The sequence below is a fragment of the Oryzias latipes genome, chromosome 7 (assembly GCF_002234675.1).
Source record: "Oryzias latipes chromosome 7, ASM223467v1".
NCBI lineage: Eukaryota > Metazoa > Chordata > Actinopteri > Beloniformes > Adrianichthyidae > Oryzias > Oryzias latipes.
This window is the reverse complement of record NC_019865.2, coordinates 11,602,718-11,740,554: the sequence shown is the minus strand read 5'-3', so window position 1 is coordinate 11,740,554 and position 137,837 is coordinate 11,602,718. Positions and strand designations below refer to the sequence as shown.

The window sequence follows — 137,837 nt, the reverse complement described above, 5'->3', positions numbered from 1 at the left end:
TTGGAGAATAAAACCTGCTCCCGACCAGGTTAGGTTCACAGCATAAGTAACCATGGATACTGACTCCGAGTAGAAGTTACCTCTCTTTCAGAAACGGGTTTGACTTACTCTGCTTTCTCTGGTTTAACAAACCTCCCATTCTGAAACGGAAAACCCAGGGTTTCCCTGATTTCAGGGTTAATGCACTCAGAGTTTACACTTAACCTCCTTTCTGAAACAGGCCCCAGGTCTGTTATTTACCCATGATGATCATCCTAATCCCAAAAATATATTTCTTTTTTTTTTAAATCTGGTGTTCATTAATTAGTTTGAAAATTATTTTATTGGTTTATGAGGATGAAAAAAAAAGAAAAACAAAAAAACATGGACTTTTATGATTAAGGTGAGTATAAAAGATTACCTTTGGAGACAGACAAATGTAACTGTAGGCATGATGGCATTATGAGGATGAACAGAAAGTGGTGGAAATTAAGTCTTTATGGTTCTCCATCTGTGTTGGGACTAAGCATTTCCAAAGTAATTTCAACCATCAAAATATCACTCTTTGGTGTAACCAAGTAGTGTAAACATTACTAATAAAATTTGAGTAAGATTCGACTTTTTACAGCAGACTTACAGTCCAACATTTAATAGTTCAAAGAGGTGAAACTTTTCACAGTGGGGTAGCGGTTTGCACTCTCACCTCACAGCAGGAAAGCCCTGGTTTGAATCCCGTCTGGGACTTTTTTGTGTGGAGTTAGCATGTTCGCCCCGTGCATACGTTCATTTTTTATGTGCACTCCGGCTTCCTTCGACAGCCCAAAAACATGCTTCATAGGTTAATCTGATGGTGTTTTGTTCAGTCACTTTATTTTAAATCATTTTGAGCTAATCTACTGGCCAAAATATCATGTTAGCCATCATAAAACGAAACACTTTAATATAATTTTTGAGACTCTCATAAGTGTTTGTTCCTGTTTTTGACAGAACTGCCTGTTTAGCTGTTTTTGTAAGTGCTGTCATTTCGTCCTGTTTCTATGGTAGCATCATTTTTTTGTGTTTTGTTTCTGTTTCTCTCTCTTTTCTTTGGTAAACAACCTACATTTTTTTTGGTATATAGACAGACAACAGCTGATGGTTGCTCCTCTAATTGTACTTTTGTAGCTTTCACCTATCCTTTGTTTATAAGCTATTGAAGAACAAAAACAAGTAATCTTTAATCTATTACAGTTGGTATGTAACTTGCAGAACACTAGTCTCATCAAACTAAGAATGGAAATGTTTCTTTTTTAATCCACTGGTTCATTTCTTAGCATTCCTGTCCTAAAGATCGTGCATCAAATGAACACTGCCGTGAAGTCCTTCGAGAGCTTGAAAGTGATAATGTAGAAATGCCTCAATCAGTTTCACACTAGAGGATAGTCTGGATCAGACTTCATTAACCTGAATTGTCTTTGAATTACTGACTTTGACCACAGGCAGATGATGGAAAGTGCACAGTATAAATGTTTGCATAAAAGGTTATGAATAAACCTGTTGATTGATGTGTACCTGTGTCCAGACATGACCTTACAAAAGAGTCTTCCAGATTTGTGCCCTGATCACGTTTTGACACTGATTTCACAGACAAAAAATTCTGAATAGAATAATGAATTGGAAGGCAAGCAATACCGACCTCATCCACAGTAGTGTTGATTTTTATTTTTACTTCAAGTTGCATCTCTGTAAGCTGCAAATCAGCTTTATTGCCTGCTGGAGGTGTTTACTTGATGAGGCTCATAGCAATATAATATCTGTAAAAAGCAAGAAAGTAATCCCAGGGTAACAAAGCTGGAAACGTGGGTCTATATTTTCTGTCTGAAGAGGTTCTGAATGCAATCGGTAACAAGGGGCAGACCTGATGAGTCTAACAACCGCTAGACGAGTCTGACTCACAGCCAGACTATGCCAAACATGCACGCACTTCAGTGGCTGACGAGCAAAAGTCCTACCTAGTATTCTAACCTTGCCATTTACGTCACACGAAAGACAACAATAGACATGGACTCAAACTTAAGTAGAAGTATTTTTTACCATTTTTTTGCCAGCCCCAGTACCTCTCCTGGTGTGTCCCTGGCCAGTGCAGCCTCTAGGAAAGTTTGGATTTACAGTGTCTGCCAGATCAAGGAGTTATGCGGTGTAAATCCTGATGGAAAAAACTATTGGAGCCAAGGACGCCGGAGAATTAAATTAGATCCGGAAACCGCAATAAAACCATGCTGGTCGAAGAGATGCACCACATGGGCCAAGCTGAGCAACAGGAAGAGGACCGAGAACTAGTTAAACAGCAACAACCACGGGTGGTAGAGAGTCGAGCATGAACTTTAAGACCAACCCTGGACCAGTTGAAAGTGATGCCATGTTGACGGAGGAAATAATGCTTTTTTTGTGCGTTTTTTTTTTTGTGCCACCAGAGAGTCAGGATTAATCACACAGCTCACAGCAGCAGAAGGCTCAGAAAGAAAAAGAGTGATAGACAAACACTAAGGTCAGACAAACCCAAGGATGGCCAATGAGGCAGGTGACGCTCTTGACCCAATGTTGAAAGACTGCCTAGAACAGCTGGCTGGGATCTTTCCCAAGATTTTCTACCAGTCCTTGGCCCTCTCCACTGTGCCACTATGTCTAAAATCCTCCACCTTATTTCTCTTGCCAAAATATCTCTCATTTATAGTCTGAATGACTGCTGTTCAGTTGCACCAACACTGCCAGGGATAAAAGATAAACTGGTTGGGAAGCACATAACAACTCTTCCACTACAAGGTTTTGATTCTTATCAATTTGCCTGCAAGGGAAGTTGTTCCACAGAGGGCGCTGTGGTCACAGTCTCTTGTGATGCACTGTCCCTCCAGAGAAAACAAGGGAAATTGGTCCAAATGTTTCTTTGTGGGTCACAGCTCAGTGTTTAAAACCATTACCCTCTGCATTTGATAGAGAGAGTTTAGGATTAAGGATTTTTAAACTAACTTTTTAATTATTTGAAACTATTTTTTGTATTCATTATTATTATTATTATTATTATTATTATTATTATTATTATTATTATTATTATTATTATTATTAATGAAATTACAAGGAAATCCAAACCAAAGCACTGCAGCAAACATAAAATACAAGTTCATTAATACAGCAGACAAAAAAATAAAAATAACAGGAAGACAATAATTTTTTAAACACAGCTGCATGACATGTACAGTCCTCTGTCACTAAAACATTTAATTTGGATTTAAAAAGTATTGAAAGAAATCAGTTCAGTTGAGTCTTAGCCTTTCTGCAACAGATCCCACACACAAAGTGCAAAATGGACAACAGCCTTTTAGTGAATGGAACAGCTATCAACAAATGATTGCATGAATGAGACAAGAGTCAGTCCTTCTCTGTCACAGTGAAACACAGATTTAGGCAGACAACAGTACAAGCATTCTCCTAAAAATGACCTCCTTCAAATGGTCAGGACACTAGAGAATACATCTCCCACTAATTGTCATTACTTTACAATTAGTGGTGAACCTCAGAGAATCATGATAAATAGCATCAACTCTTCGAAGACATTGAGCAGCACGAGAAACTGTACTCCCTAACCCAATACAGATTGAAAAGCAGCAACAAAACATCTTTTTCACTCTAAATGAAAAACAACACGTATTTTGAAAATAAAAACTGAAATTAAATCTTAATTTCTTCAGATTCTCCAGCTGTGGTTTGAAATTGAGGGAGTCATCAATATATATGTCAAGGTACGGTCTATATACATATGAACAACATTTATGTTGCTGCCATATAGACTATCTTACTATGAATTGCAGAATCTTGGAATTAAATGGTAAATGGCGTATACTTATATAGCGCTTTTCTACCTACAAGTTCCAAAGTGCTTTACAGTCACAGACCCATTCACCCAGTCACACACACATTCACACACTGGTGGTGGCTCCGCGCCAAACACTGGTGCCAACCTACCACCAGAGGCAAGGTGGGGTTCAGTGTCTTGCCCAAGGACACATCGACTCATGGGCGTGCAAGGCGGGAATCGAACCTGCAATCTTACGATCATGGGCCAACCCTCTCTCTTGTTTGCACTGAAAACAAACTTTGGTTGAATTAAAAACAGCTTTTTGCAAGAATTCAATGCCCTGAACAAAAGTTTATTTACTGGTGTACATGACTGTCATCTGCATAAAGATGTACACATAAGCCCGAGATGTGTTGCATATTGATATAAATAGGTTTAATGTGATAATATGTTCTAATAATAATCTATGATTATTACATATCGGTTACCGTTACTGTTTACTGAAATCATTAATGAATGCTTTCTGAAGCTAATCAATCATTAATTCAATTCAATTCAATTTTATTTGTATGGCCCTAATTCACAACATTAGTCGTCTCGATGGGCTTTGTATCGGTAATTGAAAAAGTTAAACATAAAATCAAAAGGATCATGAATACATGGAGTTCAATAGGAAAATACTAAATTGAATTACGGTAATCTGACTAAGCTAAACTGGACATTCCTGCCCTTAGACCCCCCCCCTAAAAAAATGGATTCCAGAAAAACTAAGATACCTCAGGGCTGTCCACATGAAGGGGGGATCCTCCCCCAGGACGGACAGGCGATTTACCAGAACCCATAGAGAAGAACTAATTTATCAAGCTCTACAACTACTTATTTAAAGTCCAGGCACTAATTTTGTAACTTGAAAATAATCTATCTGATTAGAACCGGATTAAAAAAAACTATATAAAACTATAAAATGAATTAACTCAGTAGAGATGGGATTATTCTGTGTAAACTTGCTTCTTCCCACTCCTTTTCAAGCAATAAATCAAGCTCTACTTGTCTTTAGTTAACATTCACTATATTCAATTAAGCAAATGTGATTTAAGTGTATTTTTTTTTCTTTTTGTCTTTTTTATCTATGCATTTGATCTTTTCTGTAATGAGTTTGACAAATCAGTGTAAATTCTTTATTGCTTTGACTACAATGCTTGAAATAAATCCATCAATCAATCAAAACGATGACTGAGAGGTGACCCAATAAAGAACCCCTCGGGACCTTCATCTTGACAGTGAATAACTCAAAACATAAACCATGATATATATTACACTATCTTCTATTACTCTAATAATTAGAGTGCCAATCCCCTGTGTATTCCCCATGTGGATAAGCAGCTTCCTCTCAGATCGTAGTCACTGATAGTGGGACAACATACATCCACACCCCTACCCTCTACATCCTCCCCAACCACTCGCTGATCTCTGAGGCAGCCTGTAGAGATGAGGTAAAGTGGATGCCATGATGACATTAAGAGAACTACCTGCTTCTTTACATCACAGAAGATGATCCCCAAATCAACAAAAAAGACAACAAAAACAGTCCTTTCTTTTTTTATTTTATACAGTGGGGACTGTGTAAAGACTTTCAGCTTCTGAGATTCAGACCTGACCTGTAACACAAACACCTCTGAACTTCTGCGTAAACCAGCAGACTCGACTTCCTGAGAGAGAAAAAGAGAGACTCCCTGTGACCTGCAGGAGAGCTTCTGAACACGCTGCTTCAATTTGGGGTTCAGTAGTTAGAAAGGTCCCCAGAGAATAACACACTTTTGAGGGTGATAAACACGGCTCAGAAGATCACTGGCTGTCTCAAAAACACTGATGGTAACAGTGGTGACGCTATTACCATCAGGGTGTCGAGACAGCCAAATCAAATAACTTTCTCAAAAATCTCTGGTATTTTTTAGAGAAAGTTATACATTTTCATTTCCTTTCTTCTGTTATTTTAAAGAATAACGTTTGACTCTTTAAATCTTGTTTTATACGTGACTGGTATAATCAGTCAATCAGTCGATCAACCAATCAATTGGAGAGCAGGTTTCATCAACATGCTGTAGAATACATGGTGCTTGATATAAACTAGCTTAGTGGCCTTGTGGTAGAGTGTCCAACCTGAGACTGGAAGGTTGTGAGTTCCTATCCATGGCAGAGTCCTACCAAAAATGGGACCTAAATAATAAAATGGAAGTAAAAGCTGTGGCTAATGCTTTGAGGAAGCGCAGTATGAATTAAAAGACAAAAAGGGGAGCTCTGTAAATGCAAAGTTAAAACAAGGTGCCTTTGATTTACAATAAATTTACAACTTAGAAAACCCTATTCAAAAATTCCTTTTTTTTAAAATAGCTATAAATCACAAATGCATCATTAACTGTTATCAACCTATGAGTGCAGGTGTTCAGTTAACAGTTGAAATTCATCCTCTTTTATGTGGAAAAGGGTTTATCTCAAACTTCTATTTGCTTTTGTAACATTTTAATGACAATAATGTCACAAAAAAGGGTAAGATGTATGACTCTTTTTGCACTAAAGGCAGGTTGTGGTTGTTCAGTAATAATTTCATAGAATATTTCGTCACTTTTTATTTTTTTCTAAGTTAGCTGCTATAGATTTTTTTTCAGCTTCAGCAGCTGCGGTTTTCATCACAATGATGATGATGGTTTATTGTTATGTTTGCTTGCTTCCACCCTAAGTGGTACAGAGTTTGTAAAATTGATTACGTGTGTGATTTTAAGCTCTAAACAAAAAAATCAAGCTTGCTTGTTTTACATTGTTTCTAGTTATTCAAAATTTTCTTATGTGTTGGAGCAAGTTTATAAATTCCTTTTCTTGTTGCAACACATCCGAATCCGAATGCTTAGTGAACAATGAATATCTGCCAATCAGGAACAAACATCCAAACTGTGCACAGCTGGGTATACTTAAGTTTTGACACAGAATGTTTGTCTTCCAGTTTGCTTTCTTTGGTGGCGTACTTTTGGTTTGAATACTCAATTTATCATTAACATATATTTCATACAGTTAAATCCTACACAAAGTTATTGCCATGACGATTGCCAGCGGCTGTTAGCAACAAAAGACAGCTCATTAACTATTGTTCCAAGAACAACTAAATAGAATTTTATTCAGTAAGCTATCTCTGTACAATGGTCATTATGCTCATTACTCTTAAATTATAGTAGGGCATGCCAAGTATTTCTGGTTTGAAATCCACATGGAGGCTCAAGCACACAGATACCTAATCAATCATGAGGAATTATGCTGACATGTAAACATACCACACAAGTTCCTCTTTTTACCTCTCAAAAGGACTATTCACTTTCCTTTTTCTCTTCTCTTCTCTTTTCAGCAAACCCCTTAATGCACATAATAAACCCTTGTCACTTTTTCCCATGTCTGTAGATAAAAACAATCAACGTTGGTCATTTCAGACGTTCAGAACTTTCTGTTTTTCATCATTTAAGAGAAAACATGCATAATTTACAAAAATCAGAATTTCCTTAGAGAACTACTGCTTTCTTGATATTAAACAAACCCATGCAAATTCTGATAGAAAACAATACACCAAAATAAAGTGATAGCATATGTGTGTTCACATTTTGTTATGATCTACCAGGACCTCCTTGAATGAAACAGTTGGAGTGGATTTTCAGCTTGGGTCTATTTTGCTGTTATTGTTCATGTTGCTTCTGTTCAACAGAGTACTGCTACTGATGTTTTACTTTTCTATTAAACGTTCCTATTAGTTGGACTGCATTTACAAAGGGACTATGATACACCTCTATGTGTCCAGCTGCATCGATTCACCAGTCTTTCCCAGTTTGTATATCAATGCTTGTAGTCCTTTTGAAAATAATGGAGTGTGCAGGATGCAGAGAGAGCTGTCTCAACAAATAGCAGCAGCTTATCTGATGGTTATCTCTCCACTCCCTCGCTGACATTCCTTTTTTATGCTCTACTACTGTTGATCATTAAAACTCCACTGTTGTTTTTTTCAAAATCAATTGCATGAAGAGCCACCGTTTTTACCCTTCTGTTGTTTCTCATTTGTGCATGGAGGATGTACATTTTATTTCATATAAATGAAATTAAAGTAGCAAAAAATTAATGTGGGCAATTTTTAGAGTCACGTACCGCTTCTGTTCTATACAGATTTAAATTGTATTTTGGGTGATTTTTATTCTCAGTCCTTGAACTGATCCTAAGCTGGCGTGCAAAACTGGGAAAATAATGGTATTTATTTATTGATTTTAAATGTCCATTTTTTTCTCATATTGTAAATATTCATTATTCGAGAATTATTCCTGTTCAGCAGCTGAGCAAACAGATAGTAGCAGTGAGCTTCTTGTGTTCGGCAGGCTTCATTGTTACAGCAGAAAGGTAAAAATAAATGTTTTGTGCTTGTTTTAGTGTGGAATATGAAGGTGTTTTCCACCTACACAATAATAGTACAGATGCAGCTGCTGTCCTACACAAATACAAAGAATTTACACACAAAAAATCTATGTGTTCTTAACTTAGCAATGTTCCATTAAATAAAAAAATTTAGGGTTATTTTGAGGCATCAGGAACACAAATTTTCAATGTCCAGAAATACAAAAAGAAAAAAAGATGAAACTCACACCTTTGCAGAATTCACGGCAAACCGTCTACATGTATATAAAGGAAAGCTTTTTATCCAACTAAAGAAGCATGATTGACAGGACCTGGACCTCATATATTTGTTCCAATGATCTTGAAATCTTACCACTTTTTGTGAAGACAAGCACAAAGACAACAGCCTAACCTTCAGGGGTGTTGCTACAGGGGGCAAGAGGGCTGCCCCCAGCAAAAAGCTTTTTGAGTCAATATTGGTACCATTAGACAAATAATCTTAAAAAATATCAACAACACAAACTTTTTTAAGCAATAGCAATGGCACCTCAGCTAAAAAAAAAAGATGTTTTAATGTTTTTATCAATAATGATTATAAAACTGTTTTAAATATGTATTTTGGATTATTTCTTTTGGGTTGGCCTTCCACTCTGCTGTTCCCATTTGCCAAAAACTTCACCCCTTATATATAATTACCGGGATGAAAAGAAACATTTGTTGGATGGTTTCATACATTTTTGTGGAAGGACTTTCATTTATCTTAAGAAAGTGTTCTCAAACTAAAGCAAGGTGACAATCTGAAAAAAAGGTTTGCAGTCATGAAGGGAATTCTTTTTTCATTTATTGCTGCTAATGGTGGCGTTTAAAAATGTTTGATTTTTGGGCACTTGATTTGTCCCTTTTTTTGTCTTTATTTCTTTAATAAAAAATATAACTCAGTGATATTAGCCACTGGACACAAATCAGACTATTGTCACCACCTTCTCATTATAGAACTGTAGCACGTGATCTCCACAGTTAGACAAATAATTCATATGGCACGCTAATGTTTTGATTTGGAGATAAAAGCAACGCCAAAAGACTTAAGAAAATGTACCGGTATGTGAAACCGTTCACCTGGACTGACAAAAAAGACTGTAAGACACATTATCTTGGACTGAAGACAGCTCTGTAGGGCCTCACAAACACAGGCTCTAGTGTTGTTCTGCCCAGACCTAATTCCCCACACTCAGATTATTAGCAGGGGAGGCAGTGGGTGTCAGAAATGAGGCCATGCAATCATTGGCCATTTCCCTGGCAAAAATACCAGGAGTAAGTGAAGCGTCAACTCACCAATACCCCTCAGCTTGATTTTGCACAAAACATGCTCACTTGTTTCCTGATAGATGTGCCTCGAGAAGCTGAACTAGAAAGCCGCACATTAGATATGGAAGTTTGCTGAATCTCCATAAGAAGCTCTGAAGAGGCTGCAAGGAGGTCAGCCACAAACAACGACAGAGAGTTTGAAGAGTGAGATCTTCAGTATGCTTCTAGATCAATAGAGCAAAGTCCAGCCCAACAGTTAGAGTATCCTGCCATTCATCAGTTGTCACTGTTGTCAGGACACGAGACTCCCTCACAGTAGACAGACTCAGCAAACTAATGCTGTACGCAAAACAGAAGGAGGGAAAATATGGACTCCACGGCATTAAAACCACCATCCAAGATGAAAAAAAAACAAGATCTTGGAGTACATCAGAAAAAATACCACAAGGTATCAACCAAGAATACCTCTGGCAGCAAAAACCCAATGAGGAGGAAGAGGAAAGATGAAGAACAACCATAGAAGGACAGGCCTCTCCATGTAAAGTTTTACTAAAGGAGGAAATAAGTGGAAAATGTTAGAAAAGAACTACCTTGTCAAAAAAGACCACCCAGACACAAAACTTGAAAAGTGATCAGCAGCCCATGAGAACAGCAGAGGTTGGAGTTCACCACACCAGATAAGACCTCAGATATGCTAGGATAGCTTTCATAACCTCCTTCTCTTTGTTCCTTCTACTGTTCCCTTCATTTTGTCTACAGGTACAAAGTCCACTACACATGCTACCTTAATTAAATTTTGCTTCGAACAGCTAAAGCTAACTTTTACTACGTTGCAGGAATGTCACCGTTCTCACAGTTTGCACTGTTTGGTGTAATTTAAGACTATTTTAGAGTGCTGTACTTATATGGGATTCGCCTTTAGGGCAGGATCTAAAGATTACAGTTGAGATTTTTGTTTTGTAAAATAATATACACAGAACACCTACCAAAGGGGATGTATAAAATAAAAATTAAAAATTAAATGAATATGCCTTTATGGGGCACTATATGAATATGCTTTACAGGAAAGCTAGTTACCTTTTTAAAAACTTTTTTGCACACTAATTTAGAACTTTTCATTTTTATTAAAATTTTTTATTTGCAGTTACCGAGTTATAGCTATGAATTTTTAGGTTCCTTGCACATTAAACTCAAGTAATTGCGAGGAAAATACATGTTTCGGTAACACTTTATATTAAGATTCTTTAACAAGCTTTGTTAACACATTAACAAGCATTATAAATTAATTTATAGGGTGTTAGTAAGACATTTATTAGTACAATAAGTCTAATAAGGTTTATTAAATTACTTAGTTAACACATTTACAAGCATTATTATTAGGATTTTTCAAGATGCTAGTGATGCATTTACTGATATTATAGGTGCCTAACAAATGTGTCAGTGTTGATAAGCTTAATAAGATTCATTAACAACCTTTGTTAACAAATTAAGAAGTATTATTATTGTTTAGGGTTCTAGTAAGATATTTATTAGCATTACAGACGCCTGACACAAGCCTAAGTGTTCATAAGCTTAATAAGTTTTATTAACTAACTTAACAAATTAATAGGCTTTATTAATGTGTCAGATGCTAGTAAGATATTTATTAGCATTATAGACGCCTGACACAAGCCTAAGTGTTCATAAGCTTAATAAGTTTTATTAACTAACGTAACAAATTAATAGGCTTTATTAATGTGTCAGATATTTATTAGCATTATAGACGTCTCACACAAGCCTAAGTGTTCATAAGCTTAATAAGTTTTATTAACTAACGTAACAAATTAATAGGCTTTATTAATGTGTCAGATGCTAGGAAGATATTTATTAGCATTATAGACGTCTCACACAAGCCTAAGTGTTCATAAGCTTAATAAGTTTTATTAACTAACGTAACAAATTAATAGGCTTTATTAATGTGTCAGATGCTAGGAAGATATTTATTAGCATTATAGATGTCTTGCAAATACCTGAAAGTGTTAATAAGATTTATTAACATCTAAAGTCAGACCATTGTCTTCTAAATCCATATTACTAAACTGCTTATAAGCTTTACAAATGTATTAATTAACTTTGTTAATAGTTTATTAATTGTTTTGCAGCACCCCATCTAAAGTGTGGACGTTTTTTTACCACAAACAACCACAAAGCATAAAGATTGTAAAAAGAACTTTATGACATTAAAACAGACTAAACATACACAAATCGTTCTGTAAAAGATATATAAAAATTCAATTCAGACAAATAATTTTTTTTAAAAAACATATATACTGTTGTTGGATGACTAGCATCATAGCTAATAAGGATAAACTATTAGCATCTATCCTGAGTGAAACATTCATTGCAAATCCCATCACCAGGAGACAATTCTCTGCATTCAACCACTGTTGCCTTGCTTCAAAGTCCACAAGAAAGTTGCACAAGCCAGTAATTTTTGAAGAACGAAGACAATAAACCTACAGGAGCCATGCTAAAGCTAATCAAAGATGGGCAGGTTAACTAATGTCACCATTGGCTAAGGAATCTGTCAATCAAACTCATCAGCAAAACAGGCGTGCTCACTTTCAGCCAATTGAATGGCCTCTTAGACTTTGCTTTCACACAGGTGACGAAAAAAGCCCCGCCCATCTTTGATTCTGCACCGGTCGGTCGTTAGCGTGTTAGCTTTAGCATGGCTCCTGTAGGTTTATTGTCTTCGTTCTTCAAAAATTACTGGCTTGTGTAACTTTCTTGTGGACTTTGAAGCAAGGCAACAGTGGTTGAATGCTGTTGGCATTGAATGCAGAGAATTGTCTCCTGGTGATGGGATTTGCAATGAATGTTTCACTCAGGATAGATGCTAATAGTTTATCCTTATTAGCTATGATGCTAGAGTCATCCAACACCAGTATATTATATGTTTTTTATTTTTTTTAATTTGTCTGAATTAAATTATTATATATCTTTTACAGAACGATTTGTGTATGTTTAGTCTGTTTTAATGTCATAAAGTTCTTTTTACAATCTTTATGCTTTGTGGTTGTTTGTGGTAAAAAACGTCCACACTTTAGATGGGGTGCTGCAAAACAATTAATAAACTATTAACAAAGTTAATTAATACATTTGTAAAGCTTATAAGCAGTTTAGTAATATGGATTTAGAAGACAATGGTCTGACTTTAGATGTTAATAAATCTTATTAACACTTTCAGGTATTTGCAAGACATCTATAATGCTAATAAATATCTTCCTAGCATCTGACACATTAATAAAGCCTATTAATTTGTTACGTTAGTTAATAAAACTTATTAAGCTTATGAACACTTAGGCTTGTGTCAGGCGTCTATAATGCTAATAAATATCTTACTAGAACCCCAAACAATAATAATACTTCTTAATTTGTTAACAAAGGTTGTTAATAAATCTTATTAAGCTTATTAACACTGACACATTTGTTAGGCACCTATAATATCAGTAAATGCATCATTAGCATTTTGAAAACATCCTAATAATAATGCTTGTAAATGTGTTAACTAAGTAATTTAATAAACCTTATTAGACTTATTGTACTTATAAATGTCTTACTAACACCCTATAAATTAATTTATAATGCTTGTTAATGTGTTAACAAAGCTTGTTAAGGAATCTTAATATAAAGTGTTACCGTTTCAATTATTAAAATAATCCCCCCCCCCAATTATTAATTTAGCCCCTGTCCATTTTTTTTATAAATCTGTTCTTTGTCGATCATTTTGATCTAGCAGCTTTATGACAGTATTTTATGGATGTATTCAGAATTTTATAATTACCTTTAAACCACCCTCACTTCTTCATTTATTGAAGAAATCCCAATTACTCGATGCAAAAATTGAATCATAAAAGGGTAAAAAGTCCTTTATTTTAAGAAAATTAGTCATATTTTGCAAGGAATATATTCTTATTAACATTCCACACCCAAACTATCTTAGTTTGAGAAAACATGTCTTCAGGTCCTATGGAGTCATGCATTTTGGTCACCACTAAGAAAGATAAAGAATTTTGTAAAGCAATATCTCCTCGACACTGTTAGTGTATTCCAGAGCCTCCTCCAGTTAAGAGTGTTATTCAGCACATCAGCAAATCCAACTGCATTCACACCCCTAACTCTACACAACTATAAACAAACCTCCATCTGCATGGAAACATGCACCACACTGGACTGCTAACACGTGCACACAGTCTGTGTAAACATAGGCCACGCTGCATTTCGCATCCATCACCCTGTGCTTAGACTTGTTGGTTTCTGGACAAACACATCATTCTCCTGCACTGCTCTTCGTCGGGCTGTGATGTAACTGCAGTTGTTTTTGCCTCCTTCCACTGTCAAATCAGATACTTTCCTGTCTATTCTTGAATCCCCCTGCTTCCTTCTCATGCTGACTTTTTCTCTGGAGAAGCTAAGACCAACCACACTGCCACATTCATTTCATCTTCTTGAATGGAATAAAAGGTCTGAACAGTTTCTACAGTTTTTAACCTCTTGATGTAGCACGGAGAAGATCAAGGTAGAGGATCGTTAGTGTATTTCTAGTAAAAAAAAAAGAATGGTGGGTGGTCTTCAAAACCTGTTTTGGATGCAGTTTGTGTGGGTCGTTCATTTAAATGACACTCATTTAAATAGAGTGCTCATTAATGGATCAAAATAAAAGGTTTCAAAAGCATCTTCATACTGGACTGTCATCATGAAAGCCGTGCTACGTCAGTTGTTTATCCATCCCACCATAGGTTTATTTTTCACAGGCCATTTGCTTTTTCTTTAGTTTGCGTCTCTTGTCCACCTGGATCATTTCTGCTGATCCCTTTTTTTTTTTTGGTCGATACACTTGCTGAATTGTTTTTCCTTCCCTTATCTAAGCCCACTGAATGTTTGTTGTGCACACAGATAATCCATCATTGCCATCTAGCTGCAGGAGATCTATGACAGAATGGGCAGAAAATAAAGACCAATGGAGAGAACTGGACAAAAAACAGAGATGTGGAAAATAACTCTTTTCAAATGATGACAATCATCAAACAAAAGATAAATGTTTATCGTCTCTTTTAAATTACTGGCACAAAATTTTGGCAAATGATTGATCACAGAAATCTCTACAGGTTGACTTCCTGTTGATGGTTTGGTGACGATCGTGCCATTATTAATGGGCAAAATAGGGACATCGTTGCTATGTAATTTTGCACTTGACATTTGTCTAACATTGATGCTGCATGAAGGACATGGATGTTCAACCGTCAGGAAAACAAGAGAAAAACTCTGTGTTGACGTAAAAATAAAAGCTTTTGAAAATATTTTACGAACCGAAAACAATGTTTGGAATATTTTGAGTGATTGAAACCTTAGCTTTTCTATTGGTATGTTTGCTTTATTCAATATCACACACATTTTCATTCAGTACAATGAGAGTGCAGTGATTTCCCAGAAGGTTTATATGATCGTGCTTTCATTTACTAGAATAATAGTTTACCATTTTCCCTGGAGGCAGTGAGCTGCATTGATAAATGACTCCTTGAGTCCAACAGGTTTTTCTAACAGTTTTTTGACTACATGCCAAGATTTTTTGACCCTTTTTTCTTAATTATTCGTGCGATCTGACGATTTTTTAAAAATCATTTCCTCTCTTAGGAGATTGCAAAATTTGCTACTGTATCTTAAATCTTTTTTTTTCTTCATAAAGGAACCACATACGTACGAGTGTTTCCAGCTTGGCATGCCTTCCTAAAGCATAACTCCTCTGTAGTGGTGGATGGCAGCCATGTATGTGGTCTCTTCAACAGTACGAGATCAAGCCAAACACTTTGGACTAAAAATTTTGACATGAGTGAAAATTTTTTTTTGGAATCCATTCATTTATTCAAGGACCGTTTCCATCTAACCATTCTAAATTCTGAGAATGGCTCCTGAGTGGCTGCATGTTTGATTCATGCAGCATCACTGCAAGATTTTTTGTATTTGTCAACACCTCTGTATAAGCAAAGAGTCGCAGAGCAGAGTCTGGGAGAGGTCTTTGCACAGGGGACCCTATCTCAAAGAGAAACAGCTGTCATTTTTATTTCTGGCACAAAAAGAGGCTGAAAATAAGACCCAACATGTGGGAGAATGGCCAGATGTTGTAGGCCCTTCTCCTCAGATGAAGACAGAATGGTCTGACATTAAGACATCTGATGTGAACTTGGTGTCACCAGTGCAAAAAGGGTCATTATCTCTGACATTAAGGGACAGTCCAGCCTCAGTAGGTATCATAACTGTTGGGGTTGGAGGGACATTGTCTTTATGATCCTGTTCTTGTTGCGTATGGATCTGATTTGATGGCATCCAAGTTAAAAAATTAAATGAAAAAAGTTATTCTTCCTAATTTGAGTTGCAGGAGGAAACAAAGACAATATTGTTAATTTACTCACACGAATCCCAGTTTTGCTTGTTGCCTGATTGTGTTTCAGTCCATGTATGAGCTCATTTATGACTGTCCAGGTGTGTGAGCACACAGATTAACAAATTCCCCACTGTGCACACAGGAGTGTTTGCACGCATGCCAACAATATTTTCTTACCGCCTCATGCGTAAGGAGGAGCAAGACTCGACACTGAAACTGATAAACAACATTTTCTTTGGTGTAACCTTCGGCGCACATTTCAAGGGTGTGACCTGCTGCAAGCCAGGCCGATTCAGCCAATCAGCATTCCATGTGAGGTGAGAGTACTCCAGCTCCTGTCTTCCAACAACAAAGGAGATATGGAATGGGGCACAAAACAGGCCAAAGCTTGCAAATAAAACACAACCCAGTTGGCTTTTTGCAACTCACGCAAGGCATAAATCATTACAGCGATGCGAGACGGTGACCAAGCTGGGCAAGTAGTTTCCTAACCTTCCCTTGGGTGTGCCACTCTTTCACAAACACACTGTTTGAAACACATTTTTACACATATGGAGTGCACACACACAGTCGCACTTAAATGCAGTAGTTCCTGTGTGTTTGTGTCTCATGCACTTTGTAGGTATATGTTACATCCTCCCTCTGCACATGGCAGCTGGCCCCACCCTCAATCCTAGAGGACAGGCTGTTTGACCCAGGAGGAGGAGATAGCGGAGGACAGATGGGGTGGGGGAGCAGTCAGAGCTGAAATCCATTTCTGCTGGTGGTGTTGAAGGCACGGCACGTTGAAAAAGCCCATGGAGATGCAGAAGGACTTGGCACACGCATCACTTTTAAATGGATTATATTAAAATCATGTAATACGGACGTCTCTAAAGGTTTTTTTTGCAGACCTTGCATAACTTTTGGGAAGCAAAAGAAAAAGTTGCCAGGCTTTTTTTTCATTCAGACATGGAAGCACTACTATGAAGTGGATGTCTTTGGAAAAATGTCAATCAAAAATCCCAAGACACTGAAGTAAATATCAGGTAAGAGTTCTCTTTTTCCTGTTGTAGTTTGATAGCAAAAATGTGTAATAATTAAAGTAAATTTATTTGCTACATCTGTAAATTATGATTAATTGAATATTGTTTTTGCGCTGGTTAAAATGTCTCAAAACCGTGAGATGTCACTCTAGATCTGAAAAAAGATTGTTGTTTTACAATCTGGCAGATAAACGTCTTTTTTTTTTTTTTTGCAGAAGCTTGTAAAGCTTTGTTTGTGAGTTTCTATCAGTTTAACACAATTCATTATTTTCTCTAACTTTCTCCTATCCTATCCAGATCTGTAAAGAAACAGATTGATATACTTTGTTATTCTCAATTTTGCGTTTTTACATGTGATCAAAAACGTTTAGATATGCTTTTTTCACCTTTTTTTTTAAGAGTAAAGCATCATGTTTTTGTGGCAAATAAATTATTTATATTTCTAGTATGCAAAATTTAAAAAATAACTTTTTTTTATTTAAAAAATACATTTTTTTAAATGGTTCCACTTGAACTACACACAGTGAAATGAAATTCAGCAGGTTTTCTATTCGTTATACAAATGATTTGAAAAACTGGAATATTCCACAGAGGCAACAACTATGGCATTTTTTTTCCTTTTCCTCAACCATCAGTTGTAGAGTCGATATGGCTAACATCATGTTAAAAAAACATTTGATAAGCACATATGACTGTGCCATCTTTTAGTGATTTATGTGGCTGAACCTAACAGAGAATGCGGTCGCCCGAGTGTTTTCATGGACTTAAAAAAGCTCAATGAAGCCGTTGTTGTTAATGTGATCCGATCCTGCATGTAATATTAATGGACTGCAATAATGCCGCCTCTTGCTGCTTTGTCCTGCACAGAGGCAGAGGAAAGGACAGACATGTGAAAGGCTACCATGCACTGACAACAAGGTAAGTGAGAACGTTCTGACACGGGGAACTGGTCTGTGTTCTTGTCTTTGAACGAGTCCTGGCAGTGTTTGAAAAGGAAAATCAAAGGTTCTTTAAATGACAGAAGAGATTTGTTATCTAATATTAGATGATTGTAAGTGTGTTATGCTTAAGTTGGCATTATTAAAACCCTATTTATTATCTTAAAGGTGATTAACTTAACCAATTTGATCATTACAACACTCTCATTTCCTTGACAGGCAGAAAAATAATCACAGAATCATCTGGGATGTATCTTGTGTCTTTGGACTAGAATTTTGTCAGTTTCCAAACATATGACATGAGTTAATCAATTAAAGGAATCTCTCTGGGTTGTCTGTTAGATCAATAAACCACTTGCCGGCAGGGAAGGGGAACAGAAAACTGACTTTTTACAGCTTGTGTGTTTTCAATTATTCTAAAATTACAACTATTTTTCCTGCAGTTAAATCTCAACGTTAACCGCAGCTTCTTACAGGAAAAAACAAACACCATTGTCATAGTCAGTTTGATCTGGTTTCTAACAGGGAATCCTCTTGTTGTGAGATCCATCGGCTACAAACCTGCAGACCTCTTTCTGACGCTGCAGGGTGCTTCCATTTTACTAGAATACTCTGAATTTCACATCACTCGTGTGATCTCCTACTTTTATGTAAAGCCCAGGCTTGCTTGTAGTAGGCTGGTTAATGATACATATCAAAGACAACTGACAGTGATCTGATGAAGCAGGCATGATAAGAGGACTTGGACTTTCTTCAAAAGCAAACTTTATGAGTTCTGCTCCATGACCCGGGTATGGAAAAACAAAATCACCTCCATGTTTGAGAAAACAACTGTGAAGTAGCACCGCAGCCAACCATGACTGAGATATGGGTACATGATGACTTTACAGCTGTGTGCAATGAGGAGTGGCACTCATAATTAACGTTTAATGGCTTGTTTGGGGCAGACCCAACTGCAGCTAGTGTCAGAGATGACATGCAGGAAGGAATCAACAATAGAGAGCGCTTAATCCGATTTTTAATGAGTACAGCCGGTGCTGCTGAAAAGTGGAATGCATAAATATGAACTGATGTTATTGAACCGAGGCATCCAGAAGGTAAACTTCTGCCACGCCAGTATGTGCGCCAGCAGAGATCTAATTTACCGATACAAGGGTGATCAAACAAAAAAACATGTTTTCTGAGGGTTCAGGACTCAGCCGGAATGAAAAACAGCTTTGCTGTTGGGACCATGTGACTCGTGTGAGCCTACATTGTATAAGAAGCTATTGATTAAAGTGTAAAGTATCCTGGTCTGTTGAGGGAAGCAGAATCAGAAAATATTTGTAAAGAGCTCAATTTCTATGCTCATCTTCACCCGTCTAGGATTTGAAGGGAAAAAAAAAACCATGTCTTCTCTTACAAAGTTCATTAATGGAAATTTCATCTGAATCCAGCTAAAATTTATATATATTTATAGCACATCATCTGGCACTTTGATGACAGGTTAGACAGGCTGTTAGACTGGTGACATAACAAATCCAGGGATGCAGTGAGAGGTGGAGATAAGAGGTTGGAAGGAGAAATGAAAAAGTAAAAAAAAAAGAAAATGCAGATTCGTAGAAGTATTTATGATGTGTTATTCTGATTTATGCTGTGCTGCTAATGAGGACCGAAAGGTCCCATTGAACTGACTGAGTCAGATCAACAGAATCTAATCAAAGCACAGACAAGCACAATCAAGACATGCAGCACAGTGACTGATCTTTAATCAGGCTTAGATTGCAGCACCTTGTGTGCAAGCACCTGATAGTTGCCAAATGAGAACACGGTAAGAGTTCGGCCCCTGTGTGATCCTGTATTATCCTGAAATAAAATATTTTTTCCTTTTTTCTTAATGAAATAATTGTGAAAAAGCTATTTGTAATTAAGGTTTGGCAGGTTTATCTGTATAGCACAATTCATGGTATACAGATGAACTTTAGATGGTGCGGAATAGGGCGGTAAGACTGGCTCTAGGTTGTCTTTTTAAGACTAATATAAACTGGTCTGAAAGTCAATGACAGACCTGTGTGTAGTCGGATTATGTCTGCACATAAAAACTGGACATTGCAAGCTTATTCTCACAGTTATTGCCCACTTGTAATAGACATGGTTTTAACACAAGAAGACCTTCTGTTACTTTTACTCTTCCTTTACCACAAACAAATCTCAAATCTCATTGCAATTTACAATTGTAATGACAAAAAAATGATTCTGATTCTGAAAGCAATACAATTAACATCTACATATAGAGCATTTTGGAATATGCTGCCTTTAGAAATATTTGTAATCCCCTCCGCATCACAGAGAGGGGAGGGCACTGAGAGGGTTGGGGAGGGGGGCTCAGATATTATGGCGGGGGGGGCGTTGTAGTGTGTAGGGTTGTAGGGTTATGGGGGGTGGCTGTGGGTGCGGGGCGATCCCTGGGTTGCTTAGGTCGCGTGCCTGGGCTGGCTTGCGGAGACGGGGCGCCGGTCGGGTGGTGGCCGGCTCATGGGTTCCGGGGGCCCTGGGTTCGTCCCTGGCCTTTGTCTCGGTGTCCGGCGCCCGGTGGCCTCCATGGCTGCCGCCTGGTACGGCTAAACGCTCCTGACTTGTGGCCTGGGGGCCGGACACTGGGTTCGCTTGTGCCTCTGGGCATTGGGGGGGCCCCTGTAGGGGGGCCCTCTCTGTGCCTGGCTGGTGGGGTGGGCGTCCCCTCCTCCTCCCCTCCCGTGCTGCCTGGGTCCGGATGCTGGGGGGGCTTCTGGCCTGGGGGGCTCTCCTCCCCTCTCCTGGTCTGGCTGGGTAGGATCTGGCTCCCTTAATGAACACACGGTTCACGTCGGCAGCATGCATGTATCTCCACCCCCACGTGCACGTGCACACTGCCACACTGCTCCCTGTCTGCTTCATCCCTCCTCCTTACCTACAGTGTATTGATGGACAGATTTTTTTCCGCTCATCTTAGTGTCAGATTTTCACCTTGGATGTAACATTCGTCTTTCCAGCAGATCTGGTATAATTGTTACAGCTTAAATTAATAACTTAGTCAAATCAGTGCTTGTATCCCCCACCTTTTCACCTTTCTTTCCTTTTACTCTCTTCCACCCTCCCCTCACATTCTTCCCCTTTCCCTCCCCACACACACTAAATGTAACAAATAAATAAAAAATAATACGAAAAAAAGGGGTTTATACAAATCTACACTCTAGTTTCTTGAAGCTATATAACCTCTTTTTGTGATAGTAAAACCTGTCCAACACAAAAATCCTTCAGCTCTAATCTGTCTGCTCAGCTGTTGGACAGAACAAGTTTAAAAAAAAAAAAAAAGAAAGAAATATTTGTGATCAGCGGTCATAGTAATTTAAAGCTACTCTTAAGAAATCAAGCAATCATAATGAAATTACATTAAATAACTGATTTATCTTTCATTTTTGAAAATTCATACATTGTACTGCTTTGCCTCAATTGTTTCTTCGAATTACCCTGCGACAGACTGGCGACCTGTCCAGGGTGTATGAGGTCATAAGGATGCCCCCTGCCTTCGCCCACTAGTGGCCGGGATAGGCTCCGGCAGCCCGTGAATAAACGGAATAAGTGGGAGTAATAAGTGGGAATAAACGGAAGAAGATGAATAATTGAATGAATGTTTCTTCGAATCTTTGAAGTACTTAAACATGACATTATTCAAAATTGTTGTAGTAATGTATGTATTTTTAGAAGTGGACCTCAGAAAGAATAGTCTTTCTATTGGTAAGGACTAATAGGGATCCTTACATAAATAAACAATTCGTACACAAGGTGAGGTGCTTCAAAAAAAAGTCAAATTACAACTAAATCTCTAAAACTAAAAGGATAAGATCATAAATCTTTTTTTTAATGACTCTAAAACAAGATTAGACAAGAGTAGTGCAGTTAAAAACACTCTGATCTAAAATGAAATGTTTTCAGCTTGAACTTGGACATCATCTGACTAAAAAGAAAGAAAGTTCCAGCAGTGTCAAACTGAGATGCAGCTTCACTCTGTTTAGATCGGACACTGAGCAAAGCAGAAGTCCAATCATTGAGCCTCCCAGAGTCTTAGATGGCTAATAAGGAGCCAACATGTCAGAGATGTACTTTGGTGATGAGCCATGGAGACACGTTTACACGAGTCTGTTGTTTAAGGGAAGGCAGTGAAAAGACCTGAAGACAGAACTGATGTGGTTGCACGTCAATGATAAACAGTAACTAGTACAGCAAAGTTAATTCGATTCTATGGCCTGCAGTGTACTTTACATGAAAAAGTAAACTTTCATTATTATTTTTGGACATCTTTTGTTTCCTAAGACTTATTTTTAAAGAAAAAACACAGATCTTTGCTTTAAAAAAGGATTTGTGATTCTGGCAATTGTATAAAAATCAAACTAAATGGTTTATACATCAAAACTTGGCTCCCGTTTTTACATATAGTTGACGAATTCTAAAAAAATAAATGGAAAATGTGAACAGCTGTGTTTCATCCCCACTGCAAACATTAGAAAACTGACAACTTAAATGCTGCTGTTGTGAAAAATAAACAATCCCTGTCTTTTTAGGAGGATTTCAGCTGCTGAACAGTTCTGTTGGGTTTGTTTTGCCACTTTTTTTTCCGTTTCATCTCCTGAAGGCTTCAGAGCTTTAATGCACATTAGCGGACCAGGGGCTCATGCAATATTTGTTTCAAGCAGAGATATTTATGAACAGATTAGATAAGAGGTGATTTTTTTTATTTTATTTTAAGGATTGTTCAATGATATTAAAAGCAATGTGAGCTATTATTTTTTATAACCCAATAAAAATAAAATATATGAAATAACACCTGTATTGTTTCATGAGAAGAAACAATTTAGAAAAAGAAAATATTTTCTTCTATTTAGAATTGAATTACTTTCTTGTTGCCTATAAAGACATTTGCTGCAAACTTAAATACAAATTTATTTGGCAAAAAAATTCTTCAGGTCAGGCATTTTTTTTTCAGGAACAATCCAGTTTTTCCTCACGCTTCAACTATTTTTGAATTGCCAAAATATGCAACAGATTTCTTACACCTCCAAAGTTAATCAACACCATGATGAAGCCGTGGAGGAAACGTGATTTTGTGTATTACCAAAGTGACCGACTGTGGTAAACATTAAAACATTTTGTCAGTGAATAGATTTTTCCAGGCAAAAATGCAGATGTTTATATCACATTTGAATCCCTGTGAGTCCCGTGTGCTGGAAGAAAGAAGTAGCAAGAAGAGAAGGACATGGGAAAGAAGAGCTGCACATTCTGCAAAAGAAAGAAGAGGCTGGTGGTGAAGGTTGGGGAGGGGGGTATTTGCACTCCATCATTAATCAGAGTGAAAGCTTTAAAGTAAAGAAAAGAAGCAATGTAGAGGACTAAGTGATAAAAGCTGTGTTTATAATCTATCCAGCATAGTGTGATGGAAGAATTTGGGCTTTACATTGAGCCTGTTGGACGTATAGAATTGATGTATTGTGCATAGAATACATTAAACACTGTCCTGCAGGCTGGTGCGGCCTCAGCTTAAATAGATTTTTTTTTTGGGATGTGGTTTTGCATAGGTTTCTCTAACTGTGATATTGTATCTTGTTTCTAGGATGCAAAGCAAAATTTAGCAGAAAAAACAATTATTTCATAAAAAAAATCTTGAGTCATCCTTATCAGTGAACGTTTTGTTTTGTTTTTTATTTCACTTAATACGATTTCCAGCTAACATTTGACATAATGCTTATTCTCTGAATTCCCATCAATAACTCTCTATCACAAGATGACTGCCCAGAGCCACAGATTTAAAGGGATTTTGCATCAGATATCACATGGGTTACTGACATGAAAAATAAGATTAGTTTGGGGTAATAAGGTCCACAAGATCACTGTAATTATGCTATAGCTACATAAAAGAGGGTAAGACTTTTGAGATCCAGATGAAGACACAAATAAATAAGGAATAAATGTCTAAGCCTTTGATCCATACTTCTGAAGAACAAAATTGATAGAAATTGGGGGTAAGGGTATTGAAAGTAGATACAAATTCTGAAGAGGAAATGCTGACAAGGTAACTGTTGTATCTTTTGTGCTGTTTTTTCAAAAGTCTCAGACTTTTCAGGCTTTGTGACTTTTTCACCTCTCCCACTGAATCTAAACCGTTTGTTTTGCAAAATAAGCTTAATGTGTTTTCCATACCCAGGGCAGTCTGACACAATGTTCAGCACAACAGCCACTGTCTATTAACAATTCTGAATGTGCATAATTCATAAAGGAAAAGGTAGAGATCAGCTCTCCGATCGGCTCTGGAGAAGCTCTGGATTTTTCCAATGTGTGTGTTTGTGTGTGTGTGGTCTCCTCCAAGATTTCCGCCTGTGGTTCTGAGAAATGATTTTGCGGAGATCCTTTCACCCACACGTCTACCCTAGCAGAAAGAGAAGACCAGCTGTCCTGCTCGACAGCCATCGAAATACATTGTATAAACCCCGGATGTTTTACATCATCTGCCATCCCAAACTCCCAACTCCCATAAAAGATGATGCTGTTACTGGCATTTTGGTCACATGTCTCATCTTGCTGCATGTCTTTCAACCTTTTATCTATACATGCATAAATATCAAATGTATATTAGCTCTGTATGATGGCACATTATTCTTCAGAAATCTCCAACCATCTTTCAGATTCTTACAAACTCTTTATTTGCCGTTCTATGCTCGTCTTGTTTTCCTCACAGACTTCCCTCTTTACAGAGTATTTTTAAGCAAGGTTGTCCCCCAGCAACTGCATCGACTGCTTTTCTTAAATTATCGTCTCAGTCCTATCAACTTTCTGTTCTTTTCAGACGTTTATTTAGAAGCTAAGAAAATAAACAAAAAGTGTATTGAGATCGTGACTGAGCATGGCATGGGGAGAGGAAAGGAGTGGCTTGATGCTGAGAAAACGCTGCAGAAAGGGAAACAAACTCAAGAGAAAACAGGAATGTTGGGGGGTAAGCATGGGATGAGAGCGCTTTTGGGTGCAGAGGTGACTGAATGAAATTGGTGGGATCGAGTGGAAAGCTGTCAGATCAAACTTTGAGAATGTTTGAAAAAGAAAACAAACCAGGCTTGAGTTGCATCAAAAAAGGGGAAACTTTAAGAGATGGACAAACAGAATGACTAGAGAGCTCATAAAATTCAGAGAGAGCACCAACGCATGGTATTCACATGGCAGTGTGATTGACATAGTGTCTATTTTTATTACTTTGAGTCAAATTTCATCAAGTTACACAACAGAATCTATTTAGGGTCTGTAACCAATGCACAAAGGGGGCTCGTGAAGAATCCCTGCATCAACATTTATTTATACAAAAAGAAAAAAAAAAACAGGATCCTGAATTTTCAACAGAATTACAATAATAAAATTTAAGAAACAGATTTAAGCTGATATGATAACTCAGAATACAGATAATTAGAATGACTATGTTGATACCTGGAAGTGACCAAATCCTAGCAAACACAGTCTTTATGTCTGGACCACATAATTCTTGTATCGGTCATTGTGTGCTGCTGTTTGGCCAAAATTAGATGTTAGGCTGCTCTAAAATGAACCCTCTGTTTGACTTGCAGGAATGGAAAGCATCAATGTGGAGAGAGACTGGGACGGTTTAAGCCTTTCATCACTGAACAGCGCAGACAGAAACAACTCTTCCTCCTTTTTCGTGTCTGACCTGAACTCCTTCAACGGTTCTCACAGTGGAGGATCCCTGTTTGGGATCTTTGCAGAAAATGGCTCCAACACTACTCCTCACGCCCTGCCCCAGCCCAGGATAAGGGACCTGACCCTGGCTCGAGCTGAGATTGCAGTTCTCGGCATAGTGCTGGCCCTCACCACTCTTGGGAACAGCTTTGTCTTGTGGGTGCTTTTGAGGAGAAGGAAACACAATGCACCTATGCACCTGTTCATGGTGAACCTGTGTGTGGCCGACCTGGTGGTGGCACTGTTTCAGGTAAGACATATTTGTCCTTACTGGCTACAAGACTGGAAATCATCAACTTCTTATTCATGCAAATATGCGATCTGCTTATGATGAGGACTTTTGGTGCTGGACAAGCTGCTTTAAGTGTCTCAAAAAGTGCTGATCTGCTGGGATCAGCACTTTTTGGTCATGCGTGACCATTTAGATTGAGTAAACATTAGTGAGAGAAAGACAAAGAAAAAACCATAGAGCAGCAGTTCTCTGAGTCCTCTAGGTTGATGCTAGAGGTCAGGGGAAAAAGGAAGTAAACTTGTGTAGTAGCTGGTACTGTAGAAAATCAAACAGGAAACTTTTTTTTCACAAATATACACAAAAATTATAAAAAAGGATCATTAAACTTAGTTTAAGGCTTCCTCTATTCAGGGCTGGAGCATGGCCTGCTCCTTTGAGATTCCCCCAAAGATTTTTTGTAGATTTAGGTTTTTAGGACGGTGAGAGTCATGACTAAACCATTAGCCGAGTTCCATTTAGAGGCTTGAGATCCTTATCCAGCAGTGGAGAAATTCCTTTTTCTACATTTGGACTTCATAAGCCATGAGGTGTTTGTTTCCACTCTTTTTTTTTGCATTAAGCCAAATCTGATCTTTCTTTTAAAATTCTAAAACATGTTTCCTCTCTTCAAGGGAGAAGCAAAAGACTTGTGTAAAACCTTGCAGAGAGCTGAATAGTTAGACAGAATTTGTGTTTTGTTAAAAAATGTTTAGTTTTGTTTTTAAACTGAGGACAAAAGAACACTTGCAGAGATGCAGGCAAAAAAAAAGTAAAAAAGAAAATTGCATTTTCAAGTAACATCCATAATTCCTTTTGCATGTTAGCTTATAAAAAGTATGTTAAATAAAAGAATGTATCTTAATTCTTATCAAACTAGCAGCCGTGCAGTTTATACAACATGGCCATGACCCTGTAGATTCTGAGAAAAGATTTTTAGTTATACATTGCAATTGCAATTAAACATGGTTGGAGATTTTACAGTTAATAAGTTTTGTTTGGCCAAACACGAGAAATGTTTATTAAATTGGGGCATCTGTCATGGCATTTCAGCATTTTTGGGTCAACTAAACTTAGATAAATGTGTCACTCTGGAAAAAAGATTTCAATCAGGCCTCACATTTAAGAAAAGTTTTTCAGAGTTCAAATGATTGTGAAGACACAGAAACGGGTATTTAAAGTATTGTCATTAGCTTGTGCACAGCTAAAATTAAACTTACAGAACATACATCCTAACTTGGAATGTATTGTTCCTTTTAATTTTAAATATGCTCGCTGTATTTCAATTTGCAGTTCAAGATTTACAAAAGGCTGTATTGCAATTTATGACAAATGTCTTTTAAATAAGTAAGTCTGTTTGTTGGAACTATTTTGAAGTGTTTAAAAATGTACATTTCAGATAAGGTGTGTCATTCGCTGCAGTGTTGAGGTTTGTTGACATTCTCTTGAATAAGAATGGGCAAAGCTGAACATGACTTTAGCTGGTAAAGAATTGTCATACTCTTGCATCCATCCAATTCTTTTAATAAAAAAGTAAACTACAATATGTTCTCAGTAACTCATTTTGACAGCATATATTTATTTTCCTTGTGTTCAGGTTCTTCCCCAGTTGATATGGGACATTACGGAACGTTTTCAGGGGCCGGACTTTCTCTGCCGATCCGTCAAGTATTTACAAATTGTGGGGATGTTCGCCTCGTCTTATATGATAGTCGCCATGACGGTGGACCGGCACCGTGCCATCTGTTGCCCCTTGCAGGCCTACCGTGTCGGGGCAATGTCCCGCTGGAACACCCCAGTCATGGTGGCCTGGGTGCTGGCACTAGTGCTCAGCATACCTCAGGTAGGGAGGGGTGAACAAGCACTCACTCGCAAAAACAACACATGGTGAAATAGGACGTGAGAGCTCAAGAGGGTGTTCACACCCTTATTTCTACAGGGGGGGAGCTCAAGATGTTGCTTTATTTTTAGCTTGTTGAGGTTAACATGGTTTGGGTGAGGGAAAGGTGTGTTCCAAAGCTGTTTTTGTTTGTCTCTGTCAGGTGTTCATCTTCTCTCGATCTGAAGTGGCTCCTGGAGAGTTCGAGTGCTGGGGACACTTCACAGAGCCGTGGGGGCTCAAAGCCTACGTCACCTGGATGACCATGGCTGTGTTCCTGCTGCCTGCCCTCATCATTACCATCTGCCAGGTGATGCTGGGCGCGCCGCCCCTGCTCTGCACTATCCACACACTACTGATAACAGGATTACATGCTCAAAGGAACATCGTCCAATAACGACACATGAGGCAGGAGTGAAGTGTAGTGTGAATATGACAACTATTGTTCACTAACCCATGGGGAGGGGACTGCAGTTGGTGTTTTGCGGCATGCTGAAAGGCAAACTTTTTTGTCTCTCACCAGCTTTGTTCTATTTAGGGAGGGATGTCTCCAGAGTCCAGATAGCTCTAATTAAAACAGCTCTTGGAGGTCCATCACTGACTGCAGCTGACCCTGTGAAGCTGAAGCCTGGAGATGGAATGTACCACTGTGCCAAACATTTCTCATTATTAAAAAGAGACACAAAAAAACACCAGGAAGAGGGGTTTTGAGAGTATAAAAAAAGTCTGAAAAAAAGGCTTAATCCTGTGTGAAGACCCACTCCAATAAAAACAGTGTTATTGGTGTTTTGAACATTTTCTTGAAGCATTTTTGATGATGGAGGAAAAGAAAATTAAGATTAAAACTGCATTTCTGAGTATTTCTTTATTGAAATTATGGTTAATCGGGAGCAGATGAAAATATGCCATTTGAAAAAGCCTGCAGACGTAACGTACAAACTATCAACAGGCCACAAGATTCCTGCTCTGCTCTATGCCAGTGCATCCACTTACAGACAAATAGACCCATTAACGTCTTGGATTTTATCGTCTGAGCTGTACGGCTGGATAGCTTCAATATCGTTCACCATTTCTGTTGCACCGTAATCTTACGTAAAATAGAATGATCATTTATTAACTAAATAATTATTAAAGTGCCTATACCATGCCATTATTAAACCTTTTACAGTAAACAGTATCCATGTATATGATAATATATCACCTTTGGCACACTAAAGAACTATTATTCTATAAAATATGAGTTATTTTAACATTTAATATTCCTATCCGGAAGTAAAACGGCTATCTCTGATGCATCTGCTTTCGCTCCTTGTGGGTGCCGCCCTTTTCATGACGTTAACTTACGAGTCGGCCTCGGCATCTTGTCTGTGTTTTACCCACAAAAACAAACATCCACACTTTTGCAAAGATGGATCTGCATCTTGTGCATATAAAAGGAAAGACTTTTTACCAAACACCGCTAGCTCAGCGGAGAAAGTGGGTGTGTGTGTTAGCCTCTTCCTGGAAGAGGCTGTTCTCACTGGTCTATGTCAAAATGTGAGGACCTGGTCTTTTTCGTGGGTTGGATGGGGCTGGTGCTCACATCACAGAGCAGGTTTTTAGAGGAATACTCAAAAAATGTGTGAACAGATCAAAATACCACTTTGGTTTTTCCCCCCCGTTGCGAATGAACATTATAAGACACTTAAAAGTCCCTTTAATAACTTATTTTGTAGCTTTTTTCTTCCTAAACATTGAAACGTCAGGCTGGACATAATAAAAGCCAGAGACAGCCTACTCTGCAATAAAGCCTTTAATGCTGGTGAACAGTTGCTGTAGGCCACGACTACACCAGTTACAGCAACAAAGAGAAAAATTTGCCATAACACTTTTTCTCATTTATTCATCCACTCACCAAAGTCTTCCATTACCCTGCATATTTGGTCACTCTTTGAGCCCCCCATTCAAACTCACCCAATCACATTCATCTCTCATACAGTGCAGCAATCTAAACACATCACAACAGAACACATCAGCAACTGAGACAATGCTGTTCACTTCAATATCTTTAGAAAAATGACACAAGATGGTAAATAAACAAGATTTAACATACCGGTAATCCCTAACTTTTCATTTAATGTTGGTTAAATCTAACCTGGTTTATTGATGCTGATCAACAGCTCTAAGAAAACTCATTTATTAATGATTGAATATTTCTTTCCATCTATACATTTTCTGTACCCATTTTTGTCTGCTCTGCCTCACTGGGGAGCTGGAGACTATTCCAGCTGTAGTCAAGCGAAAAGCAGAGTACACAAAAAGACAGAGTGAGATAAACTGCAACAGAGTGCTGCTTGCTGCTTTCCTACATAAAACGTCCTCTTTTGTGTCTCTCAGATAAGGATTTTCCGGGAGATTCACAACAACATTTACCTGAAGTCAGAAAGGACGGTGATGGCTGAGGTAAAGAAGAGTGACATCCTGCTTCGCTTCCACGGCTTCAAGAAGGAGGAAGAGCGTGCCAAGGAGACACAGACTTCCAGAGAAGCAGCAATGGATGAGAGTGAAGGGCAACTCTTGAGGGGTGTAAATAATAATCCTCACAATAACAGTAATAGTGCTCAAGTGGGGGAGTGTTATGACTGTGCACCATCTGCTCTCCAGTATAGTAGCTGTTGTGGTGAACGCATGACAACAACATCGCCAATCCAGCAGCAAACGCTGCATAACTCCGATTTCCAGGAGCCCCACACCAACTCCCCTCGCTGCTCCCTTGAATATGCCCCCCCCCACTCTCCAGCCACCCCACCTCCAAGCATCACTAAGGCCATGTCCAAGACGATCAGAATGACGCTTGTCATCGTGTTGGTGTACACAATCTGCTGGTCACCGTTCTTCATAGTCCAGCTGTGGGCAGCCTGGGATCCCAACCCTCCAGACCAAGGTCAGCCAAAAGCACACACAAGGTTTCTGCTGTTGTTTTTTTTCCCAGAGAACAGATCAACTCCTCGCCCCACTTAATGCACTTAATTGCCTTCAATTAGCAACTTTGACCTAGTTTTCGCTTCAGGCAGAGAGAAATAGCCTAAGTAATTAGGTTTGATTGGTAATAGCAGCCTTTGATTGCAGCTATTTTATTCAAAACAAAATTTATCCCTCTGTGAAGAAGCTCGAGATGTGATGAGGTAACTGTAAAAGAAATACAAGGTCATAAACAATGTATGTTCTGACCCACAACTAGGAGCTGACTCCTGTACATTTCTGGTGTAAAAATAGCATCTGTTTGTTCTTTCAGCTTGTGATGGAGCAAGCAGAGGTATACTGCTGCTTTAAGTCGTGGTCGATTGCATAAAAATGGGTGTCCTCTGATCTAAAGCTAAAGACATACAAAAACCCCTGTTGAGATGTCCTGCTGGTTTTGCAATGTAGCCAGATGTTGACATATCATCAGCGGCGGTCCGTGCCAGTAGCTTGCACACGTAGTTAAAATCACAAGTAGACTCATGGGACAGAGCGTGTTGTGTGCATGCAACCCCGCATACACAAGGCGTGACAGCATGAAAGTTTCCATAAATATGAATAGGTCCTATATCGCAGGCACCTCCACACACAAACACTCACAGCTGATCATTATCAGCGTCGGTCAAAAATAAATACCGGGCTCTCATCTTCTGTCCCCATTTGGGTTTAGTGAAATAAACATCACACTAATTTAACAAAAACAGAAAAACAACATTTTAAAAGAAAACATGAGGTTTTAACCCTCTGAGACATAATTCTGTAACTATTTCTGGGGACAACATAAGCCACACTAATACTCATGAATGTGCCTTATTAATTGTCTAAAAAGAGGCACATTCTTGTTTTTTATTTCTTGGGGGGGCACAAATGGTTATTTTTGAAGAGTTTGTCCTCAGCTTGGCTCCTTTTTTTGGCATTCGTATCTGAATATTTAAGACCCACTGCACTGAAAATTCCCACTGCCATTTGAAAAAGATTGTAGTTGTTATGTACAAACTACGATTGGCAGGCCACAAGCTCCCTGCTTGGGGACGTGCATGTCCTGCCCCCTACTTGCTGCACAAACAGTTGTTCCTAAGAAGCACTGCAAGATCCCAAAGCTGTCAGTGGATCAAAACTTGTTGTTGGAGCTTAATCTTTTCTTCTGTCACCTCATTGCTCTGTTCGTCCACTATGTCAACATCTACAAGAGTGTGTGGTGGTATCCCCCATCACACCCTCCCTCCCACACATCACAGAACTTCCATCTTATCGATTACAACATGCTGATGTTTCCAATTATCATTGTGAACATCCATTCCGATGCATCCCTTGTAGACGAATAGATCCATGTACGTCTTCATTTTCCTTGTCCGATCTGACGTCTACCTCAGCTATATGGCTGGATATATCCGATATTGCTCGCCATTTTGTTGCACCGCAAATGTTAGCTTGGGGTTGTAACCTAGTGGGAGAAAGTGTAAATAAATTGATGATATGAAATGAGGGTGGATTTACTCCACACCAACAGTCTCGCCCACAACTAAGAGGGGAATTTCTATTGGACTGCTGCTGCTCTGGAGAAACGATCTCTTAGAAAACGACTTTTTTTTAGCCCAAATTCTTTGATTTGGGCCAAAAATGACATAGTTATAAGCAAAAGACCACTAGGAGTGCTTTTACAATAGATCAAAAGACGATTGGAGTGGGGCTTTAACATGTTTGTGCACCACTTTTTTGATCTTTGTGTTCTCCACAGGAGTGGCCTTCACCATCCTGATGCTGCTGGCCAGTCTGAACTCGTGCACTAACCCTTGGATATACACAGCTTTTTCCAGCAGTGTGTCCAGAGAGCTTCAGAACCTTCTACACTGCCGGTCACGACTTGGCCGAAGGGGTTCCCTGCACGATGACTCTACTACCACACACACCTTCACCACCAAGGACAACCTATACTGACAAGCTCACGAGATGGAAACATTCACACCTCTCAAAAATGAATGGGTGTAGACCCATCTGATTCAGGGACGCGTTGCTACCACCCCACCATTGATAGGATCCAGGCAAAAGAACAGACTGACCTCCAGCAGATGTTTTATGGGAACAAAGGACAGCTGTTCTGTCAGCAGGACATCTCTGTTTACCCAAATGCTTCACCCTAGCAGTGAGGGAAGTTGTCATTGAAGATGACAACACCCTGCGCAGTGCAGCAAAAAGGAGATTTGCACTGCTGTACTTGAAGCTGTACCTTCAGAACTACACAGTCAAATCAGAGCAGGAGAAATGCAAGACATCTCGTAGAAAAACATTAAAAAAAACAAAAACAATTGACATGTCTAATGCACAAGGATGAAGAGAATTAAGCAACAGGATTTTTCATAATGACATAATACTGAGAAAGCTGACAGAGGTAGCCATGAATGTAAAAGATTAAAGTTGAAATCTAACAGTGTTAACAAAAATTGTTATATCAAAGGAGGCTGATTAGAGACATTTGCTTGGAATGGTTATTTGGTCCAGTCTTACAGACAGAGATCACCTCTTGGAGCTATCCAGCAGAGTTCAGATACAACCCAGAAAGGAGATGAAATACTGTGAATCAACACAGAGCAACAACAAAAATAAAACATGCTCACGCAGTAAAGAAGAGCAGAAGAAAAAAAAGGCTTGACAGTAAATTATGTTTGCAGCTGAAAAGAATGTTAAAGACCCATTCCGATGAAAATTATCCTTTGGTGTTTTTTATGTTCTTGTGGCATTTTTCTGATGATGGAGGACATTTATTAAGAAAATGAATATTAAATAATTTGTCGTATTTCTTTATTTAAATCAATGTGAATCAGGAGCAGACAAAAAAATTTCATTTGTAAAAGCTTGATATCGCAAATACAATTGGTAAGCCACAAGCTTCTCACTCTGCTTCACTGCAGTGCATCCACTTGCAGACAAATAGATCCATGTATTTCTTCGTTTTCCTTGTTTGAGCTGGTATCTGGCTCTAAACTGAATCTGGCTGGATAACTCCAATATTTCTTGCTATTTCTGTTGCACCGTTAAGTTGGGGGTGTACGAGGCTGAAAATGAGAGAGAATGTAAACAGAGTGCTCTCAGCTATGGGTGATGGAAAGGGTGGCGGGGCCAATTTTTAATGAATTACTGGTGCTTGGCCCAAACTATGTTCTGGAAACTGGCTCAAGTTTCTTGATTTTGGCTAAAAAAAAAGAAAAAAAGAAAAAAGAAATCATAATTGAAAGACCACTGGGATGATCAGAGTGGGTTTTTAAAGACAGGGAAGACACAAACTTCCAGCAACATTCCATGTGCACGAAAAACTATGTATATACTAATAATGTAATCATAGTAGTAGGTTTAGGGGCATCTGGTCATATGGACTTAGTTTTTAGTTAGAAGATGTTTCACTTCTTATTCAAGAGGCTTTGTCAATTCCAGATTTGACAAAGCCTCTTGGACAAGAGGTGAAACCACTTCTACTTTAAAAACTAAGTCCAGATGACAGCCCCTAAACCTACTACTATGATGGAATCAATCTGGATGAATGAGAGTCTTCATAGACCTAATAATGTAATATTAAACATGTGTGATAGGAAAAATTGAATTTACATCTTGCACACCAGAGTGTTTAAAAAAAAAAAAAAAAAGGAGTCAAACCAAAGATTTCCTTAAACGTCACAAGTCTTAAGAGTGAAACTATTACCAAACTCCCACAAATAATTCACCATAGGCGTTTTAAATAAACAACGAAAATCAAACAGCAAACTTCTGTAGATGGAGCGCTTCACAGGGAAAGAAACCCATGAGAAAACTAAGTGCCTGTGATGTGAATGTTTTCAGAGGGGCATTCCCCATCATAATTATCTTTGTATTTCAGCCACATAAATCTTAGACAGAGCTACCATCAAAGCAGACATTAAAGGAAATGTTAGGCTATATCATATCGTGAACCATTTTTTTCTATTTAGCCTCTTATTTATTGTTGTTGTATAAAAGTTTTCTACATCCATTCATTATATGCTCCTGTTACAGTCATTCAGGTACCGTTTGTAAACAGCATTTTATTCTGTAAAAAGAATAAGGTATTAAGCTAAGCCACTGCATGATTAACTTAATGTTATGACATTTTTTTATTGATGTACTCCATATAAGCCACTGTCGATAATGTATAAATGTTGTATGTTTAAAAAAAAGATCAGGGTTTCCTGTTTAAACTGTCCATTTCAGATTAATGTTAAACAGTGGAGTCTTTTTGTTTAATGTTGTTCAGTCACACTGAACCAGAACATCAACGTTCCCTCATTGCAGAACAGTTTCTCTGCGAGTCTCAGACAATACTTGAATACTTTTAAGGTGTCCCGACACCGAGTTGAAGGAGACCTCGCCTCTTCCTCTGTGTGCCCTCAGTGTTTGGGCTTCCTGCGCACTACTGTGCATATCTTCCCCAGACACAAGCCCTCCACTTTGATTTTCTGCCAAACCAAAGACTACAGCAACGACGTCCCATGTCTCACTTTGTTGTATCAGGAAATAGATGAACTTCTCCCAAACCTTCTGGAGTATTTGTGTATTTTTCCTCCCCTTGTTGGGAAGTTGAAGAGTCCAAAGGTGATTATTCTGCAGATAGACGGTCAGGCTTCAGATGTGTCCTGATTTAAGATCGATGTAAGAGGCTAGGAAAGCTGGAGCTGCACATTATGCGCTCTGCATAGCCATTAGTGAGCATCACAAACAACTTAATAATGAATGTACTCCAAAAGATTGCAAATTTGCTGACACAACAGCTTAAATATGTGGTAAAAATAGACTCATTACTGCAGTCAATCTCCTTTGGTCTCTGCCTTGCTTCCTTTGGGGAGAAGATCCCAGTCACCACTATCCTCCCTCACTTGTCATAAAGTATAACCGATGTTCTGCAGAATAGGTCACAAATTTCCATGAGCTTGGGTGACAGTGTGTTTTTGTTTATGGTTAATGTCCTAATGCTCCTGGTTTCCAAGCGAAAGCGCGATCAATGTCTAAACTCAAGGTCATGTCTCCTTACAGAATTTTTAAACAGGGGAGAGTTTCCTGCCAGGCGTGTGTCTGCGATGGGGTATGAAAGAAATAAATGACCCCCTGGTTGGGCTTTCACAAGGAGAGGAAGAGGGGCATTTTCTCTTTTCCGACAAATTTAAAGTCTGCAACAGAGCGCAGCCAGAGGCGCAGAAGAATGGCAGACCCCTCCAGCCTTGACTATAGTTAGAATAAATCTCGCCCTGAGCCGGCAGCTTTACTTTAGTGAGCAGCGTGTTTGCATTGCTCAGCTGAAAACCCCTCCACAAACCTGATCACAGCTGAGGCTGCAGCTCATTCCAAGTCGGCGGGAAGCAACGTGCACACCCAACTCCGGCGTCTGTGTGAGGAGGAGACAAAATAAAACAAAACATGAAAGCATCATCTTGACTTTCAAAGCACCCCTTTTTTCCCTAATCCACCTTTCTTTCTTTTGGCTTACCTCTACTATAAATAGACGTGTTCGCTGTATACACGATTATGATTCAGCACAAGCGTTCCCCTCATGCTTTGTGGAATACAAATTTGCTGATCCAAACAAGCTTTTTCTTTTATTTTCCTCTCACTCACAAAAGGTTTTCCCGTCACCTGAAGTGGGCTTTGCTTTCACACTTCAACAAACCTAAGTAGTCCTTATTCTTCTCTGCAGTTGAAACAGGTGTTTGTGTAGACTTTGTCTGATAAAAGACTACTTTGTTTGCAGTATTTGTAAGCGGAGGAAGGCTATAGCGTTGTGTGGCTGTTCCTGCGTGACATAATGCATCTCAAAGCCGCCTGACATGGAAATGACAAAAAAAAAGAAAAAGACAGGCTGTTGATCTTCTGTTGTCAGATGAAGGGTGTCTAATGTGAAACAAAGACAAAGGCTATTTTTTTCCATATAAGGTTTGACTGACTGGAAAAAGAACGTTGACAAAGTGGATTAAAAAGGTAGAAAGTGAATTTTCACTTTGTTTTAGCTGGAGGAGCAACATATCAAACATGTCTCACTGAATCAACTAGAAAAACTGTCGTTCCGGCAAAAGAAGACGAGGCCAGCACCAAAAAGGACTTGTAGGCTGTAGGGCTATTCCACAACTTCTTCTACTTTACCAAAAAAGGGACATTAAAGCGTAGAAAAACAACTCGCACAGAAAAGTGTGACTCCATGCGAGAATCATTGCCAAGACGCCACTTTCCACATTGCTGATTCCCACTAAGCCCATCAGCCTCTGGCCCTGGAGCTAGTGTTGTCTACACCTCTGTCAAAGCTACTTTACTCTGCCTCACAGCACACATTCGGCTGTAATTCCTTCATATGTCTTTACGAGCTCTTTCAACTCAAGACGTCCGTTTTATCCTCATAACCTACCGATTCCTTTTTTTCAGATTAAATAACGCAAAACATATTTATTACAAACAAAAAAATGTGTAAAATGACTCACACGGAAATAAATATTTGTTGGAATAAACAGTTTATATGAAAATTTTTCTCTAAACATTTATTGTCCAGAGACTAGATTGTGACTTTGTGTGCAGCCTGACATTTACCCACAATTGTGCGTGCAGACATCGGAGAGGAGGGTGGGGGTAATTCACAGTAAACTGAACAACAAAGAGAAGGAAGAATCTTCTTTCAGCACTAATTGTGTGGTCTGTTTGTTTATTCCATTTATATCTCTCCATCCAGCCGTCTCCCACCTCCACAGTAACAGATTACTTCATGAGGTAGAGTTTACCTTCACTCCACATCTTGTCCAAATAATGCATTTCTATTGTCTTGTTAAATATATGTTGCGTGTGAGAAAGCCACAGACACTCAAGCGAAACACGTCCTGTGCTATTTTAATGGCACCCAACATTTGGGTGAAGAGATCATGTTACTCAAAGCACAACACTTCCATTAGTCTCATAGGACAGTGAGAGGTGAACGCTGCATGTCTCACATCCCCCAAGAAAGAAAATCAATACTCGAAGTTTGAAAACTCTCCAACAAACAAGACGGCATCAGCAAAATTTGGTTTAGGGTTTGTAGACGCGACAAACAGGAGAGAAGTGGAAATGTGCCGCATGCAATTTGCAACATTACCAACACCTCAGAAGGAACAGGAAGCCGTTTGAAAGACCAAAGCTGCCACTCTGTGTTCAACTTGTGAAACTGCAAAGGCTGTTCACAAAAATAAAAATCACATGTTAAAAGTGCTGGAACTGGGAGAGAAAATGGTGCATGAAAAGTTGCTGTGTTGACTAATTTTTAAGATGAAAGAAACTGGTTTGTCCTGAGTAAGATAATTAACTACTATTCCACAACTCAAAACAGACTCACTTAGGTGAAAATTGAGTTTTTTGTGTTTTTAACATGTTCTTCTGGCATTTTTCTGATGGACATCCATCAAGAAAATTAAGATTGAATTTGCGATTTTAGAAATTTCCTTACCCTAACCGTGAAAAAAAAAAGAAAAGCTGTTTAAAAAATACCTAATTTGTGACGTAGAAAACACGTTGGGTAGGTCACAAGCTCCATGCTCCGAGCTCTCATCAACAGGACAGGGTTGCTCTTCATCAACAGTCCCGCCCAGAAATCAGAGGCAAATTTCAAATGAACTCGTCGCTCTGCAGAAACTATGACCTAGAAATCAATTTCTCTTTTCTTTTTTGCTAAAAACAGGATAATCATAATTGAAAGACCACCGTGAACACTTTATACATTAATGAAAAGATGATCAGAGACTTTAACCTAAGGTCTGTGTTTCAAAGTAGAAACCCGTCAGGCCTAACAATGCATTAGGCAATTTTTGTTAAAGCATATTATTTTAATAGATTTTCTGTTTATTATAGGTTTTACTTTGGTTTAAATCACAACAGTTTAAATGAATCGAACATTGATTTTAGAATAAAAATCAGACAAATAAATTGATTTTAAATTGAATGTTCAGTGAGAAGTCAAAATGCAATTTTAAAGTTATGATTCAAAAATACAAATCTAATCAGTAGTTTGGCTGAGATACCCAGCCCAGCTTAAGATGATACATATTTGCCTGCAATATTTTTATCTTAATAAATGAACAAACATTTGCTCAATAAATAAATGTTCTCATTGAAATTTAGACTGTAACATGGACTTTAATACTTAATACTCAAAATCATGCTCGGATCAGATCAGTGTTTGATCAGATGAATGAAAAGAATCTTAAGATCGGCCCATTTAGGTTTGAACAAAGAAGGCACAAAATATTTCACAGAGGAGCTGAACCAACAAGTCATTTATTCTTTTTTTTCTGGCAGAGCTGTGAAACAGGAAGCCTTTTCCGGCCGGCCTCAGGTCCCTGACGGTCATCAAGAGTCAACATTCTCTGGATTTATAAACAGGGTTTAGGCAGGACCGACATCCTGTCACCTCCGTGTGTCTTCTACATTTCTTCTGCTCGAGTTTAATGATCAAAAATGTAAAAAAAAAAAGAAGAAGAAAAGACACTAACAGGGACATTTGTGATATTATTTGTGTGAAAACTGAAAAGACTGATTGCACACAGACACAGTCTGGATACAACGCTTAAAAAAGTTGTTAAGACTGCAACTTTTTGCTTCTTTTTCCAAAAAAGTTGGTCAAGAGGCAAAAAAAATTATAATACTGGTTTTCCTTCAACGTTGTAAGATGTTGAGCTCCACCAGCATTCAGTCTTTATCAATCCAGTCCATAAAAAGTGGATCACTTTACGCTTGGATGGTGTTCTTGGCACTGAATGCCAAATAGTAGATCAGGATACCAATGAGGGCAGCGACCACTTCAGTCGACACCCAAGGGCCGTTCCATGCACCCTGCAGCAAAACATTTGAAACGTTTTTGGTTAAATACAGAACTTGGAAGTGTAAAGCTAAATAAATAAATACAACTTTAAAAAAAAAAGTTCAATTTTTTGAAATATCTAAAAGATTTGGTTTCAGTTCACAAGGTCACAATTTGAGTTACACACCTTCCCATTTAAATCAATGGGAAGCTGTGATATATATATATATATATATATATATATATATATATATATATAAAAAAAAAAATTCTTATCATTTTACAACTTTTTGTTTATATATGTGTACATTTTTTTGGTTGCCCCAATACTCTGTCATGTTTGTCACGTAACTGTTGTAACACATAAACAAAGGTAAAAGTTCTAAGTCAATTATTAATTCTCAGATTACAAACTAACAAAAAGCTGTACTTTGTCTGGACAGTTACAAGAATTACTTTTTCATGGTTTGATAAATTGATATGGAGTTAATATGTAAAATTCAATAATATATATTTTTTAAACCTAGCCTTAAGAGTGATCTTTCAAAAGAGAGGCAACAATTCAAAATCATCCAGTTATCAAGAATAATTCAAGAATTTAATTCAAGAATAATTAAATAAACATTGTGCATAATTAAATAACCAGGAAAATTGAGTATCTCGTCATCAGCAGCACGTTTTTGTATCTGGTGATTCAACATCGCTTTAATAGGCAAATGTGGGATTAACAGCTTTTTTTTGTTAGAAGACGGGATTTTTTTTGCACAAATTTCAGAAGGGTTCTGAAAACTGCTTACTTAAAGATTCTGCACCAGTGTCGTCCTTCAAATGGTGCTGAAGTAACTGAATTGTCTGTACTAAATAACACAAGACTTGAGGCAGAATGTTTATGTCACAATAAATACAATTGTGATATAGTAACCTTTATATTTAAAGCAAAGACTAATGTGAATTTATTCCAAAACAAGAGAGCAACTACTGGTGGGAAAATCCAAAGAGCAAACTAAGCAAAGCTGCAGACTCAGACATTTGCTGCCGGAACGACCACAATTGTTGCTATAATTCAATGTGAGCAAAACAAACTAAATCAACAGAAAGGGACTCACCCTGTGGTCAATGTTGACGGAGAATAGAGGCTGGATGGCATTTACATCTTCATTGTTTCTTTGGGCCTGGACAACACAGACACAGGTGTTATTCAGACTGAGTCAAAGTCTGAGCTGGCTGCTCACATCTTGCGTCACTAACCTTGCGCAGGGCACTGTAGGACTCTTCATCAAAGAACTTGACCTGATATGTTCCAGAGCTGGCCTGTTTGTGAGGAAGACTCCAGGAAACCTGAAAGAGGAAGGATTATGCTGATCTAGTTTATCGTGTGAGAAAAGATACAGTTGATCATTTTACGATTGAAACACATATTCTATACATTATATGCTTTAAGCAGAAGTATAAGGATAACTGAATAACTTAAAACACTGTTTTATTTAAGGGCTGTTGGTGTAAAGATAAAAAAAAACTTTGGATTATTTAGTGCTATGCAGCTTTCTCACAGGTGATTCTTTGTCCAACTGCAACCTTCTGTCTGAAAAATTGGTTCTGCTTTTGAGATAAATAGAGAACTTTGGGGCTATTTTGATGGGAAGCAGGTGTTAAACTGCTTTATGTAACATAAATAGATTGAGTCCATCAACACTCCAGGGCAAAAACAACATCGTTTGTCCTTGGGCAAGACACTGAACCCCACCTTGCCTCTGCCGCCACCAGTGTGTGAATGTGTGTGTGTGACTGGGTGAGTGGGTCTGTGACTGTAAAGCGCTTTGGGCCTTGTAGGTAGAAAAGCGCTATATAAGTATACGCCATTTACCATTTAAATTTGAGTGAGAATAGTGTTCTACCTGCCTTACAACCACGTTGAGAGAACAGACTCTATAAAACCAACTTTAAAACTTCACTGTCACCAACAGAACTGGTGTTGTTTACGAGTTCATACCTGGTATTTGCCAACATCCTGGCCTCTGGTCACAGGGAACTGCCTTCCATTGACATCAGCATACAGAGTCACAGTCTGATTACAGAAATACGGGTCAGACACGGTGCAGCCGTGATTCGTTTTGCTGTGACTCGGGTGTGAAGACGTGGACGCTTACCTGAGCGCCGTTGGCACAGGTCAGACCAAGCTCAACGATAAACACCGATTCAGAGGAGATCACGGCGTCAGACGTGGTGTAGGCCGAAGGGGTGATGACTGGATCTGTGCAGCTTTCTCCTATCACCACAAAAATAGGATGACATTGGATTTTACGAAATTCTAAAAAAATCTGAACGGCGTACCAGCAGACAAGTGATTAATTCACATAGAGAAAGCGAATATTTACGTTTTACAAAACAAGCTAGTCTGGTTAGCTTCACTAGCTATTCATTCAAAAATAACTCTCCCTTTGTCTCCACAAACCTACCCAAGCAGGAAGCCGCCAGCAACGTCAGAAATGCAGCTATCCGGATCATTGTGAAGTTTACAAACGTGTGTGTAGTTTCTGAGGTCGTGCAGACGAGATGTTCAGTGACTGAGTTTGAACGAAGAAAGTCCACCTCAGCGCAACCCGGGGATACCTCTGCGCCTGCGCAGCAGGGACGTGCCGCGTGGGATTATGGGAAACTCTGTTGTCGACACGTCATCTGAAAGAAACTATTTTTAAAATCATTGACTGAAAAAAAAGAGCGCCTTTGCGACTGTAACATTATTATAAATTTCAAACAAATCCTCACATATTTTAATTCTGATGATGAACAAGTAGAAAATAGTATTAATTTTTAATTAATTTGTTACCTTTCCAATCTAAATTTTACATACATAAGTGTAGAATAAATAAAACAACTCCCAGTTCTACTGTTTTTAAGATAGAGATGCTTCAGTTCAAAAAGATTAACACACCCAAGGCGAATAACACTGGAACAATTTGTGCTTTTTTGTTTGATATGTAATCCCCTCCTCTAAGAAAAGTTTTTATTGTAAACATTATTTTTTTGTATTCTCTTTTATATATTTTAAGATACTTTATTTTCTTATCAGCGAGTTCTATTATTATATTTCTGCTACGTTTATTACTTGATGTGGTTGAATAAGTTTGGAATGATGGCATTGATTGTTGCGGCTGATGATCTGTGTGATTCCTTGATGTACTTTAATGTTATTTTCAATAAAGCTGACCAAACAAAGAAGAAGAAAAAAGAAAAAAAGAAAAATCATTGACTGAATCGGTCAATGAGTTTAATCTTTAAACGCAGAAACCAAGCCTATGTAGGCCTATTAATATCATTAGTTTAGTTGAAAAAAAATACATTTGTGACTTAATTGTATGTAAACAATATTCACTAACAAATACTAAATACTTTGCTTTTTAGAAACTTCATTCACAGGAAGTTTTAATAAAGTTGAGATTACAATGGAGTGTGGTGGTAGGGTGGAGTGTAGGCCATAAAGAATATATGTGTGTGTGGGGGGGGGGGCGTGCGTGTGCGCGCACGCGTGTGTGTGTGTGAGAGAGAGAGAACCCCTTTGACCAAAAGCAACAGTAACTGCAACTAAAACCCAATAGGTCCGAAAGTGAGTCCGTGTTCAGGGCATACAATAAAATAAACACAACCACTAAACTACAAAGTTGGGGCAAAAAAGTATTTAGTCAGCCATCAATTATACAAGTTCTCCCACTTAAAAAGACAAGAAAGGCCTGTAATTTTCATCATAGGGATACCTCAACTATGAGACAAAATGAAAAAAAAATCCAGAAAATCACAGTGAATTTGAAAGAATTTATTTGTAAATTATTGGAGAAAATAAGTATTCGGTTACCTACAAACAAGCAAGATTTCTGGCACTAACAGACCTGTAACTTCCTCTGTAAGAGGATCCTCTGTCCTCCACCTGTTACCTGTATTCTTCCACTTTCGGCTTCTCCCATCAGGGGTCGCCACAGCGAACGAGTCGCATGGTAAATTTGGCAATGTTTTACGCCGGATGCCCTTCCTGACGCAACCTTCTCAAACCGGGCTTGGAACCGGCAGAGGTAGAGAAGGGAACAGGGAGCAGCCCGGAGTCGAACCCGGGTTTCACGGACGGAAGGCGCCGCAAACCAGCACGAGCTAAATGGCACTTATTTTAATTAATCTGTATAAAAGACACGTGTTCACAACCTCAAACAGTCACACTCCAAACTTCACTATGGCCAAGACCAAAGAGCTGTCTAAGGTCACCAGAAAAACCGAAATCGAAGTTTTTGGTAAGAACTCTACTTGTGTTCGGAGGGGAAACCATAACTACTGCAAAGCATGGGGGTGGAAACATCATGCTTTGGGACTGTTTTTCAGAAAAGGGACCAGGACGTCTGACCAATGTAAAGAGAAGAAAGAATGGGGCCACTTATCAGATTTTGAGGAAAACCTCCTTTCTTCAGTAAGGGTATTGAAGATGAAATGTGGCTGGGTCTTTCAGCATGACAATGATTCCAAACACACTGCCTGAGTGACACAGGCGTGCTTTGGAAGAAGCATTTCAAAGTCCTGTAGTGGCCTAGTCAGTTTCCAGAAAATCTTTGGAGGAAGTTGAAAGTCTGTTACCTAGAGAAAGCCCCAAAACATCACAGTTCTCGAGGATATCTGCATGGAGGAATGGGCCAAAATACTGGCAAACAACAAAGTATATTGAGTTGAACTCTTGTTACTGAACAAATTCCTAATTGACAGAATTTACAAATAAATTCTTTAAAAAAAAAGAAAGTATTTCAGACAATGAATTTCTGGATTTGTTTTTTCTCATTTAGTCTCTCATAATTGAGATGTACCAATGATGACATTTACAGGCCTCTCTTTCTTTTTAAGTGGGAGAACTTGGACAAGAAGTGGCTAACTAATTACTTTTTTTGCCCCAATGAAAGTCTTTGGACACTGAATCATTTTTATAGAGGTACATCCCCCAGCTAAGAGCAAGTAAAAGGTTTCTATTGTTGAAATTTTGAAATGCTAGGAATTAAACAAAAATGCATTTTCCATAATTTATTTCAATTAAAAATAGAAAAATTATGAAATTATGTGTTGACAAATAAAAAAAAAACAGCAAGATAAAAACTACAGTCTTTGTATGCAGTTTGGAGCCATTTTCCTTTGCAATATTTAAAAATGACACTTTATGAATAGATTTATAAAACATTTCATGCATATATTTTGTGGTGTTTTGGCACACAGACTAAAAAAAAACCGAAAATATTTAAATACAGAAAAAATGAATACCAACATCAATATGCTCACAAATATTTAGACAAACATATTTATACATTTCATTCTGCAGAGCTACTCTCATGGCAGACAAAGGAGATTTCCAGGCAAACCATCCTGAAGGACCCACGAAACTGGACACTGAAGTATCAAAGAGTGTCTATGGGTAAGTAATTGTTCCTCACTAAAATAGATGTGCTGAAATCCACTGTCACAGCCTCAATTTTCATTTGCTGCACCTCTCTCATTCACTGCTCAAATCCTGTGCTAATGCCAGCCTTCTCAGTCCGGTGGATCTGCTACTTAAAAGGCTGGGCTCACATTGCCTTTCGGGTATCCCGCTTCCCTTTTTTCGGTTGAGCCTTGGTAGCAACTGAGAAAACAGTGGGATTTGGTTCCAGCGGTGGACGCCGTGAGAGAAGCTCCTTGAAGACTGAGTCCATCTGAATACAAACCACCTTAAAAGGGATACAATGATTAAAGAGTATACTTTATGGAAAACAATTTTGAATATTGCTTTTTATTTCTAAGACTTATTTCTAAGTTACTTTTGCTTTCAGAGTAGTAACCTGATTTATTCAGACAATATGTTAGAAATGCATTTTAGAATATCCTTAGTGTTGATTTCAAACAAATTGGAAACTCTTAGAGTCGAGACAGACTAATGCTTCATAAAGGGTTCAAATGACAGCAACGTTGGCACAAACCTTGTCTGGACGAGCTGTCCTTTCGGTAAATAAATCCTGATGAAATCTGTCAAAGGAAAAACAAGAAAAAAAAAAGGAGGATAGGTGAATAAATTGCTTTCCTTTCAACAAATGTAGAGGGCTAAAAGTGGCAAAACAATGCAGACATGTAGGCTTAATTTAAAAAAATCTTTTCATCATAATAATTAAGTTTTTGTTCTCTTCACAAATGCACTCAATTACTTTTTCACTTGTTTGGATTAAAACTAATAGTCCTTTTGTTTTGTATTATTTCAATGCAGCTTTATATAATAAAATTGATGCATTTCCCAATAAATTATCACGATTTAGAATTCCCTTCCATCGTCACTTCCATTTCAGCATTATTGTGCAATGGATGTGGTTACTATTTTTAGGTCCATATTTTTTAAGTATCAGTGTGGGGAACAAGATCTACAAAACAAATATGTTGTTGGTTGGTTGTTTTTCATTTTATTTTGCTTTCTTTAAGATTGCCTCAATGTGGGTCTCTTACAGCCCAGAAAAAAGTCAGTCAGAATTTCTGTCAAGTTGTGCATTATTTTGGCTTTGCATTTTGTAACACTTTTCTTACTCTGCAGATTTCACAGACAAAAGCAGAGGGTGTGTGAGGAGGAGAAGGGATCAGTTAAATGACATTTTCATACTTTTTCTTCCCCTTTTATTAACATCAGATCAAAAATAATGCATAAGTTGATATAAAACAGACAGATGGAACAATTAAACATAAAAAAAAATAAAATGTAGAACAAAAATTACCAGCCATATTTTTACTACACATATAACTGTCCTCCTTGAGTAACACCACCATAATTAACAAATTAATGTACATATTTAGACCAGTCACACACACACACACTGAAGGAGGAGGGTTTGGGGAAGTGAAGGAGGGAGTTAAGAATGTGTGCTCTGTCTAGGCTATCCCACTTAGGTGGGACACAGCCTGGGTATATAGATAGATAGATAGATATTTAACATAGAAACAGTGAAATTTCACTTCTTCAGTGACGTTTGTGGCATTACTTACTCTTTTCGTATGTTTGTAGGGGATGGAGTCCTCCTGGGTTTGTACTGTGGCACGACGGGAATTTGAAGAGACAATTTTCCAGCTAGGGAACTTCCGCCCCCTGCTGTCCTGCTGCCATCTACGGATCCACTGCTGTTGGCTCTTGGTCGTTCTTTGGGATTTCCAGGTGTCAAAAAAACTCCAGTGCCATTATCAGAGGAGTATCCCTTTTCCAAGTCTGATGCAGAGAACATCCCTTTTTAAATATCTCCAAATGCAGCATCAAACTCCAAAATATCTGCACTCACTCACCATCTTTGAGCTGGGTGGAATCCTCTACTTCCCCTTCCTCATTAATAGGTTCACTAAAAGCAGAGTTCATTTAAATTACTTCACTTAACACTTTCCACTTGCTGAGCATGCATAACACTGCCAGTTTAAAAAAAACTTTACCAGTCATCTTGTTCAAGTGTCATGCACTTCTCATAAGTTGGCCCCGGTACTTCACTCTGACTGGGAAAGATACTTTCTTGCTGAATGATGAGGTTCTTCACCAGGAAGTTGATCTTAGGCTGCAGAGTTACAAAGTCGTCCACATTGGGCCCTCGCACCAGATTGGGGCCAAAACATACAGCTAAGTTGTACGGCTGCATCATGTTTTCGTCACTGTACTGGGACACACTATAGATGGAGAACAAAAATAAAGACATAAGGGAGGGTGCAGAGAAAAAGTGTGTGTGTATGTGTGTGTGTGTGGGGGGGGACATTTATTTTATTTTTTAAATTCATAGTACAAAAGTAATGAAAGACTGATGGAAATACAGTGCTTTTTTATTTTTTTAAAAGCCAAGACTTTGTTATGAGCCAGTTAACTTTTATATTTTAGGGCTTCCATATATCCCCAAAAACTTGGGATTGTTATGCCATCATGTTTGAACAAAAAATAATTACAGCATTAAAGAACATCCTGGGTTATCAGTTTAGATTTTTTACTTAGCAAGCAAATACAATATTCAATACAAATAAAAAGAAAAATACAAAAAAAATCAAGAAAAACAAAATAAAAACATTTTTGGTATTTTACTGCAAAGATTTTTTTCTGATGACAACCCATGAGAGCAAGGATTGTTACTGTGATCTTTTCTCACCTCAACTTTCTGGAGACTTGTAATGCGTGCTTTGCATGGAAAAACTGTCAACATATTCTAAATTTTAGTATTTTCATGTAAAACACCCCCAAGCCTTCGTGATTTCCATTAGTAGGGGAGGTTCTTAAATTGCAATGACCCTATATGGTCAAAATGTTGTCTCTGTGTCAGCAAAAAAATGACTGCTCTGTCAGTTTTTGTGACAGTCAGTTCCTTCTTCCAGCTGAGGCTGCAGCGAGATCTCTGATCCGTCTTTCTCTCTGTGCCATTTTCTATCCACTTACAGATTTATGATCTTTTCTTAGGTCATTTTACCGTTCAAGTGTTTTTTTTTATTTTTATTTTATATTTACCACCACGTTGAATATTTGTTTAAAACATAGTAAAAAAATTTGTGAAATGACTATTTCCTTCATATTATGGGTTTGAGAATAATTATCTTTTCTTGCCTCAGGTAAGAATTGACTCACTTATTCTTTAAAGGTATTTTGAATAGTGGACAAATGTTTTAAACATGTTTTACCAGCTCAGCTAGAGTGTCCACCCTGAGACTGGAAGTCTGTGAGTTCAAATCATGGTTGAGTCATAACATTTCTAAATTGCATAATTTATCACTCTTTTTATCATGGTGTGTGTGGGGGGGGGGGCAGCATTGTGCAGGTTTTAAATAAAACATTTGTTTGTCTTGAACTTTTGTTTTTAAATTTGATTATATTTTTATGCAAAGCACTTTGAGTGACCTGAGTTGTAAAAGCGCTGTATACATAAAGCTTGATTTGACTCTGAAAATTAGCCCCCCTGCCTGCTTGTCAACATTTAGGGGTTAGATTGGAGAGGTTAAACCACAAAAAAATTCCCCCAGCCTGGCTGCGTCTGCAGCTCACCGCTCCCTCACGGGATTAGTCAAATGCAGAGAACAAATTTCACACACCTAGGTGAGTGACAAAAAAAATGGAACTTCAACTTCTAATGACAGCTGGGACATTTTTCAACAATCAATAGTGTCAATATCAAAATATATAAAGTACTAAAACCTGCATCACATGGGTTTTTTCTGAAAGCCGAGCTGGAGTCTAAGACGATTAAGTTTTAAGAGAGCTCAGATGTTTGGGGGTGGGGGTAGATCCACTCAGAAAAAGAAAAAGCTACAATTAAATTCATATACGTTTGTGTCTAATATTTACTGTTTGAGTAAATTCCACTCTTTTGTCATTCAAAGTACAGAACTCTGCTGCATTGTTTGCCTGTTTTGAATCATGTCTATTAGGTTTGTAATTTTTCCATCAAATATGAACAGAAACTAATGTTTTCCAGACCCAAATATGAATTCCTGTTTTACTTAAAAGAAAAATTGATTGTAAAGAAAGATCACTCACTGATGAAGGAACGCAAAGAGGTATCTCATCACAATGATGATGGGTTCAGGGTAGGAAGAGATGACCATCTTGAGCTGTGCTGCTCTCTCTGCATCATTTTGTATTTCTAAAACAAACAAAAAAAATGTGACTAAATATAAGCTCCTGCTTTATGTCCAAACTCAGCATGTTCATATGCAAACATGCACTCACCGGCAAGCTCCAGGAGCTTGTAGGTGGTCTCAGTGGGGAAAAGAGGATTCTCCATTCCTCTGAAGTATAGCTTCAACACGCCGGCTACAGTATCCATATTATACCTCCCTTCAGCCAGGGGGTCTTCTCCTGAGGGGGAAACCAATGACACACTGCCCCACATTATTAATGTTCCAAAGTGAGCAAAATTCCAAAATAGAAAAAACCTAATTAGAGAAAGGAACACAAAAAACATACAGGTGTACCTCTCTCAAAAGCTTCTTTCAGGTTGTTGACCTCCATCTGTGATCCGGGTACTCTAAAAATTCCTTCATGGTGGAGACCTGAAGGAAGACATTTGGTGTTGTACAAAATAAGAATAAAGGGCTTTTTTTCCCCGTTCTACGCCAAATACAAATGCTTTAATGCAGAAAAATGTGTGTTGATTTCTACCCATTTGAGTCCATGTTTAACCTTTCACCTTTGTGGTTTTAAATCCAAAAATTAATACTCAGAGGAAAATAAAGAAAAACAAACGAAAGCCACAAACATGCCGTTCGCTCTTTTCCAAAAACTTACCATTGAGGTTGATGAAACGAATGCAACTTTTCACCACAAGAGGAATCTGCTGTTTTGACACCTGTGGAAAGCAAACTATTTTGTCAACCATTAACTTTGACTAAATTCGTGGATATTAAAAATGGTGCAAATCAGATGGTAATTACTTTTATGAAGGACAGCATGTCACTGCTGAAAGGTTTATAATTTTGCATCACGTTTGGATTTGAAAGGGTCTTTCTGATGCAAATCATCTGTCCAGCAGTTCTGCAGAAAATACCACAACAGCGTAGGAGAGGAATTTTCATCGTTTGCTTTTTATGACACGAACGCTTTGAAATAACAAGAATTAAAAAAAAAAGAAGCACACCTTGCTTGGAGTTCTTTCGGAGATTCAGCTTGTAGAAAAAAAGTTTATTAATTACAGCTATGAACAATAAGATTAAACATGAGAAATGACAGATTTTATTTTGTTTTTTCTCTCTCTTTAAAATAAAAAGGAGTTTGCTTATTTAACGTAAACAGTGTAAAAACAATACCTTTTTCCACAGCCAGTTTCAGCAGGTCATGTTTGGCTTGCAGCTTACACATTAATAGGCTTCCAACAAGATATTCCTTTACTTTCTGTAAAATTAAATGTGGAGAAAAGCAAATATAATTGTGCTGTCGCTCTTAAACATCTAACTTGAAAGTCTCAGGAAGAGTGAAGTATTCCTTTCCGTTATTATCAACAGAACTTGGACTTACAGTAAAGTACAGGCCTTCTGTTTCCTGCATGTTGGCTCTGCGTTTAGCCATGCTGGACTTTGCTGACAGATTTTCAGTACTGCCTTCCTGAGAGAGGCCATGACCACTGCTTTGGTCCAGATCTTCATCACCGATGCCCTCCAGCAGGGTGGAATGAACCATTACCATACTCCTACCAGTCTGCACACAAATGGCCATCTCAGATGTGTTCACAAATTTAAGCACAAATGAACGTTTTTTTTTTTAAATTACAATGTTTTTTCCATTTTTTCAATTATCTAAAATGCATCTTAGTGAAAGAGAGATTACAGCTCAATTTCTGGTTGCTCTGACTCTGGAGCTTTAAAATGCTTGATCCATTTTAACCCACTGACACTCATTGAATATGCGACAAACCATTTCAGCACCAAATTCAGATTAAATTAGCATCTACCTGAAAGCAAAACAATAGGTGACTTTTTGCTTTTCATACCTGGAGAAAAATTCAGGCGTCTAGGGGTTAACAGAAGATTTCTTTTTTTTTGATTTACCACTTTTTGTTGCGAGAGTTCAACTTATTGTGCACATGACCGGTCTGCAAAGCACACAAAAATCAACTTCTAACAGCAAGATTCTTTCCACAGAAGATACTGCTCCAGACCTGCCAAGAATTTGCAGCTCAGATTGTTTGTTTGTGGTAACAATTTTTGAAAATGTCACCAAATACATTTGGAAAAGTACCTGTCCTGTGACATTTTCACATCTCTAACAAACTGCTAACAGCTGACCCAAACCCAAAAGCACAAAGATTTACAGTAGTCAGAACCCAAAGCAAGTATAAGCATGTAAAAACCAATATAAGGGATGGTTTGATGCCCTTTACCTCCTCTGTTTCTTCTGTGACTGCTTTCAGTCGGGTTTGTATCTGCTTGAATCGGGTTTCAATGTCACCACACATCTCACCCTCCACACTGATTTCTGAAACCTGAGAGACACAAAGTTGCATGAGAAGCGGTCCAAAAGTATGCTCTCGGCTCATTTACAGAAAATACTTACCTGGTCTCCTTCTTGAGGCTGATAGGTGAAGCGGGCAGGAACAGAGAAGGCATTGTAGTGGTCCTGTAGTATAATTTCTTTGTCTTTGCTCTGGTCCAGTTTGGACACAGTCTCCTGAAGCTGCAACAGGCTAGTTTCTAATTTTTCCTGGGTATTCCCCCACCTGTACAGGTAGGTTTGCATCACCCGGCCCACAGAGAGGTGGTATCCCATATCTGCACACTGAAGAAAAAAAAAAAAATAGTCTGATATTTTAAAAGTCTTCCAAAACTGTGCAAAAGCACCAAAGTGTAAATGGATTCCCTCACGTCAATGAGAAAAGAGATGTCCTTCAGGAAGTACTTCATCACGGAGGAGTTGGCAGCAGCCATGTTTAACAGATAGTCATTTCTGGCCTTGCTGCACTTAAGGTGCAACTCCTGAACTTTAATTTGTCTCTGTAAAATGTAAAAAATGTCAACAAGAAGCCTCGAAATCAACAGGCATCACAATAATGATTGGCTGGAGAACATTTACTTTTTCTATCAACCTCTCCAGCTTCTTTGCAGCGCTCTGCTTTTGTTTTTCCTCCTGCTTCTCTGCCTCCCTCAGCTTTCCCTCTGCACACACATAGTCTGAGTAGTACTGGTGGTAGGTTCGCCATGCCTGCACAAAGACACCCATAAGAATGACACTCTGTACATGGTTAGGAAGCAGAAACTACTCAGTGTTTGGTTTCTCTCTTACTGTCTGTAGATCTGCAGTAACCTTGAGTAGTCCATCTTGTAACTGGGTGCAGATGTCTTTGCTCTGAAGCACAGTATTAAGACACAATATCACAGGTGGCTCCGAACAGACAGAAAATATCAACCGGCTGTGTTTTCAATGTCAAGTTGGTTTCAATAATGTAGATATATAGACTTGTCTAAAACGCATAGGTTTTTTTTTGTACACTGCTGAGGTTGCAGGGATACCTTCCTAGCAAGGCGTTGTGTGTAATCCAGACAGTTTGTGAGGGGCTGGATAAGAACGTTGCTGCAGCTTTCACTGAGTTCACTGTGATCTTTACTCTCTTGACGGGTATGGGTCAGCAGAGCAACCCATACCTGGGACACCGAGTTAGTGGTAGTGTCCTTCCTGAGCACAGAGGTTTGACTCAGTCACCCCAAAAGCCAGATACTTTTGAAAATAATGTGTGCAGACCACAACTTACCTTTTAGTCTTTGAGGAAAACCTCTCTGCAAGCTTTTCCAGGGATCGAGCATACTCGTTTTCAATCTCACCCCGTCGTCGCAGGTAATCTGTCAGGTCTTGCAGCTGCTGTGTTTTCTGCTCAAGTTGCAAGTCCAACACCTTCAGTTGGTCTATAAGCTGGCAACGCACCTCTAAATGGGGAAAGGACAAACCAAGTACCAAAAGAACAGAGCACAGTTGAAGATGACTCATAGTGAAAGCAGGGGGTGCAGGGTGAGAATCTTATTTGATGAGGCAGTTTCTTCAAAACAGGTATTGAGCATTTGCATGGGGTGGGACGAAAAGAGGAGGAAGTTGGCAAAATAGTAAAGAGAAGTCACTTTACCTTTTATTTGTATGTCATAGTCCACTGTACCCGTTTTTTCTTTCCTGAGTTTTACATGAGAAGTCATTGTTGCTCCGGCAGGATGAAAATCTGTGAAATACAACCAGATGGGGTCACAGTCAATAGTCCATTCTCAATTCATTTGATCTCCACAGGCATTGTGGGATTTCCATGCATGAAAAAAACCCTGCTGTTCCAGTTTAACATGTCTTGCAAGCAAATGCGGCACCTTGCACCTAAACCTCTATATTAAGCATCAACTTCCTCCTTCCACAGAAGAATCGTGTTCATCTAACTGTAACATCCCCTCAAAGAGTACCCCCCATGCGTCCTCCCAACCGCTGTGCTTTCCTGAGCAGACAACTAAAAAGGCATATGGCATTTGTCGCTTGCTGCACTGGACACACTGCAGAATTGCAAGAAGAATAAAAATAGCTTTCACAACATCTCACCCTACCTAAAAATAGTTAGAAACATAGGGCATAAAACTCTGGGGATGTCTGCTCTGCAGGCAACAGGTGTTTTCACAAATCAACCTCACTGATGCAATAAAAGTTCATTTGAATTTCCTGTTACGCAAAGAAAATCCTGAACTTATTTTAATAATACAATTAAAAAACATGCTCCAACTAAAATGAAGCTGTTTATTATTCACAGATTACTAAGTTTAGCATGTTTTCTTGCTCTTCCTTTTGGCTTGTATAATAACAAATCCATCTGCGACAGGAGTAAAAACAAAGATTTAAAGAGCGTAAAAGTTACTTTAAAATGTAGCCCTATTATTCGAAAAATTAAAAGCAACTTTAGTTATTGAAGTCTGAAAGACTGCTTGACAAAATGTTAATGCATGAGGATCAGAAAGGGAAGAGCTGTAATTTTCTTTTTGTGCTTAATCTTAACCCTTTGTACGAAAGTACTAACATTCTCCCTTTACTTACTGTATCACTTCCCTTTTTGTAGAGTTTTTTTTGACAGTCAAACATCAGCAGTCTCAGGCTAAAATGCAGACTCCATCTGTCAGGAAATTTACAGTGTGACCTCCAAAAACTAGCTGGCTGTCAGAACAAAAGAAAAAAAAAGAAGCGTATTTTTAATATTTTCCCCCCCAAAATTAGCTGTAAATGTTTTCATTCCTTCCTACCATCATAATCTGCAACAGTTTTCTAGATCAGCGTTAACTTTTGTGTTATTTGCTTAAGTTTACAACAGTCCTCACAACAGTCAACAATATACATATACTTTAAATGGTGTCAAAAAGTACTGAGGCAAAATTAAGGTAATTAAAACATGACAGAAGATAAAGCAGATTTAGGAGTGACAGCCCAGATTTCCACAGAACAATTTTACAAATATTAGATTTAAAGGACCTACCTTGCTCTGTGCACAAAAATATAAAAAAAGTGTTATTTCCAGACAAAAACTGACTGCATTACCAGATGACAAACAGCGATCAACCGAACTCCTCCTCTCAGTTGGGCAACTAAATAATGCTGGTTGATAGCACAGTAGGCTATAAACTTTCACCGCCCCCTCACATTGGACATGGATTGATGTGGGTGGAGTGAAACTCATGTCTCCGACTGTCTCTCAGCCCCCCCTCCCTTTTTTTTACTCTCACATGCAGCTTGAGGCATCAGAGTGTGATTGTGCAAGTGTGACGAGCAAAAACCTTTTAGTGTCAGTATCTTCCTCTCTTTGGTTTTCATGTTGCCTGTTGCCCTCCACTGCAGGTTTTCAGTTCAATCATGCACCAGCTGTTTCCACTGATTGGTAGCTTCTCTTTTGCCTGTTTTTGAGTGAAACCAGCTGCTTTACAGATCAAATAAATAAATAAAATAAAAAACAAGCTGCTCTGGAGTGGCTGGGGAGCAGTAGCCATGTATGAATTGCCAGCTGACAGGAAATTTGACATAGGAAAGTCTCACTGCATTCAAACAAACAAAAAGGCAAAAGTGTTACACTGAAATGTTAAGTACATGTGTGAACAAAGCTATTCCAAAGGTCATAATATAATGTGCTTATCTGTCAGGAGCTGCTTCCTGCCACACATTTGTTGAAGTTTTGCACAAAAACCATCTTTCTGCTGTGAGCTCTTCTAATTGATTCTGCTGCATTCTGTGATCATTCCAAAGTTTTTACTCACTTTGGGTTTCTGAGCACTAATCTGCTGCAACTTTGAGGTTTTATGGGAGTTCAAATGAGCAGAACACAATGTGTTCATCGCCAAGGCAATGCATGAGTTGATGCATTGCAGAGTCTGATTCATTTGACAAATTTCTTTGAAAATACAGGAGAGTTCTAACTCCAACAATGGAAACATTCACATAATGTCCATGGTAACAACTACCTTCACTAGTTACTGAAGAACCTTTGGTCTTTCAGCGATAAAGACTATCCCTGAATCTTTGCTGTAGTTTTAGACGGTTTTGTTAAGACAATTTACAAGTTACTCTTTGGTCAGGCAACAGTTGAGTTATTTTTTCTGTTCTGCCTTTATTTTCCAACATATTTTTAATTATTAATGAACAAATTCATTGATACAATCACTAAGGCAGTCCAATAAAAGCAGATTGCAGACATGTCTTGCGTGGTTTTCTACCTCACATTTTATATTTAACTTAAATTACAGTTAAAGTTTTCTACTTTTAAACTTCACTTTTATTCTTCTTAAGTGGAAAGATGCTGCCCCACCCACTTTATCACATTGGATTCGAGATGTGCTTTACCATCTTAAACTTGAAAAAATAAATAATTACTGTGAGACGGTCAGCATAAATTTTATAAGGTATGGAGACCATTTCTCAACTTTTTTAGTCTACCATCTATGAGTGTGACAGAATGATGCCTCCCTTTTTTTCTCTCTCTTTTCTCTACGTGTATTGATACATTTGCACATTACTTATTTTTTATATATATATATGCTATTTCATCTATACTGTGACTGATTTTATATATTCATGTTTCTCTCTCCTCATAACATGTACCATTTCATTTTCTTTACTTAAATTGATATTGGTGTGTATGTCACTGACAGCAGCAGGGGGTGGGGGACTGGATTTTCACTTTTTCCCCCATTATTAACCCAATAAATTCTAAAATCCGATTTCTAATAAATGTAAACATTTTTCTTCAAAAACAGAAGCCGGAGAAAGTGAGGTTTTTCTGCACTTAAACATTTTAAATAGAAGTATTTTTCCAACAAGAGTTTGATGGATGTTTACCAGCAGGTTTATATTTCAGGGATTTCACTGCTTGAAAGCTCTTTCTGTGAATTTTCATTGGTAATACCTAAAGGAAGTAACTGTCATGACTTTATTGGCTTAAATTGACCTAAAAAGAACAGGTTTGTCCAACTTCTCAGAGTTCTGGCATTGAAAAAACTGATGTAAACAGAAAAAGGACAAGTATTTCATTTTAGTTTAATTTCAAAAGACACCATTTGCTATCCAAGTCTCCTTTATCACAGCAAAGGAAAGTAGAAAGAAAGAAAAGATTGGTGTAATGGTTTTGGTGTCTTGAAGCACACATAGCCAGCTGGCAAAGCCAAAAAATGCAGCCAAAAAGAGCTAAAAACAGGAAGTGGGGGATGCTTTTAAAAATGTCTTCTGCAGCGTCATTGCGAATCAGAAGAGGAATCTTTAACATCTGTGCTCTCTGTTGCCTCGCTGACTTCACTCTGTTCTTTGCTTTCTCCTCCGCTGTCCCTCTCGCTCTCTCTCTCCTGGTCGTGGCCAGATGGTGCATCTTGACCGGACACGCGAATTCCAGGCTTCCTCAACTGCAAGTCACACAAGGCAAAATCCAAATTAAAATCTAAAGATAGTGTGTCCCCAACAAAATAAAAACAACTACAAATTGCACCAAAGTAAAAGGAAAATAGAAAAACGTGGAGCCGGAGAAAATAGATTTACCTCATCGGCCATGTGGGCAAGGTCCCTCTTCATGGCATAAGCATCCTCTCCATCAGCATAGTACTTAGGCTCTACTTCACTAATCCTGCAAAAACACACAGTCAAGAATATAAATATATTGTAATTATGTGCTTACATTGATTCTTGGGTGCATTCTATGGAAATTTAGAAAATGATGTAAAACAAACAGGTTTAACTGTGATAGTAGAGTACATCTGAATGCAAGCCATCCTCAGGAGTGCACAATCTGAATGCTTGCATTAGTAACAAGAGTGTAATGATTATTTAACTGAATCGATGAATTGATTTATATTCAATCTGTCTGAGACAAGCCGTTAATGGCACCTCTACTATTATAAAATTATGTCGAAATGAAAGAAAAAAATCAATTAAATAGAGATAAAAAATAACTATTTGGATTGAGACTTTATACTGGATAGAGATTTTTTTTTTCAACTATAAAATGAGCAAGTGACGTCACATGTGATGGCAGCAAAAAAGGATCAAACCACTAATAATGTCGACTATGAATCGTTTCAGAAACCACAAATTATGATATGAATCGAATTGTTGCTACAATAAATCATTGTACTTCTACTTGTAATAGTAATTTACACAAATGTTGCACCAAAAGAAGATTCAACTAAAGTGTTTCTGGATGGAATGTTTCTCTTTACAAACTCTCTAAGCTTCAAAGAACCAAAGCAGAAGTTAAAGTCGTAAGAAGGAAGGACCTTGTTCCTGATAACAACAGACCAATAAGGTTTTTGGTAACAGCATTCAATCTTCTCCAGTGAAACACACAAAGTTAATGCCACTTCGGGTTACATTAAGTGTTTGCAGATGGCACAAAGTTCATTTACAGCAAATGAGGGAATTCCTTAAAGTTCATGTTAGCTGTTTTACTTGAGGATAAAATGCACAGAACACATTAATGTTGCATATAAGACATTCAGAATATATGTATAAGTGTAAAGTTAAGGTTTACAAAAACATATGCTAGAAAATCCTCTCGTTGGATTTCTATTCATTTTTCTACATAATACAGAAAGAACGGTGTGCTTTTGAATGTTTTTTTTTTTTAAATTAGCCTTTAAAGTAAGGAGGCTGTTTTCTGAGACTGCAAACTCATTAGGTTTTCTACATGAAAAATCAACTCAGGAACTAAAGAAGGCTGATGTGCCTTGGCTTGATTGCACTCCCTGAAAGATGTTACTGCATAGTTAATGTCACATTATTATTTACAATGGTTTACGTGGCTAATAAAGGCTATGGAAAGAGTTGTATACATGCTGCCAACATGAATTAATAAATGTTTACTTTAAATAAGTTTAGCTAGAAGAAAAATAAATACAAATAATAGCTCATCAAATGTCCCTGCATTTTTTAGACTCTCAGTAAAGCATCAGTTTAACAAACCTGCAACCCAGTTCCTCATATCTCAGCAGGTGACAAAGGAGGCGCTCTCCTAAATTACAGCCAATTACAATAACACAAAACATGCCAGGTACACTTTATATTTCAGAGACAGTTCAAGTTTCAGCCATATTACTACAACAGTTAAAATATATCTTAAAAACCAAAACAATATTTGAAATCGTTCGTGGCACATAAATTAACTTACTGGAACTTTAGGGTGTTGGAGTACAGGTGTAGAGCTGCTCGATTGCTAAAGTGAAAAGAAAATCATTTAAATAGTAAGTAGAGAACACGAAAATGGGCAAATTTGTACCCAAACAGCAAACATAGAGAAAAATCTGTTCGCTGATCATCAAAACAATAAGGAAACGAGTAGTTTGACAGCAGCCATTACAATTTGTTTACCTTTTACGAACATGAAGGGAGACATATTTGGCATTAAAGTTTTCTATCATTGCTCGGCTGGCCTGATCCATCAGTTTTTGGGCTAAACCAAGGCGTCTATGGGATCGCTTTACAGCCTGAAAAAACAAGAGAACAAGGGGTGAAGTGTCTCATTGACAACATCATGTCATATAATTTCTGTTGGTTGATATTACCAGTGATGTAATGTGTCCATGAGGCACATCATCTGGGTCCTCCTCCCTACAAAAACATTAACATAAATGTTTTATTCCTCACAGTCTCAACGGTCAAGTTGTTTCAAATCACTACTCACATCTTTGCTAGCACATAACCAACAATTTTCCCATTTTCATCCTCTGCGATGTATGACAGCTGTAACAACGGAAACAGTTGACCGTTTTAGCGAGGAAGAAACGGTGAAGAAGAGAAGAAGAAATGGAAGCAAGCATCCATTTATATTCACCTGAGGCCATGACAAGCCGTGATAGAAGTAGTATTTCATCTGATAGTTTTCCGGGAGACACAGCAGGTTACAGTGCTGCATGTTCATGAGGTCTTCCGGCTAGAATAGGGGAATAAAATGTATTAAGATGCCATTCACGCAACAGCAAAAAGTATCAATGAGGGTAGCAGTGCATCATGGCTAGCTTAGCTAATTTAGCTAAACAGCGTGACTGACCGACGGGGATATTTTCAGAATACTTACTCTTGCATTTCTTATGTTCATGTTGTCAACTGGATTCTAATTTAGCGTAAAAACTGAAAAAAAGTGTTATGCGAAATGGAGCTTAATATTCATAATAAATATGCCAGGGATTTAAGGAACTTGTTTCGCTAGCTGACATGAGAACTGGCGTTGAAAAGGGAACGAATGCGCATGCGGCACTGACAGCTAGGATTTCCGGTTAGGTTGTTCTAAAACTTCAAAATAAAAGTCAGAACAATTGACTTTCTGATTTCTGCCGCTTTTTGACTTTTATTTTGAAACCCACAGCAATTAACGTTGGCACTTCACACTTTGTTCAGTTTGAAAAAATAAATAAATGAATAAATAATATATATATATATTTTATTTTTTTTCTTTTCTTTTTATCCCTGCTTTTGTTTCAGCACAATCTCCAAACAGTTACAGAACCCAATATCTGTTGGTGGTAAACAAGCCTATAAACACATAAAATGACTTGGAAGTCAATCCTTTGCCTTCATTAGCCACATAAACCATTGTAAATAATAATGTGACATTAACTACATAGTAACATAGACAGGTCAAACATTTCTTATTTGTGTGTTGTCTGCTACACTTGGACTTTGTGTAATTGTAAAAAATAAGGTTAATGTGTCTCAATCCAAATGGTATTTTCCAATATTTTGATGCATTTCATTTTGAAACAATTTTATTATGGTTTGGGCAAGGCAAGGCAAGTTTATTTATATAGCACATTTCCTGTACAGAGACAATTCAAAGTGCTTTACATAAAAAATTAAAAGAACAATTAAAAACAAATAGTAAAAATGTGATCATTAAAATAAAATTAAAAGATAGTAAACAAGATTTGAATTTAAAACAAGCATAGATAAACAGTGCGGACATAAACTTTTGAATACATATTAATTAAATGCAGCTGAGAACAGGTACGTTTTTAACCCGGATTTAAAGACACCAAGCGTTTCAGCAGATCTGATGTTTTCTGGAAGTCTATTCCAGATCTGTGGAGCATAGAAAGTGAATGCAGCTTCTCCATGCTTAGTTCTGGCTCTAGGGACTGATAAAAGACCGGATCCAGAAGAGCGGAGAGGTCCTGCTGGTACATACTGGGTCAGGAGGTCAGCCATGTATTTTGGTGCTAAACCATTCAAAGCTTTATAAACCAGTAACAGAACTTCAAAGTCTATCCTCTGACAGACAGGTAGCCAGTGCAAAGACCTCAGAACTGGACTAATGTGGTCCACTTTCTTGGTCCTTGTAAGGACCCGGGCGGCAGAGTTCTGAATAAGCTGCAGTTTCCTGATGGATTTTTTTGGTAGTCCTGTAAACACACTGTTACAGTAATCAAGTCGACTAAAGATGAAAGCATGCACTAGTTACTCCAGGTCCTGCTTAGACATCAGATCTTTAATCCTTGAGATATTTTTGAGATGATAATAGGCTGATTTTGTAACTGCCTTAATGTCTTTAGATTCGATTTGATTAACATTTCACCTCAGACAGACTGATCTGGTTGGATATATGTATATATATATATACACACAAATGAACACACACACACACACACACGTATATATATATATATATATATATATATATATATATATATATATATATATATATATATATATATATATATATATATATATATATATATATTGATGTGCAGTAATGCCTCACAAAGAACAGCTTCTTGTTTCAAAACAAGTTCCTCCTCTGTGTGCTTGTGATAAGAAGCATCAACAGTGAGTTAAAAAGAGCGACTCCTTCTGTTTTTTTCCATGCAGTAAAAATAGGTTGAAGATCCTAAATCAACTGGGAAAATCTCCCAGGTAATCTTCCATCCAATCAGGTGTGTCCTATGCAAATCAAGCAGGTGTCACACAGAGGGAGTGGAGAGGACAGGTATTTTTAGAACAACACCCTGGCTTTGGTGGTGTCAACAGCACTTTTACCCGAGCCTTTTTTTAAATAATAATATACATCTTTTTTAGAGAAATTTAGACATGTTTACCTGGAAAAGGAAAGGAGTTTAGCAGTTTTTTTTATTTAACTGTTTGAATCAACCACCTGTGGCTACATCAAAGATGACAGTCATGTGATGATAGAAAAGCCGTTTCAGTGCTTTCATGAAGGCGTTCGTGCAGATGGAGACTGACTTGAGGCTGGAGTCCAGCCTCTGGGTGGACAACAGGAGATGCGCTGCTGTCCTCACCGGCTGGCACTTCAAGTGGAGCGAAGTGGATAAGAGGAGTCGGGACAAGAAAACAGGTGAGCGCGCGCGCCTGCTGGAATAACACACGCCTGACGTTTTGTCTCAACCTTCACTTCAGGTGACTTGAGGCGCAATCATGATATTATTCTGTTTGACAGCAAAAGGAGCTTTTGCTATTTATTTATTTATTTATTGAAAACAACCGCGTTCGGAAAACGCGCAGAACGAGTTTAACAAGAAGTTCTAACAGAAGACAAAGGTTTACTGGCAACAACACAGGCTGCAAAACACAACACAGGCTGCTGGTTTGAGGGTTTGTCTTTACACCAAACACAAACGCACTTTTACTCCATTTGTACTAGTCTACACTTGTCATTTCCATCAGTTTTCTATGGGAAGGTTATCCTTTCAACAATCTGTGTTACATCTACATTATTCATACTGTGGTGGCGGTCACCTGCATGTTGGGTCTGCTGGCAGCAGGGGATTGTGGGATGCAGTCCCCAGGTCAAAATAGAGCTGGGCATGGGTGTTTCTTTTTGCCCACGTTTCTTTTCATTTGGCTGTTTTGTTGTTCCGCCCTTAGTTAATTCTTCCTGTTATGTTTGTTTCTTTTTGTTGCATTAGGTGTGGAAAGGGGAGAGGGTGATCACTCATGTGCGATGTTCTATGTTGTGTGTGTACGTAAGAAAAAATATGGAAGATACCGCAAAGGAGGTTGCTCATCCAGCTTCTCTCTGTCAGCCTCATTCTCACTGAGACTGTTCAGAGTCGTGCTGTATGTGGGACAGGGACAGTCCTCTAATGCAGCCAGTTGATTGACAGCTCGCCCCCCCCCCCCCCCCAATGAGCGACGTGCAAGCTGGGTCGTTACAATACTTAACATATCTGGCATTCTTACAGATAAAATAATGAAATAGCTGACGTTTTACTGATGCCACTCAGTTGAACTATCCAATAATCCTTGATAAAAAAAAAACAAATAAATATATTTTTTGAAAGTTTTGTCTTTCTTTCAGGAGTTTTAAACATGTTGAAATTTCATACTCTAAAGCAGGCATGTCCGAAGTCCGCCAGTGAATGAAAAGTTAAAGTTCCCACTACAGGCTCCTTTCATAAAATCAATAATTTGCACCCCCTAGCACCTTCTAAAAACACTGTGTACCATTTCTTTATTGTGATTGGCTAAATTAGATTATAAGCCATTTTTAAACCTGTGGCAACACTACTATCATTTTTCGACTCTTTCTTGCTCATTTCTAAATTGTCAAAAAGTTGACAGTGAGGGCCGCCGCTTCCAGGACCAGTGGAGATTTGATATGAATAGTCAAATCTAGACTAATGAATAGAATAGAATAGAATAGAATAGAATAGAGTAGAATAAAATAGAATAGAATAGAATGCTTCATTGTCGTAATACAATGAGTAAGACCATTTTAATTTTAGAGGCACTAAAGGACAAGACATGCTATGGGAAAGAATTTCACATGGCCTTTAAATATGAAACTTACAGTCATTTTGGTAAAAAAATATTTAGCTGTTTTTCTGTTCTACCTAAAGAAATTAAAGGGTGGCATTGTAATAACATTTTCGTATGCATTTCGTGTTCTAAGGGTTAAAAGAATGTAAGCTGAATGATTGGCCCTCACAAATATTCACCAAATCTGGTCCTCTTTGCAGAAAGTTTGGACACCACCTAATGTTTCAACTGTCCTTGAAGTTTCAGTACCTGTGGCCGAGCTGGTTGGGGTAGAGGAGGGCAAAGTGGAAGTCCTGCCCCACAAGACTGTTGAGGATACAGACAAAGATTTTACCGGTGAGAGCTTTTTAAGAGAGGCGAATAGTAACAGTAGGCAAATAGTAACGTAGTAGAGTAGAGTAAGTAAATAGGCAAATAATAACGGTAAAAAGCATGCACAATGACTTATATTCTGTATTTACAGCATGACTACTTTCTCTTTTATGTTCCAGTTTTCTATGTGAAGCGCAGCAGCTTTACTGGATCCTGTGGGTTGCTATGGAGATTGGGCCGGACCCAGTTCAGCTGCCCCAGTCGAGTCCTCAGGGACCAGTGGATCAAAAATCTCAGGACAGCGGTCCAAACACACAGTATGTTTGAGTGATTGGACACACTAGATTGGAACTTCTGTAAAAGAAGTGAATTTGACCATCGAGCACTTTAAAGACCCACTCCAATGAAAATGATGTTTTTGGTGTTTTTAACATCTTCTTGTGGCATTTGGCATTTTTCTCATGATGGAGGACATATATAAAGAAAATTAAGCTTAATATTGCATTTGAGTATTTCTTTACTGAAATCGTTGTGAATCAGGAGTAGACAGGGAAAATAAAACATTTGAAAAAGATTGCATTTATGATGTAGAAGCTACAACGGCAGGCCACAAGCTCCTTGCTCCACTCAATTCTGATGCTTCCACTTGTTTACGACTCGATTCATGTTCGCCTTTGTTATCCTCATCCGAGTAGACATTTGGCTCAAAACTGTACGGCTGTATAGCTCCGATACTGCTCGCCATTTTTGTTCCAATGGTCATGTTAGGTTGGGGGTGAGAGGAGCTGTGAGCTAGCAGGAGAGAGTTTAAACAAAGGGATGATGAGAAGTCAGGCCAGGCTTAGTCTGCACCAACAGTTTCACCCTCACCTTTCAAATGAAGTCCTGCTGCTCTGCAGAAACTATGTCCTAGAATATGACACGGTTCTTTTGGATTTCGGCTACAGAATTGGCATAATCATAATTGAAAGACCACCTTAAAATAGATCAAAAGATTATTGAAGTGGGACTTTAAGCTGTTTTTGTGCAAAAAAAGGTACAACTCATTTTAAATATAAATGCACCTTCCAGCTCCTCTACGTCCACATAGACTCTTGGTGTTCATCAACCCTTTTGGAGGAAAGAAGATGGCAAGGCAGATCTTTCATTCCCTCGTGGCTCCTCTGTTTGAGCTGGCTGGTATCAGCTCTCATGTAATAGGTAACACTGAAGTATTCTCAAACAAACTCCTGATAGAAAAATGGTAAAACTACAAATTGCATGGTTAGAAACCAGCTTTTCTGTGTCTTCCTTGTGTTGTTAGTGACTGAGCGGGCAAATCAAGCCAGAGACCACCTCCTGAAGAAAGACCTGATGGGATTTGATGGGTAGGTACTTGAAGCACTCTGGATTAAAAAGAAAACATCAGAAGAGGCGCTCTCATAAACAAAAGGCCTGGTGCTTGATTTGAACAGTGTGGTGTGTGTGGGAGGCGACGGCATGTTCAGTGAAATACTTCATGGCGTGATCGGGCGGACTCAGCAAGAGGCCGGCACTTGTGAGAATGATCCTGGTGTCACTTTGCAGCCTTGCCCGCTTCACATTGGTATCATCCCGGCAGGTCAATGATGTTAAGTATTTATAAGCTGGTGGTGTTTGATTTAGAGATCTGGCACACACATTCTCATGCTCCTATTGTAGGATCCACAGACTGCGTGTGTTACGCCACAGTGGGAGTGATCGACCCCGTTACCTCAGCTTTACACATCATCATCGGTGAGTATGGATTTGGAGGATTTCATGACACCTTTTTTTCTTTTTGTTTGAAATAGTTAATCGAACTTCCCATAATACCTTGCAGGTGACTCTCAACCTTTGGATGTGTGTTCAGTCCATCACGGGTTTGCTTTAGTGCGCTACTCAGTGTCTCTCCTCGGCTATGGCTTCTACGGGGATGTACTGGTTGAGAGTGAGAAACACCGCTGGATGGGACCGCTCAGATACGACTATTCTGGTCTGGAACAGGGATCTGTACAGAAAACAAATTTTTGAAATGTTTTTTTTTAAACCAACAAGCTTTCCTTCTATATTAGGGTCAATGGTGTACTTGAGCAACAGAAGTTACACCGGCACAGTTCAATATTTACCAGCAGACCCGCTACTGTCCAGCCCAAGAGACAACACACGCTGCCTGTCTGGGTAAAACACATTCAAATAAAGACAGGAATAATGCACTTGATTAAAAAGTGAGATAGAAAGGAAAAATGCTGTTTCAGCAAATCTTTAGTTGTCAAACAGGAACTTTAAAATTAACTTTACTTCTCTATTTTTGTGGAGTTATTTCCAAAACACCCACTGTCTGTCCTGTAATTGGGTTAGTAACTCTAATTATTTCCTGTATCCTCCATGTTAATTTAATCTTAATTAAACAAATACTGTCTCAGTGAAAAAGGAATGAACGCCTTAAACTTAAGCATCTAGAAAAAGGGAAGGCTCATGCATAATAAAAGTCTGTTGCATTTTTTGGTTAATGGACACTAGTTTCGCTCTCAGTAAGCGTCCTAACGGATGTCATCTGAGAATGAGGATGACTTTCTGTAACCAGAAACCACTTTAATTAGAAGTGAAAGTGTTCATGTGGTCCTTCTCATGATATTTCAAGGTAGTGCAATAGGTCTAAGCATCTTAGAAAACGCAAGAACCATGAGCAGAAACCAGATTAAAGGTGAGTCAGGTGCTTCTTAATGACCCACTCAGATGAAAATGGTGTTTTTGCTGTTTTTAAAATATTCTGGGGGCATTTTTCTCACAATGGGGAACATGTATAAAGAAAATTCCGCTTAAAATTGCATTTCTGAGTTTTTCTCTACTTAAGTCCTGATAAATCAGGAGCAGATGCAAAAATACTGTTGGAAAAAATCTTGTAGGTGTGAAGCTACAACCAGTGGGCCACGAGCTCCCTGCTCTGCTCCATTCTCATGCATTGGTAGACAACTAGATTCATGTATGTCTTCGTATTTCCTCGTCTTAGCTGGTATCTGCCTTAAAACTGGACAGCTCCAACATTACTCACCATTTTGTTGCACCGGTAATCTTAGGTTAGGGGTGTGAGGGGCTGTAAACTAGCTGGAAAGACTGTAAACAAAGGAATGATGGGAAGTGGGGACGGGGTTGCTCCATGCCAAGGAGTGTCTGTTGAGTGTCAATGGAGTGTCTGTATTATTATGTCAGAAAATGATTAGAAAAGCTTTTGTGTTTGGCCAGCAACTACATAGAATGTAAACTAAATACAAGTCTGTGTGTTTGTTTAGGTGCACCGTCTGCTCCAGAAGCACAGAGAGACTTTTTCCTAATTCCTCTGACTCAGGCTCCCTTTACAGCTCCTACTCTGGACATTTCCATAATGACTTAGAAGGTAACACAACAGACTTATATCAGCTGTCCTGTTTATTATAATGTAAAACTCTAATAATTGATATATGGCTAAAACTATCCAATATGCAATCAAATTTGACAGGAGCGTGTACAAATCTAAACAATCTTCTATTCTGTTAAATCCTATATTAAAGCTACTGTTACTATTACAAATACCATTATAATAACAAATAATATTACATTACTGCTTCATATATAATTACTGAGAGATTTAATAGCTAAGCAACAATTACTACTATTTCTAATTTTCCTTTGTTGATTTATTAAGTGTTTTTGCAAAGAAATAAAAAATGGGAAATGAGCTGAATGATACAACTGCACGGTCATTCTTTTTTCAGATGTTTTATCATAAACTTACTCCGTTTGTGCTTTCAGGTGAGTGGGTGACTGTGCAGGGCAGGTTCAAGTGTGTGTCTCTCACCTGTATGTCCAGCTCATGTACCAGAAGCCCCATGGGCCTGTCTCCGTCCGCACACCTGGCAGACGGAACAGGAGACCTCGTTCTGGTGTGGGACACTAACCCTCTGAGCTTCCTCAGGTTTCTCTACAGGCACACAAGCACAGATGACCAGGTAGGGGATTTTAATGAGAAAATAAGGCATAAATGGGGTTGAAATAAGTGTGCTTTAACTGCAATCCATGTTTTTCATATTTTTTCCAGTTTGACCTGCCATTTGTGGAGGTCCATCGTGTGAAAGCGGTTCGTTTCAGTCTGGCAGGGGATATAAAAGAGGAAGGACACGAAGAAATCAGAGAGCCGAGTGATGAGATGGACATAGAAGCTGGAGGACAGGTGAGGAGTGGAAGCAGAAACGGATCTCAGCAGCACTTGGCAGAGAAAGCCACAGGAAGAGTGACGACAAGTGAGAAGAAAACAGTGATCCCCTTCACATGTTGCCTGTGCTGCAAGAAACCTCCTGCTGTGTCAGTTTGGAACTGTGATGGAGAGATCCTGCCTTTTACTAACATCTCCTGCAAGTAAGAGACAACAGAACAGACTGCTTCCAATCCCCTTTTGCTTAAGTTTGCAAGGAAAACATTTGGAAAATTCTCAGTATTTTGACCCACCAATATGTGCCCATAACCCCAAATCAGATAAATTAATAGAAACTTTTTAAATTTACCTTAAGTTATGTATTATTTCAAATGCTGAAAACAAAGTTAAGAAAGGCATTATCTTGTTAACTTACGGTATTCATTTCACAAGCATAAAATGATTAGATTTTAATCCTCAAAGAGTGTAAAAAAGTTATGACAGTTGTAACTTTTTAAGTTTCAATTTCTTTATGGGAAACAAAGCGATTCTAACATTACGTGTGTCAAACGTTGAAGCTTCTCTGTTGTTTTTGTGTTTCCCATTTTGTGAAAAGGTGTGCCAACCAACTAATTATATAGCACAGAAACATGTGAGCATGAGGAATTTACCAACCCGATAAAACCCTTTAGCTGGTTTTTCTATTCCAGTTTTTCTGTATTACTTTGGAGAAGAACTTCATTTTAGCTTTTGATAAATTCAAATTTTAATTTTTTTTAATTTCTTTAACTTCAAAACATCCAATCTACAAAGAAATATTATTAGATGACATTGCTTAAAATTCTTGTATTAAAACAATTTCTTTGCTTTTGTTATAGTCATACCTTCATCCTGTTTTGCATCATATTTTGCAATCATTTTTTTGCTTGCTTCAAACAAAACTTACATTTTTGTGATCTTTAAATATTTTATTGATTTAAGGTTGCAAAACAGTTGACACATTAGACTTTTTTACAAATGTAAACTTAAATGTGTTTCTTTGTCAGGATTCATGGCCAGTTGGTGAGACTGTATGCCCGGGGCATCGAGGACAAAGCTGCCATTCACCACTGCAGCCAGGAGAGGGACATGTGCAATATCACATACATGCTAGAAACAAGTCTGCCTTAAGTTTTAGAAAAGAGAAAAACAAGAGAACAGCTGTTTTTCCAGTCAGCTTTTGCCAAAGTGTTTCTAAAATTTGGGTATTGTCTGTGTCTTCATTTTGTTTTTACACTTTTATTGAAAAAAAATCTATTTATTCTTAGTCACGTGTGATTATGTATGAGTGTGCCTTAAGATATCACAGTTCTTTTCTTTGCTCTAATATAGTCTTAAAAGTCTGTTGTCCAGTCAAGAAAAGCAAATTCAATTAGACAGTTTTGTCCCCTCAAAAAACTAAAACTCTGACTATTTTAACAAACTAACACTGATCTTTCACCAATGAGCTGTAAAATTACTAACACATTACTGAACGAGATGCAATGTGAGTTCTTCAAACTTGTGTTTAGTTTGCTGCTCTTCCCACGGTTGTGAGATCTATGCAGCGTCATTAAATATTTTATTTGTTTGCAAAAAGTTGTGCGTATGTGTGACTCCAGTTAAGGCGCACACCTGTTGCAAACTAAGTGACAAAACCCAATGTGAGCCAGTGCAGCTAGCAGTTAAGAATTCAATGTCTTAAAGTGCCACTCCAATCATCTTTAGATCTATTTTAAAAGGGTTCCCATGCGTCTTTCAATTATGCTTATGCAATTTTTAAGCATAATCGCTGTGTTGTTTTCCAGGACATAGCATCCACAGAGTGGCTGGAGTTCATTCAAAATTTGCCTCTGATTTCTGTTTACACTCTCTACCACTAGCTTACAGTCCTTAACACCCCTAACCTAACATTATCGGTGCAACAAAAATGGTGAGCAATATTGGAGCTATCCAGCTGTACAGTTTTGAGCCAGATGCCAGCTCAGACGAGGAAAAAAAAGACGTACTTGGATCTATCTCTCTGCAAGAGGATGCAATGTAATGGAGTGGAGCAGTGGAATTGTTGCCCGTCACAATTACACAATTACTCCTGATTACAACTATTTTAATAAAGAAGTACTCAACAGTGCAATTTTAGGCTTAATTTTCTTTATGTCCTCCATTATGAGAAAAAAGCAGCAAAAACAAGATTTTCATTGGAGTAGGTCTTAAATGATGAAGAAAACTGCATTGATAGTTATTGCAACGCTATTAAAGTTGAAGTTTACTCTTAAACTTATAAATGCCCACAGAATTTTTTTGTTTTTACCTGAATCAAGAAATAAATGTTACTCCTCTTATGTATAATTTGGTCGTCACATGAACCCTGACCTACTTACCAATCTAACAAGTCCTTGTGTTATAGTGCTTTTTTTCCAACTGGATCAATGTTTAAATCTAAATATAGATTTTTTCTCTTCTGTTGTCTCCATTCGGACACAAACCTCTCTGGAGTTTGGATATATTTTATTCTTGTCATCTGTGCTCATTTGCAGATGTTTGTTAGATATGAATGCTTTTGACAAGGATTCAGACTCAAGATTTGTTTATAAAACCTTTGTTGGAAAACTTTAAATTAGACTGCTTTTACTTTCACTTACCTTATTTTTGTGAATAGGGTTTAAAGAGAGGCAGCAATCTTCTGTGTATATGCAGTGAAAATACAAACAAGTTGAAGCTTTGAATGTTATAACATTTATTTTCTTCTCAGTGGCCATGACACATTGTATGAGAATGAGCATCAGGTTGCATGGGGCTGCACCCACTTGTATGTCCCCTCATACTGGAATCCTACTCTCCTCATAAGGTTGTCTGATTCATTTGGGCCACGGCTATGAAAAAAAAAAATATATGAATGAAAAAATTGAATCAAATTCACAAAAAACAAAACATGCCCTTTCTTAAGTAGAATCTACCTTCCATATTTGTAAGGAATGGGGCTTCTCTTTTCTTTCTCTATTTGGTGAAGGAGTGGGGTGAAGATCCTCCAGGCCTCCTGTAACTCATCACTGGAATTGAAAGGTCAGACACAGAAAATGCATGGCTACTCAAAAAAATATAACCAAATTTCTCAAAATAAATACAATCTATAATATTAAAAGGGAAATATAGATATTTTCAAACTAAAAACCTTCGAACAAAGTGCATCTGATTTCCACAAATGACGTCCAGGATTAGTCTTTCATAGGCATCAGGGAGTTTTACATCCTACAAGAGACATGATTGGTTATATGTATATATATAACCAATCAACCAATTTTTTATATATATAAAAAAATATATATATATATATTTTGTTCAGTAAACAACTTTGTTTTACATTTCTGACAACACTGACAAACAAAAATGTTTTAAAAAATTAAGAGCAATCCAACAAACTAATTTTTATGTTAAAAAAAACTTGAAATAGAAAAAAGTTAACACTAACAATTCAGAGTAACACATTTAAAGGTAAACTTTGGGTGTAAAGTATAAAATAAAACTTGGAGCACCTTGTATCTGCTCTTATAAGTGAGATCCAGCTCAGTTTCTTCTGGACTGAAAAACACTCCAGGCCTTTTCGTCATCATCTTCAGGTATATGGCTTCATTGGGTTGAACCCGTACCACTAACTCGTTCCTCTGACATCTTCCATTGAAGATGTCTCCAGGCACGTCTGTGAATTGCAGACGAACCTCTGCTTTTTGCTCATTTAGAGCTTTACCGCAGCGCAGAATAAATGGAACCCCTGGTTTTTATGCAGAAAGGGATAAGAGAAAATTGCAAGAAAAAAAATGTCTTTATTATATAACTCGAATGAATGAAATAAAGTGTGGATACAACTTCAGCATAGCCTCACCATCCCATCTTTCATTCTGGACATTGAGCACTGCTGTGGCAAAAGTTGGTGTGCAGGAGGTTTTTGGTACGGTGGGATCATCAAGGTAACCCAGCTTTGAGTTGCCTTCGCCATCAGGATCTCCAACATACTGGCCAAGCACCACATTGGACATTGCAACAGGAGCAATGCACTTTAACACCTTCACCTGTACAAAGTTCAAGAGCAGAATAATGAAGACAAAAAGAAACAAACACTTTAGGGACTTTATAATCCCACAAGAAAACCATCAAAAGTCAGTCTTGCTACCTTCTCATCCCTCACATCATCTGGACTGGTGGAGGCGGGTTTCTCCATGGCAACCAAACAGAGCATCTGCAGCAGATGGTTCTGCATGACATCTCTGCATTAATAGGAAAAGGGGAAGACTTAGGGCAGGTATCCAGGGAGACGGTGCCACAATGAATGCACAGTATGGACAATCCTCACCGAATGATGCCAAAGTCATCAAAGTAACCTCCCCGGCCCTGGGTGCCAAAAGGCTCCTTGAAGCTGATGACAACACAGGACACGCTGCTCCTGTTCCAAATGGGTCCAAAAATCCGATTTCCAAACCTGACAGTATTTAAGAATAAAGAGAAATTTCAAAAAAGTAATATGAAAAAGGCATTTTAGGCCTTCACTGAGTGATGAAACTACATGAGGGGAGAATGATACCTAAGCACCATGAGATTCTGGACCATCTCTTTCCCCAGGTAGTGATCAATGCGGTAGATCTGATTCTCAGTGAACAGAGAGGACAGGTGGGTGGAGAGCTCCCGGGAGCTCTGCAGGTCCCGACCAAACGGCTTTTCCGCAATTATTCTGTTCCAGCCTCTGCCATAAAAAAGTTCATGTTAAATTATAAGGGTCAAAAAGTTTGCAGCCCATTTCCTAATGTTTGAGAACTTAACAGAAGCTAACTTGGAGCTCGTGCAGTGGTCCCGGATGTTTGTGCTGACATGGCAGTAAACTGTGGGTGGGAGAGCCAGGTAGAAAAGTCTGTTGGCATTTGCTCCACCAGGCAGGGATGACAGCAGGCTGTTGAGTTTGTCAAAGGAGGTGCCGTCATCATACCTGCCACTCAGGTAGGAGTTTTTACTGAAGAAATCTGACAGAGCAGCACTGTCTTTCTCAGTCACCTAAAGGAGACAAAGCCAAGCTTTTCCTCAGGAAACAGAAGCATTACATAGAAATCTAATAACCACTGTGGAGCCTTTGAAGAGCTACCTTCATGTGAGGTAGGCAGGCTGCTTTAATGTCCTCCACAGTGAGCTTAGATCGGGCAAAACCCACAACACGAGTGTCTTCTGGTAGTAGACCATCTCGAAATAACCACCTAAACAATGCAGTCAGTCAACGCAGTAATGCAAAACTTTATCAGTCAGGGGTCAAACTCCACAAAACACGAGTCAACAGCTTCAAATTATAGTCGGTTAATGTGCCTGGGGCTGTTTTAACTCACCACAAAGTTGGATAGATCTTCTTCTTAGCAAGATCTCCCTGTACAAATAATAAAAATATAAACAAGAACCTTTGCATCAGTGCAACTGCAAAGGAACATGAGTCCTTGAACTTTAAATAAACAACTTTAGAACTCTGGGGTAACTTAAGAATACACTTACTTGCAGAACAGTGAGACATTGTGCAAGATTTAGATGGACTGATTTGGGGAGAAATTACACTGAACAACTAGTTGTTGTAGTCTTTAGTAGACTGTAAAAAAATGGGAATCAACAGGACTCGGCAGAGCTAACAGTAAGTGCTGACAGTTTTTCCCCAATATTAGCTTTTTCCACTCTACGTTTTATTTTCCCCACAGCATAATGGCTTCATATCACTTCAGGCACAAACTCAAGAGTTGAAGAAAACCTCGACATCATATTGGAACAGGAAATTTTAATTCATGAAAACGTTAGGAGAAAGTCACTTTTTTATTGTAGCAAAAGTTCAAAGGTTATACTCACTGACGCTCCAAGAATGATGAAAATGTGATTGTTGGAATGATCAGAGGGCTCATTCCCATAAAGTTCCCTCCTGATTTGTCGAAATAGCTCAGAACAACTCAGAGACTCAGCACACATCTTCTGTTCTCAGATTGTCTTCACAGGGACGACTGAAATCTCAGAGCCAGCAGAATACTAAATGGTAAAAAAAAAGTCATCATTACTTTGCGGAAAAAGTCAGCCACTCTGTGCTGCCATCTATTGCTGCAAAGAAAAAATAACTTTTTTTTCCCATTTTAAACTAGACAGTTTGGCGCTTCATAGCTTGTTTACACACTGACCGATAGAGCAGAAACAATTTCTGCACATGCCATGGAATCGGTTTTGCCAATGGATCACATCCTGTATATTTTATACTTCAGCGCTTGTCGAAGCAGAAAACAACTGTCAGGAATGTGTGTTAATCATAAACTACTCCTTGGACAAATATTGCGCAAATGACAACAGGTAACTCTGAAAGAGAGTCTTACAGTTCCCAACCACAAGTCTCCTTGTTATTTCAGAACTGGGTTGCAAAACAGGTCATAGAAGCTTTTCCAGGCTGACAACATTTTGCTTCTAACAGTCAGAGATTTCACATTTTCAAAACCCCATTATTAAAAACAAAGACACCAAAACTTGCAGATTCCAATACAATATGAATTCGTATAATAAAGTATCAAAAACGTTCCAGACTTAACATTTTAAAATGTTTTAATTCTAACCTGAAATTATCATTATACATCAGCTGTGATGTAAAAGAACTACTGCATCAGAGACCATTTTTGTAAACAAAGAAATATTTTTATTAAAAATAAACAGACATCTCTCACTCATACCCATCACATATAAACATTCACTATCTCACCCAACAATAAAATAATTAAAAATAATATTATTGGCAGAAACATGAGAACAATTGTGTAAAGGTCTAAGCATGTCAACATTTGCACTTGGCTTCCACCCAGAAATACAAAATTCATACTTGTAGTTAAAATTCCCCACCTTGGTCAAACTTCTCAAGTTTTTTTCCAATAAATACATTTAAAAACAATTAAAACCAACCCAACTTAGGGGCTTTCCACCAGATATGATTATTTCTAAAATTCCTTTTCTCGTTGGTCATCGCTAAATGTCCAAGTTCTCAAAGATCCGTAGCATCTCCTTCTGGATCAGTGTCAAATCAGCTTCAATGAGAGGGGTACAAAGTGCTAAAAGCCACCTGACTGTTATACTGGGAGGTCAGCTGAAGGCCCATTGCTGGTGCATATCTGCAGAATTACAGGAGTCCATGTATACTTTGCCTCCTTTCAGCTGTAAACATTTCCCACTGCTTGGGTTCTTCAGAAGATTTTCCTGTACAGAAAAAGACAAAACATTTTCCAGAACCAAGAAGATTAAATGAATAAAAGACAGATGCTTGTATGTATGCAACACCTAAGCGAATTACTCTCGTTCAGTGTGTTGAGAGGAGTGGGATGAAAGGGTCAGTAATGTCTGTGAGGCACACTAAGCCAAAAGTAACTTATTAGCTGGCAAGGTGGCTTTGTCTGAAAGTAAAAAATAAAAGTCCAAAGCTTTTAAGCTGGACAAAAAGTTTGGTATAAAATGCTGTCATCCATCTGTTTACACAATCTCCTGCTAGCTTACAGCCCCTCACATCTTCAACCTCACATTACTGGTGCAACTAAAATTGGCGAGCAACATTGGAGCTATCCAACCGTGCGGTTTGGAGCTAGATACCAGCTCAGACAGACATGGATCTACTTGTCTGCAAGTGGATTCATTGGAATGGAACAGAACAGTGAGCTTGTGGGCTGCTGATTGCAGATTTTACATAACAACTACAGGCTTTTTCCAGTGGCTTTTTTTTTCATCTGCTCCTGATTCATCACAATTTGAATAAATTAATACTCAGTAATGCAATTCTTTATATATGTACTCCGTCATGAGAAAAATGCCACGAAAACATGTTAAAAACACCAAAACACAATTTTTCTTGGAGTGGGTCTCTAAGAGACTTCTGTAGATGCTTGAGAAATCTTTTTTTACTGGTTTAAACTGCATCAAAGCTTAATATGCCCAGGTAAAGTGATAGTTTGAGGAACAGATAAATGCCGTGTTAGTGATCATCAGTACCCTCAGTATCCTTGTCTAAGATGAAATCTAGGAATTTTTTGACACAAAACTACAGTGTTCTGCACAAAGAAGGTTTTATCAATTGTCAAAAAGCGTGACTCGAGATGTTTCTCACCTCTGTAAAGATCCACTGCTGTTGAGGTGCCACATCGGTACCTTTCCCCTTCAGCTGGCACAGCTCAATCCTCACCTGCTCCGGATGGTCAAAGGCTTGAAGGCAAAGCTGCTTTCCAATGTTATGACGCAGCTCCTTATGAGACGAATACTCAAAGTACTGCAACAAAAGGTTTTCCAGTCACAACTCAGAACTCCAACTCACATTCTTCATTACTCAGACTCTGGTTTACTGTACCTGGTTGCCTCCCATGTTGTGACACATGTACATAATCACAGGTTTACCTCCCTGGTTGTTCTCTCCAACATCCAAGCAAGTATCAGATCCTAGGTTTTTAATCTGGTGAAAACAAAGACCAGGAAAAACAGTAAACAAATTGCCCTTTTTGTACACCACAAACAGGCTTATTGGAGCCCAAACTTGACTTACTGCTCCAAATTTCTCTGGGGTTAAATCCGGAACAAAGATTTCTGGGTAGATTGTGTTTAGATACCAGGAGAAGTTCTTGCAATGAAGATCTTCCCTCAACTTCAGACGATCAGAAATGTCTCCGTACTTTTTCTGTAACCAGAAAAAGTGTTTTTCTTTTTTAAACCCAAAAACTAGTGCCAACATTTGACATTTCATGTCATCCTTGCAGCAGGAGATTTGTAGTTGGTATGTTTGAATGTGATGAATGGCTCTGCTTCCACGTCTCTAAACGGACCTCCTGTGCCATAATTGCAGCGTTCTTGTTGCGGCGATAGTAGATCTTCTTGTAGTCGTCCATCCAGACCTCAGCGAGGCGCACCTGGTTTCGAGTGATGACCTCAGTGCCCTTGGGGAAGGTATGTGGGCTTTTTGTGCGGAAGACGTGGCCCACAACTGAACATGGGATGATCTCTAGTTGACCCCCACACTGCCACACCTGTGAAGCACACACAACGTTCAGATGAAATCTCAAAGAAATTTACAGTGTCATGTGAAGCTATAGGAAAATAAAAAGACTTACCCTAAAGGACATTTCCACATTTTCTCCACCCCAAATCTCCATTTTGTCATCATATGTTCCAATATGTTCAAAGTACTTCTTTGAGATTGAAAAGAGTCCTCCAGCAAAAGTAGGCGTTCTGAAATATTTATGGAAGACACAAAAGCCTAAGGTAGTTGAATGATTCTTTGTTCCAAGTGAAAACAACATGATCCTTCTTACTTTACAGGGTAGGTTTCGTCCTTGCGCAGCCTCCTTGCCTCTTCGGGGATGGCTTCCCAGCCAAACGTCAGGCTCCAGTCGAAGTTACCGCGGTTGTAGGCGCGATTAGTGGCAATAGGTTTGTTAAAATTAAAGTTATTGAGGTCAATAGTGGTGATTTCTGGGCTAACCACTGCAGTTGGTTCTTCAACAATGCGAGCCAAGAGAGGTTCTAGCCAACCATGGAAACACTCACCTATAAGCAAAAAGACAGAGGCAATAATGGGTTTATGTGTTCATATTAAAGACCCACTCCAAGTAAAAATTGTGTTTATGGTGTTTTTACACGTTCTTCTGGGATTTTTTCTTTTTTTTTTTTTAACTTGTCCTGTCCAACAGCTGGGCAGACAGATGAGAGCTGAGGGCCTCTTGTGTTGGACATATTTTACTTTAACAATAGGGGTTATTCATCTTCAGACAAACCAAAGGCATGACTGAATAAACCCCTTTTGTAATTGAGGCCAAACTTTATTAATTTCAATCATGTTTGAGAATCTTTGGCGTGGGAGCGGACGGAAAAGGAAAGAAGGGAAGAAAAGAGAGGGATGTTAGAGAGGGGGGGGTGATAGTGAGAGGGGGGGGGGGGGTAAGACCATGAAGCAGCATAGAGCAGACAAGTTTACTGGTTGTTTATCATTACGGTAAGGTTCAAATGTAGTACAAAAAGGGCGGGGCCCGTCCACACACACACTGAAATGTTATCAACACACCTGCTAGCTGTAAAAATGTCCACATGTCAACATGTACACAAAACAGATAGTGTTCACACACGCATACCTATGCCTTTAAACCAACTACTGTGAAATCTTTCATTCATTCAATCATGCAAACTATTAGCGCAAAGGTGAGCTAACACCAGTGCTCAGGTGAGTGTTTATGTTCTTTTAAAATGGATGGTGGAATGTGAAAAGAAGGAGGAGGAGCGCCCAGCCACCCCCACACCCAGACCCCGCCGCAGCAGCAGCGGCAGCCTGAACCCCCAACGCCACACGGCAGCAGGCAGGGGACAACCGCCCCCCGGGCGACCAAATCCGCCACCCAGCCCAGGCCTGGGATTTTTTGATGATGTAGGACAAGTATGAAGATAATTAAGCTTAAAATTCAAGCAATTAAACTTTAACATTTTGAAATTCAAATTTTTTGAAATTCAAATTCAAATTGCTGTGAATCAGGAACAGACGAAAAATGGCATGTGAAAAAGCTTGGAGATGTGATGTATAAGCTGCAATTGGAAGGCCACAAGCTCCCTGCTCCGCCTCATTCTAATGCATCCACTTGACACATCCGTGGATGTCTGTGTTTTCCTGAGCTGGCATCTGGCTCACAACTTCACGGCTAAATAGCTCCAATTTTTCTCACTATTTTTGCTGGTTATATTAGGTTAGGGGTTTCAGAGGCTGTAAGCTAGCGGGAGAATATGTAAACAAAGAAATGATGGGTATTGAGGGCAGGCTTACACCGCACCAACAGTCCCACCCACAACTCAGAGGAAAGTTTCTAATGAACTCCTTCCGCTCTACAGAAACTATGTCCTATGAAAAGAAAGTTTTTTTTATTTAGCTTAAAAATACCATACTTATGACTAAAAGACCAATGGGAACGCTTTTTAAGTGGGACTTTCAATGATAATAAAGTTAACAGATAACCTATGATGAATTGTGTCTCTATAATCACTGAGTACACCATTTCAACACAGCTCAGCCAAATTAGAGTTTTTAAAGCTGTTGTTTTCACACGGAAAAAGTTTCAGACATGATAACATTAAACTTTACTACCTGAAATATATTTAGAATTGCTGGTAAGTTTGAAATGGCAAACAGAAGTTATTACCCTTGGCAGTATTTTTGCTTGAAATGTTTACCTTGTCAGTGATATGACTTATTGAGGAAGACAAAGCTGGTTTATATGCCCCAGCTGTGGTGTATGTATTGCTGCTGAGGTCATGTGTGGGGGTTTACTTACAGTGTGCATCAAGAAAGGTGAGAACTTCAGCTGTGGCAATGCTGGCACCCAGCAGCCTGGCTGTGATGAGACCTTTCCTCTCCGGCTGCCTCACCACACGAACAATCTTTAGATGTTTCACAAAGTCCTCTAGTTGACTCTTAAGGTGCTCTGCACATAGAGAAAGAGATGTGTGACAAAACCTATCTGTGAAAACAACAGTTTCTCCAAGAGGAATCCAAAATAAGAAAAATCAAAACATTAAAAATAAAAATCACTAATTCTAAATTCTTAAGGAAGAAGTTACCAGTCAGACCACTAACAGAAAAAGAAAGAAAGAAACTGACACACTGCTGATAAAGTGGGCCCACACTTCCTCTCTGACAGCTTGTAGAAACACAGACAGATGAAACTAGTTTTTTTTTGTTTCAATTGAGGTGAAACTCCAAGCCACAAGATGCAAACTGCTAATAGAAAGCTGCTGCAGAGAAGTTGTGCTATAAAAAGAAAAATGTCTATGCTGCTTACAGCTGCGGTTGTAGAATGTTTAACAGACAAGAAAGTGTTTTGGCTTTGTAAATACCAAAATGACATTATTAAAAAAATCTAGATCTAGACATCTAAGATCTAACACAATCTATTGTCGAGTAGTACTTTTACTGAGTAATCTTCTTTGCCTCCAGTTTAAGAAGTGCAAAGTGTGTGTATAAAAGAACAAAAAACAAAATGCAAACCAAAGGGAGATATTTGGAAAAACCTATACAAAATGCAATTTTGTTAAGCCATTCATTTATTTTCTCAGCTTGTCCTCTGTCGTCATTAGGTAATGTAAATTTGCCCAATTCTTAAATGGATTTAGTACAAAAGTTTAACAACTTGAACTTAAAACACAAAGTAGAGTTTGACTGGTCTTGCTGCCACCTCAGCAGCACACGTTCAACAGATAGCCAAACGTTTTAATCATCTAGCAGATAACAAGCTTTTTGCTGCGTCACCACAGATAAATATTCTTTCATGGGATTTGGCAACACAGCTGTTTGTAAGGCGGAGTTTTCAAAACTGTATTCATTGTTAAATTGTAAAATCACAAAAATGTAGAATTAAATCATCAAATCTACAATTCAATTTTCTTTAAGAAAAAAAAAAAGAAGAAGGGTATTTTAAGTTTTAGTTCTTATTATAACTAAAGTTCCACATTTGCTACCTCTCAATCATTAGTTATGTGAAATTTGTTTTTCATAGAGAAACACTTGGTTTGGGATTGAAATTTAATTAATTAAAAGAAGTATTCATGTTAGATTCTAAACAGAATCAAAGTGTAAACTTGTAAACCAGGCCACCTTTTCTATCTCTTTCTGTTTTCTTTGTTCAATATAGTTTAACATTGTTTAATGACTTGATTTATTTTTCTGAAGGTTTTTCTGAGGTAGCAGAGGAGTAGGGACATCTTTAAAAAACTGAAATTTGACTGGAAGCCACCAACAGACAGAGAGAACAGCATTGATGACAGTTGTTCTGTTAGCCAATTACTGCAACATGTTGAGAGCATCTTTTAAAACGGGTAAAAAGTGTATTCTAGTGATCTCCACGGTTCAAATCTTGATACGGTCCCTTTAAAGATTTTCCTTTTAAAGAAGAGACAATCTCTCATCTCTGCCTGTGAGAAAGGAGGTTGCAGACAAGGGCAAGGGTTAAATTTGTGTTAAACACAGCAGATTTCTAGTTCTTTAGACAGCACTGAAAGAAGGAATCAATATTGTGCCATACAGGCATCAGGAAGTCGTTGATGAGCACTTCTTCATAGTTTCTGAAAGAGTACTCGAGTATTCACCACGTGACATCCTACTGTCATGTGTTGAAACAGCTTAAGGTCGTCTCTTTTGCACGACTGCCTTTACTGCCGCTGATGTTTTTTAAAGACCCACTCCAATGAAAATGGTGTTTTAACGTGTTTTTGTGGCATTATTCTCATGATGGAGGACATATATAAAGACAATTACGTTTAATTTGCATGTCTGTGCTTTTCTTCGTTCAAATCGTGGTGGATCAGGAGCAGATGTAAAAATGCCATTTGAAAAACCCTGCAGCAGTGATGTGGAAGCCACAACGACAAGCCGCCAGTTCTGTGCTCCGCTCCGCTCCGTTTTGATGCATTAACTTCTAGACAACTACATGTGTAGGTCTTTGATCTCCTCATCTGAGCTGGTATCTGGCTCAAAACTGTCCAGCTAGATAGCTCTGATATTGCTCACCATTATTGTTGCACTGGTAATGTTATTTTGGGGTTGTGAGGGGAGCTAGCGGGAGAGTGTATAAACAGATGGATGACTGGAAGTAAAGGCAGGCTCACTCTGTGCCAACTTTCCCAACCCCAAACTGAAAGGAGAATTTCTAATGAACTCCTGCTGCTGCTCTGCAGGAATAATACCCTAGAAAAGGACACTGGTTCTTTGATTTGAGCTAAAAACTGCATAGATCAAAAGATAAATGGAGTGCGACTTTACATAGTCTGTCTAATTTTTACACAACAAAAAAAGTCAAGCTTGGGAAAAAATGTCAACTTCCTGCTGAGCAACAGGTGACAGGAAGCTAATATTTAATATATGTGATATTGTTGTACCTGCTACACTGGCATCATCAACCAATATGATCTCTTTAAGGAGGCTAGCAGGAGATGTGTGAAGGACGCTGTAGACCGTCCTGAGGAGTGTGGACCAAGCCTCATTGTGAAAGACTATGATGACACTGGTGGTGGGCAGAGCAGGGCAGCGAGGAAACTTTCTCTCCACACACCTGCATGAGGGGAGGGGGAGCAGCAAAACCAAAAAGATGAGTGAGAAGGTTATCTGATCAAACAAACATCCAGCAAGGTTGTACACCGCTGAACACAACAGCATATTTGTTGCAAAAACAAGGCTTTCACAGAGACCTTTTTAAACAGGTCAGAGTGCAACTCCCGCTGACAAGCAGCTTGTTTCATGAACATGCAAATACTTTGAGTCAAATGCATCAATGATTGCAGTAAGAGAAACATGTCAGGCAAACTTATGCAAGTAGCACAAGTCTTTACAGCAGTCATATTTAAGTCTCAATAATCTGTGGGTTGTGCAAGCTAACATAAATTTTGCTAAAACTGTAATTATTCCCGACCACAAACTCTGATAATCTGCACTTACTCCGGAGGCCTTGTGTCTTCCCCAAGACTGCGGCTGAGCGAGATCCGGTCACTGGCAAACTGGTTGAAACAATGCCGCTTCAAGCCCTCCTCTTTCTCCTTCTCCTCCTCCGGGCTCATGTGCTCCTTATGAAATCCCCTCCCGTCTGCCCCAGGGCTTTGGGGGTCTTGAGGAGGTCTCTCCAGGTGGGGTTTGAGCTCACGCTGAGTGTAAAAGCCAGTGGGGCATTTAGTGTCCTCTGTGGGCTGCTGTTGTACCGGTGGTGGCTCTGGAGCTCCAATCTGGAAACCCATGTTGTTCACAGCCTCTTTGACCATGACTATCACTTTGTCCCTTTTGTTTGCCAGATCTTGCAACCAGGGATCCCCAGCAGAAGCAGAGCCCACATCTCTCTGGAGAACCACCAGCACCAACATGAAAAGGGTCCCTCCAAAGATCACCAGCTTCAGCGGGGACATGCGACGGCGCCAAAACACACGCATTTCCCAGATGATCTTACTGCTCTTGTGGCTGTTAAAAAAGAAAGACACTCTTGAGGTCAACCAACTTCCTGCTGTTTGAGCTGATCACTACACAAAAGCATTGTTTTAAAAGCTATTTTTAATATACTAATACTCCTCATTTGTATATACTCTTAGCTGTTCCTGAAAAACATAGACCGATATGATAGAAGTGAGAAAAATAATTACTCAAACCGGTTGGTGCTTCTCTACCAGCGTCATAGCGGTGAGTAATCTAGCCAACCCTGTTCCACCTCCTCCCTCTCGGTTGCTTTAGGAGACAGTCCCACAAGACAGGTAGAAAGAACAGGGGAGGTGGTGAGAGGGAACAAACACACCCCACCCCTCTTTGCACACCTGAGTTCACCTGTTCTGGTCACAGTCTGCCAAGGCCAATGTGTCAACAAATGAGTGAAGACATGTACCAAGCCATTCCATAAGTGACACGCAGACAGTTTGTTCACACAAGCACCAAATACACCAGCACTAATGATCAACTGCCATTTGGAAGAGGAAATGAAATATGCTACTTGAGGCATGACAGAACTTCTCCCTGCCATTGCACAAAAGGCCATTTCCTGTTCTGTCAACCTGCCTTACAGCAAAGCAAAGTTCTCAAGTCCCCACCTGATCACCAATCCTCCAGAGTCCTTATCTTGATCTTTCACATTTATTTAGTCCCAGACCGGATGCCTTCCATGCCTGATTCAAGACAGTTCCGCGTAAAGACAGGAACTGTCACTTCTGGGTAACCACATTCCAAACACAACTGTCAAAATTAAAATCTGTGGGTCATGCAGATCCCGGTGTGAGTGATAGGGATCAGGAGGGAGAAACTACCGTAGAGAAACATCCGTCTTGTTTATGGTATGTATTAATAAACTGATCTCGGTTCAAAAGGTTTAGATTAAGTCAAAAGCATAGAGCAAAAATGAAAGAGGAAGATCAAGATCAGCGCCTTTTGTGTCAAACTCCGAACTTTGAATACCATTAAAACACCGGTTTGACAAAAGAAGGAAATAAACGCCCCCAAAAAATTAATAACAGAAGACACAACTAACACACATTAAAAAAAAAAGTTTCAATGTACCTAAAAAACAAACAGAAAAGAGAGACCGCCGCCACTTACCTGGTTGTGTCCTACACCTGCTCTGCCGCACGAGACGCTCCAACTCCCCCCACCCCTCTCTCTTTTTTCTTCAGTACAAAGTTGCCAGGTCAGCCGGTTACCCGTCGCCCTTAAGTCTTTAAGAAGTCAAACTGGATTTGAGAGCAGTGTGGGCTCCCGGCTCTTGCTTTCGAATTAACAGGTGCCAATTTTTCCAAATAATTAGTGAAAGTGAGTCCCCTGCTGGTCGTTACTCACGCAGAAGCTTCCGCGAGCGTTTGGCGCGCGAGGGCGAGGATGCGTTCATTTTAAAATTACATTTTGCCAAATATTTGCACCGCTGTACAACACTCGTGATTTTTTTTGTGTAAACTTTATAACTTTAAGAAAAAAATGCCTAAAACCAACAGTTTAAAATTTTCTTAAAATATTGTATATTTATTTAACCCATTATTATTAATAGACTCTAAAAATATATTTGTTTTTTTATAAGCATTCATTAAACATGTGAATTTAGTAATAGAAGCATTTTACTATGCTTTCTATTACCTGCTATTAAACTCATAATAAAAGGCTAATAGTAAAATATATGGGAAAAAAACAGGGTTTTTACTTGAGTTTTTACAGACGTTTTTTGGGTGCAAAATGGTACTTCTCCCTAACTTTGTCCTTTTCTCTCTCAGGACTTTTCCCTTAAAGACATTTTTTTTCTTTTCGTATTATCTATCAAGTAATTTGACTATTATTTAAATACAGACCTGATTATTTACTCCTTCACATACCTCTTGTGCATGCGTTTGTATGGATGGTTGTGTTTCACCACAGGACTAGGGAACTTTGTGTTCCAGGGCAGCCATAACAATGACTTCATATTTCTGTGACAGCTGAAAATACCGTACAACATTATTAAACTTACCTTTTGTTGTGCTGAGATTTGGTTAAGCTGGACAATTAGAATATATTATTTTTATTTGAAGATTATCTAGATATTCAGTTTCCCTCATCTATTCATGTTTGCATTATATTCCAATAATCACTAAAGATAGTTGTTATTGTATTTTCATTTTTAAAGGATATGGGTGTGAACCTTCAACTTTGTCTAGACTTTGTAAGACTGATCTCTCTCAGGAGATGTGTGGTATACCTAAAAAACACCTAAAGCTTATCGAAAGCCATTAGATCCCTTTATTGTTTAGATCAGTTCAGGTTTTTTTTTTAAATGTCCTCTTTCAACTCACAATACTGCAAAGAAAGCTGATACTGCCTGAGGAGAGGATGGCATTATGAACACAGGATAAAATCCTTGCAATGAAGCCTTTTTGTTTTGTAAATGTAAACAATATATGTTCTATAAAAGTTTGGTTATTTTTATATCATAGTTATATTGTTCTTTAATACTAAGACCAGATTTAGAGGTACTTTGTTCCACACTGGAATACCATCAAAGGATGAAGCACATATCTGCTTACACACAACAAAGTGTGAGAACATTTGAAACACCTGTGAATATTATGCAGTTGAATGCAACACATGTTCTTGGATCATGTATCAATTATAGTAACATTAGTGCTTTTTCAACAGGGATTAGAAGGAATGTTTGTCACTTAATTAATGCTCAGTAGGGAGCTCTGTAAATTAACACTGCAATAACTTCAACAAAAATGTATTATTTATGTTTAAGCAATTAAATACTGCCTGCTGTGTGGCTGTCTTGAAACCGTAGATCGTGTTTTTCTAAAAAGGAGAAGGACATGTCTCTCAGGTTACTGTCATACAGTGCAGTCTTGATTGCAGGCTGCTGATTGACATGAGAGCTAAATGAAAATGAACAAATACATCACCATTAAACATGCTATTCAGTCATACAAAGAATATGAGATAGATAGATAGATAGATAGATAGATAGATAGATAGATAGATAGATAGATATATTTATAGATATTTCTCTCTCTCTCTCTCTCTCTCTCTCTCTCTCTCTCTCTCTCTCTCTCTCTCTCTCTCTCTCTCTCTCTCTCTCTCTCTCTCTATATATATATATATATATATATATATATATATATACCCATATATAGCATCACACAGTTAGTGCAGATTTGTCGTCTGTACATCCATGATGCCAATCTCTCTTTCTTCCACATACCAAAGGTCCTCTATTGGGTTGAGTCTGGTGACTGTGGGGGCCACACTGTGGTCATAAATGGATGAGCATGGTCAGGTATCTCCATCACAGGGTTCCCTATCAAACCTTCTCAAAAAACTCTGGATAATATTTTGATCTTCAATCCCACTCGGAGGAAATCGCTGTCTAAATTGTTTAGCATGATCTCAGCCGTGGAGTCTCCCTCGATGCAATCCCTTAAAACATCTTGGGAGCAGGACCTTACTGAAACCATTAGTAAAACAGACTGGGAAATATTGTGAGGAACATTAACTTATCTTCAATGTGTGCAAAACACTGTCTACTACAGTTTAAGATTGTGGATCGTGCTCACCTCCGTAAAGCAAGATTAGCTGAGATGTATCCACAAATTGATCCACTGTGTAACAGATGCAAATCATCAGAGGCCACATTAATCCACACTTTTTGGTACTGCCCTAAGATACAGTGCTTTTGGAGAAATATCTGTGAGGCACTTAGCTGCATCTTGGGAGTTAAATTAACTTTAAACCCACTTGTATTTTTGTTTGGAATAAACAGTGGGGCTCCGACATTGCTTGCAGGTGGTCAGAGGATCATTACCTTTTCAACTTTTCTAGCTCGATGCTTCTTAAGTGGAAGGATGCTGCCCCACCCACTTTATCACATTGGATTCGAGATGTGCTTTACCATCTTAAACTTGAAAAAATAAGATTTACTGTGAGAGAACATAAATTTTATAAGGTATGGAGACCATTTCTCAACTTTTTTAGTCTACCATCTACAAGTGTGACAGAATGAGGCCCCTTTTTCTATCGTTACTTTACGTGTATTGATATATTTGCTCTTACTTATTGTTTTTTTATTTTATATGCTATTTCACCTATACTGTGACTGATTTTATATATTCATGTTTCTCTTTGCTTATCACTTGTAACATTTTATTCCTTTATATTTTCTTTACTAAATGGATATTGGTGACTGGGGACTGGGTTTTTAATTTGTTTGTATTATGTTTTAAAACTGAAAACTTAATAAATATATAAAACACTAACAATACTCAGGTAAGCTGTAGCGTTGGAACCATGCTCAATTGGTACTAGTGTGCCAAGGCCTGAACCGTTGATCCAAGGCAGGATGGATCCATACCTTTATGTTGTTGACACTACATTCTCCCTTTATCATCCGAATGTTACAGCAGAAATGGAGACTCTTTAGACCAGGCAACATTTTCCTAATCTTCTTTAGTCCAATTTTGGTAAAAAATCTGTGTGAATTGTGTTCTTAGCCAACAGGAGAGGCACCCGGTGAATTCTTCCGCTGTTGTAGCCCATCTACTTCCAGGTTTGACATGTTGGGGGCTCAGAGATAGTCTTCTGCAGACCTCAGTTGTAACAAATGGTTATTTGAGTTAATATTGTCTTTCTATCAGCTGGAACCAGTCTGACCATTCTCCTCTGACCTCTAGCATCAACAAGGCATTTACACCCACAGAACTGGCGCTCACTGAGTATTTTCATTTTCGGATCATTCTACCTAGAGATGGTTGTGCGTGAAGTTCCCAGTAGATCAGCAGTTTCTGAAATACTTAGACCAGCCCGTCTGTCACCAACAGACTTTCCGCGTTCAAAGTCTAAATTCACCTTTTATCCCCATCTGATTCAATTTGAACTGCAGCAGATCATCTTGACCACATCGACATGACGAAATGCATAGAGTAGCTGCCATGTGATTGGCGGATTAGAAATTTGCCTTAACAAAAGTATATATGAAGAGGCAGAAATCTAAATGAGCACAGCAATGCAAAAAAAGCAGGCTTTTATTAATTCTGAATAAGTGGAGATTTTTGTTTGGGCAGACTAGCCTCTGCACTTGCTTCTCTCTTACCTATCTTTAAAGGACTACTGTATGCAGCAGTGTTTACTGCTCCTGTAAGGACTATAAGGGAATTAAAAAAAAGACAAATCTAATCTTTTAAGAGGCCTTCAAAAACAGCTGTCCACATGGACGGAAATCTTAAAATACTTACATTGGGAATAATATTCCTTTGGCTGGTAAGTCCAACCACAAAACAACAATTCAGCTTATTATTTTATAAAATACATTACAATCTCCCTGTTCTCTTACTGATGACAGAAATTCTCATTATTGCATACATTCAACCAACAATATTTTCAAGCAGCTAAAATGGGGGGGGGGGGGGGTTACAAGCTTTCAAATTGAATAAATTAAGATTCAAAAGTGTAAAGTTGATTATTGCTTCTTGACATGTGGACAATTGCAGTGTTTAACATCATCAATACATTACAAATAAAAAAAGGACTTCTTATATACTTAAGCCTTAAACTGTAAAGAATCAGTTTACTTTCACGTGTTGTAATATAATAAAGAGAAAAAAAAGATTGCTCATTTCACTTGGAATGAAATCAGTCAAAATCAGAATTCAGTAAAAGGCAAAGTAGTAGCATTGTTCCTCAAATAATCATGTATACACAAAAGAAGAATTAAAAACATAACTCTAAAGGATGGTATAAAACATGCCTCACTGTAACCACTTTTGCAAGGAAAAGACTTTCATACAGTATCATAAAAACCTCACAGTGAAAAGTTAGTTTTCCCCTTAACCAAAACAGCATTCAGCTTCATGTGCTCACGTCCACACGTCATCACACACAGAGCTCACACACACTTGTTTCAAAGGTTTCGTAGCAGTTTAACTTCATATCCGTGGTATTAGCACAAGTCCTTCATTTCTTACTTTACGTTTTTGGCTTGAATTAAAGCACATTGCAGAGAACAAGAGTTCAGTCATTCGTTTGAATGGACCACAAACTGCATGATTCACAAGCTAGAAGTGACAAACCTGATAAGAAACAGAGAAGTCCAAGTCAAGGTTATTGTGCTTTGTTTATGCTGCATATTTGTGTTCTCCTTCATTATTAATTTCACAAAATAAGGAATTTGTCTCTGTCATTGACAGAGAAGTTGCCGTGGCCTGTTTTCTCAAAAGAGGAATAGCACAAGAAGGTCATTTGTACTTTAACGGAATCATAAATATGTGTTTCATAACAAACAGTTGTTCTTTGGTTATTCTCCTTCATGTGCTCTTTGCATATTTCCTTTTAAGAAAGACTTTGTTTTCATAAAAATAAATAACGACTTCAAATGAAATACAGATCAAGACAAACTAGTATTGCTCAGAAACAAAAGCCATTTTAGCTCCATCCTAAGGCAACTGGGTTTAATCCTCTTTCTGGCAGCTTGGGAAAAAGCTTTAAAACATAAACCACACCAAACATGTGCGAATTACAGTCAGTTTGTGGCAAAATACTGGCTTGTCTCTGTTGGCCAAGTTTTGTCCCCATGTGTCAGCAAAATGCCTCAGATCTCGCTGCCAAGCTGAACTCTCAGTTTGTCTGCTGAAATAACGCAGTGGAAGTCACCCAGCGATTGGCTGGTCTGTTGTTAACTGCCTGCAGGACCACTGGTGAGGAAGTAAGTGGTCATCTCCCCCTTCCCCTTCACTTTGATGACTCCTCGACAGTCCAGCTGGTATCCATTGTTGACCAGCATGTGGTACAAGTCTGTAGTCACCTATAAGAAGAAATGGATAAACATTCAGAATGTCAGATGGGTATCAACAGATAATTTCTTTTGTTAAGTAATAATAAAAATTATTTATAAACCCTTATTAAGCAGTAAGGTAAGCAAGACAGAAAGACAGACGACGAACTATTTAAAATTAAAGGTAACATTGTCGTTATTTGTAATTTTTGATAGAGATCCTGGCATTTCCATCATAGTGCCATTTGTAGGACAGAAATCTTTTCTACTGTCTTGCTGTTGTGGTAAACTGCGGAATAATGTATGTCCACCTTTGTTCCAAGTTTCTGTTGCCCCATTTAAATAAAATAGAACATTCAGCCTTTAAATTCTTTCTTAAGTGTCTATTATCACTTTTTAATGGACATTCGACAGCCAATAAGCATCGAGTCTTCATCCGGACCACGGTATAAAAATTGATCGTTTACAGGTTATTAGACAATAAAAAAAACGTTCAAATTCAAGTTAAATTAAGTTGTAGTGACACATACTGTACTGCAGATGGAGGCATAGGCATTTCTAATCTTTCAATTTAACTTTGACTTTATCTGCTGTACTCCTATCAGGATAATTGACAGCATCTGCTGTGATGTTTGTTTGCAGTTTTGCTTCCCCGGGGGATATGGAGTAATGTATCACCACAGAAGATGCTTGTGCTTTCATAGTCATGTGATCTTTGCAAGATATTCAAATAAGGCTTCCTGTCCACCCAAAAAGAGCTTTTGGAACCTTTGTGCTGGCAGATTTTAGACAAAGGAAACTGCTGTTGGTTTGTTGTCTAAGAAATCAATGTTCAGTAAAAAATAAATAAATAAATAAAATAATTATTCTGAAGAATAATTTGGTGTTAGTACTTATACTTGACGATTTATCCTTGTTTTGGTAATGTATTCCTTTTCCAAACTGGAGGAGTCTCATGCAGGGTCATAGGAATGCTGGAGCCTGTCCAGCTACTGTGGGTGAAGGTGAGGTACACTATGGACAGTATGCCAGTCGATCATAGGATAGCACAGAAATCCACAATCACAACTCAGTGAAAAATTTGTATTGCCAAACAACCTAAAGATCATGCTTTTGGCCTGTGGGAAGAAGCTGGGGTTGCCCAGAAAAAAACCCAAGTAACATGCAAACTCCACAGAGAAAGAATGCAGCCAGGATTTTAACCAGGGCCTTCTTACTTATTCCGTTAATAGTCTAATAATAAGTACTGTTGACAAATAAAAAAGTTGTACTGACTTGGCAAACTCTTTTAAATGTAATGCCCTATCAGTTGTTTAATGTGATAATTATATATACACACCTGAATGTGGTCTGGAACTCCTGTGCTGTCCATCCTGCTGGCCACATTCACCGTGTTCCCCCAAATGTCATACTGTGGCTTTCTGGCTCCAATCACCCCTGCTACAACAGGCCCCATATTCAACCCTAAGAACACATAGAAGGACAATGAAGATTCAGATTAATTATATTTAAAGAAAATTAGGTATTAACGATTAGTCTCATCATAACTAAAGCTCTATTTTGAAGGATCAGGCAAAGTCTATCAAAAAAGAGTTATGTTTCAGGGAACTATTTCCCCTCTCTTCCAGGCTTACCAATCTTCATCTGGAAGTTGTTGAAGGAATGCTCGTTGATGTATTTCATCTGCTCTCTAAGTCTCATGGCATAGTCTGCCAAAGCCAGGATGTGCGAGCGGCCCTCTTTGTCATAGGAGGAGTCATTGAGGCCAGAGGCTGCCATGTAGGTAGAGCCAATGGTTTTGATTTTCTCCAGCTGAAGAAACCTCTCTTCACTGATGATCTAGAGTCAACAACCATGGAAAGAAGCATATATCACGAAAAGTGCATTTCAAATATTAGTCACATGTAATCAAAGTATAATTAAATTAAAAAAAAGCATACATAATTATTTATTACATGAAACACAAGATTACATTTCCTGTCGTGAAACATTTCCTACATTTGAGTTGTATTAATGACTCCAGATTTTACCTCATCAAAATCAGCAATGATCTCATTAAGCAGCCTCAGACACTCCACCCCCTCGTTGTTGGCCTCAAGCTCCACGTAAAACTCTGAGAAGTTGCTGATGGATGCAAACATGACAGCGACACACTCGCAGGATTGGTAATATAACTCATCATTCCGGCGTTCCCGGGCAAGAAAATGAGCCGCCACATCCTTAGGCAGGATATTGTGGAGAAGGCGGCGGTTGTATGCCTGCAGCTCCTCCATCTCCTCTTTTTCTTCCGTTGCCTTTGGTGGGATGAAGAAGCATAAAGTCGTGCTAAAAACTAATGCTGAAAACATTCTGACAAGTTGCAGAAAGGACAATTGGTAAAATATAAGATGGTAAAATTCTACTTTGCTTCTTCAGTTTCAGGGTTCATGTTGTTCAGACTGACTAAGTGACTCACAGGCACTCTAGAATCGAGGCTTGTTTGCCATAATGCTCTCTATGTCACGCTAAAACAAAAGCCTCCAGTGAAAGATAACTTCTGTTAGATTATACTGTGTTTTTAATTACCTGCAGCTTCCAGAGGAAGTCAAGACGGGCGGTGGACTCCACCTGCTGGCCATGCAAGTAGAGAGCCAGCACAAAAACCATCAGGACTACAGGGGTCATGACCTTTAGGGGTACCTGAGTCACACTATCCAGGCTGAAGAAAAAAAAAAGAGAATGAAATGAGCCTTTGGAGTTAACTGAGCCAAAAAAACATGTGACGAATAAAAGTTCTCACCACTCTTGTCGAGTTTCATTGAAACCAATTCTGCAATAAAGATATAAAAAGGTCATCCCAACAAAGAAGCTTAGCCTCTCATGTAGGCAAGAACAAAACACAGAACTTACTCTTGTAAGGAGTCATTGACAGGTGATAATTGCCTAAGGAAAAAGAATGAGAAAGTTAAAAAAAAATAGAGTTTAATTGGAGAAAATAGGTCGTCTATAATACTAAACATAATTGTAAAACAAAATAGGTCAATTCCAATCTGAAACACAGAACATAAGCTGGAATATTCAAACTGAAGATCACAAGTACTGAGGGGAGTTGGTTGCATGAAACTGGGTATTTATGTGAAGGGACTCACAGTGTGTTAGCTACCAGCAGCAAGTCTGCATTGTCAAACAAAACAACCTGAGGCCACTCCACCAGTAGAAGGAAAGTGATCTGGATGAACAGCATCAGAGCCAGCTTCCCTATGCTACTGATGTGGAGGAACACAGAGCAGGCCAGGAGGGTCAGCAGTACGCTGTAGCTGAAATACTGCAGCAAAAAAGAGAGAGAACAAAAGGGGAGGAAGAGCAAGGCTTAATGTGGCTATCCCAACATGGTTTTTGATGCAGTGTACTTTAAATTAAACGTGAATTCAACTCCGTGAGCAAAGACCTGCTCATACACCTGCAAACTTAAATGTTATAAGCCTAACCTCAGGGAAATGGCAGGGCAAGGTTTGACGTAAACACAGAGTCAAACCGTCCTCTGCTGCCTTGGTCAAGTTGTGAAGCACGCAGAGATTCACTGATGTGTTCAGCTCTTCAGCGACACACTCCTGCAGTTTTTCTCTGCTGCAAGCAAACTATGAAGAAAAGACAAAAAACAGTCTGTTGTTTTAAGCTGCATGCGCACAGTTGCTATTTTATAAAGACAAAGTTTATGGCTAACAAAATTTTATCTAATGATTAAAAAAACTATACATCCTAAAAATACAGGTAAGTTTTAAATATGCTGTACAAAAATTATCTTTTTACAAATGGAGAAGTGCAAGCTTTTCATGATCCATATAAACCAAGTGCCTTAAGCAAAATTGAAACTGTATAAACATAAATTTGGGGGTTTCTTCTTCTTTTTTTTTACGCGTAATAAGCTATGGAGGACCCCTGACATGTGGAACTTCTCCAATATAAGCCTGTCAGGTTTAAAATGACCAACAAGCTAACAAAAAAAAAAAGGTTTATCATTAACCTTTATGTGTACAAGCATGAGGCCATAGGTTTATCTCTAGCTGAAAGCTTTTGATGATAGCCAAGGATATTTACATCATTTTGGAAACATGTCAATCATATACTTAGAATGCATTCCAATTGGTTGTGCTTTATTCAAATCAAGCAGCAAGCTCAGGCCATTAATTAAGTTTGATTGTGATCGATTAATTTATTTGTTTAACTAATGTCATATTCTTTTTCTTTAAACCCCTCTACTTGTATTTTGGTTTGTTTTCTAAAAGAATTGGAAAATAAAATGCATATAAAGACTATTCTATTTCTTGAAAAAAATCTCATTCTTTTTCAAATGTCCTTATATGTTTACTTATATTTTCATGTACAGGAGTAAATTAAAAATCTTTGTATGAAAATCATAATACAATGTTTAAATGTTGGTTTTAGTGAAGTTATTGGGAAATCTGAGTATTAGGTCATTGTTTGCAGAAACTTTGAATAGTCTCTTATGTCTGACTTTCTCAGTCTATTCAATTATCTATTCAAAATATTTGGGTATACAAAGGTGTTTATGGTATTGGAATAACTGCAATATTCCCAAGCCATGTGATTCTGCCACAAGCCTAAATCATGACCACTCCACTGCCATGCTTGACGTGGAATGCTGAAATGCTGTCTTTGTTTTTTGTAAAACATTGGGTTGGTGATGAGGGCCAATAAAAAATTAAGGATTTAAACTTAAAATCCTTCCAAACAAATGATAACTACTCAAGACTTTAACCTTTAAACATACTCAGCGGGGCCTCTAGGGTCACAGATTGTGCATTTTGACCTTGGGGTAAATTTGCTGGGATGTTCAATCCATAAAGATTGGCAGCTGTCTTGAATTTCTTCCACTTGTGAATAATCCCTGTCAGTGTAGTAGAAAACTGACCTTCTGGTTGTTTGGAAACGGTTTTATGAGCCGCTCCAGGTTAATGAGCAGCAACAAATGCTTCTCTAATCGTCCTGCTTATAACTCCCCCTTCTTTTTGCTGTTAATGGACACCAGACTGCTGCAGACCAGCAAACCGATAAAACGTCTTATTTTAAACAAAACTTAAGACCACATTTTGGAAATGATAAACATGAGGTAAAAAGATAAAAATGTGTGAAATTTTCACAAATTTGCTTATGTCTATATAGCAACTGGGGATTATGGTCTCTATCTTCTACAGTCCGAGTGCATTTATAAATTTGATGTTGATAAAAGTATATTTGATGATTTACAGAAAGGGTGTCTAACTCATTTTCACTGAGGGCCACATCAGCATAGTGGCTGTCCTCAAAGGGCCAGATATAACGTATACATGAAACTAAATGTAATGAAAAATAAACGTAACTACTCCTTAATTTTAAATAACTCATTTATTTATTTATTACAACTTTTTAAAGTTACAATTAAAGTTGTATAGAAAACATATGTTTGCTTGTTATTCTAGCATAAATCCTTTTAAATTTGATTCTGTCAGGTTAGGTTATATGGACAATGTTTAAGTCCTAATGTATAGTTGCCCAATCCGATATTTCAAGTCCAATTGCCCCTAGATGTGAATAAATGCACACCAATTTTTATTTTTTATTTTAAGAAATTAAAAACTTTTATGCTCTCGCGGGCCACATAAAATGACATGGAGGGCCACATTTGGCCCGCGGGCCTTGAGTTTGACACGTGATTTACAGGATTCCATAATCATATCTTTAAATATGTCGACTTATCCAATTTAAAAGCACAAATTGTGCAGAATTCCTTTTTTTTTCACATTAAAAGAGACATCTTTCAGAAAATGCACGATGTAATATGGACAAACAAAGAAACCAGGCACGTCCAACGCCCACCTTCTTATTTTTTGTTGTTGGTCATTGTGTTTCAACATGTCTACACACAACTGTTTGGTGATTGAAAAACTACATGAATTCCAATGCCTACCATATTAGCAAAAGACGAAACAAAGAGGAGGAGGATGGTGAAGACCCCCACCAATGTCCTGTTTGCTCGAGAATGGATTATTTTTCCGGTAAGTGTTTGCAAGGCAGCTGGGAAGAGCTTTCATACAGGCAGCAAAGTAGAGATCAGAGAAGAAAGACTTTGTGAATGATGCTGATTGAAGACATATGTATTTAACAATTACTGTTATCTCAAGAAATCTGCAAGAATCCTACTTTGATGCAGGAATAGATGGCACAGAGGAAGAGGATGTTTGAGAGAATGATGAAGATGCTGATGTAAAGGCCAAGCATAAGTGCTGTTCTGTGGAAAAGAAGAAGTCAAGCTCATAAGACACAGCTCATTTTCTATGGATAATTTAGTACCTAGGAAGATGCAATTTGTCAGAAAGCCCACTTACTTTGGAAATATAATCATCTGAATAAAACAGATGAAACAGAACACAAGAAGTGTGCATGCCACATATCCTCCAAATCGGTTGTCCATCTTTTTGGAGAACTAAAATGAAAGAAATGGATTCAGCTCAGGAGAAAATTTGTCAAGTCAGCACGTTTCATTGTGAAGTCAACCTTCTTCTCCAGGTCAGCTTTCTGAAAAGTGAGCAGGAACTTTTTGACGTGATCTCTCCTCAGCTGGTCAATGCTGCGCGCATCGATGGCCCGTCCAAGAAACTCATCCACCTCTTCTTCAGGGTTCAAGACTTCCTGAGTGCATCGACTGTGAGGCACAGGAAACAGAAAATAACTGCATGCTGAGAGCTCATATCTGTGTGAATGTTTATGGGAGAGATTTTGCCTGTGTTATGACAGGCAGCAAGGCTCAGAGCTAATGTAGGATTAGTGCCGCACTGGATTTAACTGAATAAAACTAACAGTGGGCTCTGAAGACAAAGTGCTACAGATCCAGTCTGCCAGTCAGCTTCTCATAACAAAAGCTGCCCTAACAACAATAACTAAGGTCAAAATACTCACTTTTCTTTGCTGGATGCCGCAACAAGCCCCTGAGGAAAGGCAAAAACATTAGAGCACGTTTATTAGAAGAAGAAATAAAAAAACACAGGCGTAGAAAACTGATACATTATTTTAGACAGACTCAGACATCTGAACAGTTAATCCCTGTGAGCCAGACTGATGTTTTAATTAATGCTTGGAGGCTTCAAATTACACCCTCTTTGCCCCTGGGGCTCAAACCCTATGAGAGGGAGAGGACAAGGGAGGAAAAAAGATGGGAGGAGAGTAGGAAAGAAAAGGAAATGAGACTTTACAAAAAGAAAAGGGGAGAGGGAGAAGAAACTCAAGGGCCAGAAAATATCTGCAGCCTCTTCTGGGGGTGTAAATAACAAACTAACTATCCCTGGAAGCCTTTTCACTACTGCTGTGTTTGATGGAACAAATCAATACCTTATCTCACATTTCTATTGTCTCTTCCAGGCCAGTGCTGCACATCCTTTCCTTTTATGTCACATTGTAGCTCAAAAGTTCACATTTGAAGAGCGCTGTCTAAAATTACCCTAAAACGGAGCAGGGGAGCAGCTAGTCTAGCTGCTTTGTGCAGATGGACTGTAATCCTTCCCTGTCAAAGTGAAAGGATGTTACATTTCATGTATTGGATTTGCGGAGCTACTTGGTCTTTAAACCTACATGTTCAGATGAAAGGTTGAACCTTAGGGAAGGTATTTTCTTTAAACCATGATTTTCAAATATAATGTTTGCCTCACCTAAACTTCTAAAATAAAAATATTAGGTATATTTTAATTCAAAAAAGAGTTTTGTGGAATCATTTTTCCAGGCTAAGGCTGATAAAATGGCTTCTGACAGCTGAGGAAAATGAAGATTTAAGTGGCTTTCCCAAATAGACAATGCCTGTTAAAACCAGGATTAAAGCTTAAAACCAAACGAAAAGATCTACAAATAAAGTAATAAAAAACCTTTGAACATTTGTAAAATGTAGCATTTATATTGCTCAAAAAGAATAATATGTTGTTCCAAAAATCCAAGAACTCCTAATAATTCATTTCAAATTCCTTTTAAAACATTAAATAGGTCATATCCACACTCTAACTCAAAATCTCTGCTCTCCCCTGGATGACAGAGAAGAGGGAAACACTCAGCCAGAACTGAAGATCCCCACATCATTTATCATAGAAATCATGGCCGTACTCAGATTTAAGACAGGAGGGTTAGATCTGTTGCAAGTTCATTTTACAGGAGGATTTGTTTAAGGGATTGTCTCATCTCCTGTATTAGTAAAGTTCTTGAACATCATCCATTCAAAACAACAACACAGATTTCCAGAAATAAGTACTATTTATATTCCCATTCTTGGTTGGAAATGGTTCAAATTCCAGTCAAAGATATTTCTCAAACATGTGTGCAAGATAAGACCGTGGTAGTCTATTCCAGCATTAATTTGGGATTCTACCTAAACTCTGTGGACATGTCAGCGTGTTGGCATACACATACATTCCAGCATAAACAAGCAGGGAAGCTCACAATGCTCACTTATATTTGAGGCATTTGCTAATCAGGATATCACATGATTCGCTTGTTCAGATTTTTGTAATGGAACCAGATAAGAGAAGAGCCTAAAATACTTGCTGACAGCTGTTCTCTCACAATGTCCTTCCATTTGAAACAGAGAACTGTTTCTGGTGAAAAGAATTCCGATTAAAACAGTTTATGTCAGACTTATTTTAAATCAAAAGTTTCCATCCAAATGCGCCACTAACATTAATTTACTGTCAAATAAGCAATTAATTTGTTAAACTATTTGTTAAACTGAACCAATTCTACAAATCATCATGGTTGTGTTCCTATATATTCTATGATTTTCTACAAGAATTCAACAACTGTCAGGAGTGTTTAAAAAATGCAAAAACAGTTTTAAAAAGACAGCAAAGCCTCAGATCAGGCAGACAGCTAAAACTGTCTGCATGCCTTCATTTCACTTCATTGTAGAATGAAAGTTTGCACTGCAGTTGTGCCATTTTGAGCTCATAATCTGTAGACTCAGCTCAGCACGTCATCCTTATTCTAGCTAAAACCATCAAAGTCAATGCAGGCAAAGCAGCTACTAAGGAACTGTGGTGTCCTCTTTTAACAGCTCAGAACTTTACACTTGATGGTTACTATTAAACATTTAGAAATTTGCTTAAAAAGCAACAATATGCAAATATCAAAAATAAAATTGAGGTTTCAAATTATTATCCCTTCTTTATGATTGAAAATTCTCTTAAATTAAAATCATGTTTTTTGTGTTTTTAACATGTACTTAGGGCATATTTCTCATTATGGAGGACACGTATCAAGAAAATTAATATTAAAATTGCATTTCTGAGCAAATTGTTGTTAATCAGGAGCAGACAAAAACATGCTGTTTGAAGAAGCTTGTAGTTGTTCCATAAAATCTACAATCAGCAGGCCACAAGGAGGAGGACTTTAAATGTTTAAATAAAAACAAAACAATACTGATCTAACAGAAAGCAGACACTCATTTACACTAAAAAGAAAAATGGTTTAGTGTGTCTCACTATTCTGTTGTAAAGTTTGGATTCCTTGCTTCTGGTGAATGATGTGTTTGGCACCCAACGCGGCATCAGCCCATCTGCAGAGTTTGCACGTACTCTCTGCATCTTCGCCATCATGGCTTTCTCCTCTTTCTGGTGGTGAAAAAAATTAAAATAACGCCGTGTGAGCCAGGTGACAAGCCATTATACTGTTTGTGTGAAATACGGCACTTGTTTGATACTCTGAAGTTGTTGAGCAGATAACTCCTGTGTGTGTTTTGCACTAACCCTTTTCTGGCTGCAGCCAAGCACCAAGAAGGTTTCAATGTTGTTCTCTTTCAAGTAAGCATTCCTCTCTCCTCCAAACCCTGGCTCCACCTCGTAGTCCCCGTTCAGATACTGCAGTGTGGCTTTGGTGATGTGGATCCGTCTTAACAAACACAAAAGTTTTAGACATCTTTTGTAGTCTGTGACACTTTTCTTGACAGGGGTACTGGGCAGAAAAGGAAAGGCTTACCCCGCTTTCCCTCCCGCCTCCATTTGATTGGCAAGCGTCACGTCGTTAGACCACACGTCAAACTGCCACTTGCGCAGGCCCAGCACCCCACAGTGAACACGCCCGCTGTGAATGCCCACCCGCATGTTCACATTAACACCTGTCACTTCTCTCACCAGCCTGGAGATGCACATAAAAATCCAAAGATAAAAATACACATGCAGTCTGGAAAAATTCTATACGTTCACCTTCACGGTTTTGCCTTAGAAAAGTCTGTCACACAAAAGAGGACACCACACAAAATAATTTTATTTAACCTTCTGAAAGACAGTGACCGATTATTTAGGGTACTCTTAAATTCACTCACGAGATGGCTTCAATCATGTCCACTCCCATTTCTACACAGCAGTGGGCGTGGTCAGCCCGAGGTTCAGGCAGCCCTGAAACACAGTAGTAACAGTCCCCGAGGATTTTGATTCGCAGGCAGTGGTTCTCCTGTACGACAAAGACACACAAACGCACAGAAATTATTAGACCTCTAGTTTTCGAGCGCTTTGTTGTGTTAGAGACCCACTCCGTTGGAAATCGTGTTTTTGGTCTTTTTAACATGTTCTTGTGGCATTTTTTCATGATGGAGGATATATATTAAGAAAATTGTGATTAAAATTGCAATTCTGAGTATTTCTTTTTCAAATTGCTGTGAATTAGATGATAAAATGCTATTGGCATTTGTTACGTAGAAAGTACACCAGGCGGGCCACAGGCTCCCTGCTCTGCTCCATTCTGATGCATCCACTTGTAGACGTCTAACACCATGTGCATCTTTGTTCTCCTCGTCTGGTGCAAAACTGTACAGCTGAATAGCTCCAATATTGCTCGCAAGTTTTGTTGCACCCGTAATGTTAGGTTGGGGGTGTGAGGGGCTGTAAGCTAGCAGGAGAGTGTGTAAACAGAGCCCTCTGTTATGGGTGATATGAAGGGGGAGGGGGTAGAGTTGCTACAGTCCTATGTCCTAGAAAACGACACAGGTTTTTTCTTCTTTTTAATTATGGTTAAAAACAGCATAATCATTATTTAAAAAAAAAAATTGGTAAAACTTTTTAAATAAATCCAAAGATGATGAGAGTGGATCTTTGAGAAAAGATGCATCATTTTTAATCATTCTGTAAACAGGTGTTTCAGAATACAACCTACACACAAACACAAAAAGCAACAGATTCATCATAACAGGCTAGAGAGGCAATAGTTTCACGGGAGTCTCACCGAGGCCAACTTGTCAAAGCGGGCAAACAGTTCATTCAGCGTCATGACCAACTCCTGAGCCGTGCACTGAGATGCCAGGCTGGTGAATCCCTCGATGTCTGCAAACAGAATGCTGTGGAGAGGGGAAGGATCACAGAGACCACTGAATACTTAGAAAGAGTCTGAGAACTACACCACCAAGTACAACAGAGGACAAGTCAAATGGGCCTAATATCTCCCACCCATGACAAGTTTGGTCTGCCAAGTGTGCAAAACATTCAAACCCACACATCTGTTTAGCTTTCCCTCTTATTATCAAAGCTAATGTCAATCATGGTTCTTACTCCAAGTATTAATAAAAGAAACAACAAAACTCAATTTCCAGTGGGATTTGACAGATGGCGCCACAAAATAAGCAATTAGACAAACTTTAGGCTGAGGAGGAATTGACAATGTGCTTGATAATGTTTTCAGAGGGCATTTTAGGCGGCTTGTGATTGGACAGTTTGGCTCATCTGCACACTGCCATCAACATAAAATTGTTTCTGTAAACTTTTATGTTTAACCAAACCTGACATTTTGTAAGAAAATACAGTCAATGTGGATAGATTGTCATTAAATAAATTTTAGATAATTTTCTACTTTTCTTGATGTTTTCTTTAGGCTTTAAAGCTTTTATCTTTGCCCTGTAATTGCCCAACTGTAGCTATAACTTATCTTTACACCTTAGGCCAAAGCTTCAGCATTTGTTTCAGCAGTGCAGAGTATACAAAGGTTAGATAAAATGTTAAACGGAGGTGTGCAACAGTTAAATACATTAAGGCTCTGACAGCATAACTACAAAACAATATGGAAAACTAATGCTGTCAGAGGAATTACTGTTGGAGTCACACTGCACATAACACAACTGCCTGTACAGGGAAGTCATAGCAGTGCCTTCTTTAATAAATGTTATAGTGAACACATGTACTGGTGTTACGTTTTACCTAACATTGTCGTGTTTTTGGATGTAGATCTTGTGAAACATCATATCTTCTTTCTTGGCATTGATATCAGCCTTCATTTCCATGGCAACGTGCCTTGGCAGCACTGACAGCAGTAATCGCTCCTAAGAGAGTCAAATACAGATGTAAATTAAGAAAGACACGCAGGCAGACGACAGTGCACATTCCTTTTTGTCCCTTTTCAGTCAGAATGCTCGGTGAGTCATTAAGCCTGGTAGGTATCTATGTAGGAATGTGTTAGTCAAACAGAGAGAAGCCGGGATCCGTGTTTACACTCCATAGCATATTGCTGGCCTCAAAAACCGAGACAACAAATTAGAGTAAAAGAAGGAGACACCCATTTGCTCCTGTTTTGCATTGGTCATATGTTGCATAGCAGATCTTGGGCACGGCTGCCTTCAGGCCTTGTTTTGCTTAGGCTTGCAGGTGTCTGTGTTCAGTCTGTGTACCTGCTGCTGGTTTTCCCTCTGCAGGTGTAGCCTGGCCTGAATGTATCCTCGTGTCTCCTGGAAAGCTTGTCTCTGGGAGACCTCGGCGGGGTAGTGGGTGCAGATTCCAATCATATTAGTACACAGGAAGATTAATATGTTGGCGCTGATCTAAAACAAAAAAAAATAGACAAGTGAGATCCGGCATAAAAAGGAAAACGCAAAGTATGCACAAGTCGCAACGCAACAGTACATTGAACTAGGCCTGACCTGGGTGAGGTCATTGAGTAAAATTGATAACATTCGGTGTCATAAGAGCAACTGCAAGGCGAAAAATTCCTCAAACATCTGAGGAGCCATTAGCAGTGATCTGGCTGGAGATGATAAGCATGGTTGCTCTGCAAGAAGGCATTTTCTTTAGCTTGTGTTGTGTAAGGCAAACAAGATACCTAAATGGATGAGATGGTCACAAGAATCCCAAATTATATGGATTTGAGTGGAATTTGAACTAATTGTTGACTTTAGCTTGTAAAAGAAACGGACAGATTTCGAAGAAAAAAACATTAAATGGTCTAGCAAAACAATACTTTAAATCAGGAGTGCCCAATACGTTGATCGTGATCAACTGGTTGATCCCGAATGGGGTAGGTGGGTGGATCGCGGGCCATGAAAACCAATTAACTAAAACACTAAAAAAAAATATATATATATATATATTTAAATTTCAGCATTTAACTACTAGTTTTTCTTCCTCCAAATTTCAGAAAGGTGTGAGCGTTCAGTGTCAGACTCCTAAACCGTGGATGTAGTAGCTAGTGTGTCTAATCGACTGACAATCGCTCAAAAAAAAAAACTCAAACAGAACACACACAGAACGTTTCTATTGTCGGTACACCATGTGCTGCTGCGCCGTTGACATGACAACAACGAACACACTGGGACAATTCAACAAGCTGTTAAAAGTAAAAAAGACAGGAACTTTTTGTCATGTTGTAATCCTACATTTTCATGTAAATGTATCTATTTAATTTAAAATAATTGTCTGATCCACTTTAGAATCAGTGTATTTAAGTACCGTACATAAATATCACAATTAAATCAGACGTATGTAGATCTTTTGGAACTTGTCGTCTCAAAAGTGGCTCAACAACAAAAAAAAGTGTGGGCACCACATAGATAATGTAATTAGTAGTTTATTTACACGTCTTTCCTTGCACAGAAGTAAAAGCAGACATTGGTACTTCATTTTTGCATTGTGAGCTTGAAAAACAGCCTGAACATCATTATCTGTTCCTTGAGTAAATTAGGTTTAGCTTTTGAGCGCAGCTTGCTTAGTGGAGTCATTGACCTTAAAGGCATTCCTCTTTTCCGTCTCTTTTTGTGGGTGCTTGTGAAGTATCAGACCCATCTGGTGATTTGAGTCTGTTAGCAATTTCTCACTAGCCCATAGCCAAAACTCAACATCAGAAGCTTCCCCGAAGCGCAGAAACACACGGACATGCGCACACTCAAGATTCTTCATGTAAAGAAACACACTCCAGCCTGGGAATGTCACTTGACCCATGACCAGAGCTCCAGAGTGTTTCCTCCAAAGTTGATATCATTTCTAATGAGGAAAAAGACATGCTTGCACACGAAACAAGGACTAAATTAATATTTTTCCAAACAGTAGCATTATGGCTTAAGGTGAGAAGGTGAAAAACCTTATCACCTCGTACCATCATGTCTGAGGAAGGTCTGGTATGTTGCTAAACCAGTGTGTGTTTGTGTGCATGCTTGAGCAGTAGTTTGCGTTCATGAAAAGGATGACCATAGAGAAATGTTCGTTTGTAGATTGAAGATGGTTATTTCCATGAGTACAATTCCTGCCTATTTTTAAGGATCTGTCAGTTCTTTCTCAAAATGTAAATAAAAATACATTTAAAGAAGGAAAACTAAAGCTGCTGATCTATAGAATATACACACTGGTACAGAGCAAAGATGGTATAGTGGCATTAAATTTGTTGAATTATCACTGCCTTCCACACAGTCCTGTAAAAAAAGTTTACACTGTATTCACAAGAACACGCCATTTGTTGTCAAAACAAGGGTGAAGATAACCTCACAACCAGCGCTCGAAACTGAGTACCATCACAACAGTACCGACTATGATCTGTTTTGGTTGCCTTTAAACCTAAAAGCACGTGGTTCAATAAAATTAGGAGTAAATTAAACTGCTGAAATTAACTGTGATGGTTGGATTTTAAGCATGTTTTTAATTTATGAATAACCACTGGAACTGGAGCTCAAACAGATAAAGAAGAGAAAGGTAACTTGGTCACCTTAACCCCAAATAAGTCTCTAAAATAAAACATACATCTAGGTTTCTTTGTTTTGGTTGGTATCTGGACTTTGACTGTGCTATTGCAACATACAGATCTAGCAGGTTTTATCCCTTCTGTTGTTCATTTGCAGCTGTGCTCGCTCTGAATCCCACAGTGGTTGCATTACCCATTCTCTGATAAATATATATTGTCAGGCAGATGGCTATACTTAGACATTTATGTGCTAGTTGAATCAGACTACAAGTCATAGCTTTACAGTTCAACAAAATCTCTGTAACACTAGACCCTGAAATGCAATTTAAAAAAAAATCTGTATTCTGATAAATAGTCAGAGTGTAATTATGTAGGCAAAGCATATGTAATTAATGGGCTAAATTATTATCCCCAGTGGTTATTTGATTGTTTTATCTATTTATGTCTTCATTTATAAGTTATTAAATAAATAATAATTGCTCCTCTACAAATGTTGTTATCCCTTCACCTAATATCCTAAAACTAAAAACCTTTACTTTTTTATGTTGGCATCTAAAATGTTTAGCAATTAAAATAACTTTATAAAAACCAACAAGTGTAAAACCTGCCATCATGTTCACAAAAAGCTAAACATATATGAATGTAATAATGCTCAGCACAACATCTTCATAAAGAAAAGTTTTAATTTCCAATGTAAAACTGGAGTTCTATCTTTTCCAGAGGGTTAGTCAGAATTTCTGCTTTGCTGGCTTGAGTTTTATGAGGACTATTTACCAAAGATAAAGACAACCCTGATAGGAATGCTTTTTTCAGGAATTGTATGCCAGTAAAAGTAAATGTCGTGTTACTACTGTGTCGAGTAGAATGCCAGAAACTTTTACAATCAAGGTCAAGCTGTTCTGAAGGTGTTTTGTCAGGTAAAGTGGTCTGAAACTTTACTGATATACAAAGTTCAGCTGTCACATCATCTTTGCCTTTTTGAAATACTGTTATTGCATCATTACCTGAACACACGCATGCATATATTTGCAAAAAAACTGTGATAAAGACACTTTTAACACTTAACTGTCATCATACTTCCCAGGTTTCTTCCTTTTTTTCCCTTTAAACCTCTTAGGACCTGGCGTCCACATGCATGAACATCACATTTTGGGTCATATTACCACAGTAGTTAATTGCACTGTAACTGCATATTTCAAGGGTTAGCTCAAATATTAGCTCGGGTCTTAAGAGGTTAAACTAGCAGGCTAACTAGTTTCCAAATTTAGACCAAAGACTTTTAACGTTGCATCCTCTCCAGGAAAAATCACAGTGTGGTTTATTTCTTAGCAATAACATTTAAATCTATAGAAAAAGGTTGCAATTTTTAAATAAATGTTTTCTCAAAATCAGTCTAAAGAAAATGGCAAACCATTGATAAAAAAGACATTTTTCCTGGCAATCGAAATATGAAATCAATCAAAATTGTAATAACATAAAGTTAATGGTGAAAAAAATGATAAAATATTTTATGAAACACATGAGGCTGTTATTGTACATTTCTGGGATAATTCATCAGTAAAATAACATCTCTCATACGTATGCTGTGATGCACATATGTTAAGCAAATAGAATAATTGAGAAGACGAAATGCCCAAATAAACAAAAAAAAAAGTATAGACTGAGTCAAATTGGAAGTCTGTAAGCACAGGTTTGCATGAGTGAAGCTAAAAATGGTTAGCTTTTGATTTTTAAGGTTCCAAAGGAAAGTTGTTCAAGTTCCAACATCTCCCCAAGGAGGGTTTCACACCTTCACATAATTTTCCATATGTGGATTTGAAGAAAAATGACTACAAACTTGCTTTACAGCCTGAAGTTTAGCACAGTCTCCTAACTTTAAACATTGATGTAGTGCGAAGAAACGCCTCAAAGATGTTGGCTTTATTCTCTTTTTAACCACTAATCTTGACTAAGAGTATCTCCCATTGATGTCTGCTGACCATTCGTTGAGCAGATTTTGCCTCAGTGGAGCTAGCTTGTCTCAGCTTTGCTTTTGCAAAGGAAAAGAGGCCAAACATCGGCTTATAAGGTCTGGATCACAGAATGGTGGTTTATGAAGTGAGGCACAGGGATCGAATGTTAAAGGAGAAACTGAGGAAAGGGATGGAAAAGATCTCTTCTTGGTAAACACACAGCAAATCCACTCTGCTTTTAGTAATATCCCACTGGACAATAACCTCAGAAACAAGCAAGCTGGAATGTACATGTGCACAAATTCAGTGATCCATTTGGGAACAATGAGGAATGCAATTGCCTGTATGTTAATGGGGAAAATGTATTTTAATGACATGCAACACTAGGCTTGCTGCACTGTAATAACTAACTCAAGTTGACTGTGATAGGTCAGTCTGTGAGCAGAGCTGAAAAAGGTCACACATTTATGATTTTAAATTGAGTCGGATATCCAAACAGAGACAATGCACAAAATAGGAGCTAAATACTCATATATCTGACATTACCGCCTTTAATGAAATCATTCCAAAATCTTTTAGATTTAATTTCTTCAGAAAAATATAACCAGGCGAGAAACAAGACATTCCAACAACACTTAGCGCCAGAAAAGCTGGAGTTTAAACTTTAAAAGGCCACAGTGCTACATCCCATAAGTCAACACAAAGTCTCTTGAGAGCCTGCCTGCTTTTGACATAAGGACTACTCTAAGGCAAATGACCTTTGACAGGCATCTGGAGCTTTTAAAATGTCTGACAAAAATGAATGTCCCAAGCTGTGGTCCACAGACTGAAACATTGTACTGGAGCGGTAAAAATAGCAAATATTATGGGATTTTGTTGCACTAGTTCCAACCTAATTGGTGGTAAATATGATGTGTAATTACTGACATAGGGAAGTAGGTTTCCCTTATAAAGATATGTCTTAAAGATGGGTGGGGGGTGCATGACTTGGGTCATGACTTGACCATCTTGGGTCACGGCCATCTAAAATCAGAATTCTTTTTTTTTGTCAAGACGTGGTTTAAACCAAAATTAGTCTCATACGACCGGTGAGACCATGAAGACTTTGACAAAAGCAAGGAACAGGAAGGGAAAAAGGCTTTCTGGATTTATTTGTCTTAAAGCATGTGATTTGCATCATGTTTAATAATTAAATTCTCACAGCCTAACTTATGTTTATTAAAAAAATATATTAAAATGTCATGTCCCCTGGAAGGACATTATACAGTTATTCCCTCTTGTCAATGAAGATTCTGATTCGAGATACTTTATTTGGAGGAGGGGACGTATGTAACACTATTTTCATTCCTCTTTGGTGTTTCTTGTGAGCTTGACAGTTACATGACGTAAGGTGACAAATGGACTTCTGGATGTGAATGAAAAGGGCAGAATAAAGTAGCAGTCCTCTACACCCAAACGTATCTCTGAGCTCCTTATTTTATTTATGAAACTCCACACCGAACCCCAAGAAAGCCAGCAACACTAATAATTATTTGGTTTAGAGTCGTCTAAAAGTTCGTAACTTTTTTGTTTTTTAAATCTATCTGGACATAAAGCTTCACAAAACGCTCCATATCTTTCATCTTTCAGCATGGCTCAGATACGCAGACAACTTTGGTGTTTTTGTCACGTACATTCATGATTGTTTTCTCGTAAATTTACTTGTTTCAAAGTCATACAAGTACGACTTTAAAAAACATAAATTTATGAGAGAAAAGTCATAAATTTATCCGATGACTTTTAAAGCCACAAATATATGACTTTTTTCTTGTAATTTAACAGTTATGACTTTTTTCTTGAACATTTAGGACTGTAATTTAAAAAAAAATGTTTTTGTTTGTAAACTGTCCATAAAACTCTGTTGTATCTTTGACCAGTGCTCACACTGAAAGCTACGGACCGGCGAATTACCAACGTTGCTTCTTTTAAGTATGCACACCTGCAAATGTGAATTTATGGTTCTGGCTTCAACATATTCTAAAAACTATAGGGAGGCAGTAAAAGTGTAATTGAAATTGGACTTTCTTTTTCTTTTTGGCTCACGCTTTTGGATCGAAAACATTGCTAACTTTTTCCTTGTCAGAGCTCTTAACTACTCAGTTGTGTGGGGTCAGGCTTTTCCTGGTCAGGGAGACAGAGGGAGGGAACAGGCAGGACTGGACACAGTAACTCTCCTCCCAGCTGTGTCCTTACTAACCTTCCACTTCCTGCCCGCTGACACCAACACAGGCACAGCTGCAATTACAGCACAGAGACTGAGGGAACACTAAACAAGTTCAATTAGCCTGAACAACCAGGCGAGAAGCCACACTAACTCTTGTTTTTAATTTGAGCGGTTTGCCTGGATCTTGAACAGCAAACATACGCCTGAATCCCAGAGTTCCTCAATCTGCTGCTAATGCATTTTCTTGTAAGCGTAACGTACAGCCGAATCCCAAGGCTAGCATTTACATTTAACACAGAACAGTGCAATGTAAACATTGAAGACAGCTCTGCAGCAGGAAACAATGCAACACAGTTTCTCCATGTTCACATAATCCATACTCCTATGAGTGACTTTTCTCAGGGAGTGAACTACACCGCATTAACGTGCGTGATGAACGCCAATGAAAACTCACGAGAGCTTTGTTTAGACTGTCTGGCTGCGTAAGAGTCTGTTTACAGTCTTTGCAATTTTAACTGCTGTCCTGCCCTGTTCTCTTTCTTCAGCCATGAACAATATTGGCTCTAACTACAAAGCATACAGATCAATAACCAGGACACAAACAGGTTATAGTTCAAACAGCACAAAATACTTGTTTTTATGAGCTGCTCAGTCAAGGATGAGTTGAAACTGAACTCATGCATGTGACAAATCCACCTACTGGGTCAACATCAGCAGGCGTCACGTGACATGTTTATGAAGACCATATATAAACAGTGGTTAATGAGAATAAAAGTCACTAGTGTAGGATTTCAGTGCGTATTGTAGAAATAAGACAAACAGCAAATGTTGGCAGTGTGACCTATTATCTACGCTGTCCTGTTTAACTCTGCTGCGTATAGCTTCATACCAGTATTAGTAATATCCATTATCAACACTCATTTGTATGCGCTTTTCAGTGGGAGAACTTGCTGGACGAAAACTACGACAACAAAAAAACACCTTTTTAGATGGGCCCGGGGTGTAGGAAATTCTAGCCACAAGGCCAGAGTCTTGTTACTAAATCTGACATCATTCACCAAAAATGCAAGAAAGGCATAGTGTGAGACAAAAAGCTCAGCCCCTAAGCTTTGCAGCCAGAACAAACATCTATATCATCTGAACAAAATCATTACAATGATCTGTTTTTCCATTTAAAGTACACAGTGTGGAGATTTGGACGGGTAAAGAGGCTCTATAATGTCCCTGACAATAAGGAGAACATGGGCCAGACAGAGTGCTGTACATTTCAACGGGAAGAAAGTGCTGCCTGTTTATATACTGATAATGAGCATGTTGTTACAGCCTCACTTCTATAACGTGCTTTCCTGCCAATCTGATTTATGGTGTCACGTTCAGCTGTGGGCTTGTATGTGGAACAGTGGAAATAAAGAGACATTGATTGGTGTGATGTTGACCTCTGACGATGAGCTCGTCATCTCCAGCTCACCTGCTCCAGGATTGACATTAAGTTGAATAAACATACACTAAACAATAAGGAATGTTTATATTTTAACACAACACAACTCACAAGGTCTTTATAAATACTTGCAAGGTGATTATCACTGCAGTTTAGCTTTAAGTACGTGTGTTTGCTTGTAGTCAACCAGTGCTAGTGTACCATGATCTAATTTTGGAAGCCAGCATTTCCTTATGCTTGATTCAAACTGCTATTATTAGGCTGCCTATTATTTACCTTATCACCTTGCAATATTTTAGGACCAAGGTTTCATTTTTCACTAACAATAATTTTTCCTCTTGGAAGTTCGTATCATTTCCTGTGGTTGTAACACACTATGTGGTTTAGGTTGAAAAAGCCTGTCTTTTCACATTGCTCTCTTACTGTAAGAGAGATGATTTTTTCTAGCACTGAGTTAATGTGGACTTCAAACAGACCACAAGGCTTGATTTAAAACATTTAGATTTACAACATCCATTCAGAGACACAGAGCCAAGCCACTCCAGGGCTCCAGACTGCGAGCAATTGGTCGCATTTTGCGACCAAAATTTGAGAGTGTGCGACTGAATTTTACATCCAGTCGCACATGCGCGACCAGTAAATTTGCCTCCCCCACCCTTCGTATTTTTTATACATTAAACGTGGAAGGGGCACGTCAATGATCAATGAAATAATCAATGAGACGCGAGCGCACACGCACGCAGGCAGACACACACACTCGCGCACATACTCATGAAACGCGAACACGTACACTCTCGCGTGATACCTGTCTGTGAGGCGGCCACTGCGTGTGAGAAGAATAGGGAAAGCCACTGTGAGTGGCTAAAATGCGTGGAGGGGGCGGGGCCTAGAGATAATCGAGTGCGCGTAAACATCTGTGGGAAGGAAACGGAGAGACAAATATCACAACCTGATATGTGCGTCTGAACTATGGGTAAGCGAACTATTGATTCATTCTTCCGACCTGCGGCTAGTGTACCAGTGCCAGAGTGTACAGCAGGGGTCTCAAACTCGCGGCCCGCAGGCTATTTGCGGCCCCCAAGATCATATTTTGAAGGTTTAATGTTTAATATGAAGGTTTAATGTTACTGCAGACCGCCAGTTTGTATGAATGACACTTTTTCATTGTTGTGCGCGGAGCTGACCAACCAATCACAGTGGGGTATATGACTCTTGGGGGCGTGACAATGACAGGGTTTGAAAGCAGGACACCTGACAGCCCCCTCCCTCCCCGGACCACATTAAGGAGTTCCTTACTTTCCTTTAGAACGTATCTATTCGCTCGTAATTTTCTAAATACATGCAGTCCGTGCTGAACTTTTCTCTGGGTCACACAGAACCGGTTTAGGTTTTGGTTACGGTTACGGCGGCGCATCAAAGGGTTATGCACGGCCGTTACGGCAGCACACCGCTCCCGCGGGAGTCGGGTCAGCTGAGGAGAATAAATGTCCCACACCTACATGCGTGACAGCTAACGGGTCTTGAACTTTAAACACGCTCGAGCAAAAACAACATTTGTTTTAGACTCACTGAAAATACGTGGGGAAAATGCAACGATAGACGTGTTTGAGATGAACCGGCACCTCGCCTGGATCGTTGGGGAGACCGGGGGGGGGGGGGGGGGGGGGGGGCTGTGAGATGAAGGCGAATCTGCAGCAAGACTGAAGGAGGACAGGAAATTGGAGTTGTCCTTAACATTCAATTTAGTTTCAATATTCTTCTCCCCCTTAGTATGATCTGTGTTATTACATATTTTATGATTATTTTAATGTTTTGTGATGTATGTAGCCTTTTTTAATGAATTGGTATTTTAAATTGTTTTAATTAATCACTCCACTACAAAAACCATCAGGACACATGTCCCATAATGCATTGTTTTGTAGTCTGTAGGGCAGCTTTCAGTCAGTTCAGTTTCCAGCTGTGTCCGGGTAGGTTTGCCCCTTGCTCCCACCCCTTTCTCGCGATATTTTTGTGATGATTGACAGTTGATGTTGGAGCAAAAACAAAAATATATGTCACACACCAGGTGATCTGCGCAGCGTTGAGTTCACCTGGGTGATCTGAAACACGCTTATTGTGCATCTTGGCTGCACCTATTTGGTGTCACAAAGATAAATTTCCATCCGTTTTCTTTACTTATCTGTACTGTCATGACAGCGATGGTGCTGTCATTTTACCTTCTTGTTGCATTTTCAAAAGTGAAGAATAAAATGTGACACTGAATTAGAAACAGCACATTGTAATTTCTGCATCTATTATTAAAGTATTTATTAGTAATACAGTGGAAATTAGTAGATTTGATTAGAATGTTGATTTACGGTATGCGCCCCTAAATTTTCTGGTTGCGCCCCTAAAATTTTCAGTTAGGGGCCACTGTGCTCCTAGTGAAAAAAGTTAGTCTGGAGCCCTGCACTCCAAGCAGCTCCTAAGAAAAAGGATCACTCATTTAGTAACTGCACACTAAATGACAGATTTCCTTAAGGTAGTATATATCAAATGAATCAAATCAAATGAATGGACAGCTTCTAAAAGTATTGTAAAAGTGTTCTGAGTGGTCTGTTATTGTCATTATGCATTTTTTAGCCAAAATTAAAAAAAACACGGTAAATTTGTAGGTCACAGTTTCTGCAGAGCGGCAGGAGTTCATTAGATATGTGCCTCTGAGTTGTAGACAAGACTGTTGGTGTGGAGTGAGCCTCCCTCCATTTCCCATCATCACTTTGTTTACACTTTCACCCGCTAGCTTCCAGCCCCCTCACAACCCCAACCTAACATTACCGGAGCAACAAAAATGGCGAGCAATATTGGAGCTATCCTGCCTTACAGTTTTGAGGTAGATGCCTACTCAGACGAGGAAAATAAAGACGAACATGGATCTATTTGTCTGCTAGTGGATGGATCAAAATGGTGCGGAGCAGGGTGCTTGTCGCTTGCTGTGAGAGAAATGCCACAAGAACATGTTAGAAACACCAAAAACACCATTTTCATTGGAGTGGGTCTGTAAACACAGTTGTTGAGCATATATTTTTTTTAACACATTCTGATCTTCATGATTTCTAAAGCATTACTAATTACTACTTTTGCATTTGCTTTATTAAGTAAATCTGGGTAAAAAGAAGAAATGGCCTAAAAACATAAATGTTATTAAGACAATAAATGCAACATTGTTAAATTCAGCTAGTAACAAAAATATTAAACCTCCTTCTGTTTATCCACTGTAATGAGACGGAAGAAATGATGTATTCAAACCATAATAAACACTGACCGATTAACCAAATAGCTAGTTTAGATGTGTAAGAACCTTTTCAGCATTAGGATTACAAATGACTAATTGGAACATATCATCAGTTCTTATTTGGTAAATGAAATTTCTCAACTGCTGCTTAGGTTTAGCAATAAGGTGTGACCTGGTTAATCATAGAATCAGGAATTTGTTTGGCCAAATCAACTGAAGTCTATCTAATGTTTTCATGATGGCAGAAGGGCAAACATGTGCATCCATGTGTGTGTTCAGGTAATTTTAAGCTTTGGATGCATTACTCTTCCCTCAGGCATGTTCTGACATTGCTTTTTATCAGTAACTTTTTAATCTTTGTTAGAATGAACAAGTGGTATGTTTCTACGAGCCTTCTATTTGTTGACCCCCACAAGAATCTGCCAGGAATCTGCACAGGAACTGGTTTTTCTAGTGCATGATCAGCACACAACAACCAACCAAGGGCTAGATGCTCTTTTGAGATTATGCTGTGTGGACAAGATTTTCCAATGAAGCCCCACACATGACAAAAGCACCAGTTTTTAATAGTTTAGCCATAAAAATGCATAGACGTTAAGATTCCAATTAACTGGAGCAGATAAAATCTAGAAAGATCTCTCAAACCTTGATTTAAATATTGTAAAAGTTGGTCAATTAAAGCACATGAAAACACACAAATACATATAAGAGGTGGTGTCTGACAGCTAAATGTATCTGCTATTTACTGTGTCCAACTTCTAGTCCACATCTTAATCTTTGGTGCCACGGTCAAAGTTCTGAATTCAGGGGAGGGCACCAAAGTAGGAGGTTGTCATGGTGCATTTTGTGTTGTTTTCTGAGAGACACAACACTTCTGACACAAAAGATTCATAACAACAAGGGTAAAAAAATATGCTGGTGATCTTATTGAATGTACATTACCACAAAACTTTGTACTTGTGAAACATAAATTTCATCATAATTTCTTAGGCTACCCCTGATTATTCCCCCCTCCACCTTTAGAGAGTAACTTTCACGCATTCCCCCTCTTTAAATTGTGCTCCCTCACTTTATCCTTGAACTTTTAATTCTAATATTATAGTTGCTAATTTTATTGCCATGTGCCCCTTTATCATGCAATAAAAGCTTTAACATTTTCCAATCTATTTTAGGGCATGGTTTGGTTTACAGGGGTTGTCTAAGAGACTCTTTTAGAATGACATTGTTCAGAGTGCTGAGCTTAAACTCCTTTGTACTCATGCAATAATGAATAAAAAAAACATAAATTTATACGATAAATTAGATTTTGTAAAGAGTCAAATATTTAAGCTCTATTAGCAAACAACAGGGACAGTTTTTCAATAGGAGTAAGTTTGAAAATGCAGCTCTTTTTAATGAAATCCTGACAGTATCCCCCACATGCACAAAAGATGAGGGTTAAACATTTGGGTGGTGGGCGCACATTACATGGAGAGTAGCAGAGAAAAGGTCTCTGTTTCTGAGATCTTTACAACCAGAGCGTCTCTGTAGTTCTCAGAGCAGAGAAGCACAAAGTGGTGAAACACTTGGATTCATACAAACAATTCCCATGAGTGGTTCAGTCATCCAATAGTAAAGTAAAAGGCCATCCCATCTGAGAGGGGGATTGAGAGAATGGAATTATGACTCACAAATTAGAAATAGAGATAAAAAGAAAGGATACTGGTGGGTCTTTACAACAGGATGAGTCACTCTTTTCTTTATTTTATGCTCTCCGTCCATGTGTTGTCCCCTTGTCAACACTGTAAACCCCGCACACCCCCACCTCCCCTATTCTATCACAGAGGTTCTTTACAAAGACTGCATTGTCCTTGCTGTCATTAGTTTCACGTCTTCTCAGCTCTGATCATGCACAAATATCGCTGCAGGGAAAGCACCAAAAGGAGAAAGGACCAGAACAGACACAGAGCTGGAGGATGATAAGGTCCCAGAAGAGGAGCAGCTCTCGGGGCCACAGAGTTTGTGCTGACTTAAACATGTGTGACACAAACTGAATACAGCTCCCAGATTCTGAACATGTGTGAGAAGCTGGAAGCCTAGGAAGCTGCCAACTGAGTTTGGAAGGTGACCATGAAACGTTCTGTGTTTATACAACATCAATGTCACACATGCCCGATGCAAATCTCAGGTCAGTACATTCATCCTCACTGAAGGAGGATGAAGAACAGAGGAGAGCTATCTTTCTCACGAAAGTAGAATACAAGTAAAAGCAATAAATGCTCAGACAACCAGCAGGACCAAAAAATTAGTTTGAGCAGCTCAGCTACCCGATAATATAGTTTTGTCAATATTGCCTTGTATATTGTGGCTCCACATTTACCTGGTTGATTAGATGTGACAAATCCAATATTGTATCAGGAGAGTCCAGTTCAACTTATCTCAACCCAGCAGTTCTTTTTAAAACACTCTATTCCACCGGGGAAGGAAAAATGTTCAGAAAGGTCAGCGACCTAAAAAAAAAGCACGTTGGATGTAAAAAGAGCAGAACAACTCCCCACTCAAAGACGAAGCAAAGACATTCTCACACTTACAAGAACTACTTCCCTGTGCAGCTCTCAGCTGTAATTTTATCATTCGACATCAAATAAAAGACAAGAAATGTTGGGTGGAAAAACATGCTGCACAACACACGAGCAGAACGCGGAGTTTAAATTTATTGCTGAAAAATACAGATTTTACTATCATTAGCAATGGGTCTGATTTAATTTTGGGGTAAACTAAGACCAGATGCAGAACAGAACAATAGTAGGACCGTCTGGCTATGTGGAGAGAAACTATACAATCATCTTTTTAGGAGTTCAAGGCATGTTGAATAACTTGTGAATATATTATATTATCATCACAGGAAAATTAATATACAAAAACTTTTTAGCTTTAAAAGACCCATTCTAATCCACTTTTGAGCTATTTTTAAAGTATTCCCAGTGGATAATTAATTGTGATTATGCCGTTTATAGTCAAAATTCATTTTAAAAAGTGTTGTTTTCTAGAAAATAGTTTCTGCATGAATGGAGCGGAACTACTAGCCCACCCATTGTATTTTCGTCATCACAAATAAGCTCTTTTTTAAACATTTTTTTGTCGTCTTAATTAATTTTCTTAATATATGTCCTCCATCCTTACATAATGCCAAAAAACATGTTAAAAACACAATTTTCAATTTATTGTCATAGGCTGCTTTGGTAAACATCTCATTCACACAGTCCTGCAATATCCTAAAACAAATGCAAACCTCCACAAAACATAAAATAAAAGCTATGAAAACATCTTATGCTGCAAGCTAAGCAATGACAAACGATGCTCAAAAGGAAGACGCATACATTCTGTTTTCCATTAAAAATCTTAAGCGCAATCGAAGTTTTGAATTCACCCCACCCTGTTTCATTAAACTACAATAGTCTCGTTGTTGTGGAGGATTCTGGCCTGGATGGCACCATATTATGCTATCATGATCTTCCTTCACAATGCAGCTAAACAGACTCTTTCTACCCAGATGACCCTATGCAAACCCCTAAAAAGACCTGATAGTAGCGTCCCTGTGACACCAAAAGAGCCTCATTAAAAATCTCATTTGACAGCTGCTGAGCTCCACGACATCATCTACTTTTAGTTTGACACCTTTGACATGGAAAAGTGGCTAAGGAGTCTGCACAATGTTTGTCCTATATTGGTTGGAACAAAAAGTAGGACATTTCAACTGGTGAATACAGTAACAACATTGTACTCAACTGTATAGTAAATAGTACAATACATGATAGACTTCTTTTTTGTACTTGTTTCAGCTTTAAAAATTGCCTGCATATTTGCTGCAACATAAGGCCTTGCAGTAAAAATCTAAAGAATCTTATTTCACAGCAAAGAGATTTTATACATGCTGTACATAAGTAGGTAATTCACAATGTCATGAAAAAAGTGTTTTAGGCAATAGCGGCAGCTGTTGTTGCCACTATTACCTTTTAGATTTTCCCAAAAAGTAAATATATCAAGAGTTTTTTTTGTTTGTTTTTTTGCATCTTCACTTGAATAGAAAGTTATTCAATGTGCAAAAGCAGCAATCCTGCAAAAATGGTACCATCCCCAGCTGAAAAACTTTTTCAGAGCCAGACCAGAAATGACAAACATAAATGTGTTTAAACCACAACCTAAAACTTCAATGTGATGTTTAAATATGATGTAAAACACAAGAAAGAAGCTATTACCCAGCCAACAAAAATGCAACACTCCCAGTACATTTACATTCATATTACAAAGGTAATGTAAAGCATGCATTGCTTACCTGTTTGAAAACAAATTTGTCCTCTTGGTTAATCTGCCATGCGGTGACTGTGTGAATGGTGGACAGGACGGCTCCACTAAGCACAGCAGCTCTCATTCGAACTGGCAGCAGAGTGTAGATGATGTAGATGAAGAAGACTGTGCACCAGATGCCATCTGAGGCGCTGCGGGGAAACACCATGAGCACACCAAAGACCTGAACTACCATGAGCAACCCGATCACCAGGTAGCTCACGATCCACATGTAGTCTTGGTGGAAGCCGTTGCGATTGCACACCACCATCATTGCTAGAAAGAGAGCCATGGCCACAGAGAGCACTGAGATGTAGGCCACACTGAGGGCTGTGTGGATACAATGGAAAGTCAGCATGACTCCACACACCACCACCAGTACCCCCATCAGCATGGTCAGAGAGCTCTGGTTGAGTCTGAAGAAATAGCGCTGATAGAGGCGTTCCAGCTTGGTAGACTGAAATTTTTTGGATTGGAAAACCCACAAAAAACGCATCCAGCAGTCTGCTGCAGTCATCGTTTTGCAGCTGCCTTCTGCTGACTCCTCTAATTCCTCCACCTTGCTGTTCTTCAGGTCGCCATCTTCAAAGTCCAGATCAGTGCCACCAAGCACCCTTTTTCCATAGTGGTTCTCCTGCCAACCACAACGCAGGCCAAAGTTACCCCCACTGTTACCTGCGCTGCAGGAATTATGCTGGGGGGCCACATTAGGGCTCTCTAAGTCCTCTTGGTCTCTCAAACAGCTCATGTAACGTGGGTTGCATAGTGACGAGTTGTCCTTCCTCTTTTTGCCATTGTGTTCTCCCCATGTCGACTTTTGCTGGTTCTCTCTGTGTACAAAGAGACTTCTGGCCCACGACATCCTAACAAATCCAGGAGACAAAAATCATCACGCAAACTATGCAGAGTTTTTAACCTTTAAGCAATGCATATTGGAACGTTTCTTTCAAGCACAAAGATAAGCGTCCTCTCACCTGTGTGGCCTTTATTGTGTGAAGAAACACAGCACTCTTCTGCCTCTCCACTAGTTTATCCAAGCCAGCAGGCACCATGAGCTCACACTGGCCAGAGGCATCAGAGACGTACGTGTCTGTGTTTCAAGTGCACTTCTTCTATTTTTGTATCAACCCTATACACAGGCCTGTACCTCTACCAGCCACCTGTTTTCCTGAAGGAAAGTACAGACACACACATACACAAACAAAGCATGCAATGTTGTTTAGCAAACATGAAGATGAGTCGTGCAGCAGCTTCCACTTGTCATTTTGACATTAAACCATCATGTAAGAAACTATCTTTTCTCAAAAACTCGCTAAGCAACAGATTTTCTTCATATTCATACTTAGCTTCATACATTTAATAAACAGGGCGATCAGGGGTGTAACGATTTATTTTAACAAAGACTCGATTCATGTAATAATTTTTGGTTGGCGATTGCAATTATAGTCAATATTGGTTCATTTTGAAAGATCCAATTCACTGACCTAGAATCGGTCCAGGACATCTATAGCCTAAAATTCAACCAGTGTGACTCAGAGATAAATACCTGGGTACTGAACGGGCATTAGCACTTTAGAATGTGCTAATAATATTCCACTTGTATTATTTTGATCTGGAAAACAACAATGGGCTGAACTTTATGAAACACACTCTATCTTTAAAAATTCAAAGTGTTTCCACGCATTGGACTGTAATGATGGATTGATCATTTTTTGCTGTCATCACGTGTCTGTTGTGCACTGTGGTACAATTGGTCATTTTTACATTATAGTAAAATACAGTTCTCATTTCTAAATCTAAATGGTATTTTCCAATATCAATATCACTTCATTTAATTTTGAAAGATTTTATAATGGTATTGGTCCATTTGATTAACAACTTGCCCCAGACAGATCACTCTGGTTAGATAGTAGGAATAGGAATTTGATTCATTGGTTAAATCGAATAATCGTTACACCCCTAAGGTTTATGCTATATCTACCTGTACTGAAACCTTTATTTGTACAGAGATGCTCTATTTGACAGGAAAGACCAACTGAGAGGGTTCCATTAACGATCAAGAGATCGTTGTCAAGAGATCGAGAAATGAACATGTGTAACTTTAGGTTACTATCACAGGATTTAGATTAAAAGACAAATCTCTGTATGAAGGAAATGCATAGACCTAAACTTAAACAACTACACAACTTATGAACTAATGTGACAATCAGTTAAAGTTATGTGTGTGTTATAAGCTGAATTAAATGAGTCACATTCGCCTACATTTTATGCACACCCAAGACAGGTCAAACATTTCTTATGTAGCACAGCCTTCACATGCAGGAATCGGACAGTTTTCAAGAATTCAATCTGGATCACATGAATCAATTAGCCACTCTGTATATAATGGACAAATAACTTTGATTTGCTAGCCTTTATCTTTTTTTTTTTCCTTTATCAGCCATCATCAGGCGTGATATTGGAAAACATGTTTGGCTCTTGCACGTGTAGGCCCTCGCGGTCTGGTTGCGGGCAGTCGGTCGAAGCCCATTACATAACAGGACGCAGCAGCCAGCAGCAGCAGCAGCAGCAGCAGCAGCAGCAGCCTGCCTGCCTGCACGCATGAAGGCAGGCATTGCATGGAAAGTCCTCAGCTCTCCGTGCTCACATGTTGGCTCTTTGACCAGCATTTACAGAGACAGAGCCGGACAAAAGTCCACTGCTGCTCGGCACACTAAACTCCAAGACAAAAAACAAGAGGTCAAACATCTTTCAACTTCAGCCCTGGCAGCGTAAAGCTCCGCATCTGTGCTCTGCTCTGCTGTGCTGCGCAGTCCAGCCTCTAATTGATCAAATCTGTGGTCCACATGCACAATTTGGCATCACGTGAACCCCAACAAAACAGCCCAAAACATATGTCAGATTAGTAGATATTATGGCGAAATAAGCAACGGCTGATTATTTCTTCACACTCTCTTCCATGTGGGGCAACGTTTCAGTTCGCAGTCTTCAGAACTGCTGCGGCCGCTCCACGCGCAAACCCCTTTGCACACTAACGCGTCAGCTGTTGGCTGTTTATTTCCGAACGCTGTTCCATCTAACTGCCGTTCAGTTTACCCTTCACTGAATGGCCAGTGAGTGTGCGGAGCGGTTGGCCACCCTCAAAGCCGGACAGGGGAACTGTACTCACCATCGGATATTCATGTATGTCCGATAGATCCAACAGGAACGAGTCTGACTGCGCAGAGGAGCAGGGACCCCGGCGCTCACGCAGCAGCTCGGCGCGGTTCAGATGCGGGTCTGTCCGTCAAAGAAAAGGGCTTGGGGAAAGAGGGAAAACTGCAAAATGAGCAGGACAACACTCACTCCTGTCAGCCCAGTCAGTGTCTAGGTCTCTCTCTCTCCCTCCCTCCCTTTCTCTTTCAGTCTCCCAGGCGCCCTCTAGAGCCCGGTTGTCGTTATTTTCTATGATGAATGGCTTTTTTGACTTGTTTTAAATGGTTCTTTTACATTTATCTTAACTTTACAACATTACTCACGCTCTCATTTATAATGCAAAAAATTCCCCTTAAAAACTCAGGCAAAAATTGGATTTGATCATAAAAGATAAAAACAATGTAAGACAATAATCCCTGACAGACCAAAAGGCATTAAATAAATTAAAAAACAAAACAATGTAGCACCACCTACTGGTTGGAAAAATTTGTAATATCAGTCAAACGCAGACATTGAAAGTAAATACTCATGTGGATTACTGCAACAGATAATGATACACACAAAAAAACAAACAAACAAACAAAAAAGTTGACCCATGAGGAGATCACATTAGGTTTAAACAGTAAACCTGAAGGGCAACTCTACTGTTGACAGAGACTGTTTGTTTTGGGTTTTTTTAAACAAGAACACACCTTCAAAAACCCCAATTGGAACATTAAACACTGCAACACCTTTTCACAATTTCATCTAAAGTAGTTTAGATTATTTTTTTCATATTGGTACATATTTGAAGATTTTAAAGATAACACATATTAGACCAGGAAATGTTCGTGCTCTTAAAAAAAAGTCAACATCACGAGGTAAGTGACTCAAAATTGTTGGTGATTTGTTTTAAAGTGGAAAATCCATGACATTAGCTATTCTTAAGTATTTTTTATCATTAACTCTTACATTCAAATTAATTTAGAACTGATGTTGAAGGATTTCATCTGTATTTTTTCAGAACAAACTTGAGGAAATGTCTTCCCCAAGAATTTGCTTTGGCGGCTCTATTTAATTCATTTACTCTTTAAAAACTCAAAGCGGTCCATTAAATTCACTTATCACAATTATCCATGCATCTATTTTCTATTCTTGATTTTATTTTCCTGAGGTCAGGTCCATTGCTTGGCCCCACACAAAATTGTGCAGTTTTACATTTATTCATTCATTATGTACCATGAAACGAAATTCACTCCTCTATTCTCACATTAATCCACTAAATTATGCATTTGGTGTTCATGATAACATGCATATTTGGCCAAAATGTAAATAATACCCTAATTCTCAGTTCAGTAACATATCCATAGAAATTAAACTTGTATATAGGTCACATCAAATGAAATAAACGCTGTGTGACTTCATTCCCCACAGTGCTCTGGACAGGTAAACACTACATGGATACATTTCCCAAGATTATGCAACAGCAAATTAATGTTTAATTGAAACTTTAATAAAGCAAAGTTTAATCATACTTGAAAGTATTTTTTGTCAGAAATCCTTGTCGTATCATAAGAAAGCAGTACATCTATATGAAATCCATAAAATATGCCTTTTACTTAACAAAAGTTAAGTAAGAAACTTCTACACAACGGTTTTCTGGGTGAACAATGACTCAACGGAGCAAATTTTTAGATTTAACCTCTTGAGATGGAAATAATTTTTTTAAACACACCTTTCACAGCAAGAGTTAAGGAGCCTAGTTCTCCCGGTGTCTCTGCAAAGAAGGGTGCATCACAGGGCAACTGTGTGAAACTTATTTTTCTTTGGCAGTGATGTGGCGTTGTTAAGTTTGTCATTTTGTCCAGCAGTGGGTGCCATTGTTCACCGACCTGAATATCATTTTTCTGCACTCAGAGGTAAACGTTTATGAAAAATTATGGTAAGTTTTTACATTTTGTTCCATTCACTGAATTTAATTTATAATGCATCAAAGTTTTAAAGGCCACAACGCAAAGGATTTGATAAGGATTTTCACATTTGCTGTGGTACATTCTTCAAATCAGTTTTGGCATTTGCAAATAAGTAATTACATTTGTCAAAACTACCTTTGCAAAAATAAAACCACCATCGATTTCTTGGAAAAGCCAGGGTCTTGCTCAAAACCCACAGCTCATCGCTCAAAAGGAAACATCTTTATCAGTGAATGTGTCATCCAAAAGACAAAACTGTGTTGGAGGGATGTTGTAATGGCCTGCGACAGATTGGCGACCTGTCCAGGGTGGTACCCCGCCTTCTCCCATCAGTAGCCGCTACAGGCTCACACAGCCCAGTGACCCTGAAAGGGATACAGCGAGTTAGGAAAATAGATGGATGGATGGATGGATGGATGGATGGATGGATGGATGGATGGATGGATGGATGGATGGATGGATGGATGGATGGTTAAGATTCATAGCAAGAAACTAGATCAAACTTAAATGTTCACTTTTATTGTTTGTATTGTGATTTGCTGACAGATATTACCAGAGCAATGCAGAAAAGCTAAGGCAGCCCTGCATAGCACAAAGAAAAAAAGGGAAGTTAACATGGGAAAATAATTGGCAGAAAAAAAAGTTGTAAGAATTGTGCTGCCTAACATATCCTGACCTGTTAGTTGGTCCACAAATTTCTCTTCCACATCCCAAGAATCATCTAGCCTCATAGTGCAGCATGAAAATAATCTTTCGGATCACATATCGTGCATCTTATCCAGCTTCTGTAGACATCTACTCTGACATCATCTCTCAATCTTAATCCATGCCAGCTAAAACTTTCTTTTGGGAACTATCTTTTTGGCTGAGAAAAAAATTCCGGGAGTGGAATTCCATCAAGATCCAGTAGTGGGTTGAAAAACATTGTGTGAAAATTCTGGAGTGGAGGGAAGAAAAATTTAACCATATTATGACGGGACAAAGCACTCAGAGGACATCAGAAAATGCATAAAAAAACAAAGTTGCATTACATTTTGCATGTAAGACATACTGTGTACTAAAGCCCAGGTCAATCAACAGAGATTCAATATGATGCAGTTTCAAGATGACATAAGTAACAGATAATGAAGGAAACCATACAGAAGTCTACATGGTTAATGTTATAGCTGTCAGAAAGTTGCTCTTCATTTAAAGAAATAAAAAGCTGCTTTTTCTATCTGTACAAGTGACGCAATGACACAAAGACTGAATTTTGCGAGTCCAATTCTGATCTTAGAAATCCACCAAAGCAACTGAGAAAACTATAAAAGAAATTGAGCTAATAAAACATTTCAAGCATCCTACTGTGCTGTTCTTTCTGCAAAAAGGTTTGGTTCATTTTGCAGCAGTGATTCACCATCACGTTCTCTGCAATCGTGTCCTTGTTAAGCGGGCAGAATATGATTCGATACTGTTTTATTAAAAAGGCAGACACCCCTGGAAAAGGACAGTCCTCCAAAGGAACGAGATGTTGCAGTCAATAAACTTTCAGCACAAACATGCAAATTATGTTTGCCAAGTGCAGTCATGCAACAAAGACATATTTTTACATTCAGTTTGCTGACAGCAGTTTGGAATAAATAGTCCTTCATGTCTATGGTCTTTTCCACACCATAACCATGCAGCTCATGCAATGAATTCATTACATTTTGAGCTAAATGTAACTTCCATAGATTGTATTGAAATTGAAATCATTGCTTGTAGGCATGAATTTTATTCAAGAGAATGTATTCTAATAAAACAACATGGTTCATCTTTTTGGTGATGCTTTCTGGATTGTGCCAGATTTAATCCTTTCGTGTTTCCGTTTATAGTGGCACTTCAATGAAAATTGTGTTTTTAACATGTTTTTTGTTGCTTTTTTCTCATGGTGGAGGCTATATACAAAGAAAATGAAGCTTAAAGTTGCATCTCTGAGTATTTTCTTAATCAAATAATTGTAAATCAGGAGCAGACGAAAAAGTGCTATTGAAAAAAGCTTGTAGATATGATTGTCATTGTAGATAGGACCTACAATGACAAGCCACATGCTCCCCGCTCCACTTCATTCTGATGCAACCACTCGCAGACAAGTAGATCCATGTACATCTTTGTCTTACTGGTTCGAGCTAGCATCTGTTTCAAAACCGTAAAACTGGATAACTTCAATATTGCTCGCCAGTTTTGTTGCACCGGTAATGTTAGGTTGGGGGTGTGAGGGGCTGTAAGCTAGCAGGAGAGGGTGTAAACAAAGGGATATGGGGAAGTGAGGGCAGACTTAGAAAACAACACATGTATTTTTATTTTGCCTAAAAACAGCTTAATATTCATTGAAAGACCTCTGGGAATGCTTTGACAATAGATCAAAAGATGATCCAAGTGGGACTGTGAAGTAATTCGTACTGCAATAATTAGTTCTGTATCTGTAATTTGTCCCATTCTTTTGAATGGTAGACATTGTGAAATAAAACTGTAGTTGCCATGTTCAGTGTGAATTACATTTTACTGTCTTTGTTTATAGACAATGTATATTCTATATACCTGACAGAAGAGGTCAGTCGTCTCTGGGTTACAGGAGAATATTTATAGAATGGGGTCAGGGTGGTGGGGTGATACAAAAGCGCTGAATCAATGAAAATCGAGATCTGCATCCAACTACTGTCTGAACAACAATGTCCACCTGATAAATAGATTAATAAGGTTTCATTTGCTCACATAAATGTTATTCTTCTCAGATCTTATCTAAAAAAAAAAGACGGCATGAAAAAAGCCTCAATTTAATTCATTTCACACCCAGCATTAAATCATCTGGACTAAGCTTTCAGGGGCTTCAATAACTTTGAACACATTTAAAGAGGCTTATCTGGGTCAAAAGCATAACTGACTCCAAACAGAAGAAAAAGGCATGCAGTTTTGGAGTGTCTGTATGACTTATGGGGCACATTTTCAACAGGCCAGACAGAAGTTGCAGATAATGATGATATTCATATTCCAAAATAGAAAGCCCCTGTGAGAAAAGTGCGGTTCCTGCATAATTTATCAGGAAGGCTGTAATCTGTCCATGTGCGTGGCTTTGTGAACACACATCGATCATGAACCAGAAGGTGGAGCTTTCGCCAAGTAGATGCTGCTGGAGCACCAAATCCACACGAAGAGGAGAACCTGTGAAAACTGTGTGGGGAGAGCCTGGGGCTTTTGGATGCTCCTTGCTGTTTATAACTATTTTTTTTCTTTTAAAATCTCGCAAAGTTAGTCTGCACTGAACGAGATCCTCGCCTAGGGCGGATATCCCAGACAAATTCAACCGTCTTCTTGATGAATGAGGTTGGCTCTCATTGTTTTTTTGTTGTGTTCTGCTTATTTTTTTCTTTTAAAACCAGCTAACTGAGAAATGACTATCTAGTTTTAAGTGATAAAAAAGGGGACAATGGTAAAGTTTTACATGTATAGCTATACAATTTCAGTAAAGTGTTTTTCGTTGTTTTTACTTATAAAAATCAATGTAAACAACAGCAGACAGTAAACCAGACTTGTGAACGTTTTGCCTATTGTACTCATTTAGCCTTTTGTACCCATCTTAATATTCAGAAGGGTTTAAACTGCGATGGCACGATCATATTCGTGGAACTAGATGAAGTAGACAGTGCTGGCCTCTGAAGATGACATGCACTGGTGTGTCAGTGTCCGCCGCAATTAGAACCGGAGGAGCAGGACTTTAAATGTGCTTGATTAACATTTTTAAGAAAAACTATTTGACTGAAGGCAACAGATGAAATGTGAGACTCCTTTTTTACTTTGCTGTTAGTATTGTTTCACATAGATTACAAAGTAATTACAGCGTAGGTGTGTGAATTGTGTGCAGGTATAGTGTTAAAGAAAAGGAAAATGGTAAGTTTTATGTAGTCTATGTGATCTTTCAGTAAAAGTTTACACTAGTTAAAAAGTTTTTTTTTTTCACTTTTACTTTTAAAAATCAATTCAAACAGTGGCAGATGGGAAATCAGTCTTGCAAACATTCTTTAAGATTACATTTGGTGTTTTGTTACTTTTTGTTGTTCTATTTATATGCTGTAAATTGACTTTATACTGTAATGCATTCCTGTATATGTTAGGGACTACTTTGTATACAGAAAAAACATTAAAATGATTCCATGATGCCAATCAAAAAATTTAACTTTCATAAAATATAGATTCTGGGTTAACTCTGTAATTGATTTCAAGTATTTATTTTTTGGTTTTACAAACTTGGGTACCAGCTCATAAAATCCACAAAAATCAGTTATATGTAACTTAAATATAAGAAAGTCCACTCCAGATTAATTCCTGGAGTGCAAACATTTATCAGCAGAAATTATGTAAGACCTACTTCATTCAAAAGTGTGTCAAGGTAAAAACTGACTGTACTTTCTAAGCTTCTGTTATGCACTGCTAAAGCGGAATCTAAAGAAAGTAAAAAGAAATTTTTTTCAAGAAAAATTGTCTTGTCTTATGTCTTGTAAAATAAAAAAATCTTTTCTTTTCTAGAATTCTTTTCAATGGCAAAATAATCGTAATTAAAAAAATTATATTATCTCTTAGTGACTAGAAATATTTTCTTAAAATACTAATTTTTGGTAAGACCATTGTTCTAACCCCATTGGCAGATATCTGAGGCTCTCAAAACAGAAACACACAACCTTCAATTACCAAACTTTACTCTGATGACATATTTTCATGCTGTTCTTTAAGGTCCTGAAAATTTGCTTCACAATTTGACAGATTGCTAAAGCCGCTTTTAATTGCAATGAAGCTATTGAAACTGTCCAAACATATATAAAGTTGAATATATAATAACTATAACTGGTTGTCGAAACAACTGAAAAAATTCAAACTCAGATATATTTATTTATTCAATTTTTTAATAGTATTTAAATTGTTACATTTTTCTACATTCAGAATTTTTAATCCCAATCTCATCTAATGATGGAATTGAGATTAAATGAATGAAATGCCCTGTCAAACAAATTTGAGCTCAGCAATTACACTAATTAAATTTTCTGCTGCATTTCACTTCTAGTTAAGTGTAGTATGTTGTGACAAACTGCATTTCAGTCAGACAACTCCTGCAGTAGTAATAATATTTATTTTCACATCTTTAGTTTGCTTCCACATACTTGTTGCTTTCACATTCTTTGACATTCACTTTCCTTAGTTAGCATTCACTTTCCTCTGAGTAAGCATTTCGCATTCCTCCAAGTAAGCATTTCACTTTCCTCCAAGTAAGCATTTCACTTTCCTTTAACTTTGCATTTCACTTTCCTTTAACTTTGCATTTCACTTTCCTTTAACTTTGCATTTCACTTTCCTTTAACTTTGCATTTCACTTTCCTTTGGTTTGGCATAAAACTCCGTGCAATTCCAAGAGAGAGAAATTTCCATAAACCTTTGGGTAATAACTACCCCTAACGGAGCTCACAGGTGGAAGCCGGGGAGGAGGGTGGGGCAAAGAACGCAGTGCTGCAGTAAAGAAGGATGAACAACTTACACACCTGGACTTAAAAAGGATGCTGCACAAGTGAGTTGATTAACTGACCCGCCCTAGGGGAGTGGCCTAAGTAAAGCCTGCCTGAGTTGTCTTACCGAAATGCTCCCAAGGTCGCTCACTTATGAGCAGAAAACTGCAAGTGTCACTATCTACAAAGAATTTAATTGCAAAAATGATACTCTATCTAAAGCAACTCCTCTTTCAGGGTGACAGCATTTGTCACCCTGATAAGAAATCTGTTGCAATTGATGATGTAATTGCTGCAAATTAAAAAGGTTGATGCATGCAAACCATTTTTCCAATTAACAAAAAGAGCTGAATTTTTGCATATTTTAACATCTATTAGGTCTTTGCTGGTGAAAGCAGGGAAAATAATTTCATTTTGATGAAGAATGATGAAATTACAAAGCAATAAATCCCAAATCAAACAAAACGTGCGACTCAAACCTTTCAAGGGTTTTTTCCAGATGCTCTCATTTTTGCCAGCTTGTTTGAAGCAAATTTTTTCAGCCTGTAATAGAGATTCTCAAGATTAAGTTCAGGTTTCAGCTATTTTTCTCATACACTGAAGAGGAGAACCACTTTTTTTATTAAACACACAAGATGCAGTTTTAAAAATTGCAGCTTTCTTGAGACCTAATCCACCGTCCTAGACACCATCAGGACATCCATCTGCATCTCGGCAAGCATTTTCCCACCCAGAGGGTCTGGACTGTATTGAACCTGACTAAAAAGTCAAGAATAAGGAGTTTGACCATGCTGCCAACCAGCCAACTGGCAAAAGTTCATCATTTGCTTCAGTGTGTTTGGTAGAAAACCGCAGGAGATCCAGTCATTGTACAAGTCCCATGCTGAACTGCTATAAATCTCTCCAGTGTTTTTACTGAGGTACTATTTTTATACAAGAGAAAAAAAATAAGTTAGAGAAATATTAATCAACTCACTCTTCCATTTTGTCCAAACTTCCATAATGTCAAAACTTTTTCTATAAGAAAACACTTTCACTCTGTTTTCCATTTTTATTTATATTTATTTATTTATCTACATTTTATACAAAGAAACAAGAGATTCTACACAAGATCTTATGTCTGGGAAATGGAAGGGAACAGAAAGAAGAAAACTAATTTTTCTGCCCCTTTTACATACATTACGTAGAAAGACAAGTAAAAAACAAAACTTTGTATATTATCCTATACGCATAATTCTGCTACAAAATTTATTTTGATTAGAGTGACTCATACCAGTGTAATAAGTGGAAGTGACTTTTTACAGAACAAAATGTGAACAAAAGAAGAACACGATCTTAGGACAAGGTGGCTTAATCTAATAAATCCTCAGAAAATCTAAAACTAGCATTTATTCCTAGAACATAAGTCAATTTTTTTTGTTTTCAAAATAATGATAATGAAAGCCAGTCTAACTGTCAACATATATTGTGTTTTACCATAACTTCCCCAAATTAAAAGGTCTTTCTACTGTCAAGAGTTTGGAGAATTTTGACTTATTTTAATAATAATTTCCTTAGCTCCTATCTCTTAATGAAAAAAAATTCTCCACGTTGCTGAGTTTGAGAAAAGCTTGAAAAGTTGTAGAGCAAAGATAAATTAAAACAACTTCAAACTTAGTACAATGTATAGAATATTTAAAAATAAGGTTTTAAGCGTATTTAGTCAATTCTGTCAATTTAGTCAATTTTGATGAGCATTAAGATTTAATTTTTTAAATTAACTATATCTTTAAATCTGTATATTTTTACTTTAATGGATAATGGATCAGATGCACATCTGTGATTACAATCAAATAAAATTCTTAGTCCCTTTTTTGTAGAATAAAAATTGAACTTAAGGATGTCTCCCAATTTCAATACAGTTATTTAGAAATGGAACAATCAAGGAATTTTTAAATAAATACAGTGCTGTTATCTAGAACTGACTTAACTTTCTGCAAAACTTCAGTTGTTTTGGCTATTTTTGTTTGATACATTATGAATAATTAATAATCATTATTATTCATAACTAATAAAGGAAAAATGCTTCACCAATGATTAAAGATGGTTAAATTGATTGATATGTAATGATATAACTTCACTTGCTCCAAAAATTGAAAAATGGATTCACGATTTTTCCTAATGCAACATAATTTATACATATTTTAACTTTTGATACTTGATCAATTTTTGCTATGAAGATTTTTGAAACAGTTTTATGTCTATTTTACTCATACAGTATTATTTTTAATCATATAAATGATTTTTATAATAACATCATCTGCATGTATTTTGGATAACTGATCTGCTTTGCCATGTTGATTTCTAAAATAGTTATTTTTTACATAATAATTTAAGTATTTCATCTTTGTCATGTGCTTTATTGATACCTAAGGATTCTTAATTCTGTCTGATAAAAGTTAGGAACCGGATAATGATATATCATGTAATAAAATGGTTACGGTAGAACAGGGTGGGACTTTTTAATTTTGTTTCCTTCCACTCCCTTTCAAGCAATATTTAATTCTATCTCTAATTATTCTAAGTTTGATGCGTCATTTTATGAATGTATAACTCCTGATTGTATTATTTTTGTGTATTATTCTTATTTGATTGCTTGAAATAAACCATTTCAAATCAAATAAAAAAATCAAATAAAAAATGTGAGATATCCAAGTAATTCCCTCGTCAATGATGACACTCAGAAGTGTAACTTCCTTCACTCTGACAATATTAATATTATATATTTCAAATGAAATATTCAGATTTGTATTTCTGTTGCCAAAGAAATTTTTAATCATCAATAAAACACTGAATTATAGATCAAACCATATTTGGAAGCTTGTCACATTTTACAGTAAATTTACACGATTTAACCAACGCAGTCATGCTTAGTTTATAGAGTGAACAAATAATCAGAATTGTGGAAAAACAGCGATAAATTTGCAAGTTTAACAAAGCCTCTGTGTAAAATGAACTGCTTAGCGAACAATCAGGCCAATATTATGTAAGCTTTATATGCGGTTTATTACTGCATGACGTGCATTTTGTATGAAGTGCTGCCTGGTGACACTTTGAGTCACTTCAGTGGCTCCCAGTCTCCTTGCCTCCTCCCTCCCTCTTGCCTTGTTCGCTTCAAACAAGGATCAAATCTGCGCTGGTACACACTCTGTACCAAAATGTCTGGATCCATCAAGTACTGTACAAACCTCATGAAGGGATTTGGCAGCAGCCAGGTGTCATCTCCCTCCACTCAAAAAATGAAAATGCAGCATGTGCCGTGCCTTAAAATAGCCCCTCATCCATAATGCACCAGACGCATCCTAGCCCGCAGAGATACTTCATACAGGACAGACTGACAGACATCTGAACTTAATGCTTGGGTGCAGATCTCTCTCCTCCTCCTTCTTCTGCTCCTCAGTGCAAGGCACAGTGGAGTTAAAGTTTCTAACTTTCATTCAGTCATCTATATTTAATTTCCATCTTCTGCTCATGCAGAATTTTCTGGGGGTGTTTCCTCTATCTTGCTCTAGTTCTGTTTCTTTCCCCTCTGCCTCAGTGTTTCCTGCAACATCTTATATGAATAATGAATCTCAGCCATGCCAGAGGTTTTCTCATCACCACAAGTCATGGTTTAGTGGAGTCAGACTGGTTTGTTTTTAAGATGGATGTGGTTAAGCTTACGCTGCATCTTTTGCAAAGCCTCTGTAGCACATGAAGCAGGCTCATCTGCTTGTGGGATCTTTGGTTGGTTTTGGCAGCTAGAAGAAGAAAAAACTTCCAGATTTTCTTCTTTGCACTTTGATGCATCCATTCTTAGACATCTGCAGAAGATAAGCTTTCAACTTTATGGAAATAATTATCAATAGGAGATCATTTTGATGTTTTAGATTAAGACTTTATTGGTTTATTTCAAACATTAAAATAATAGAATAACAAAATAAAATAAAATAAAACAGATAATTTCAAACCTTTTTCAGAGACTAATTATAACATTGTTTAGCAAACAAAGAAAAATAAACGAAGAGAGAAAATTATGCTATGTTTTTGACAGTGTTATACTAAAGAGCTTGCCGTTATGCAAACAGTACAAACACAAGTCACATTAGATTGAATAAATATGATGATTATCAATTAAAGTTTTTTGCTTGAAAGGGAGAGGGAAGAAACAAATTTAGTTAATCCCTCCCTAATTGTGCTATGTTTATTCTACAATAAAACTAAAAAAGTTTTGTATCGGCACAAAATTGGTATCTGAAGTATTTCTATTTTAATTTCTTTTTTCTGACTATAGAAACTTTCCAAATAAAGCTCATTTTAAGACATATGAAATTTGCCATTTGTATTTTGGAGATTCTATTAACTGGTTTATTTTAAGCAATCAAAACAAAAAAAAATTAAAGAAGACAAACAACTGAAATCTACATTTATACCAAACTTAGGTTAATTAGTCATGAATTGACTGGAAAAAACACATATACACGCACATCTACATACACGTATAAACAATGAAATTAATACTCTTAATCATAAATAGACAGCACCTATACTGTACATACTGTACAGTAGTTGACACGTTTAAATCGTTGCATATTAAGTTTGTCAAAATGATCTTAATTAATTGCTTAAAAAATAGCAGGATGAAGCAAATTTATATAATCCTAGAATTGGAGGAGGTATAGAAATCACCATCTTCCTTTTCTAACAGTTCTTTCCATCAGCTGATGGCGCCTAATTAATGAAACTTGCACACGTCTTCTCTGCTCAGTCTGTATTCATCTATGAAAAATATTACATCTAAACAATACATGTACTAACCTGATTGGATGATTTTCTCTCTTTTTTTTTGATTGACATCTTAAATATGTTTTTTTTCTGGTAAATAATTAGGACATTTTCATGCTAGGTTTCTTTGGTCTGCACCATATTTGATTTTTATTATTTTGAAATGAGTGGGTGGTGCAGACCAAACAAGCAAGGGCTTGGTACAACTCAGCAGCAGTGTGAAAGCTGACAAATCAGCTCAGAAGATTTGAAGAAAAAGTTGGAAAAGGTCTTGTCTATAAATGTGGTGTAGGAAGAATGAAAATGTCCTCATTATTGGGTATTCAGAGGAAAAGCCTGTCTCTCTGTCACTTTATGCTAATTATTCATATTTTAGCTCCATTTGTTGTCTATATGAGTTGCAGTTACTTGTGTTCAATTTCCATTTTAATCCAATGAAAGACTCCAGAAAGCAGACAACTTTCCAATGTTCCAGTGAAATAACCTCAGAATCTCTTTTTAGGTTGTGTTTAAAACGCCTTTTTTTCCTCCATACAGCAATGCATTATCATCATCAGCTGCACCTCAGTTACTCACCATAGAGCCATGACTGAAGCTGCATGTGCTTGTGAAGCATTGTCCCATTGGAGAGTGGAGGTAGAGATGAAAGGGACGAGGGGAGACAAGGATTGAAGGTGGGATGGAAGATGTGTGTAGCAGAGAGAGCCTCAGTGACGTACAAAAGGGCCGTGTACTGACAGTGCTGGAGAAAAAGAGAGGAGGGGGTATAAGGAAGGAGAGACAGAAAAGGCTGCTTACAAGCATGCTACAGCACACTTCAGTGTTACCCAAGAGAGAGCACACACCATGACTGACTAAAAGAGAAAGCAAAGAGACCGGGAGTGTACTCTCCTACCTCCATCTGAGTAAGTACATCTCTTTTACATGTTATCTTTTAGCTGCGATTGGCAGACACACCCTTTTATAGGCTCAGAGGACAGATTTGTGCATGCATTGTTAAATGATTTGTCACTCTGAACAGATTTAGATCCTTTTGAAGTCATCTCAAAATCTCTGGGGTTTTATACATTTTTTTCTTAAGTAAAAAAAATGCTTTGGCCACTGTGGAAGTAGGAAACAAGTCCATGTTCAGATACATATATCTCTATGATTCTTGCCTCAATAGTAAGGTTTCGGTCAAAAACAAATCTAAGTTGCACTCGAGAAAAACAAAAAAAAAAGATCTGAAAAGCAGCATGGAAGCACTTTTAAGACAGATGAAGATGGGTGGGAGGCTTTTTCTGTTGGTCGAGGGGAAGGAGTGCATTTGGGACCGCTAGGCTTCCTGTGTGGGGTCAATTAAATACTGCATGAGATAGAGCACTAAAAGCCTGTCCCGTGAGGAGCAAAGTGCTCTGTGTGTATGAGGGTGCTTTCATGCATTTGTGTGTGTGTTAGTGCATCAGTGTGCAGGCTTTGATTAAATTTGATGAACCAGCAGTGTTGAGAGGACCAGAGATCCTAGATCCAGCTATGAGTTCATGTGTGAAACTGCTGAAAGAAGGTGCTGTCAAGTATTTGTGCACAGCATTGTTTCCATTTATGCTTCTGGTGTGTTAATGAACATCTCTGACTTTTCTATATAGAGAATCTGGAATTGTGAAAAAAGGTTTCATACCTGTAGACATTAAAGAAAGAATAAAAGAAAGCATCCCATTGTTACACTTGAGTACATTAATATGTATGTCATCATTGCATATTGATAAGTCTGAAACTCACACAGCTCCCTAAGCTGCTTCATTAGGCCCAAGTCAAACCTAAAGTCTGAATCAGGTCAGCTTGGAATGAAAACATCTGATTAAATGAAGGCTGCAGCATTGTGCAACTCTGTGCTGCATTCAAGGTCTACAACTTTATGTGGGTTAGCTCCAGCTCCAACACTTCCCTCTGTGCATCAAAGCAGTTGGATGAAGTCAGGTTGAGGAATCCTTTGGAGAGAAGAAAGCTTACGTCTGCACAATGTAGCCAGCAAGTTGACAGAGGGGATCAATGACAGACGCTCACCTCTTACATCCTGTTCCCTCTCATCTTCCTTTCTAAAAGTGAAACACTTCTTTAATTTAATGTCACTCCTCTCAAATTAACAACATTCATTGTTTTCTTTTTCTTTTTTGTCAGAAAAATTACCTACTTAATGAGTGTGGCGTAAAATGTCAAAGTAAAAGTGATGTGGGAATGACAAAAGTCACATTACAGGCAAGTAAAGTAACAGGATGGACGGTTTGAGCTGCTAAGGACAGTAAAGAGCATCAATCTGGGTGGCTCATGTATTGATCCACTCTGCCCATCTCTGGTTGCATTTCTCTGTGGTCTAAACGATATACTTGTCTCTGTATTGCTACCTCAGCTCCTACTGTACACAGATGTTTAGTTTAGTTCCACTTTACAAGGTTGCAGATGAGAGCAAGCTTTTACCTTAAAATCAGTTAAGGTAATTAAAATGCTTTATGTTGCACTGGCAAATTATCCAGGGCGCCCCCTTGCTTCGCCTGAGTGCTGGTTAGGCTCTAGCAACCCCATAACCCTGTATGAGCATGTAGGTGGGTACAGAGAATAGATGGACGTACATAAAATATAACTCAAAAGAAACTTAAAGACAGATTTGTCTGCTGCAGAGACAATCCAAAGGCTGCCAGCTGTTGAAAAAAAGGCCTGGCGGAAGTTTCCACAGAAGCACAGAGATCATTTTCAACTGGATGAGCTGGCATCAGTGAACGGCTCAAATATGTCGTTCACTGATGCCATTCACTGCGACAGACTGACGACCTGTCCAGGGTGTCCCCTGCCTACGCCCACAAGTGGCTGGGATAGGCTCCGGCAGCCCCGTGACCCCAAAAGGGAATAAACGGTAGAAGATGAAGATGAATGATGCCATTCACTTTCTAGTGGGAATTTATCAAAACTCAGTGAACTTTGACAATCCTCTGCAATCTTCTCTCCACTGCCAACCCCCTGTATGTGATGGGAGGAGTGTGAGGAAAGGAGAACAGAGCTATATTTAGAACAAGTGAACAGCAAATACACAACAAAGAAAAAAAAATTCTTCCTGTTAATCTTTTGTCTTGTTACTGACAGTCCTTCTCTTTTATTTTCTTTCACTCTTTTTTTCTCCTGTTTCAGGAAGTATTTCACAACCATTAGATTGCATGAAAAAGGGCAGTTTGTATTTAAATTATCATGGTTCTATTATCGTCTGAATTATTTCTATCTAAACAATAGTTGAATGAACAACACTAATACAATGCAGCCATGTATCTGTATGTTGGACATTAGTAACATTTTGCTATAGATCTGTTTTTTCTGTGACTGTTTGTTCCCTTTAATTTTAAAAAGTCATGCAGAAATATTGCCCTGAGACATATTCTGCTAAAAGCCTTTGGGAAGTGCACTTAATTCCTGTGCAGCCAGAGTTGCATGCATGTTGGCTGCATTAATGGACCCCAATGTAGAATCTGTGGTGCCTGGGGCGACCTGACGAGCAGCCATGCAGCCCTGCCAGAAACAATGAGGCTGTTCCCCCCTACAGCGACTTATTAGGATGTCTGATGGACTCCATATAGCTGCTTGCTGACTCACCGCAGCATCTCTGTTCTGATGCCTCATGCATCACCTTGCTGTCAGGAGGCTGCTGTATGGAACAAGCGGACAGGCACAATCCCGCTCTCATCAGGTCTTCTCAAGTCATTTCGTCTGCTCATACCTGGCCCCTGTACAACATAACAGTATGGCTTTCTGTCATTTTCATTGTGTTCAACTCAAATGGGACTGGAAAAGTAATAACTGTTAAATGTGGTGAAAGTGAACGGCAGCTTCAAATGCTACTTCGGAAATTTAATAAAATGTGTCCTCCTGACTTTTTACCCACACGGAATTAAAATATTCTTATGGTTAATCGAGCAGTGGACTTTAAAGACCCACTGGAATGAAAATGGTATATTGATGTTTCAACATGTTTTTGTGGCTTTTCTTTTTTGACAATAGAGGACATATATAAAGAAAATTCAGCCTAAAATGGCATTTCTGAGTTGTTCTTTATTCAAGTAGTGAATCAGAAGCAGACAACAACTCCAGCTGGATAAAGCTTGTGAGGGGTCGTAGGTGCTATACCGTCAGCGGGCCACAAGCTTCCTGCCCCGCTCCATTCTAATGCGTCCACTTGTAAACGACTAGAGCTCTTAACATCTTAATTTTCCTCGTCTGAGCTGGCATTTGGTTCAATGATATAGATACCCAATACTCCAATATTGCTCACCATTTTTGTTACACCGCTAATGTTAGCTTGAGGTTATAAGGGGCAGTTAGCTTTACCTTGAGGCAAACCGTTCCACCCACAACTAAGAGGTGAATTTCTGATAAACTACTGCCACTCTGCAGAAACTATGTCCTAAAAAATGACAGGTTTTTTGCTTTTGGCTACAAACAGCATAATTTTAATTAAAAGACCACTGGGAAAGATTTTAAAATAGAGCATAAGATGATTGGAATGGTACTCCAAGCATTTCACTGGGTCTAAATGTGATGTTACTGACCCTCAGCATCAGTGCTAATTGTCAGT

General features: G+C 38.3%; 8 protein-coding genes across 12 annotated transcripts; 2 read left to right on the top strand and 6 right to left on the bottom strand.

Moving 5' to 3' along the window:
* Nucleotides 1–16,719: 16,719 nt before the first annotated feature.
* Nucleotides 16,720–33,097, top strand: avpr2 (arginine vasopressin receptor 2). The gene is given in 7 exon segments (NM_001201512.2): nt 16,720–16,987; nt 17,852–17,902; nt 25,545–25,924; nt 27,540–27,785; nt 27,985–28,131; nt 30,198–30,744; nt 32,560–33,097. Coding segments are annotated over 5 exon segments (1,518 nt in total). The 5' UTR covers nt 16,720–16,987; nt 17,852–17,902; nt 25,545–25,546; the 3' UTR covers nt 32,760–33,097.
* Nucleotides 33,098–39,080: 5,983 nt separating this feature from the next.
* Nucleotides 39,081–42,294, bottom strand: ssr4 (signal sequence receptor subunit 4). Its single transcript, XM_004070433.3, has 6 exons — nt 42,090–42,294; nt 41,781–41,899; nt 41,624–41,698; nt 40,882–40,971; nt 40,740–40,805; nt 39,081–39,665 (listed from the first exon to the last, which is right to left on the bottom strand). Exons 1-6 carry the CDS (start codon nt 42,136–42,138, stop codon nt 39,561–39,563), a joined length of 504 nt encoding a protein of 167 aa, XP_004070481.1. The 5' UTR covers nt 42,139–42,294; the 3' UTR covers nt 39,081–39,560.
* Nucleotides 42,295–44,925: 2,631 nt separating this feature from the next.
* On the bottom strand, nt 44,926–54,984 carry LOC101169287 (SLIT-ROBO Rho GTPase-activating protein 3). 3 transcript variants are annotated; one of them, XM_011477056.3, is made up of 23 exons: nt 54,597–54,835; nt 54,164–54,280; nt 53,226–53,315; nt 52,860–53,031; nt 52,621–52,783; nt 52,394–52,456; nt 52,184–52,312; nt 51,976–52,104; nt 51,668–51,889; nt 51,495–51,596; nt 50,633–50,812; nt 50,425–50,509; nt 50,256–50,283; nt 50,053–50,152; nt 49,907–49,967; nt 49,594–49,671; nt 49,349–49,477; nt 49,157–49,262; nt 47,086–47,313; nt 46,945–46,997; nt 46,654–46,870; nt 45,609–45,654; nt 44,926–45,359 (listed from the first exon to the last, which is right to left on the bottom strand). In XM_011477056.3, the coding sequence occupies exons 3-23, from the start codon at nt 53,290–53,292 to the stop codon at nt 45,219–45,221; spliced, it is 2,499 nt and encodes an 832-aa protein (XP_011475358.1). In that variant the 5' UTR covers nt 53,293–53,315; nt 54,164–54,280; nt 54,597–54,835; the 3' UTR covers nt 44,926–45,218. The 3 variants fall into 3 exon arrangements, with proteins under 3 accessions (XP_011475358.1, XP_011475357.1, XP_004070741.2); XM_011477055.3 differs by lacking the exons at nt 54,164–54,280; nt 54,597–54,835 and adding an exon at nt 54,895–54,984; XM_004070693.4 differs by lacking the exon at nt 54,164–54,280.
* A 1,642-nt stretch (nt 54,985–56,626) lies between these two features.
* On the bottom strand, nt 56,627–59,840 carry naa10 (N(alpha)-acetyltransferase 10, NatA catalytic subunit). Its single transcript, XM_004070431.4, has 8 exons — nt 59,667–59,840; nt 59,424–59,522; nt 59,274–59,332; nt 59,155–59,200; nt 58,961–59,076; nt 58,761–58,805; nt 57,137–57,221; nt 56,627–57,003 (listed from the first exon to the last, which is right to left on the bottom strand). Exons 1-8 carry the CDS (start codon nt 59,685–59,687, stop codon nt 56,839–56,841), a joined length of 636 nt encoding a protein of 211 aa, XP_004070479.1. The 5' UTR covers nt 59,688–59,840; the 3' UTR covers nt 56,627–56,838.
* A 1,731-nt stretch (nt 59,841–61,571) lies between these two features.
* On the top strand, nt 61,572–70,208 carry LOC101165056 (ceramide kinase). The gene is made up of 13 exons (XM_004070430.4): nt 61,572–61,937; nt 63,602–63,697; nt 63,853–63,990; nt 64,745–64,873; nt 64,977–65,040; nt 65,128–65,273; nt 65,354–65,428; nt 65,514–65,666; nt 65,746–65,851; nt 66,964–67,067; nt 67,463–67,659; nt 67,749–68,065; nt 68,888–70,208. The coding sequence occupies exons 1-13, from the start codon at nt 61,796–61,798 to the stop codon at nt 69,009–69,011; spliced, it is 1,791 nt and encodes a 596-aa protein (XP_004070478.1). The 5' UTR covers nt 61,572–61,795; the 3' UTR covers nt 69,012–70,208.
* Nucleotides 70,209–70,579: 371 nt separating this feature from the next.
* On the bottom strand, nt 70,580–74,162 carry LOC100049251 (glucose-6-phosphate 1-dehydrogenase). Of its 2 annotated transcripts, XM_020704631.2 has the most exons (13): nt 74,045–74,162; nt 73,725–73,898; nt 73,223–73,260; nt 72,988–73,096; nt 72,682–72,899; nt 72,436–72,594; nt 72,208–72,333; nt 72,028–72,121; nt 71,740–71,926; nt 71,393–71,628; nt 71,032–71,108; nt 70,817–70,909; nt 70,580–70,732 (listed from the first exon to the last, which is right to left on the bottom strand). In XM_020704631.2, exons 2-13 carry the CDS (start codon nt 73,839–73,841, stop codon nt 70,642–70,644), a joined length of 1,545 nt encoding a protein of 514 aa, XP_020560290.2. In that variant the 5' UTR covers nt 73,842–73,898; nt 74,045–74,162; the 3' UTR covers nt 70,580–70,641. The 2 variants fall into 2 exon arrangements, with proteins under 2 accessions (XP_020560290.2, XP_004070477.2); XM_004070429.4 differs by having other exon boundaries at nt 73,725–74,108.
* Nucleotides 74,163–74,523: 361 nt separating this feature from the next.
* On the bottom strand, nt 74,524–84,125 carry LOC101164556 (polypeptide N-acetylgalactosaminyltransferase 6). 2 transcript variants are annotated; one of them, XM_004070428.4, is made up of 11 exons: nt 83,974–84,125; nt 82,345–82,854; nt 81,789–81,961; nt 79,190–79,339; nt 77,189–77,423; nt 76,988–77,105; nt 76,703–76,903; nt 76,426–76,557; nt 76,234–76,335; nt 75,997–76,155; nt 74,524–75,098 (listed from the first exon to the last, which is right to left on the bottom strand). In XM_004070428.4, exons 2-11 carry the CDS (start codon nt 82,824–82,826, stop codon nt 74,985–74,987), a joined length of 1,866 nt encoding a protein of 621 aa, XP_004070476.1. In that variant the 5' UTR covers nt 82,827–82,854; nt 83,974–84,125; the 3' UTR covers nt 74,524–74,984. The 2 variants fall into 2 exon arrangements, with proteins under 2 accessions (XP_004070476.1, XP_020560289.1); XM_020704630.2 differs by lacking the exon at nt 83,974–84,125 and adding an exon at nt 83,034–83,128.
* Nucleotides 84,126–87,890: 3,765 nt separating this feature from the next.
* Nucleotides 87,891–121,173, bottom strand: LOC101169035 (adenylate cyclase type 6). Its single transcript, XM_023956577.1, has 24 exons — nt 120,953–121,173; nt 118,758–118,951; nt 117,773–118,646; nt 102,315–102,464; nt 101,848–101,969; nt 100,883–100,994; nt 99,987–100,114; nt 99,641–99,799; nt 99,412–99,553; nt 99,148–99,276; nt 96,590–96,618; nt 96,188–96,335; nt 96,019–96,116; nt 95,834–95,921; nt 95,601–95,717; nt 93,121–93,270; nt 92,782–92,957; nt 92,543–92,575; nt 92,433–92,462; nt 92,219–92,351; nt 91,684–91,947; nt 91,288–91,492; nt 90,993–91,117; nt 87,891–89,683 (listed from the first exon to the last, which is right to left on the bottom strand). The coding sequence occupies exons 3-24, from the start codon at nt 118,643–118,645 to the stop codon at nt 89,555–89,557; spliced, it is 3,540 nt and encodes a 1,179-aa protein (XP_023812345.1). The 5' UTR covers nt 118,646; nt 118,758–118,951; nt 120,953–121,173; the 3' UTR covers nt 87,891–89,554.
* Nucleotides 121,174–137,837: the final 16,664 nt, after the last annotated feature.

Coding starts and splice junctions, on each gene's coding strand:
- LOC101169287 (XM_011477055.3), bottom strand. CDS start 54,931: ATGAAAACCAAAGAGAGGAAGATACTGACACTAAAAG. Junction 52,784..52,859: donor TTTTCCTCAAAGACTAAAAG/GTAAGTTGTGGT, acceptor CTCTGTGCTCAG/GAAGGACACTACCACTAACT. Junction 52,457..52,620: donor CACAACGCCTTGCTAGGAAG/GTATCCCTGCAA, acceptor ACTGTGCTTCAG/AGCAAAGACATCTGCACCCA.
- LOC100049251 (XM_020704631.2), bottom strand. CDS start 73,841: ATGTGTGCTGAGTCTCTGAGTTGTTCTGAGCTATTTCGACAAATCAGG. Junction 73,097..73,222: donor AAGATCTATCCAACTTTGTG/GTGAGTTAAAAC, acceptor TGCATTGTTTAG/GTGGTTATTTCGAGATGGTC. Junction 72,595..72,681: donor GACCACTGCACGAGCTCCAA/GTTAGCTTCTGT, acceptor TTTTTATGGCAG/AGGCTGGAACAGAATAATTG.
- LOC101169035 (XM_023956577.1), bottom strand. CDS start 118,645: ATGTCGTGGGCCAGAAGTCTCTTTGTACACAGAGAGAACCAGCAAAAG. Junction 92,352..92,432: donor AATGAAACTCGACAAGAGTG/GTGAGAACTTTT, acceptor TTTTTTCTTCAG/CCTGGATAGTGTGACTCAGG. Junction 91,948..92,218: donor ACTTCCTCTGGAAGCTGCAG/GTAATTAAAAAC, acceptor ATCCCACCAAAG/GCAACGGAAGAAAAAGAGGA.
- LOC101165056 (XM_004070430.4), top strand. CDS start 61,796: ATGAAGGCGTTCGTGCAGATGGAGACTGACTTGAGGCTGGAGTCCAGC. Junction 61,938..63,601: donor GAGTCGGGACAAGAAAACAG/GTGAGCGCGCGC, acceptor CTGTCCTTGAAG/TTTCAGTACCTGTGGCCGAG. Junction 68,066..68,887: donor TTTACTAACATCTCCTGCAA/GTAAGAGACAAC, acceptor TTTCTTTGTCAG/GATTCATGGCCAGTTGGTGA.
- ssr4 (XM_004070433.3), bottom strand. CDS start 42,138: ATGATCCGGATAGCTGCATTTCTGACGTTGCTGGCGGCTTCCTGCTTG. Junction 41,900..42,089: donor GCTGGCGGCTTCCTGCTTGG/GTAGGTTTGTGG, acceptor TTGTGGTGATAG/GAGAAAGCTGCACAGATCCA. Junction 40,806..40,881: donor CCTACAGTGCCCTGCGCAAG/GTTAGTGACGCA, acceptor TGTGTTGTCCAG/GCCCAAAGAAACAATGAAGA.
- LOC101164556 (XM_004070428.4), bottom strand. CDS start 82,826: ATGCGTGTGTTTTGGCGCCGTCGCATGTCCCCGCTGAAGCTGGTGATC. Junction 76,558..76,702: donor CTGCAATTATGGCACAGGAG/GTCCGTTTAGAG, acceptor TTCTGGTTACAG/AAAAAGTACGGAGACATTTC. Junction 76,156..76,233: donor ACAACATGGGAGGCAACCAG/GTACAGTAAACC, acceptor CTTTTGTTGCAG/TACTTTGAGTATTCGTCTCA.
- naa10 (XM_004070431.4), bottom strand. CDS start 59,687: ATGAACATAAGAAATGCAAGA. Junction 58,806..58,960: donor TCCCTTCATGTTCGTAAAAG/GTAAACAAATTG, acceptor TTTTCACTTTAG/CAATCGAGCAGCTCTACACC. Junction 57,222..58,760: donor TCCAACACCCTAAAGTTCCA/GTAAGTTAATTT, acceptor GTGTTTTTGCAG/GATTAGTGAAGTAGAGCCTA.